At 40.9% G+C, this 135619-nt stretch overlaps 5 protein-coding genes across 7 annotated transcripts; 2 read left to right on the top strand and 3 right to left on the bottom strand.

Moving 5' to 3' along the window:
- Nucleotides 1-14861: 14861 nt before the first annotated feature.
- CAPS2 (calcyphosine 2) lies at nt 14862-40834 on the bottom strand. The gene is given in 19 exon segments (XM_066550709.1): nt 14862-15960; nt 17224-17320; nt 18406-18525; nt 19069-19223; nt 19710-19786; nt 21868-21983; nt 23209-23341; nt 23457-23520; nt 23523-23551; nt 25085-25159; nt 26259-26378; nt 28718-28785; nt 31248-31367; nt 33681-33713; nt 33715-33857; nt 36579-36696; nt 36821-36866; nt 38385-38431; nt 40757-40834. Coding segments are annotated over 19 exon segments (1815 nt in total). The 3' UTR covers nt 14862-15784.
- Nucleotides 40835-43568: 2734 nt separating this feature from the next.
- Nucleotides 43569-51161, bottom strand: LOC136557091 (protein RIC-3-like). 2 transcript variants are annotated; one of them, XM_066550675.1, is made up of 7 exons: nt 50966-51161; nt 49849-49878; nt 48283-48488; nt 47044-47110; nt 45836-45926; nt 44850-44959; nt 43569-44246 (listed from the first exon to the last, which is right to left on the bottom strand). In XM_066550675.1, exons 1-7 carry the CDS (start codon nt 51132-51134, stop codon nt 43957-43959), a joined length of 963 nt encoding a protein of 320 aa, XP_066406772.1. In that variant the 5' UTR covers nt 51135-51161; the 3' UTR covers nt 43569-43956. The 2 variants fall into 2 exon arrangements, with proteins under 2 accessions (XP_066406772.1, XP_066406773.1); XM_066550676.1 differs by lacking the exon at nt 49849-49878.
- Nucleotides 51162-56877: 5716 nt separating this feature from the next.
- LOC136556982 (glioma pathogenesis-related protein 1-like) lies at nt 56878-62926 on the top strand. The gene is made up of 6 exons (XM_066550479.1): nt 56878-57057; nt 59196-59441; nt 59874-59986; nt 60711-60793; nt 62589-62615; nt 62700-62926. The coding sequence occupies exons 1-6, from the start codon at nt 56878-56880 to the stop codon at nt 62924-62926; spliced, it is 876 nt and encodes a 291-aa protein (XP_066406576.1).
- Nucleotides 62927-64669: 1743 nt separating this feature from the next.
- LOC136556726 (glioma pathogenesis-related protein 1-like) lies at nt 64670-75945 on the top strand. Its single transcript, XM_066550094.1, has 6 exons — nt 64670-65212; nt 69649-69894; nt 71860-71969; nt 73697-73779; nt 74931-74957; nt 75041-75945. The coding sequence occupies exons 1-6, from the start codon at nt 64685-64687 to the stop codon at nt 75190-75192; spliced, it is 1146 nt and encodes a 381-aa protein (XP_066406191.1). The 5' UTR covers nt 64670-64684; the 3' UTR covers nt 75193-75945.
- A 1769-nt stretch (nt 75946-77714) lies between these two features.
- Nucleotides 77715-82486, bottom strand: KRR1 (KRR1 small subunit processome component homolog). 2 transcript variants are annotated; one of them, XM_066549826.1, is made up of 10 exons: nt 82381-82486; nt 81792-81970; nt 81196-81330; nt 80801-80926; nt 80623-80706; nt 79981-80037; nt 79327-79497; nt 79081-79158; nt 78860-78953; nt 77715-78362 (listed from the first exon to the last, which is right to left on the bottom strand). In XM_066549826.1, the coding sequence occupies exons 1-10, from the start codon at nt 82466-82468 to the stop codon at nt 78220-78222; spliced, it is 1155 nt and encodes a 384-aa protein (XP_066405923.1). In that variant the 5' UTR covers nt 82469-82486; the 3' UTR covers nt 77715-78219. The 2 variants fall into 2 exon arrangements, with proteins under 2 accessions (XP_066405923.1, XP_066405924.1); XM_066549827.1 differs by having other exon boundaries at nt 81792-81967; nt 82381-82473.
- Between the last annotated feature and the right edge of the window lie 53133 nt (nt 82487-135619).

The raw sequence follows: 135619 nt of genomic DNA, 5'->3' as shown, positions 1-135619 counted from the left end.
CAATCATTCTTTGTGCAAGCTTGAGTATTGTAATGCAAACTCATTGGGTTACCAGCTGTCTAACAACAAGAGTAAATGGAAGTAGGGATTTGCACAAAAGAAAAGCAAATTTGAGGACAAACACAGTTTACCTCAGCTAAAGTCATGCTCTGAATCACCTTCTGGAGGAGATCTGTCCCTGTTAACTAGTGGGTCCCTGGGAGGGATAACCTGGCCGGATAACATCTGCCATCCTGAGGAGGACATGAGGGGTTGAAGCCACCAAGTTTTTCTAGTGCAGATCACTATTTCATATTCATATGATGTTGAATTGGGAAACAAAAAATAATCAACTTTACAATCAAAAATTATAACTGAAGACAGTGCAAAGATAAAATATTATCTATTTATATCAATTTATATCAATCATTAAGTAAATTAATTATTTTAAGTATCCACTGTCATTAACATTTTATTAAGCCTCTACTTGTTTCTTTCATGTATTTTGTTATTTTCCCTTATTATTTATAATCATCTCTACTATTTACAATTACATGTACTAATTCATTATACATCTTGCAGAACATGGCAGCCACATTATACTGAACTACACTGATGATCAGTCAGAATCTTACTCTGAAACTGCAAAAAACCCTGAATTAATAGATTAAGCAAACATATCTGAAATAAAACTGTAAGGAGCCATGGTGTAGTTAAATTGGATGAAGCTCAAAACAAAGCTAGCAGAAAGACTGTTATTATTATTTTTAAATTCCAGTGCAGGATTGCATTTTTTAAGGCAGTTGAGATATAAGCTGGGTTTGATCAATAACACAGAATTATTGAAAAACGTCTTATTGTAGAGAAATATGAATAAAAGTAAGATTGGACAGGACAGATGTACAAAATGCGAAAGCTGGGATGAAGTCAGCCTACTCTTAGTCCCACACTAGCACACAGGAGCTCTCCATATGAGTGGCTTTATACAGACAGGTGTGCTTCATATGCTTTCTCTTACATTTCAGCTCTCTGTGAAATTCTGGGGAATGTGTCATCTCTCATTAAAAAATGAAAACCTGGAAAAAGTTCTTGTATATTACACTTATCAAGGAAATTAAAAATAGTGAACACAAGGCTGGGGACCCCTGAGAAGAGATGATGCAGTAGAAAAAAGTCCAGGTGAGCACTAATTGCATTGCCTAATTAGGAATCCCCAGTGTGATCCAGGCTATATGGTTAAATCTTTGCCTTCCCTAGTGGTGGGGATGGAATTCTAAAGTGTGTGTACATTAAAACTGGCTTTGGGTTTCTCTCTTCAAAAGAAAGGGAGAGGTTGGTGTGTCCAAGGGTGAAAATCCCCCACCTCAGGATTGTTTTGCCTGGGATGCTACAAGAACACCCATAGGAAAGTGCAGCCTTTCCAATAGATCACCTCCTCCAGGCTCATAAAGGTTCAGATCCAAGGTACCTCTTCTCACAGGTACCTGCTCTCACCTGGTGAAACTCTTCCTTAGAAACTGTCACCGTTCCACTGTTCCTTTAGATCTGGGGTAAATAGCACAAGGCCTTTGCCCAATTTCAACCTCACCAGAATCTTCAAGTCTCTGCCTTTTTCCTTCATGATCAGCCCTGGGTGTCCTTTCCCCCCCTGTACCAATGCCAGAGGCATTAGCAATGCAAGATGGTGGAAGGCAAAATTACTCACCTGCTTCTGCTGTGATTCAAGTGTCTTTGTCAGTGCTGATTCATGTTTGTGGGATGCAGATTTTCTCAAGAGCTTTAGGATATTACATTCTGCTTATAAAAGGAGATATTGCCTCAGGCTCTGTCCACACTTACATTTTTTAGTGTCCAGTGCTAAAATAGTTGAAATGAATTTTTTATCTATCCTGAAAATTTCCTTCGATTTCAGGGAAAGGTCAGTGATGTGTTTTTCTCATTTGTAACTAGCCAGCACATGAACCCCCTTCTAAGGGTCTGGCACCTCTCAGCAAGACAGTGTCTTTGTAAAGACTCATTAGGCAGTGAGAGCAGTACTGAGCTCCTCCACAGCCATTTACTCCTTAGCTGAAGTGTAAATACATGGACTGAGCTTCTTTCAGGTGCTCATGGTACTTAAGGAGACTGAAGGAAACAGGTCTTGGAATGTCCTCGTCAAGCATACAGAGACCCAAGAGACAGGAAAATGAATGCAGTACCTCCAAATAGCTCTCAGGTACAAGCTTTCCTCATTCAAAAGGAATAAAGCTTTCTGTTTCTATCTGGAAAGTGCAGAGAGATGGAAAATGGGGAAATGCCAAAGCCGTATATCTTGTCTTACAGCATGGCCAGCAGACCTAAGGTAGCTCCACCAACTTGGAGGAGTTTCTGTTTCTTGTCTCATGAAAATTTTGGGAAATTCTACTTCTAAAATTTCTGTGATTTTCCATTTTTTATTCCTCTCATTAATTTTAACTGAAGTTTTTGGGCAACACATAAATAATAAAACTTTGTGTCATTATAATGAGGGCCTCATCTGGTTGCAAGTCTTAAGCATTCATATAATATAAAAAATGAACAATCACCTAGATTGCAGGACAATTAGGTTTCTTCAGCTACAGAAGAGCGTGCTCTAAAAGAACTAAACTTGTCTAAACAGAAGTGCCTTATTATCTAATTTTAGAAGTCTCATCAGAACAGAGACCAAAAATCCCAAACCAACCACAACCACAACAACCCTAAACAAAACAAGAACATCTGTAACACACTTTGCTCTGAAACATCTGTCAGTTTCATTTCACTGGCAAAGACTGTATCAAGAAACACCCAGTTTATAGAGGACTGTATATGTACCACTAAACAACCTTGCAAAGAAATTTAAAGTGATATTTAGTTTCTAAGTCTTTGAAGTGATTGAACTGACTTGGATGTATTTTGTATTTCGTAGGGAAAAAATGGAAAAGAGACCTTAACACTTGTATTTTGGTAAATTAAATTATCTATCATTCAGCATACACTCTATCTACTACCTAATTGATATTCAAACAGTTATTGAACAGCTAGTGTGTGTTTTTAAAAGATTAGGTCCATTCAATAAAATATTCTGGAAGGAGTCTTATGTTTCAGTTAATTTTACCTTTTACTAATCTTCTAAAATCAGTTCAAATCTGAGACATAATCTACATATGACAGTGATTTATTTGAAGAAGTCAGCACACCCTCCCTCACATGCTACCAAAAGCAATGGAAACACACTATAAGGACTACAGAGGTTTTCAGGTGACTGGCATTGTTACACCTAGTTTCTGTGTTTCACCAAAGTTCAACTGGAAACCTCATCTATCATCTTCCTCCTTCCCATGACTAGCAATCTCCATTCTTTTCATTAATTTTTAGGAAGAGACCATAGTACAAATGCCTCAAAAATGCAGGCAAATGCTTCAATAGATCATCTTCTGAAGTGAAGATGTTTGCACTGATGATCATTGAGGAAACCCGGAGCAGCAGTGATTTAATTGATTATCAGTGTATAGAGGATATTTTGTAATAATAATTTTCTACTATTGATTCAAAGTTTAATAATTTTGTTTTGCAATGCTTTTTTCTTCCCACTGTGAATAGCTATAGTTTGTTTACCTGTTAGAAAGGCAACTCCAAGAGTTCAAGGCACAGAAGTCTCCCACAGAGCATCACTGACTGAGGCAGGCAGATTTGAAATCAGATGCTGAGCAGTGTGGGAAGCAAAGAGGTTTCTTCTTAGTTTCTGCAGTCTCTCATGGCAGACCCAATCTCAGTGCATGCAAGCTTGATTAATTTTGACTGCCTCCATTCAGCTGCAGTCAAGTTTTTCCTCTCCTAATTTTTTTTTGTGCTACTTTGCAGACAAGATTGCCCAAATCTGGCCTGAGCTGTCTACTGCCATGGAAACAGAACAGCATTCTCAAGAGATAAACACAGCATCTCCTCTGCCTGTGCTTAGGTCTTGCTTGCCAAAGTTAGAGGTGCTGCTACAGATTTCTGCTATGACCCATAAACTGGAACCATTACCCTACCAGACAGGGGAGAGCCAGATAGGAATCACCAGATCCACTGCAGGCAGCATCATCAGCATTTCCTCCTCATAGACAAGGTGCCAGTGAGCCTAAAACAGCTGTGCAAGGTCATGCTGAGGTGGGAAGTCTTGCCAGAAACAGCCTAACTAACTATGAGTTAGTAGCCCTTCTTAGTAGTAGGAAAATGATACAAGGTTGTAAAACTGCAGGTTTCTCTATGTCTTTGAACAAGTCAGGTTATATAGTTAGTCACAGAGTAAAACCACATTGGTCACACTGACTGTTGCACTTAGCTGTTGGAGGACATGCCATGTCCATGCTGATCCTGTAAACATTTCAGCAACATTCAATACCCTTGAGATCTTTTCCCAATTTGTTTTGAACTGCAGTGCTCTAGAAGAAGTATGCTTTCCTTAAAATAAAAAAAAAAAAGAGCTGGTTTGGACCAAGGTGGAGTAGGTGCAGGCTGAGGGGCTGCTGTTGCAGCAAATACTGTTGAGCACACCTCCTGGGGACAGGAGGTACAACACAACCAACAAAACACCAGCCACAGCCACCTGCCTGTCCTGGGTGTAAGTGGAGATGTGGAGAGATGTGCCTGGACTGAAGGAATGGGGCATCAGGGCATAAACAGTCTTATCTGAGGCCCTGCACACCTCCTGCAGTAGGCACCCAGAACAGAGACAGGTGCTAGGTCCTGGACTGATCTGATCTGTCCAACCATAGAAACAGGGAAATGGGGATCTACCTCTAAATCTGTGTCAGATAGAAAGAGTAAATACCCACTTCACTTTTGCTGGTCACTATAGCTGTGGTGATTTCCATAAACTTTTACATATTCAGAAAGAGAATGATACGTGCCTTAAAGTTCTGGAAGGCTCTGCTTTTTCTTTGGAATAAGCAGACAGCATAAAGAGTGTGACAACAGAGGTACCCTAAAGCAGCTGCCTAAAGCAGCACACTCCTGCCAGGGACTAACTGAGACTCTGCCACAACTCTCATGACACCTTTTCTTGAGAAAGGGTTGCTGTAAAACCTCCATTTCCCTCCAGCTTAAAAGCACACAGGCTAAAATGTCCTGAAAGTTTAATATCCCTTTTTAAGAAGACATTTTCACTTCAAGATCCCAGCTCATATGCAGCAGCATGGGTACAAACTTCCTACCAGCTTCTGGTGGGAATTCAAGGTGCCTGTTTTGTAACTTTTACCCTTATACTTAGCTTGCAATTTGGCCTTTAAGAGGACTGGCAGAGAGACAGAAGTCAATCAGCTGTAGTTGGGAACACCATTTAAATGTGCAAGACAGCTGCTTGCAAGGTGTGCACAGGGAAGCCCCTTGCTGTCATTGTGTTCCACTCAGGTCCTCATCTGCTTTTTCTCAAGATCAAGGTTCACAACAGCCCATAAACAAAGCCAGCAAAATCTCCCCCCTTAGATTTTTTTACAAATGTCACTGTCAAAATGGAAGAAGTATTCTCATATCATGTAACAATTGTTTTTTTATAAATCTTTATGCAGCCAGGAAATATCACATGGGAGATTCAAAGGCCCTCTCTAAAAAATAATGGCTTCTAAATATCTGCTTGAAAATTGCCTAAACAAAGAAAATCCTTGTAATATTTTTAACCCCTACCTATCTAGGGACCTGTCTTAGTGTTCCTGCTGGACTAAGCAGAGCTGAAGATTTGCTCTGACTCTTCAATAATCTTTTCACACTATAAATTGCTGCCATAGGTACTTGTTAAACGAGATGCAATTCAAGATGCTTGCTATTACATTAAAAGTGGGCTGTTTGTATCATTAACATAGCATCCCCTTCTCCCATCCTCATGTCTTCCAGGTCTCATATTCTTTTCCAACTCATATTTTACATTTTCTGAGGCAAGGATTATATCCCAATGTAGTAGTGTGCATTGTGTTTTGCTCAGGCCATGACACATATTTTAGGCTCTTTAAAGCTACAAAGCACATTAATGAAACAGTCACCGATGTCCCAGCTCAAAGAGATTCGGCAGCAAAAGGGGAGGCAGAGTAGAAAAAAAAATGCAAAAAGATGCTCTGAGAGCAGAGCTGCTGACTTAAATATACCTTTAAATTTCTCCCACTACTGGGACTAAAAGATTTGTACTCCTCCTCCATAAAAGGAAGCTCTAATTTAAAATCTAGCAGTATCATAATTAATGTGAATATTATGCTAATCCTGGGGGAGGGGAAAAGGACCACTGCTTATCAGGTTCATTTACATGTTTTAATACCTCCTTGGCTTAGGCTTTTAATACTAATTTTGAAAATTTCTTGGGGAAGTTCCATGTGCCAGCTCCCACCCTACAGCCACCCAGCCCTTCCCATAGGCAAAATGCATTCAAGATGGGCAAGAAGTCCTCTGGTTCCTCATCTCTTCTAAAGGGAAAAGCATGTCCACATCCTGTTTTGGTGACAGGAAAATTAGCTTCCTGCTACAGAGTGGACATAAGGCATTTCCAGAAGCACAGATATGACACCAGCCTCCATTTACATTTTATTAGATCCACTAAACTGACATCTACCATGCCAATTCTTGTTTGATGCTTCTGAACACTTTTTATCAAGACATATATTAGAAACCAGCAATTAAAACTCAGTCTAAACTGCTGTTGTCCTCATTCTGGGTTGATTTAAAAAAAAAAAAAAATCTTTTTCCACCTTTAAATTGCTTATAGATATGTTAAGAATTCACAGCCTACATTCATGCTGCTATCAAATAGTGTCTACAGCCCAAGAGTACAATTCAATCTAACAAATTATCAAAAAGACTGAAGTAGACTCTTTGAAGTAGAAATGCAAAGGAACAGTTTGTAGTCCATGTTATTTGGAACTAATACAGCTGCCGTTTTAAGTACTCCTTTTATTTTAGTGAGAGAAAAATGCAATTAAGCCAAAAAGAAGGCTAAAATGTTAGTAATCTTGACATAATCCTGCCTAGTGTCTAAAGCAACCTTGTGAACTGCTCCTTCAGGGTGAAAGGCAGTTCACAGTTTTATGTATTATTTATGGTAGTAACTTCACAGGGGAGGAGGAGGAGGAAGGCACTGCAGACATGAATACAGTAGCAAGTTGACAAGGGGGCTGAAGAAAAATCTCACCTGGAAACACCTCCACTATGTTCACTGAATAAAACCTTTCACTTCACCAAGTTAGAGGCAGCCTAACTTAAGTAAAAGAAGAAAAGAGAGGAGCAGGAAATAGACATCCTACATCTTAAACATGGTTGTAGAGAGGCAAGCTTTGGCTTGTCTTACCTGCATTTTTGTGCATCAGACTGCAACGGGGATTACTACACATCTCAAAGTCTAATAAAGATATTTTCAGCTGAAACAAAGTATTTTCCATAGATTCCATTTCAATATGGTATCAAAAATAAGCAATGGTAAAACCTATTCTAATAAATACCTGCACACATAATTATATAACATTTATTAAATGCATAAGAGACTATTTACATACAGCACCTGACAAAAGCTGCTGTGAAACACCTTACATTTTGGTTTGGCTTCCTTTTACCCTTAGCCCTGCTCTTAAAAAAGTAAGGATTAAAAAAAAATAAAATTCTTCAGTTCTTCTTTATTTTCCATTAAAGATTCCATGTTTATGCTGTGTATTCCACTAAAAGGTATCCTATGAAGCTAAACTGGAAGGAGAAATAATACTTCTAGCCAGGTAACGCTGATGCAAACCTGTTAGGAGCCTGAAAAGAAGCATAAGCACAAAGCTCCCACAAAACTGAGATACTCACACCAGATTTTCCAGCAAGAACATCTCCCCATATCTCAAAGCACGGTAGCATTCACCATTTCACTTCAACTGACATGATGCAAGAAAAATCAGTTCTGGAGAAGAAAATTTGTGAGTTAAAATCACAATGTCAGCAAGACTTAATAATATCAGGTTGTGAAAGGAAAGAGAGAGGGAGGGAAGACATCTGACATAAAAGTAAGCTCTATAATGCAAGTACCTCACTGGCAAGACCTTGACCAGAGCACCACACCTCGCATAGAACGTTGAATTCAACACAAGGAAAGTGCCCATTGGCACTCATGGGAGAAAAATGAGAATGGTCTTCAATCTGTTAATGCAATTTTCCTAAACAGCCATATTTAGCAGACTTCAGATCAAAGGGGATGTAATAATAGTTTTCAAAGCTGTTACATAAGGGAAGGATGGGCTAGCAGTAACTGTAATCAGCTTAAACCATAGCAAGAAATATTCAGGTCAATCAGCAGGCAACTTGTACCAGCAACAGAACAGATTACCTAGGAATGTGGTGGAGTCTCCATCACAAGTGAGAAAGCAGCACAAGTGGGTTTTTTTTTCAGATAATACAGAATAATGGAGTAGACAGCCTTGTAAAATCTCTTCCAGGCAGATCTCTTCTGACTTAATGTGAAGGAAGAGTATTTACATGGACCAATACTACAGGGTCGGCTTTGCTTTATGACCGGTGTTCCAGAAGGAAGAGGAAAGTCAAAAGATATGAATGAACAAAAAATATTAAAGACTTGGAATGCCATTGCAGCTACTATTTGCTTTTATCTGCCCTGTCTCCTATCCTTTTCCCCAGAGACTTTTCTTCCTGGATGTTAGTTCATATTTTGAATTATTTCTGAACATATTTTAGCATTATGGGTGTTACTGAAGAAGATCATTTCCAAGAAGGATGCTCCCAAAAGAAAAGTTTGGAGGCATACCAAGATAAAACTGGAAAGAGAACTTAGGAATCACAGAGTGTCAAACAAGGGGAAAAGTATCAAAAAATAAACATGAAGAATATGGAAAGTTAATTATCTGGCACTGACAACTGATTCCCTTCTAACTGCACTGGTTTTAATAAATAAATAACTGAATTTTTAGAGTGCCTATTTCCTGTGGTTACTTTGATCTATGCAACAATAATATCTAGAACAGATACCTCTCAAAAGCATATTAAGCCCATAAAAAGCAGAATATCTCAGTTTAAACTGTGTTGCTATATCAGGCACTTGCAAAATGATTGTTCTAAGGGAAAAATAAAAGCACTGGTTTAACTTTTGTTGCTATTTCCTTTGGTCATGAAACATTGAGAACAGAGAAGAATTCAAGAATGTGTAGAGGATGAAAACAACTGCAGTATTCACAACTGAAGCCTTTAGTTAATCACTGCATCTGCAAGGCAAATGCTATTGTCAAAAGAAATTACTTCAGGGGAATAATTTTACCACTGTGAGTGCAGGATTTAATTCATGCCAAGACAAATCATAGGATCCCAGAATTAGACACAGGAGTGATTAAGTGTTCACTTACTCAACACAAGTTGTAAGAAAAAAGGAATACTGCTTTAAGATACATCTCCAAAGCTGTTCTTTTAGCTTTCACTGATATTAACCTGTGCTTTACTATAGCAGAATGGGGTTTCCCCATGTGAAGTATACAGCAGTGTAAAGCAGTTATCATTCAAGGCATATTTGTCCCAAAGCATGTTTGTCCCAAAGCATGTTTGTCCCCTCATCTGGGCCCCCCAGGGTGCTGAGGATGTCACCTCAGCCTCCAGCCACCATTAGGGTTAGTGCTAGGGTTTAGAGAGTTACAAAGCATACAGCTCCAGGGTTACCTGGGCTGGAAAAGGCATGCCAAGGGGAGCACAGCTTAGCATCAGCATTGCTCCTTTCACACCTTTCCAATTTGGGCCTCCCACTTTCCTGGGGTCCTCAGGCTCAACCCCAAGCTGCCACTATGATTAGGGTTGACTATGGTTGACTGCACTGGAACAGACTGCCAGAGAGGCTATGGAGTCCTCCTCAATGGAGAGATTCATATAAGACATGGCATAAAACAGAAATATGTGGAAAAGTAAAGGCTGAAGTGTTCAAGGCCAGGGTGGATCGGGCTTTGAGCAACCTGGTCTGGTGGAAAGTGTCCCTGTCCAAGGTGTGAGAGACTGAAATGTTATGGCTGATGGCTTCAACATTGTTATGAAGCACTTTTTGCCATTCTGGCAAAACTGTATAAAGAAGCTCTGATCACTGAACTTTGGAGTGTGAGTTAAGCAACCTTAGGGAAATTGAGATAAAATAAAGGTGACACTATTATCTCAGGTCTAGGCAGAAGTGAACAAGGCTGAGGGAGAAGAATGTAACCCCAAAGACAGGAAGGCAGCTTTGCCTCTGCCCCCACCAGGGCAGCCCTTCTCACCAGTGCTTGTGCCTGCTGACCTCAGCTGTCCCAGAGGAGAACCTCTCAGGTCTTTGTCCACTGGGAAGGAGTCCAGCAAAGAGATCCTTTGAGATGACTCAAAAGGGCAGTTTGAAAGCCATGTTGAGTGTCTAGAGGGAGAATTCTCATTAATTAAATACCTAGACAGCACACCTTCTTAAAAAACATTTTTCCTTCATTTTTCAGAATTTCTCAGGTTCCTTTTTTCTCCTAAAACTGGGAGTGGAAATTACAGTAAAAGGTCAGAAGACAGGAGTTAGAAAAAGCATACACAAGCCAGGAAAAGCTGTTAAAATATTAAACATCTTTCATGAGAATGGAGCAAAAAATCAAACCACAAAGAAATTACTATTACTTCTCTTATCTCGGAGCTGCTTCTCTGGGGAGACTGGACACACTAAGTTCTGACATTGGCAGCAAATGCTGATACTGAAATTTCTGTGCGCATATCCAATTAATTCCACCCAATATGTAACATGAGAGAGGAAGAAAAAAATACCCAGAAAAGAGGTAATCAGATACTACAAATTCCAGATAAACAAAATAGATGCTCTAATAAACATTAAGAGAACTGTGATAAGCATCTATTTCTTTTTTTTTTTCTTTTGCTCAAAGGTATTTTTTATCAACTTTAGCCCTCAAGTTCCTCACAGTCAAAAAGGGACACCACAAAAGTACAGGAGTCACAAAATAAGAATATTTCATAGGGTCATGATGCAAATAATGTCTTAGCAAATTTCTTTCCTAAGTACCTTCCAATCTGGTTAATATTATGAAATGTCCCCTGTGAAAGAAATAGCCTAAATAGACCTCTTGCATCAGTGGAGACATCTGATGGTTACAACAGAGTAGTTCTGACTCAACTTGTCAAAGACAAGATGGTTAACAACATGAAAAGCAAGTACTGAACTATATAAGTCTCTGAATTGCTAAGTATAAAGAAGAAGGATAAACTATTAGAGTAATATCAAGGAAGAAAAAAAGCATGTAATTTTTCTACCTTCCTTTTTTCTGACACAGAAACTTACCTGTCTTCTTCAACATATCAGAAATCAGTTCTAGGCTTTTTTACTATGCAGAGATAGCATGCTTAAAACCAAACCAAAGAAAAAATAAAACCACAAAAACAAACAAAAACAAACAAAAAGACAAAAAACACTCTCACACAATTAAAAAAAAAAGCATAAACAAAAAAATCCCAACCAACAAACCAAATAACCAATGCACATAAAAACAAAAACCCAAACTCCAAAAGTAAGCAGCACGTCCCTACAAACACACAGTGGTAGATATGTTTTTAATCTTTTTGTTGTTCTGGCCACAAAGATGCACACAATTTGATCACCTGGCATTAACCTATGGAAAAGAAATGAGTTTTTGAGTGTGAATCAGTAAAAATGCCTCCTCTCAGCAACAAAGCCAAACATGGTGAGGATGCTGTATTTCCATTAGCAGACAAAGTGAAGCCACTGCAGGTTTGCTCTTTGTGTGCCTGTGCTTCGATTTTTCAAAGTGCTCTTAAACATTCCAGCTTACAGTGTCAGTGCATATTCACTAAATGAAGTAGTTACAGACCTTAAGAATAAGGAGTTAAATGACTTAACTAATTTCTGCTTGTCTTCTGGGAGCCTGCACATCTAATAGGACAAAATACATTCACATCATAATGCACTTCTGATGTTTTCAACTACAGCAAATTGCTATAACTTTCTAGCAGAAGTGTAAATCATGGTGGCATGAAGACAACTAGTTCATTAAGCAGTGAATTTCAGTGAAGAATCTTCTTTGAGAACCCCACTTTAAGTAAGAACACACTCTAATTTGGAAAACATGGGCAATTCTTAAAAAGCTAGCAAATGTAGAAAGCTTTATTTGAAATGCATTTAAAGGCAGTAAACCCAGTAGTTTTTAAACCCAGTAAACCCAGGTTTTAAAGCTACAAAGCATTGATTAAATGAAATAATTCAGTTCATTAAATGTTCACAAGTACATAAGAGCAAGTCAGAACACAATTATTCAGGCCATTGAGACAACTCTTAATAAAAAATCAGATAGCACAGACCTTGGTTTGAATAGTTACTGTGTTTTTCTACTCAATGTAAGCATGGTGGGCAAACCTTGGGAAGAATTTGGTTTGAATTCTTTGCCACTATCTGAAGTTTAGACAATGAGAAACTATGGGCAAATAAGATTGACTTTTGTGAATGCCATTAAAAATTTTTCATAGACATCATGTCTGATGAGGCAACAACTGATCACAGAATCAGTAAGGTTGGAAAAGACTGTAAAAGATCTCAGAGTCCAACCTTTGACTAAACACCATGTGCTAAGTCATTTCTTGGACACTTAGAGGGATGGTTACTCCATCCTCTCTGGGGAGCCTGTTCAAATGCTTGATCACCCTTTCAGTGGAATTTTTTTTCCTGATGTCTAATCTTAACCTCCCCTCACTGCAGCTTGAGGCCATTTCTTCTTGTGCTGTTGCTGGTTACCCAGTAGAAGAGGCCAACCCCCACCTCCTTTCAGGTGTGTGTAGAGAGCAGTAAGGTCTCTTCTGAACCTCCTTTTCTGCAGGCTAAACAACCCCAGCTCCCTCAGCTGCCCCTCATATGACTTATTCTTTAGACCCTTCACCAGCACTACATGTTGCTCATCTCTGGACACGCTCCAGCACCTCAATGTCCTTCTTGTAGTGAGGGGCCCAGAACTGGTGAGGTGTGGCCTCACTGGCACCCAGTACAGGGGAACAGTCACTGCTCTGCTCCTGCTGGCCACACTATTGCTGACACAGGCCAGGATGCCACTGACCTTCTTGGCCACCTGGGCACACACTGCTTCATGTTTGGTTGCCGCCAACCAGCACCCCCAGGCCCTTTTCCAGCAGGCCACTTTCCAGCCACTCTGTCCCCAGCCTGTAGTGCTGTATGGAGTTGTTGTGACCCAAATGTAGGACCTGGCATTCAGCCTTGTTGCCCAAGCGTAGGACCCCACACAACTGGCCTCAGCCCATTGATCCAGCCCAGATCCTTCTGCAGAGCCTTCCTCCCCTCCAGCAGATCAATACTCCCACACAGTCTGCAAACTTACTCAGGGGGCACTTGATTCTCTCATACAGACCATCAATAAAAGTATTAAACAGGACTATCCCCAGTACTGAGCCCAGGGAAAACCACCAGTGACTGTTCACCAGCTGGATGTGGCTCCATTCACCACCACCCTCTTGGACCCAGCCATCCAGCCAGTTTTTTACCCAGCAAACAGTGCAGCTGTCTAAGCCATGAGCAGCCAGCCTCTCCAGGAGAATGCTGTGGGAAATGGCATCAAAGACTTTACTGAAGTCCAGGTAGACAACTCCCAAAGCCTTTCCCTCATTTACTAGGCAGGTCACTTGATCATAAAAGGAGATCAAGCTGGTCGAGCAGGACCTGTGTAAATGACCTTGTAGTTAATAGAAATTACATAGCTAGCAGGTTTCACTTAATTACCACAGTACTGCTTTCATTTTCAGGAAAATTTTGACCTTTAGAATTTATCTTAGATTATCCTGTTAGGGATCTGTCTTCAGATAAAAAAAACAATGCAGGACTATAAAAGCTATGTTCTTATAACAGCACCTCATTTCCATGATAACAACAAAATAAATTTGCAGTAGATATGACTTACACAGCTTCTTCTGACAAGCAGGCCCACTTAGTATACATGAATCTTTCCATTCCATAGGAAAATGTGGAACAATTTTCCTAAAAGCTTCGCAATAAAATTAAATATTGCATAAAGAAATATGTCAGTAGCTCATTTCACATTCATTAAATTGAGCTACAGTTTTATCTGTTGGTACAATTCTCCTAAGTGAAAAAGTCTAAATAGAGCATGATTCTTTAAAAAACTAACAAAAATGTGACTTGGCATTTTTTCAGAAATTTGAATGGACTCATTAAATGAGCAGATCACTCTACAACCAGCTGAAGTTTCCCTTCTCAGAATTACCTGCCCTTCTCAGAATCACTAGTTCCAAGGATAATAATTAACAAAACCTTTCCAGCAAGAGAAATTCCAGCAAGAATGGGGAACAAGAAAATCGTAATGAGTCAGAAATCTTGCTCAGAATATGCATTGACAAAATCTGCTTTTCCCTGTAAAAAAATATGTACAGCCTTTTGCAGCCCCAAAAGAACCCACCCAAGATCCCTCATTTGAGGATTTAGAATAGAACCTCCAATACTTGTTACATTTGAGGCCATGGTCAAACAATCCAGACATAAAAACACACAAGTTATTAGAACAAGGAAGTACTATATCTAGACTATGCTAGCCAGCCACAGGGGACCAAAGTCCCTCATTCCAGCACTGCCCTTTAATTCCTATGAAACACAAATTCTGTCTCAGAGGAAGATTGCTTTACCAACAGACTATAAATTCAAAGCCAGGCAGACTAGCTTAGAGGAAAGTTATATATTTTAATTGCATAGGCTTAAGAAATGCAGTTCAGCATACAGTTAATTTCAGTGACAGATGTATGAAAATCAAAGTCTCTCTCTCTTTCATTAACTGTGTATTTTTATTTCTTAACACAAAGAATTTTACAGAATTAGCAAGATATATTACATTGAAAAGCGTACCTGTCAGAACATTTGAAATAGCAAAGAATATTTTAATTTATAATTTAATTTTTGTGGTTGCCGAGGTGGTTGTTTTGGGCCTTTTTAAAATACTTTTCTGTTTTATACTTTCAGAATAGATAGGGAATGCTATATATCAGTTTGACAAAATATATAATTGCTATGTTTTAGTTAAAAAATCTCAGCAATATAAAGACAACAGATATTTAAATATAATTTTTTAAACCATTTAGCAAAATACAGGAAAGAAAAATGTGCATTACAAAATACAGGTGTGATTACTAAAACCTTTGAGATCCGATGCTCAGCTTCAGATGCCTGATCAAAATGACAAAGCAAGATCAGTCAAGAGGGTGCTCAGGTCAAGGGGCTAAATGCTGTGAACATCTCTGCACTTTCAGTACAGCAGACATTCTCAAAACTGGAAAAGGATGACCTGCTCTCTTTCAACCTAAGTACCAGCATAAGAAAAAATAAGCAAGACAAAGAATGTTTAAAGAAAATTTCTGAAGGAAAGCTAACATTCACATTTATGCAGTCAAATGTGAAGATTTTCACAATGCATCATAAACCAAAATTTTCTCTTGCACATACCCCTTCAGGCATTTTAGTATTCTAATTCCCTCTTATTTTAAAATAGGAAACATTATTTTAATATTTTAAAAAATGACTTTTTGTATGGGAAACAGCCTTAATAATTTCCAGTGAAAAGACATGAACAGCATTTTTATTAGAAGAATGGCTAGCATAACTCAACAGACACTCCATGAAATTTGCCATGTATTATTCTGAAAGCATCTGAAGTTTTCTGTCCCTGATTTCAGTTTAAGACATTAATTATAAAGTAATGTCCATCAAGATTAAATCCTCTCTTACTTAGTCACTCCTTGTTTAGAAAGTGTCCCTTCTTCTTTTTTGTCATCTTCCACTCTAAATTCCCCATGAATTCCTTAAGATATTAACAAAATCATCATCACCCACAATTCCAAAACTTAATCCTTCATAGTAATCTTCAAACTCAGAATAGGACACTTCACTGGGGTTGCTGCAGGACTCTCCTAATGCTTCTAGAAATGATGATTTAATTTCCTCTTCTGCAGTTTTGCCTGTGAAAGTATATTTTTCTATTAAATACATTTTAAAGAAGAGTGAATATGTAGTATTTAATATACTTCAGGCAAGAAACTTTCAAATTTTAGCTTGCAGATATTTTTTTCATTAATAAATTCAATATTCTGATTTCAGAATTAAGTCATTGGTTCACTTATTACCACCTGTGGAAATTACCTTACTTTAATAGCATGATAGAATTAAGTATCCACAGAAAACACAGGGTCAGCCTGTCACAATGAATTATGAGAGCTTGAAAATGTTTTTCTTCACATGACTGCAAAACTTGCATAATGCATTTGTAAACTAAAATTCTGAAGTTATCCTGTAAGAAAGTGTATGTTTACTGTAATAAAACTTCAGAGTTCTGGGAAAACTTTAAGATGGAAATTGGCATTTGAAACATGTTTTGCAATTGACATCTGTGTCTTAGCAATTTTATAAAGATAGTACTCAAGATTATTTCATTGAGGAAAAAATTACAAAAAATATGGCATTACAGCATTGGAAAAAAAATCTTATATTGTATCCCTATACCCCCTGTGACTTCATGTATTATCATTAAAATCACTGGCAATATAAAAAAGTCCCTCTTTTCTACAGGTAAAAAAGAAAGGGTCATGACATTATGGAGACTTTCACAGTGACTAGTTTGGTACATGGAGGTATTGTTTTCTAAAACAGACATACAAGTATTTAAATTTCTATTTTTTCAATATCAGACTTTAAACATTTTTGAGAATCCTGGAAAAAATAATGAAGAAACCAGAATTTCCTCTCTACAGGATGACAAACCTGTCCCAGAAATAAATTAAGTTCCTTCTGAATAAATTATTCAAGTGCTGAGTACATTCCATGTCACTTAGAATCCTTGCATATTTTGATGGAAAACAGTAATGTGAAAATGAGAGTATCTTACTAACTGAAAGATATTAATATCATATTTGCCACTGATAACTTACAGATGAAAGCTGTGAAATAACTGCTTACAGAGGTAGGGAAAAGAAGTACTCTGCATACAGACAGTATTAGCAGCTTGATAAAGGGCAAGTATTAAAATTGTGTATATGAACTCATTACTACTTACAGTTATGTTTAGAGAGACTCAATTTAGATGAAGAAAGTTCCCCTTTAACAGCTCAAGTCTAAGTAAATATGAAAACAGTTTGTATTTCCAACCAGTTTCTGGATCTGCTATCTCTGCTAAGAAGATGATCTCCGTAGTTACAGATTTTTGTTTGTTTGTTCATCCAAATTACCTGCCAATACTAGAGGATGTTTCTTTGCACAGTAACATTTTCTGATATCTACCACAGGCACACTCCCAGTTTTGTTGAAATCTAGTTTCATATAAGCCTATAGGGGAAAAAGGAGTTTCATATTAGCATCTCAGGAAAAAAAAAAAAAGTGGAAAGATAAAAAGATCAAATACACTTAACTACCTACCACATACTTTTAGATCTTGTGGAATGGATGATGTCAATTCACCTATCTTATGCAAGGCACCAGATACTAGAAAATCCTTCTAGATTATGCCGTTTCATGATTATTTTACCTCAGCAGTTTTCACATCAAATGTGTGGCCAACACAAAAAAAATTGTGAACACAAAAAAATTGTCTCCTCTCCCTAATTTCTAGCTCATCTTTAGAATCAGAAGTTCAGCTGCTTCCCTTATGCCTCCTCTAATTATTAAGATTCCGCATCATTCTGACAGAAGCCTCCCCACAGCCTCTCCAGCACTGCTAACAGCAGCTTCATTTGCATTTCAGTTTACTCAAATACACATGCTCCATATATAAAGCTAGGAGAGTCAGATCCTCCGTGATAGAAAGCATGAAAGTATTTGTCATTTTTCTTGATCTTGATATCCAGTTGCTACTCCTTTGGCTGGTTTGTGATCAGTGTCTGATACGGCAAACAGCTCCACATTACATTATAGACAAATAACAAGTGGCATTTCCCATATAACATGTCTCATAAATATGATGACTCTTACTGTTGGTCTCAAAGGAGACAAGTATTGCTGCATCCTATTTCAGGCACTGCAGGAAGAAAGTCTACACATGCAGATTTGCCAAAATTTGTGATTTGTGATTTGCCAGAATAAGGAAACAGGCTTCTGGAAGAGATCATCTTAGGGTGCCAGATACTTTATACATGGGACTGAACTATAAGAACAGCACATATGCATGAAAACTCAAAATAATAAAGGAATTAATTCTAAAATTTAAAATGAACTAATTTAACAATGGAACAGCATGCAGTCCACTAATTTACCTTTCTGTTGATAAACTGATCTGAAACTTCAAGAAGTCAATTTCCAGGTATAGAACTTAAGAAAAATAGCAACAATACCCAACAACTAGAATATGATGAGTGACTAGCTCCAAAGTTAGACTGCAAAATATCTACACTTAAAATATCTGCAATAAAACTTACTTTTCTTACAAATTTTTTCCTATATTCATTCATTTCTCCAAATATGGCATGAGTAAATTCTCCACAGTCGATCTTATCACTCTTGCTATCATCAAGAATAAGCCATAAGGATTAAAAGTCCTGCAATTTAAAAATATTTTGCCTAAGTTCTTCATTATATCCTGAAATAGAACAATTGCTATAGTTGGAAATTACGGTATTCTCTCAAAACCTCTCAAACTTCTAGATGCATACTCACTCAAAGATCTGTTAAAATAACACGTTATCAGTGGTCGGTCACTGATGACCATAATTCACATTGTTCGCAGTTCTGATAGCTGTGAGCTACTTTTACAACATAATATATAAAACAAAGAAAGAACCTAAGTAAAGAGCAAAACTATTTTTCTAAAGCCTAAAGAGAAAAAATGGGTTGCAATCACACTTGTTTCTTCATGTCATGATGTAAAAAAAGATTGCATGTTTTAAAATATATTATTTTTTTATTTTGAAGAACTTCACATAGAACTGAGTGCAGAAATGCCAACATACCTTAAGGGGAAAAAAAACACCAAAAGAAAACATGCACAACCCAGGTATGAAACTATAGATTTAAGCAAGGAAAAGAAGCAATTCCATAAATTAAGAAAGATAATACCCATGTTTAGTTCCAGCTAGACTCACTCCTTCAGGCATTTCCAAATGGAATACTTTTGGAGCTTCTTTCAAGGTTGTCCAAGAGAGCAGACCGTTTCTGTTCTTGTCTATTTGTCGGAAATATTTTCCTAAGCCTGTTATAACCCCAAATCCTCTTTTACTTAGTGTTTCTCTGAATATACCTGAGGATTTAGAGAAATAAAGGACACAACATTTACCTGAAATTGTCCACTTGCTATGGAGACAATATAGAGGTAAAGAACACCACGTTCTTTACTTCTATGTGATGGTGCTGCTTAGAAAGACATACCCATGCATTAAGGTTCCCTTGTGTTTGATGAAAAAAAGCCAGTCCAAAAGGAAATCATCATTTTTTTTAACATTTGAGTGAAAATCATATAAAGTATGTCTAACAGGCAATATCTAATAAACTTTTTTCAAAGAGACCACATAAGAAAAGAAAAAATGGCTATTGCCCTCAATATGTTCAGACTGTAAAACTGCCTACTTCTGTGAGAACTGATCACATGCCATTATTTAACATACAAAGCAACTATGGAACAACTACTTCAGAAGAATACAGAAATTCCATTATGAGACACAGAGTTGCTTCTTTATTCTACAAAGATAGAGAAACTAAAATTGAATGGGTTCTGGTAGATACAAACCTTGAATCTTCCTGAAAACTTCACTTTCATCGACTACTTGCCTGGAACACTCTTCCTTGAGTTCCAGAGAGGAAGCTCTACAGAAGTCAAAATTAATGCTGATTGGTAAAATTACATGCAATATGACTATATTCAAAACAGATGTAGTAAAAAAATGCCAACATACTCAACTTTAATTCATATACTACCCTTGTAAACACAATATCCAATTGCTTGAGGTTGAGAGGGCACTCACAAAAGTTTTTGCTGACCAGCTGCAGATACGCAGAAATTCTCTTCTAACAATATTAACTGGAATTGCCTCTACTAATTTATAACCCATGGATAATTCCTCCCATGCATAAAATCTCCAGAAGTTTAGTTCAATCTTAATCTCATACCACTGGAAGAGTTTGTTAAAGTAACTACATTTAATCACCAACAGGAAAAAACATGTAATACTTTTCAAATCTGTCTTTAGAACACAAATAGCAAAGGTGTAGACCAAAAGTATATCTAGAAATTATGATTAAATTTTGTGGAGTTTTTTCTGCTAAGTTCCCTTCTGAGAAGGGCTTCCCAACAAGCCTTCATCAAAAATTACTATAAAGGTTGATAAAAAAATATTTTGGAAGAACCTACTGGAAGAAAAAGAAAAAAACAAACCAACAAAGTCCTACAATTATTTTAATCAGAATATTTTTAGAAACGGAAAATCATTACTGTCAACTCTGAGCTGCTTGTTCACCAGTGTTTTGCCATGACAAACTCCTGCTTTCTGAGGCCAAAGACTTATCTCTCTCCCATCTAGTAGAACTTTTCATCTCCACTTTGGGTACCTTCCATTATGAAGTCCCTAAAAGCTTACCTACATCAGATCACCTAAACTGGAAAGTCAACAAGCACCTGCAGAGGACCAAATATTCCCTCCAGAACATATGTAAACCAAAAGATTCATGGTTTGTGACAGAAGGGCATAGCTGCTCCTGGGAACGTGCAGTAGACATTTTGGACTGCAGCTGAACAGGGTTTTCTGTCAGTAGAGTAATGGAGGTAAGAGGACTCAATTCAAGATTTATGCACCAGAGAATAGAGGGCTCAATAACATCCTCATACAAAAGAAAAAGATAGACTGAAACTTAGTAATGGAAAGAACACAGAGAGAGTATAAAAAAGGAAATAATAATCAATTCTACCACAGGTAGTAAAAAATCCAAAATTACAACTCATTGAGCTGCTCTTCTTTATGGTTCTTCTATTCAGAGATAACATTGGTTCAATTCCAAATTTCACAGGTATAAGATTAGCCACAAATGATAGAACAAGCTGCTTTACTTGAATGATAGGCTGCTGAGATGTAAAATGTCTTACATAAACTAGCTGAAATTAAACTATATTGTGTTTTACTTCACTGAAACCTAGCCGAGAGGGAACAATTAGCACTAAGCATCATACAACTATACAGTTCTAGAACCAATTAAATTTGAATTTACTGTTCTATGCACTGCTAGCTTACTATGGCTCCTTTGCAAAGCTTTCAGTCTAAAGGGACTTTAAGTGAATATAACCATATCTGAGAACAAGCTTCAGGTGTCTAAACAATTGCAGAAAGAAAATAATAGTCAAGTTCTGCTAACAAACAGACAGAGTAGTCTGTAGATACTGAGCATATTTAATTGAAATTAAAATTATTCTCTTCCTAATCAGGAAGGGATCAAAGTATAAGATATATGAGGAGAGCCTGGGAGAGCTGGAACTGTTTAGCCTGGAGAATAGAAGTCTTGAGGGGTCTTAGCCTCAAGTACATAAGAGTACCTGACAGAAAGGAGTAAAGAAAACTGAGACAGGTTCTGCTCAGTGGTGCCTGTTGACAAGACAAGAGGCAATGTGCACAATCTAAAACAAAGGAGGTATATGATTTGTATATAAAAACATGTGACCTCAAACAAAGCAAAAGAACAGATTCACATTTCCATTCTTTCTTTAAAATTACTCCGTACCATTCTAGGAAGTTACTGGACTATGCAAAATCTTCTAATATCAATTACTAATTTCTCCTAACAACAGCCTCAGTATGGATTCTGCTTTTAGCAGTATAAACAATAAGGAATTAGGAGCTAATTTTTTATTTTTTCTTAAGAAAGGAAAGGTAATTTGAAAAGCAGTTATCAGCACTTACTTTAGATAATCCATAGCTGCTTCATCAATACTTATCACACGAAGAGTGAAGAAAGGGTTCTGCTTAACACTTTATGGAAGGTTATGATCGACACTTCGGAAAGTCAGATTGGCTCCCTGTTGGTAAAGCACACAATGATTTGAAAATAGGTTGTGTATTTCATACATAGAGGGGAAGGGGAAATAAAGAAAAGCAGCAAACTAAAAGTAAAGAAGACTGAGAAGAATAAAAATTGCAGTAGCTCAAACTGTAATATCTGTATATTGGTTTATAAAGTCTCCAAAACTCATGACTTTGGAAGGAGGAGACAGAGACACTGTTCCTGTGCAAGGGTCTCAACCACTTGGACTTTGCGAGAGATCTGCATGTCCTAATGTCAGCCCAGGAAGCATGATAGCAGATATGGAGATTCACAGATACAGCATCATTCCAAAGAGGTACTGAACTCAGTTCAGTACATTTTATGGATGACTTTAGGATGCATCTTTATTCAGAATAAACTTCCATCTGCAGGCTGCAAAAACACACATGACAATAAAACACGAATATCCCAACAAGTAGCTTTATCTTCCATATCATAACTCATCTATTTCATCTTCTAAATTCTTAGGTGGTTGTGTAAGCAGTTAGGATAGGCATGTGATTAGACAAAACACACTAAAACTCATGTCAACATCTTTTACTTTCTACATTTCTCACAAACATGGTTTTTCCTCCAAACTTCAGATTTGCAGGAGCATTTGAAGAATTTGGTGAAAACAGTCTGTACTTGAAAACTTTCTCAAGTATTTACAAACCATGAACACTTTAGGCAGTACAGAAGTACAGCAGTACAGAAGGTGCAATATGATTTTTAATCAGCCACCAGATTAGATGGTAGACAAAGCTTAACATTGTTTCATACACTTGCTCTAAACAGCTGTTGTTTACATTTCAAACTGTAGATTAAAAACAATAATTAACCTGCCATTTCTTCATGTTTAAAAAATATTTAATCATTGCTTCGAGTGTGCCAGCAGACCTTGCAAAGATTATTTACGACCTTGCAAAGATTATTTACTTTCAACAAGTACTTTGGTCTACTTCAGGAGCTCCTTCCCGAGAGAAGTGGATCACTTCGTCCAAAAAAGGTCCAGACTGTCAGCAGTCTTGTGCCCTCTAGGGGGAGAACTGCAAAGTACAGCTTCATCTGAAACCTAAAGTTGGAACCTCTAAAACGTGGCACAACAAAAAAATCCAGACTTCTGAAAATCTTTAATTCAAAAAAGTCTCTTAAGGGGAAGACATTTGGTCTTCCCAGAAGGCTAGATCACAATTACAATTCAAATATCCAAATATTACCTCCAAAGAAATAGTATTACATTCAGCAGAAGAATACTTACAACGTAAGTCACTAAGATCATAAGCTTTTCCCTTTCTTTGTCCACGTTGATGATGATAAACTCCCTTTGAAATGAAAGGCAAGGCATTTGTCCTGTGAAATAATTCAAAACTGGTACTAAAACAATTATATTTATTTAAGCTCCTTGGATGCTTGGATAAGTGAAATATGTTTTCTAAAACCCCTTTTAAAAAGTAATTAATCCTACCTGTTTTTTCCAAACTGTCGAAATTCATACACAGTAAGGGATTTGTCACACGTGAAAAAAAATCAATCAACTCCCTACAAGCATCATGACCATTTCTAGAAGGAAAATTGAAAAGCACCTTTATGTTTTTCATCTACATAAATCTAATTCAACCCAAACATAAGTAACATTTATTTTGGAATCAGAATGGTTTGAGTTAAAAGGGTCCTTAAAGATGATTAAGTTCCAAAACCCCTGGTGTGGGCTGGGACACCTTTCACTAGACCACTCTGCTCAGAGCTCCATCCAGTCTGGCCTTGAACACTTACTTGCAGGCATGGAGCATCCACAGCTTCACTGTGCAACCTGTTCCAGTGCCTCACCTCCCCTACAGTAAAGAATTTCTTCCTAATATCTCATCTAAACCTGCCTGCTTTAAGTTTGAAGTCATTCCCAATTGTCCTATTACTACATACCCTTTAAAAAAATACCCTCTCCAACTTCCCTGTAGCTTTTTGTGGGCACTGGAAGGGGCTAAGGCAAGAGGGTCTCCCTGGAGCCTTCCCTTCTCCTGACTGGACAATTCAACTCTAAACCTGTCTTCCTAAGAGAGGTGTTCCATCCTTCAGATGATCTTTGTGACCTTCCTGTGGGTCACTCCAACGGGTCCTTCTCGTGCTGGGGACTTCAGAGGTGGACAGAGCACTGCAGGTGGGGTCTGACAGGAGAGAAGCAGAGTGGCAAATCCCCTCCCTCGCCCTGCTGGCCATGTTCTTTTGGTGCAGCCCAGGACATGGCAGGTTTCCTGGGTGCAAGTGCACACTGCTAGATCATGATGAGCTTCTTATCCACCAGCACCCCCAAGTTCTTCTCCTCAAAGTTGCTCTCGGTATCCATTTTATTTCCAATGTTGCATGCTGTACAATTGATTTTTTTAAAGAGCTCTTTGACTATTTTCTCTAACCCACCATGAAATTCAAGTTGTGGATTCGGTCACATATTTTAATTCAATATTCCATTCTCCATAATGCTAAAACACCTCTCAAGGTTTCATGTTTTAGTATGCCAATATAATTTTCACTGATTAACTAAAGGATTACACACACTAGGACTACTGCATTCATTGAGGTATATGAAAGTGTGTTGCTGAATATTCAGCTGTGTCTAACAAGTATACAGCCCACAGCTGCAGAAAAGCATCACTTTCAAAACTGAAAAATATGTTTATGCTACCACTACTCAAATCAGAACGTTCTAAAATTTAATACATTAGCAGCTATGAACAAGTTGCAAAGCCACTACTACTTATAGTAGTTGTCACATCTAAGATAAGGCTAAAATAATTTTAAACAACTGAGATGCAACAGCTAAAAGCACTATTTTAGACAGCCCCTGTGGTAACTGTCCTGAGTAGAGCTATGGGTATGATGGTAACATAACACAATTAACAGATCTTAACATTGTACAGTGGGACTGTAAAGCCACTATCCATTAGCCACGTCAAAATTTGTACTACACATGGACACCCACACATACTTTTTTCCTTCAACAGAGAGAGCAGAAATATTCAGTGCAATTAATCAGTCCAAGAGAGTAATCCTCATTCACAAATTGAGAGCATTGAAAAACTTCACAAAATTTGTGATTACCTCGATATAATCCTACTATCGAAGCGTAGCTTGTTGGAGAGCATGTTCTCAGTTAGTCCTGATTTGGTCCTTATTCTGTGAAAATAATGCAGCATGTTAATGATATCTATATGCTCCCAGATAATTGTTACATAAAACTCAACCATTTTCCAACAGCAAAAACCATGCAATACAGTATCCTTGGCAACTGGCTGAGGAGATGATCCTTTGTAGTTGAATTAGAAAGCAACTCAGAGCTGTAAAGTGTTCTGTTATTATATAATATGAGAGTACATTCACAGAGAACATAGATATGAATGGGAAATTTTGTTTACATACACTTACATAAAGAATTAACCTTTACCTCTACCACCCACCACAGTTCCATGAAACAATGCATTCTCTTGCAAAAATATCCAGGTGGGGGCATTTTTACCCACATAAATATTTTATATTGGCCCTATTACCAGTTCCAGAAATGAAGATTTGTCTATGTGATGGATGTAAGAAATTGAGACTGTTATTTTTGTCTTTTTTTTCCTTTTTTTAAAAATACAAAGATGACATTTGATGGGAAAGACTTAAGAGCAGGATGTTAAAATGCACAAAGCAGAAATTCTTGCCTGAATGTTGCGAAAAATAGAACAAAACTCAGACCTGCAGATTCATTTAATTTTATGGATCACAGTGTTTCCTCAGGTTTTTTTTAAGTCCTTGAAGCTACTAGTTCAATGTTGACTGTCCAGGAATGTCATTTAAATGCCAATAGGATTAATTATTGCAGCAGAAATCAAAACATGAAAGAAAAGTATGATTATTGTGAAGGTCTACATTAGCATTTACAGATGCATATTTATGCAATTTATGCACCTAAGGATAGGACTCTCTGAAAGGATTGCAAACATTCAACCACTTAGAAAAGGCTGGCAAATCCTTGTGATGAATAATATCAACATAAGCTTAACAATGTTCTCCCAGTTTTTATAAATTCTATGAATCAATCATAATTCACAGAGAATTCACAGAAAAAGGTCCCTGTTATCTCACTAGGCAATAGCAATCACAGGAAAGCTACAAAAAAGGCCTCACATGAAGCTGGTGGATCCAAGCCAAAACCAGAACATTTGGAAAAGCAAACAGAATTCACATAGCTAAAAAAAAATATATAGCAGAAAATTTACTTTTATAAACTCACTTTGTTTCATGGAGGGTCCTTTTTCTAAAACGCATTGGTGCCATCCCAGCTCCCAAAAGTCCTGGAGCTTCCTGGCAAGCATCAGAATGTGTGGACTGCTCTGGATCACTTATAACAGCTCTGACCACAAAGAGCAGGGAGAAACCCTCTGACTGTTAGTATGGCTGGATTTCAGGTCTTGCATATTTTTATGCAGGAAAGAAAACACCCAAGAATAATACAGTAATACAATCTTGGAGTGATCCATTAAGATTGCATAAATTTGTGGGCCTAATTTTTTGTTTATTTTTACAAATTCTTAAGTCTATTTCACAAAATCAAACATATGCAATAATATTCTGGCCGTGCACTGCTATGTAGTAATGTTAAATGCAGATACATATTATTTAAAGTATATTTTATATGTCTTTATATAAAATAAATATTATTATTATGAAGGCTTGTGGGGTTTTTCATAATTTCTACTACTTCTGTAATATTTCATCAGTGATATTCTTTAATCATGACTCCCTCCAGTATCAGTGATATCAATGTAGTAGCACTGGCCAGTGACATCACCTCAGAATCACAGAGTTGCCTAGGTTGGAAGGGACCTTAAAGATCATCTAGTTCCAACCCATGCTGTGGGCAGGACACCTTTCACTAGACCAGGTTGCTCAGAGCCCCATCCAATCTGTCATCCAACAAAAACATTGGCACTTCCTCCCTCAAAGTGCTAACTACACAGCTGAGAGGATTTCAAAGTGGCAACAAGCAAATAGGAACAGATTAACTGGGTTTTGAACGTTTTGATATTCTCTGTGTCAGTTCAACAAGTTAACAAAAGAAGAGAACCTATAAAAATAAATGAGATGCTCATTATGCTATTGAAATGGTTATCAGAACGGAAAAAATAATTTTGCATGGCTATTATAGTTTAGAAAACTATAATAGTCTGATCTATACAGATACATCTTTGTACACATCAGTTACACTGATTTAATTGCAGGATCTGCTCTACTAAAAAAATATTCAAAATACCTTTGAATTTCCTTAAATAGCTTTTATTCATGCAACAGTTTTGAACTAATCTTTTCCGATTAACATCCTGATATCTGATTCCAATTTGTTTAGAAGTACTGACAGAGTTATATTTGGAACATAAACAGAGAGATTTTTTAAATTAAAACTTCATTCTGATGCAGCTGCAGCACTACTGAATATTGTTTTGACATTATCAACAGAAGAGTTCAGAGTAGAAGAAGGAAGACATGGAAAAAATAAGGCAAAGCAGCAGAAGGAGGAAAAACACAGAATGGGCACAGAGCTGTACGTTTAATGCAACATCAGTAGTACAAAAACACTTCAACATAACCAGCATATTTTTATGATCAGATCTGTAATAATCTTTAGAGGGATATGACACAAGCCAAGCACTTATCTTAAAACTGGGGGTTTCAACCCAGTATAGTTCCATAATTTTAATCCTGACGATTAAAATTGGAATTTTACATTGTGTTTCATGACAGTCTTATTTCCCTCAGGCAATCTTCTTGTCATGTCAGCTTTTAAATAGTGTAAAAGTGCTAATAGACTTTCAAACAATATAGGTCATTTAAACTGCCACTGTAACAGAAACAAATAAAAACTAAAATGGCGAAGTGCAACAACATTTCAACCTCAAAATCTTAAGATTTGATGGGCTAGAACACCAGTGCAGATGACTCCACAGACTGTAAACTATGCACAGAATGCAAAATAATCTAGACATACCCACAGATAATTTTTTGTAAGTATAAAGTAATGTGAAACTATATTAAACTAGCTTGCATCTTCTTATATTGTCATAACCAGACAGCTTGCATAAAGCCCTGAATTATTAAAGCATGCTTAAAATAGAGGGATCTTTCTGCACAGAAGCAATGCTTTCTTGAAGCTAAAGGGATAGCAATGAAGGCAGGAAATCTTACTGTACAACCTGGACCAACTCAATTTATAATACTGCCTTTTTTTCCTACATGCCCAGCATTGGTATAATAGTCCTTTATGCCTGAGAGGTGCTGTTTCAGTATTAATAAAGGATTAATAAATATTAATAAAGCTATGATTTTTAGAAAGGGCAATAAATATTGAGGACATGTAATTTATAAGATCAGGCATCCATGTATTTTCTTGAGGTGCAAGAGGGTTATTTTCAAGATCTAGTGCTATTGTACAGACCTTAAAATAGGTTCAAGCATAAAATTAGGAATTATTTCCAGAAAAAAATAACATACACATGGCACTTTAAACTGACATTTTAAGTTGCATTAAAAAGCCTTTCACTTAAAGAATTTTTTGCAAATAATACTACTACATAAGACTTCACAGGATTTGGAACAAGACGATCAAAACACCTCTTAAGCAAGAAAAGCCAAACACTAATGGATCTAAATTCTTCTGTAGGGAAAATGGAAATTTTACATTATAAATTCATTTACCTACATAATTGATCCACCATAACTTGTTCTACAACAGCCTGTTTTCTCCTCTCTGCAGTGACATCCTCCTGCAATGAAAAACTGCCTGAGAACAAGTGAAATATATAATAGCAGGCACTTCAAATAATAAGTTACCCTTTAAGACAGCATTCAGAGGTCACAAACTTACCCATGCCACAATTAATATTTTTTATCTTTTTAACAGTCTATTTGAATAAAAAATAGACATATAATATTCTCTGCTATATTCACTCAATTTGTCTATGCATATTAGTTTTAATTAATATGAGAATTCTAGTATCTAAGTTTACAGACAAAATCCTTATTTCTGTATTGTTTCTAATGCATTCTGTAAGTACAATAGAACCTGAGGAGACTCACATTATTCCAGGTTTTTCAGGTGACACAGATTCCAACTAAGAGAATAAAACTTTACCTCCAGCAATATTTAGTCAAAAAAATTTTTTTAAGACTTAGTCTCCATTGCAAGATTTTTCTTTCCTGCATGCCACAATAACTTTCTGCTGAGACAGGTCAATCTGAAAAACCTCTCATGAAATATCATCCTAAAGGGGAAAGGAGATTTAACATGAACTTCTTTTTATTTTTATTAGAGTAACACTGAACATAACCTTGTACCATTCACTGTAAAGTGTGCAGGCATTGATCATAACCTGTTACACAGAGAGAAACCAAAACTCAAGAGGATGGTCCAGGATAGTATGAAGGCCACTAGCAACAACCAGGCCTCAGCACCTGTCTTAATCTTCCAAATTCCTGAAGTTTTTTACTGCATTTATTTTGCCTTTTATTCAAAAAAATTCATTTTATATATGAGAAAATATAGCTTATTGTTATTGAGGGGGTTTATGCAATCTCATTTTTTTTAGATATTCTGAAACTAAAGATTTAAGATCTTTTTCTAATTGGTCTTGTGTGCAAAAAAATCCTAGAGAGATCCTGTGCTGACCATGAGTGCTAACAAATAACAAAAGGGTTCTGAAGACCTTCAGTAACACCTTGCTCAGACACCTGCTGGCTTTATTTTAAGGCATGGCAGCTACAGCATATCTTGTATTTTTGTAGTTTTGCACTGCTCCCTTTCTCAGGGCTTTCACTGTACTTGCTTTAGCATTAAGTAGTTACTCTAGGGATACTTCAAGACTTTTTTCCATTATCTTTAGCCAGTAGTATAGATTTTTTAATTTATTCTAAAAATAAAAGCTTAAGTACTTCCTCAAAAGATTTTCTTCTCATGAAAATTAACAGTGACCTCAGTACAGCAATATCTGCATTCATTTCAACAAGACTAGAAATCAAATAAATGGTTGCAATGATGCAAAATTCAATGCACAATGATGAGCAAATAAAATTAATTAAAATTACTATTTACTTTTAAAAAATCATAACATTTCTCATGGCTTATTATTCCATGAGAAAGTTAGAATGCATAACCCTTTTCAGCAACCCCTTAAAAAACCAGTTATAAAAGCCATCACTCTGCATATGCAAATACTGAATCATGCAATATCAAATCAAGGTTTTTCATCCCTATAAATGATCCTAAATTCAAGGCCTGCCTCAGACGGGCAAGACTCCTATTGTTCAGTCCCAAAAAAAGTAAAATTCACATTTATGTAATAAATCAAAGAAGTGTATTGGGTACATCCATGTAAGGAAAGTTTTAATTCCCCTCTCTGCATGCTATTGAGTCCATGGTGGTTTCCAGACTCTCCTCTTCCTTCAGAAAGGATCTGACTAAAGACCAGAGCAAAAGCAATTGAAAGGAGCAGCTAAGGGAGCTTGGGTTTGTTTAGTTTGCAGAACCAGCAGCTATAAGGCATTCTGAAGAGAAGTTACAAATAGAACCAAACTTTTTTGACAGAAGCCAAGAGTATAACAGGAGGTAAAGGTGGGAGGATTGGTGTTTGGAGTGGACAATAGGAAGAACTTCCTCACACAGAGAATAGCATGTACATGAAGATGTTGCCTAGAGACACTGTAGAAGCTCCATTCCTAGAGCTTGAAGACACAGCCAAAGTTGTTGATGACTCAGTCGAATACTAGCTGATGGAAACCATTGAATAGAGGCTCAGCTAAAAGCTACAGAAATCCTAGAATCATAGATTATCCTGAGCAGGGAGAGATCCACAGGGATCGTCAAAGTCCAACTTCTGACACTGAATGTAACATTATGTTTAGGTTCACTCAACTACCTCAGTTATTCTTAGTTGTATGAATGTATCTGTACATATTACTCATAATTTGTGTTCTCATTTATATAGATTACTGCATAAAATACAAGCACTGCAGGTAAGATTTTAAAATGCTCACTGGATTGCTCAGTTCAGCTCCCATTGAAAGAAATGTTTAAACTCACATGATTTCAATGGGTGCAATTACATACTAGACCCAAATCTCCAAAGGCATAACTTCTGCTGAACTTTTGGGAAGCCATTCTCCACATCTAGGTGGAGAATAATAGCATACATACCAATAACACCAGCATAATACCAGTCCAAATACTTACAGCTTCTGATTTCCTTATGTTGTGCTGCATATTATAAGGTAGGTTTGTATAGCATTGTTGCAGGAGAGCTTTCTTATCAAGGGTTACAAAATCATTGTGTCCATCTTCAAGCTGTGTACCCTACACAAAAATACATTCTTTTTATAACTAAAATGTAATGAATTGTAATAAAAACAAACTAAAAAATCCACATATGTTTTCCTCAAGAATTTATTTAAAAATACTACTTTCTTCTTTACTTTTTAATGTGTCTACTTCTTCTACTTCATGCTAACTAAAAGAGAATTTTGTTAAGCCTAGCTTTTTACAGAAACTGAACTTACAAGGAAAGACTAGAGAGCAAGATTTGTATCTTTTGAATACTTACCAGTTTTCATTCATACTGAAATAAATAACAAAATTTTTAAATCTCAAAAATACTGTGTTCCTACAAGCTTTGTGAAAAAACAGCAGCAAGTCAGAGAAAGCAGACTTTAGTATCTCTGAGGAGAAGCAAAGAACTCATCCTTTTTCTGTTCTGCACAGGAACAGCCAAGTGGAAGCAGAGGATTTGCTGTTAGGTATAAAGCTCAAAGCTCACTATAGAGATACTGCTTTGTGACCAGTGAAGAAGTTAAATATAGCCTAGACAGGGAAAAGCCAAAGCATGCTACTGGTTCTAACAGACTTGTAAACTAGTCCAAGAGTATTACGGAAATATTTCCTACATGGACAATATGAAAAAAAAAGGATGCAGAAAGTTTTCACAGAAACAGGTTTAGCAATCTCCTCTATGAGCACCTTCTTTACAGAAAAGAGAAGTTGTTACAAGTTCCACTAATCAAGCAAAGCAAGTGTACTGAAATCTTTTTGTTTATTCATCTAATCAGGTAGTGATAATATCTAACACAAAAAAATTGTTCTGATAGACATTATATTAAAATCTGTGAGAAGAATTAACACACATGCTTCTAGTGCTTAACAAGCATCTTTCTGGAACCCAAAATCACCAGAAAAAAAAAAAAAGCCAGTCCTGCTTTTTCTCTCCTAGCATACATTTGCCATCTATTTCTTCATTTTTAGATAACTTTGCTCCTCCTGTAAATACCCTTTTGATGGGCTTGCAGTAGTGCATATAAAGGAGTCACTCCTTGAAAAACAGATGATACTGATATCAGACCAGTACTTTAGAGTGGAATCATTAGAAAAGGAAAAAAAAAAATAAAAACCAAAACACCAAACTATAACAAATCTCCAGAACAGAAAACCTTATCTGCCATTAAATATTAAACTAAACCACAAAACACTTCAACTTTTTTTTTCATTCACCTCTTATTCACTGAATATTTATTAATAGGTTTTTTCAGATCCTCCTTTATCTGATCACTAAAAGTACAATTTGAAGAGAAAGCTCTTTTAAAGCTATCTACAATATGTGAAACAATCTTTCTTTTGAAAATCCTTCCCTTTTCATTCTACTGAATGTTAAGAAAGTAAATTCAGTAAACTCATTGTTATTCATCACAAACCTTTTCTCTGAAAAGCAATGAGCACAGTATGTTCTATCAACATTTGCATACTTAACTTTCCATTAAGGTTCTTAAATGGTCATCTACCCTCAGCAGAATCCAGCACTCAACCAGTCCTCCCAGCTGTTGTTACTTAGGTTTCCTGCCTCCTTACACCTACAATGATGCATCTTTCCCTGTTCAAACACTCGCCTCCACTATCTCAACCAAATACTATTAAAGTTGGGGTTTTTCACCCCTCTGTTTTCCAGTTTCTCTCCATTGATCTACCCTTCTTTCCACCTTAATTTGAAAACACAAAAGAAACCTGGCAGAATTAGTACAGCTTACAGTCCAACTGTACTGAATCTTATACCATATCAAAGCAAAAAGTACAGATAATATCTTTCATTATTTTAACCCCATATTCTTTAGCATTTTCAGTGTTAATGGTCCTCTAAGGAACAGATTAAATCTGTAATTTCTCCTTTTTTAAGTCCCAATGCACAGAATAGTAATTAAAGTACTTCTAAACTTAAAAAATAAAAAAGTTTGAATTAATTTCTCGTTTTGGAAATAACACTTTACCAAGACCTTTCTGCTGTCTCTCCTCTCCTGATAGGCTTTAAGTTCTGCCTCATCAATCATGCTAACCTTCAGGCTCAGGCTAGAGGTGCACTAGGAAGGCCAGTGTTATCTTCTTTACCAGAGAACACAACCAGACACAAATTCTCAGAGAACTTCAGTTTCTCTCTCTGCAACAACTGAAACAACCTTCCTACAGTTTATTTCCTCCTCAACATCAGATGTTTAGATTACATGGGTTTATTTCTTTACAATAAAAACACAAAATCAATTACATACATGTGCAAACCTTTCCAAACAGTATAATGAAATATTGATGTACATCTGCTATTTAAAAATGCAATTTCTAATTTCCAGCTACCTTTATTGAAGTGTCTGGGCACTGGAGGTGGTCTTTTTTTCTTTTCTGCAATTCTCTGAGGATGCTGCTTATATTCTTCCTTCATACCTTCTTCATACTGACCATGCTTCAACTTGGATCTGTCTCTGAGGGCTGGCAGATTTTCTGGTCTTGTCCTCTGCTCCAAAACAGAATGTTAAAGCAATTAGTAATTAACATAAAAGCCTCTGTCTGGTCTATTGAATGTCAACAGCATTTTTTTAATTCCTATAAAGTATAATGTCTAAAACCTCTTGACATAATGCTTCAAATTAAGAAAAAATGCAAACACTGCACATTCAGGCTTAATTTTCATTGAGTTCTTCAAATCCTACCATTTTTTAATCTAAAACATACACAGTCACGTGGTTTTACATCACTTTTAAAGAAAGAAGTCAGATTCAATTGTTCTGCCTCATAAAATCACTAAAATGGAAATTCTGACATTTGATTTTTGGATGGCTGAAAATAGATGGATGGATGTTTTTTGGTCAGAAGTTCTAATACTCTTGTATGGCCGATGAGAAGTGGGACACTGTTCCTTAGAACAACATCAGCTGCACAGCTGAGTACCTTTCTAACTTACACCCATTTCAGGCCTCTGCACAACAGAGGCTGGCATCAGCAGAAAGGGCAGCAATGACAGAAGTCCATGATTCCATTCTCTTCTGTCTCCCTGAGTAACTAACACCTTCAATATTTAAGTTCTATTCCCTCAGTGCTAATAAAAAAAAAAGTAAGGTGGCCTTCTCTAGCATCTCTACTCAACACTTGCAACTCATCTTGCAAAAACAGAGTTACAGTCCTGCTCTAGAAAACCATTCCACAAAACCCAAAAAGATTTATGTTTTTGAAGAGCCAACTTTCTCCTTCAAAGGAGGATTCACATCCCTTCCCTGGTTAATTCCTGAATTATAAGAGTATATTTAAATTTTTCTTCCAAAAGTGACCTCTTTTAGGAAGATTTACTTACACAGTTACTGAAGAAGCTGGAATCTATCTGGCTCAGAGAAAGCTTGGTCAGAGCCCCAGAAGCAAGAAATGCAGAAGTAAAGGCCTCTCAGAGGAATACATTAAAATATTTTAAAACAGCTTAAAAATCTTCTCCACAAAAAAAAAAAAAAAGATGGGGAGCAAGTCAGGCAAAAAAGGGAGAGAGAAAGAGGGAGAAAGAGAGACAGAAAGGGTAAGTAAGCAGAAGATGCATTCCATTACTTTGGGCAGTCAGTATTTAAGACATAATGAAGGCAGAAAGGAAGCAACAAGACATAAAGGAAAGCAGAAAAGAAAGGGAGAAAGACCCTGAGAAACAAAACCCCACCAACCTTCGACTAGCACTCCTGCAACTTGACAGAGTTATACATAGAAACTTTGTTTAAAAAAAATGGTAAAGGAAGCAGTGTAAGCATAAGCATCCAGACCCAAAAAGGCCATAACAACTGAAGCATGTTTGCACTGCACATTTACAAGGCAGTAGAAAGGAAAATAACCTATCTGTAGTTACATGTTTACAGTTACATCTTGAGACATGTATAAATACCTATGTTGGGCACATATTCTAAAAACTAGTATATTCTTAGTACATTGTTTTAAAAAGACAAAAAAACCCCACCATTTCAGTTTTTACTTAAATGAAATTGGTTTTCAAGTAGAGAAACAATTTGGTTATATAGAGGAACATACAAAATAGTGATCTTGTCAGATTCACCTTGAACTCCAGCCAATCTGGAGCTCTTCCTTTCAAGTCACTGTATTATTTGTTTCAAGGAGCACAGGTTATGTACAAATTAATTTAAAATAGGTTTTTCTTCTGGTTAAAATCCTGGTGTTTTTTTAACACTCATTTGGATATTTCTTAGGTTTACATAAGTTAAATCTTTTTGAAATAATGGACTTTTAATCAGTTTAATTTTAATAGTTTCTCCAATAAGCTAGTTCCTGTCACATAAAAGAAATTATAACATACTACATTTTCAGACCATATACCACAGGGCTGAACTGATAAGACTATTTGTCAGTCTGTATTTTTTCAACTTCTTTACCTCCAGTTTGTTCTGACACAATTTTCTTGACACCTGTTTAAAGGAAAGCAGGAAATAAGATGTATCATGATCAAATAAAAAATTGTCCCATTTATTTTGTTCATACTTAATTCAGATATAAGAATTCAAAAGAACTCTTTTCCTGCATTCAGGGAAGTGTAATAACTGAGTAATTAAATTAGCTCTAAAAACTTTTACAGTGGATATTGATCATGAACAATGTTGCACTGTACTGTAAATCATAATATTAGCATCTGGGCTCCTGATTTTCCTTAAAAAGCACCTAAGACTAGTGGTGATTAAGTTTCTTAGTCATCTGGGGGGGGGAAGCTAACATGATGAGGAAATTTTAACAATAAAAAGTACATCAACAAATCAGACACAATTCCAAAGTTTATGTCCCAAAGTTTATGTTTTAAAGACAACAGCCCTAAGAAAAAAAAAACATTAAATGGCTGCAAGTAACTCCAAAAGTTTTCTTTTCACCAGAAGTAACTACTGCTCCATAGAAATAATACTTAGTGTTTGTAAACATGGATTTTGTCTTCAATCATACACTTACTACTACTAATCTTTGTTATTTCGACTGTTAATATAGCTCTTAAAAAATAAGTACAACAAAAGGGTAACTGCATCAATCAACAAAGAGCTAAGCTATGTAATAAAATATTTTTCCAAATATTCTAAAGAATCTCAGTAAAAGGACTTTGCTAAAAATATTTTGGACCAACAGCACTTGGATATGAGCTTAACCAAAAGAACTTACATAAAAAAAATATAGGCATGCTTTTCTAAATTACTGCTAAAGGGTTATATTATAAAGATATCTGTAGTGACAGACTGACATGTTGATGCTGTGCATATGGAGTCTGTAATGACATTCTCCACTCTGAAGATGAATCTTGCTGGCACCTATGAGAAGAGCTTCCAGTGTACGACATGTAAGAGTCCCCATCCTAAAATCACAGGAAAAAAAGGACAAGCAATCACAATTGTTTTATATTCAGAGCAATAATTTTAAAAATTCCTGAAAAATGTGAATTCTAAAAACTTTTTGAGACAAAATTAATTTACAACTACCTCTTCATCAAAATCTCCCAGCCTCCCTAGATCTAGGCATGGCACCCTGCAAGGAGTTAAAACAATCTTAACAGCAATGCATTCCCTTATTTTTTAACTACAATAAAAGCACTGCCTATTAGTTATTATTAGGTCCTTCACAAAAATTTCCTGGGCTACTCAGCAAATCTCTATTAGCCCCTCTTGCTTCAGCTCAGCAAGTGGCCACTGAGCTTCTCTTCTCCAGTAGCAGAGTACCCTGTCAGCTGAAAAGGATCCTTCTTTACTCCCACATTGGCTTCTCTTCACTCCCCAACAGGAGCTACTGCAACATGATCATAAATGATGGGTGCCTTACTCTTGTCTTCCACAGCACATCCATGTCAACATTCCTCTATAACTAGTCAACAGAGAGCAAAAGGGAAGCAATTGCTACTTGGGATGCAAATCTTGTGAACTTTCCATAGAAGATTACCACAGTAGAAGGCAACCATGCCTCAGGATCTTGTTCTGCTTAAAGAAATGAAAACATCTCCAATTCATCCAAGCATCTCTGTGCCTTCTGCCTTTACTCCAGGTATATTGGTGCAGAGCACCATGAATACATAATTTTTTTATTTTACCACCAAAATTTGCAAGCAACTCTGTTATATCTTCTTGGAATAAGAGAGTTCCTTATCTTACAGTCTTTTTTTATTAGATAATGACAGACAGTACACAGAAATTTGAATGTTTTGACTTTGGTTGGAAGAATCAAAGGTCATAGTCACAAACACTTATAAAATAATTACATGAATTGGCTCTAAGGCATTTCAGTAAACAAAACTGGCTAAACTATCAATCATGGTCCTTGGAAAAGTAGATACTCCTTATGTGCCACAGTCATTATAAGGATTTAAATTTTAAAAGCACAAACAAAATTTCCCATTGCTTGTAAAAACCCTTCACAACAGTTTCTCTGTATTTTTTACTGTAATACCTGTAAAAGCAGCCAACAGATAAAATACCATTTTTCTCCTTTTGACTTTAAAAATATTCAAGCAAAACAATGTATAAATATGCAGCTCTGAGTGACACCCTCTGAAGAGGATGGAGCCAAGTTCTGCTCCATGGTGCCCAGCAATAGGACAAGAGGCAAAGGGCAGAAACTGATGCACAGGAAGTTCCACCCAAAAAACCTCCTTCACCACAGGTGACTGAGCCCTGGAACAGGTTGCCCAGAGAGGTTGTGGAGTCTCCCTCACTGGAAATACTCAAAAACCATCTGGATGCAATCCTGAGCAATGTGCTCTGGGATGACCCTTCTTGAGCAGGGAGGTTGGACCAGATGGACCAATGGGTTAGACCCAATGTGGTCTCTTCCATCTTTACCCATTCTGTAATTAAACCTCCACTCAGCCAAACATAAATCAATTAATTCCAAAGTAAATAATACATCAAATATTCTACCCCAAATATAAATCACAGAAAACAAACCTATGATGATAAATTTCATGGAATACTAAGTTGCATGTCACTATAAATGCAAATGCATTGTGTTAATAATACAATTAAACAAGCTGATCAGAAATAGAAGCAGACTTACTCTGGTGGGCAAGGACTCTGTGTAGCCTGTCTATTTGGTCTCCAACCCTAAAAGAATGACACATTATTACATACCTAGGGGATCCAGATTAAAATACATAGTTCTCCCTTTTCAATTTCTCTTTAAATATTTAAAATTAGAGGCTTAAAGTATCTGTCCAACATACTTGACTAAGACACTACTAACAAGGGGAAAAAACCAAAAACTTCTCATTGAAAGCTAATTCTTACACATCATGAGACTAGCAGACTGAATATTCATCATGACAGTAAGACTTCCAGCCATTAAGAATCTAGACAGCATCCACGTCAGCTATTAATAATACATTAAAAATAATGCGTGCTCCTGAGGCTTTGTACCATCACTGCTCACAAAGGCTTTAGGTCACATTGTCCTTGCTGGGTGGGAACCAACCCTTAAACCAAAACCACAAAACTGACAGCCAGATGGCTCACAAGGGGCAGGCTCAGACCCCAAAGAACCCCTGATATTTGGTGTAACTGTTTCATCTCAGCTTTACTATAGCAGTCCTGATGATGATTAGGCAGTTCACTTTATTTATTTTGCAAGGCTGAATACCACACAGATCTCCAAAGTCATCTGAGCAAGAACACAGCAGGAGAAAAGACTCGAGTCAAAGCATCACCTGTCCCCCTATGGCTTTTGAAAACAGCTAGCACCAAATCCGTAGGGAAGGCTGCTTGCGGCAAGCACAAAGTAACGATTCACCTAACTGGCCTCCCAGTCTGAAAAAAAAATTGTTTGGGAACACTCAGAACCAGGGCTATCATTTTTGTTTTCACACTTCTCAGCTCATAAATCTCAGCATCACAGCCTAAACTGAGCAGAATCCTATTTCCAGCAGTGCTCGAACATCCTTCACGATCTGAGAGCGAGCACAAAACTGTAACTCCTTTCTTGCCATACAGCCTTGTGGCTGCTCCCGAAGCACAAGCTCGGCAACACTACCCTCTAGTGACTCCAGAAGGAGCCCGGGTACCCAGCTCTGAGAGCTCTCCGCACGTAATGAGCACCGCCACCCTGTGGTCACCTACCTAGGACCATCAAGGCATCAAAAACAAGGCATTACATCCCACATTCCCTTTTTTTCTGTACTATTTTAACTGTGGTAAGGTAAAGAACACAGCTAATTCTAGATGCTAAAGCCTTAACGTTATTCCTTTTCTAGAAGTCAACAAATCAGGAAGAAAGCAAACAAAAAACATTGTGAACACTGGGGTGAAGCACATGATTTCAGCATAATTTTAATTTAAGATTTACTTTTGCAAACTACCAAAAATCATGTGGACTAGAGAATCTAAATTTGGAAACTTAGTTGCACAAGAAAGAAAGAAAAAAGGGATGAGAGATTAGAGGAAAAAATGACAACTATTTCCTTTTACAACCTACACTAAATGCCCTAAATGTTCTTGTTGTCCACAGGTACTTAATTTTCAAAAATCTGGTTAAAACATTAACAGTAACATTATAACATTGATGTATTAACGTTCACAAAAGGTCTTTTTTCATTCCAAATCAAACTGAAAAGAAGACCAGCAACCTGGCAAACTCCAAGAATTCCTAATGGGGTCATTAGGATTTGATTCTAATGCAATTCCTAATGCAACAAATAAGGAGGTAAAATGGGTGCTTGGGGGCTGAGGGAGGATTGGCAATTAACTTTCTTTCATGGACATAAAGTACAACAGTATCTGTGAGAACAGTCAACTGTTACTAACAATATTGATATTTACCTGAGCAGTAAGGAAAATAATGGCCCTCAGAATCCAAGATCATATTCGTAGGGACTATCAAAAGCTAGCCCTAAAGTTTCTACTACAGTGAACCTGTGAGGGTTGCACACCTACCCTATTTTAAAGCATAGACTATTAGGAATTCCTGGAAAACGTAATTTCCCTCCATACTGAGATTCATTTTTCATGTCAACCTAAAATCATACCTTTTCAAATTATATGATTGGGGCTGCTTTACTTTATTGCTGTCTTGCAAAACAAAAACACAGACACACCTGTTGCCAGTTTCACCAACAGCCAGAGAGCACACAGTACATGTTCAAGCCTCTGTTGCTCTTAACTGCAAGTACTAGCTCATTCTTAAATCCCCCACATTCCAATTAAGTACTCAGAGTAGCAGTTATTCTTGGATAGCTGTTTATATTGGAATTTCTCACCTTCATTTGAGAAGCTGTCATACTAAACTATCCCTTTCCGACAAAAATAATTATTTTAAAAGGTGTCTCCTCTATAGAATGGATTTTAACCTCAAACTAAGAACCTTGTGAAGTATGATTAAAATATTTTTAAAATGTCAAAGTAAGGAAGAAAAACAATCACAAGCCTTCCATTGACTACCTGACATTTCTTCCCCCTCAATGACAACTCAGCCTTTCTTCGAGGGGATGCAGCAACTCCTTTAACTTCCAAATCCATGCAAATTCAGTGGCTGGTAGCTTTCAGAAAAAAAAAAAACTGAAAAACAGAAAATACTATTAAGAAAAACATGTATTTTTTTATCTAAGTACTTCTGGGGGAAAAAATGTTACTGCATTAGAAGGAATTTTGGTACTGTCTTCAGCAAGCTATGAAATGCTGTTAGTTTCTCTTTTTCACAGCCTCTTAATTTCAGCCTTTTATTACTAATGCTTAATCAGATTCCTGTTCAAATTTATGCTTTTGCCTCAAGCTTAACTCCCTCTTTCCCTTACATTTATCGATACATTCTCATTCCAGTATTACTAATTTGTTACCCCTTGGCAATATCAAACCTTTGGTACTCTCGGCTCACACCCTGGCTGCCTGGCTCCCCATCGCTCAGTGCCCTGGGAACATTTCAGGACTGTCTCCGAGAGCTCCAGGGTGCCGTGCCACCAAGCATTCCTGCTCTGCTGGCTTCTCCCTCCACGCAGCCCGGTTTGAACCAAAAGCCCATCATTCGGACACTCCATTTTCAAACGACAGGCTGAGGGCACTGAGCAGTTCCCACTGCCAGGCACCTTTTCCCTTCCCGAGCAGGAGCGGGGCTGCAGGGCCTGCTGGAGCCCCGCACAGCCCTCCGGCCGAACCCTTCCTCAGGGCACGGAGAATGCCCGCGCACGGCCAGGAGGCTCTCCCGGGAACGGAGCATCCTCCCACCCGGGGCCGCAGACAGCGCTGTTGTACTTCACGGTGCACACGCTGAGATTACTTTTACCAAACACCAATGCCGCAAAAGGCGGAATAAACATTATGAGCTCAGCAGCTCCACGGAAATGATGCATTTTCCCAGGAGAGGCGCGGGACGCCGGCGGGCAGGGGCAGTGTCTCACCGGAGCAGTCCCAGGGCTCACGGCTGGCGGACCGGCCCCGTCCCGCACCCCCGCACCGTCTCCACGGTGCCCGCACCGCCCCGGCCGCGCCGCGGGGCTGCCGCTACAGCAGCGCGGAGGGGCCAATCCGAGCCAGGCCTCGCACCGGAGCTGCGCAAGGTGCGCCCGGCGGAGTGGGGAACCGCAATTCCCGACTGCTCCTGCGGAAACTCCCTGCCCGGGGCACGGCCGTGCCTCCCTTCCCGCGCCCACGGGCGGCTCTGCCCGCCCTGCGGCCCCGCAGCCCTGCCAGGACAGGCGGGGGCTTACACAGCACACGGGCTCTGCCCCCGGCAAACCCCGGCAGCTGGAATCGAGACCTCCAAACTGCGGCAGAGAGCGCACGCTGTGCGCTTGTAGCCTGGGTCCGAAACAGAGCGATCAGCCCGAGGCAGCTCAGAGCCTTTCGGGCAAGGACTTCGAGTGGCAGCAGCCTCCGAAGACTCGCGGAGGTGAAAGGCACAGCAGTAAAGATCCAAACACTGCCCCAGGCGGGGAAGGGCCCGCCGTGGCCAAGGACACCGGTGCCAGCGCCTGGAAGGAGCGGGACTGACCTGTACCCTGCACACACCTCGGCAGCCAGCACACCTGGCTCCCACTCCCTCGCTCCCGCAGATCAACGGCTTTGACATTAGTTCACTTTAATACATTAGCTAGTTCAAAGAAAAGCCTCAATGAAACTGATTTTTTTTTTCCAGTTTCATTTGTCCTGAATGCCCAGAGCAACAGCAGTTATTTTCTAAAATCAAACTGTATCCAAGTACCAAGATCTGGTACTTGGATACAGTTTGATTTTAAAAAATACCAGATTAACCCCTTCTGTCTTGGGGGAAAAATCTGCCACCTCTTGAGAAACCCTGGCTCTGTAGTCAATCAGTTTTCCAAAGTTAGGCAAAATCGAACTCAGTGCAAAACTACTAACACACTGATGCAGGATGTATTTCTGGATGTGCTGCTACTTCCAAGCCTGTGTGATCCAGTTTTAGAACAAAACACATACCATGTGTCTACACCAGAATGAACAATTCATTCCATTTCAGTGAGTAACATGATAATAAATTTAGTCCCTTTAAGTACAGTACATTAAAAACATAAAAATAAATTAACATGCTATTTTCCTGTAAGAATAAGGATGCCAGAAAAGTTCAGGCATCATAACTGGCCTAGTTAAAAGCGATGCAATTATAAAACAGAAAATGTAACAGTGCCATACTATCAGACCTACCTCTAAGGCAACTCCTGTCATTAAAGGCTGGTAGTACCATAGTTGTGTGCATTAAGTGAACAAAAAAATTATTAAATATTGAAAGGGTGGACAAAAATTATTCTGGCAAAGGAAAATAATGCTTTTCCTAATACTGACCTAAAAAGGCAGATATCAAGTTGGCATAATATATTGAAAAAAGATCCCACACCCCACAGTTCTTGAATGGTACATAGCAACACAGCTGTTAATTCTGATGTAAAAAAAAGGGTATTAAAATGAATCAAAATCAGATTCTATGGTATTAAAATAAATGTGACACAGAGATACAGTCCTAATGGGTATGAATCAGTTATTAGACAGCTGCTGAGTTTAACAAGTGACAAGTAGGGAAGAAATTAAGGGATCCAGTATAATATATTTGGGATTAAGTTGACATACAAAACTAAACATCATTACTCAGGAGACTGCAAATTTAGACATCATTATTTTCATATAGTGTCCATGGCTGAATTTCTCTCTCCAAATAAAGAAACTTAACTATGAATGAGTATCAAAGACTTAATGCATACTGCTTTTCACACTCCCAGAGAAAATTTTTCCACCAAGAGCTGAATTCATCAGTGCATGCTCTTTAATGAACTCAAGAAAGTCACAGTTCAAGTGGCATAATGCTTTCTAGTTACAAAACATTTATGAAACATCTATTCTTTATAGTCTCAATTAGAAGATATTCTAATATTTTAGTGAGCCATCAGATATAATTACAGTGCATTATATACAGAGTACAGAAATATTTTTATAGGGAAAAAATAAATAGAAAAAATATGTAAACATCCTGAGTAAAATTCTGCTGCCACTGAAGTCAGTTACAGAATTGTCATAGATACGAGCAAAGGTAGTATTTCACCCCTCTTTTTAAAGCATATAGCAGTGCACATAACTTCATTTCAGTTTAAAGTGCATACAACATTATAAAAAGAATTCATAAGCTTTTGGAAGTTTTACATATGCAGATTCCATTCACATCTATTGCGTCTCCTCAGTCCCATCTCTTCTGATTCAATGGCATCTTTGCTTATAATTTCTTCATCTTCTACAACATCTGGCTCCAACTGATGCATTTCACATTCACTATGTAATTCATGCTCTTCTATTTTGTAATCATTATCAATATCCCCAAGCAAATCTTCATTACAGTCATCTTCTCTGTTGTCCATTTCTTTCTCTTGAGAATGTTCGGCAAACGACTGAATGAGATCTTCAAGTTTCTCATCACAAATGTGTCCAAGATCTTAAAATTAAAAAAAAAAACCCAAAATTAAAGTTTACTGGTAAGGCTCTGAATTTCAGGGTCAGTTTAGAAGTAGAGTATTTTTAAATTCTTTTTTCTCTTTTATTAAGACTCAAATAATGCCAAAAAATCACCAAATTTCTAATGGACCATTCTTAACATTTAAGACTTCTCTTGGGCTACCATGCAGCTCTTGGAAGTCTCCAGTTGAAACTAACATACAATTTGCTGTTTAGTGTTTTATGTAAGCATTACTCACTGCCTCTGAGGTCCTCATTTGGAAATCCTTTGCCTAAAGTTACTCCAGTACTAACAGACTACTTAGGAACTGATGTTCCAAAAGCCTGTTTTATCAAAACAGAATGTGACTGTGTGGTCCATCCCAGTTCAATGTCTTGAGCAGCTATTCTTAAATAAATCATGATGTATCAAAAATTTGAAATTGGATACATCTCAAATAAGAAGAATGGTATTCCTCCAGAATAAAACTAATTCCACACAAATTACCCAAGACTCAGAAGCTGAACATTATTATAGTAAGATTTATTTATTCTTTTAAAATATAAACTATTTAATTATCTATCTGTCTGAAAATTAAATTACCTTTCATCTTGTTTTCTGATTTATCCAATCCACTTTCTTTCATCAGTCGTCTAATTGATTGGAGCTGTGTCATTATTTCATCTTTCTGCTCACAAGCTAAAGCACTGACACTAGAAAAATAAGACAAATGTTAACAGCTGAAAGATTATCTTGGAAGGGAGTGTTTGATAATAATACTCTTATTGCAATATTTCTTTCTGTGCATAAGTACCATAGTGAAGTTTGTGAAATGTTTAGGTCAAGCTTTCCTTTGAGAACTGTCTCTTGAGAAGTGGGGAGGCCAGTACATCACACAACTACTGAATGTCACTGAACTCTGGCTTTGGAGCCTCAGTGGCCAAGGTCGAATAATGACTACTGAGAGTAACAATTATCCAAAGTTGTACTACTATCCATAGTAATACAACAATGCAACAGTGTAGAACTTTAGAGTTTGAAGGCTTTTCTCATTTAAGGTTTTTTAACTTTCCACCCCACCACTACTCGAAATTTGTTAGGCAAACTGGCCAGTGACTTTTCTGTTTAATAGTTTCAGCACATATCCAGTTCAGAAGTACACTGCAGAAACAATCAGGAAATTCTGCATGTTTTAACCTGTGCTTCATGAAGGATGTCAGTCTAGAAATTAAACTGCAAGGATACTTTTATTTATAGTAGATGAGTAAGGCTCTAGCTTCTTAAGAACAGAACTTCTCTAAAACTACAAGGAGCTTTTATATTACTGATTCCTTTGTCCTAGTAAAATAGACAAGTTCTATTTCACTGGAATACACACACTTCACAGATTCATTTCAAAACACAAAAAATAAGCAGCTGTACCTTCATAACTATTTTTACGTAAAAGCTACAGAAACAGTAAGCAATCAAAGAAGGTTCCTAAAACTTTCCTTAGCTATATATAAGGATCATTTTAAGAACTCTTCGTTAACATTTTGGCAAATTTCAATATACAGGAAACAAGAGTGAGATTTTTTAGAAACACTCACCAGTTTGAAAGTGGATCCAACTGAGTCAATAAAGAATTTAACATTTTCTCTGTCTGTGCTAGATGTTGCTCCAGTTCTAAAAGCTGATGCTCTAACAAAACCAAACACAAACAAAAGCAATACAACAAAAAAAGAGGGAGGTGTGAGGGGAGGGAGAGACGGATGAGGAGAGAAAGAGCATTGTAAAAATGTCTTTACAATATCATTGGGATATTAATTTATATTTTTCACTGGACAGATTAAAAACCAGAAAGCTTCTTTCATCAAAAAAATTTGACAATATGAAAAGGGAACGGTGGGGGTAAGAACAGAAGCCTTATTATGTGTGAACAGAAGTCCCTTCCACCCATTAACCTATCCCCAATAGTGCCCAAACAGAGGGCACTTTGTAGAAACTGAGCAAGAATGCTCACCTTCCCAGTCTCAATAACTGTGCAGCTGCAAGACTTCCTGAGATGGAAGTACTGTATTTATACATAATATGCTTTCATGTGTTCTTCTATTCACACCTTACAAATATATTTAATCCTAAATGCACTAGAATCAAGAGAAGTCACTCCACCTAAAATACAATTAAACTTAGAAGAAAGAAGAATGCAACACACAAGGATGATGAGTAGCCTGTGTGGCAAATCACTGCTGAGCCTCATTACAGACTTGGTGTACACAGACACCAAAAGATGCAGCTGGTTGTTTAATTCACTAAAAATGTGCCTATAAAAGGGAGGAAAAGGTATGAAAACAGCATCAACTTTGAATGTTTGTGATAGGTTTGTCATTTGGCCTAGAAATCATAACTGGTCTCTTAATTGTTTAGCCACACTGTATCAATACGGTTCAGTTCTAAATCAGATCATTATATTATTTTTAAATACCCTATTTATTTTTATTTAATTATATCCCATTTAAACTGAAGAAAACTGAAGAGATCTTAAGTGAGAAAAACATCAGACATTTTAGAGTCAGAGAATCATACTGCATTACTACAGTTGTTTTAAACAGCATTACATCTGGAGAATTAAAACAAACCTCAAACAAGCATTTCAAACATACCAAATAACGAAGTGGGTATTTGTAGATTCCTAACTGCTCTCAGTAATTTGAGAGATTGCCTTCATTTAGCTCGATTGCATCAATGAAAACATGTTTTGTTCCAGTAGGAAATAAGTATTTTTGTTGAACGTATGCATTCTGAATGGGTATCTTACCTGTTTCCTTGGCCTTGTCTTCTGTACTTTTTTCCTTTTTGGAGTGACTTTCTTCATGTGACTTCATCTTTAAAAAATACAATCAAGATAAACAACCTCATCACTATTTGTGTACTAAAAACAAAACTGCATTTAGAACTTAAGTGAAAGTAAACAGCAACCATAAAAATGTGCTACATTAATGAAACTTTTCTTCTGTGATGCCTCATCTAGTCTTAAACTAACATTTCTGATTTTAAGCAAACACAACATGACTGGAAAAGCTCTAAAAGAAAGCAGTTGCTATTTCAAAAAGAAACAGAAGAAACCTTCTAGGTTACTGGATTCAGTCTCCTATCACTAATTATGATATAGAATTTATTTCTTAAAGTAATAAAGATACTATCATAAAAATATTTACATTTTAATCCCACAAGCCCAAGCATAAAGAATTGCAACACCCAAAATATGGTTTTCATGATTTTTAAATCTTGTACTAAACTGGGCAGCCTCTATACTCATTTTGCTAAGCTGTGGTATTTTTCTCATACACAAGATTAACATGAACTGACTCCCAAAATAAGCATGTTGTCTCCAGTCTTACTCCTGTTCATTTTTATTTTCCCTGAGGGCAAGAAACAATATTCCAGGTGTACTCTCAGCTTTGTGTATCTCTTACTATAAATAATACATTTCAAGACTGATTCCTTTTAAAAAACAACCGATCACGTGCTCTCCTTTTTGAATTTACAAATAGTAGAAAAGGTATTCCATAACATGAATAAACCTGCATGTTGCAACTGCACGATCACATGAGAAGTCCAAACAAAAGGTCAGGTCTACTCGCTGTTCTACCTAACTGCTAATCTAAGATCACTGCTCTGCAGGAATTGTCTGCCTCCTTCCCATGCTCAATCTCATTCTGAAGAATGAAAAGGAAGTGAAACACTGATGAGACTTAGGTTACAGACTCAGGTAGCAGCACTGTTCAGGTTCTCAGATTCTCATTAGAGGCTGCAGGGTGAGCAAGATTCTCATTTCTTCAAGCATCTAAAAATACCTAAGCCAGAGGTCTTCATACAGAAGAATTAGATATGCTAAAATTTTAACTTTGGACTTCACATTCAAAGTCAAACAGAGCAAGAAATGGCTTTTGGACAACCCTATACATGGGCTCAGAATTAGAAAAACAAACAGACAAGCCAAGAATTTACATTTCCCCCTAACTACAATAATTTAATGCTTTTTCTTATGGCTTACCTTAAGAAGTTTATATGCTGCAAACACTCCCACTCCAAGAGCATACAGCGGCATGAGGGTGAATGCTAACTCTCGACCGTTTCCTCTCGTTCTCTCGCTTTTGATCTCTTTTTCCATTGCATTTCTCATTTGTTGAAAACTCTGGTAAGTATTACTGTCAGAATTTCCTGGATTCTGGTGAACTTGATAAACTGTCTGAGGACTACCTTAAAAATGAAATTGAGGGAAAGACAACAAAGTAAGAAATAAAATCAGCAGTCCACAACTGGAATTAAATTGTTTTCTTTTTGTGTAATCATCTTTGTTCATCACTCTTCTAAGTTGGTGTAGGCAGCCTTGTATCCACTTAAAAAATTAAGAATTATTCTTATATTAACAGGATGCACAGTTTAGGCAGCAAAAACTCTCAAGCCAAGCTTGGTTTCTCTAATATACAATTTTTAAGTTTCTTCGCAGCAACATTGGCAAACCCTCAGCAAATCACAGAAAGATAGATGTAACAGAAAGATAGATGTACATTTTGAAATTAAAGCATACTCAGAGAAACTATTGATAATGCTGAAAACAGTAATTCATATCTTTTCCTTAGCACCAAAGGAACTGAGTTAATTACAAATTGAATTGTCTGGTCCCAGGAAAAAAAACGGTTTTGTTGAAATACGCTGTGCTGCTGCTTTCATTATTTTGACAGTAAACTCAGGTTTGCATGGATATTCCCACAGGCTTAGAAGTACTGTACCTCTCCAAATCAAATATTTAGCAGGAGAAGATTATACAATACCCAAGAGATGCAACCTTGGAAGTCAGAAGTATTTTTGCATGTAATTTGCCTACCAGAACAGGGAGCAGATGAGAAAACAGCCAATGTCATTGTTCAACTTAGGAAACAGGTTATTTGGTAGTTAAATCAAGGGTTCATGGGGCATGCACATGTGGAACAGTACCATCAGCTAAAGAATGCAGATGCTTGCAGAGACAGACAGCAGGGAATGGGGGATTGTGGAGTTTTACACTGATGTCTCAAACGAGTGCCTAGACTTAAAACGTAATGTATCAGAACTGAGTATGGGTATGGGAAGGTTCACATTCTTTAAAAGCTCCCAAACAAAAGACCATTATGCAAATCACTGCTTATCAATTAATACTGTAACAGTGGCATTTCAGGAACTCACAGTAACGTAACTCAAGTGTGCAAAGTACAGCCACAATCAACAAAAATTAATGTTACACAAAACCTCAATGCTCTAGCTGATACAATCAGAACTCAAGCTACCTTCATCATTCAGTGCAAATTCAGGTAGGCATTGTCCTTTCAGGACAAGTAGATTTAGACTTGCTAAACTCACTAAACTTGCACTAACTAAACTGGAAAACACATTTTATATTTTTTCCACCTTTCAGAATGTTTCATACTGATTCCTAGTTTTACATTTACACTCACCTTTCCCCCTATTTTAAGTTCTATTTGTTTTTAAAGTAAATAAGTAGTTTTACTAAAATAGTTACTATCACAGATGAACAAGATTTCTACAGATCATGCAAATAAGAGTGTGGCAAGGGAAATACCTTCAGGGTGGAGAGGAGGAATGTTGAATCCTAGCGGAGATCCAGTGTCCCGCACCAAGTTTATCCCGCAGAAGAAACGGCAAAGTGAATTACTAGCCAACCAGGACAAAAGAACCACCGAGAGAGATGACAATAGGAGATCTGTCTGAAATTTATTTTACTCAGTGCTGGGCCAGTACTTCAGTAGAATCACAGGCATGTGAAGTGGTTTTGGGTTTTTTTTTTAGGATTTGGTTTTAAAATAATTTGATCTGTAGGGAATATACAGCTACCTTATAAATAAAAAATAATCAGGCGAAACAGGCCAGGCAAGAGCTTATGAAGCACTGTAAGTTTGATATCAGGTGGGAAGAACATGGTAGCAGCTCAAGCCTCCATTTTTCTGCCAGCAGGGAAAAGCACAGACACATATGGAGGATTACAGCAACTAGCTGTCTCTTGGTTTGAAACACCTCGGAAGGCATCAATGAATCACACATCTACCTCACAAAAGCTGGCGTCCAGTGATTGTCAAAAACTAAGGTGCTTTTTGACAAGACCTTGAGCTAAATCGTGACATGCACTGACATGGCTTAACATACATGGATACCACTATAGCTCCTACAAGTAGTAAACTCTGTAACCCATTCATTGATACCTTTTCTAAACAAGCATCTTGGACTCTTTTCTCATATACTGTCGGACAGATTTGGTATGACTGTGCGTATATTTACTAACAGTAACACTCGGCTTCCTGATTGCAATTGATTTTTCCCAGTGACACCTCCCGTTTTTGTTCGATTGTGGCCCTGCGGGCATTGCTCGCCACACCGCTCGGCACTAACAATTACCGGGTGCTTCCCGCACTTAAGAGCAGTTTTGTAAGACAACACAGACAAAGCCCAAAGCCCCGGCGAACCAGACCAGCAAAACACCGCAGGAGGTGGAGGTGTTTCAGGCGCACACAGGCCAGCTCGAAGCGCTCTGACCAGGCCTCTCCGTCCACAGCCCGTGTACACCGGGAGCTCCGCCGGACGAGGGCACGTCCCCCTCGGATCCTGGGGTTCCCTTCGAGCCCGCCCGAGCCCGCGGCGCCTCCCGCACGGAACTCCGGCCGCGGCACCGCCCCGGCTCCTACCTCTGCCGTGCTGACGGGGATCGTAATGGCGGGGGCCGGCCTTGCCGCCCCGCGGGAACCGGCCGGGCCGCCCGCCACCTCCTCCCCCGAACATCCTGGGCATGACGACGAAGACGCAGAGCACCAGCACGGCCGAGACCAGCACCTGCTGCACGGCCGACAGCGCCATGGCCGCCGCCAGCCCGCCGCCTTCCCGCGGCCGGGCCGCGCCCCGCGCCACAGCGCCCCCGGCGGCGCCCCGCGGCACGGCCCAGCCCGGCCCGGCGCGGCCCCGAGCCCCGCCCGCGGCAGCCGGCTCTCCCTCAGGGGCAAACGTGTGACTGCACTCCTACCGCTGAAGGGCACTTCAGCTGGCAAATGAAAATTTTTGCTGGAAAGGGTTAAACAAAAGTGAAGAAGATGCAGAAAAAGCAGATGTTTGATGTTTAGCCTGCCTAGTGCCACAAGAGGAACATGTTAGCAATGGGCAGCTAAATGATGAGCATCCTGAGCGCGCTTGGAGCACACATTTATCCAGCAAAGAATGTCCTTTGGTTGGATGGGTTTTAGGCTGGATTGGCAGATAGGAGGAGGGGTGGTGATTTGGGAAGTGATGAAGTTTGCAAAAGACACCACACATGGTTTTAAATGCTCAGGAATAGGAAACCCAGGAAAAGTTATGATGGAAAGTATGGGTTGAAGAAAAGTTATGATGGAAAGTATGGGTTGAAGAAAACCAAAGGCCTTAGGGAGGAAAGAGTATCAGCAGCCAGTGGAGTAAATTGTAAAGTTTTACAATTGTAAATTATAAAGAAACTAAGAGTGAAGTGAAATGTAAGAGCAGTGGTAAACCTAAGCAATAAATCACAGCATCTTCTAGTAAGATATAAAACTGGATAATTTAATGGTGAACTTTCTGAAACAGTCATGACTGGAAGGCAAATACAGAAGATTGTTCACATTCAGGAATCAGCTGCAAAGAAGGAAGAGGTATTAGAATGAGTTACTGGCCAGGAATTGGTACGTTTACCTCATAAAGCTGTCCTTGCAAAATGCCCTGATGTGTATTTAAAGCCGTAGCATAGGAAGAGCAAATATTTATTTCTAGAGGCTGTCTTAAAAATACTTAAAATATTTGTACTATTAAATCTAAACTATTGGTGCATTTTACTTTGAATTAATTTTTGTGCATCAAATCAAAATCCTTAATGAACTGTTCAACAATAAAATCCAAAAAGTTTTGTGTTTAATTAGCATGCCAGCTATTCCTTGCCTGAAGAAAAAACTGCATTTCAAATATCTTTTCAGTTGCTATCAAGCGCTCTTATGAAGTTAATTTCCAACAGTGAAAGAAGGAAAAACTTGTCTAATTAAACTAGTTCATATTTCTGTACTGCAATAGGAAAAGTCAAATAAAATAAACCACAAGTACTTGCCCAAATAAGGGAAAGTATTTCTTTATGAAACTCCAGTGTTTGATATTTATCTGCTTATTGCTGACTGGTTTTATCTGATTAAGATTTTGTTGTAACTCAGCATTGCACAACTATTTCACCTTTCACGCTTTGTAGACTTGGGATGCAGCTTTGGCACAGACTGCAAGGACATAGACAAATGGATGCATTTTTGAGCATAACATATACTTAAGTAAGAAACTTCTGTACCATCCTAATTTCACATCTGTTGGAGAGAATACTTGGATTGGAGGTCATGAAGTTTTTGATGTTGCTGATGCCATTAAGTTGGTATGGTGAGGTCAGATTTTTAATTTGCGTAGTGCGGAACTGTACTAAGGTTTGTGGTTGTTTCATTCAAGTAAGAGTTGTCTGTGGTAAAATGTCCTGGGTAGTCCCTACCATGTAAATCAGTACCATCTGTAAATAACACAGAAGTGTCCATATGGGTGCAACTGGTGCCTCACTGTCTTTTTTAATATCAAGCAATGACTGTACTGCCTTACCCCTGCACTGCCTCACCTCAGTACCTTGGACAATAATTCTCTCTTCTTTTCCACACATCGACCTCACTGAAAGCCTCACTTCTCATTTCACTGCATGATTGCTACATGAACTTTATAAAATAATAATTTCCAGTTGTCTAGTTACCAAGCCACACAGTTCAGTATTCTATAATTCTGGAGATGCCATTCAAAGTAATCACAGTAATTGCAGAATGTCTGTGGGTATTACTTAGTAAAAATGTCAATAGAAGGATAAAATCCAGCCAAAGTAATTTTTTCCTTACAATTCTCATAAAAAAGAAAAGGAAAAAAATCAACATCAAAATTTATTATATTCCAATTTCTCAGTAGTAATTCAGAGAAACTTAATGCTGCTGAGAAAGTAAAGGTTTCTTTTGAACATTTAATATTTTAAGTGTAATTATTCATTCCCATTTTGAAAAAAAAAAGCTTTGCAATAGATTCAGTTTTATCTATGAGCAAATACATGATATTTCACTGATCTAAAACAGATGATAATTTTAATGTCAAGTAGATCTTATCCAGTAAAAGTAGCTCTTCAATTTCTTATCTTAGTGTTCAAAGATGCTTAGACTGCTCTCCCTGTAAATTACAGAGGAAAATACTGTGCTACCACTGTGTTACCAGACACAATGGTATCTACAAGATTATTTTTTAGTAAGCTTTGGATTGTGAAATGAAAATACCAAAAGTTACTAGAATCATTTGTGGACCATTTTCCTTTCACTTCTTTTTGTCTTCTCGCTTATTTCTCTTCAAGTGTTAATTCTTGTTTTCTGCCCCTGGTTCTGCCTATAACAAAACCAAAAACAAGGCTGGAGGATTTAAGTTTTGTTGTTTATTTAGAAGGCTAGAAGTAGACAGTATCATAGGAAAGTATTTTTCATTTTTTCTGTGGCACAATAAATTATGAAAAGTTACCTAGCAAGGTAGTTTTTACATTTAAATAATTGCAATTCAACCTTGTCTGCATAAAATTCTGGAGGGTTTTGCACATTTCTCTGAGAGTGATGTTCACATCTAAACTTTCTTTCCCTTGATTGTTTGCTTCTTTCCTGTTATACACAGTTAAGTCATATCCAAACGTTCATGCATTTCAGGCAACATTTCAGGGAAAATTACAAAGGAAGCTAATCACCAGAAAAAACAAGCAGTGTACATGGGTTAACACTGTGGACATCAGAATTGACAATCGAGACCATGCATGATCCAGGAGCAGTCGTGTTTTTGAAGACTCAGACACAAAATTGAAAATGGGTAAAATTTATGACCCATAAATGGATGGGCTGTGTAGACCTGTTAAGAGAGCCACAACACTGGAATCTCAAGATGGTAGAAATCTCAAAAACGTATGTGAGGCTATTACATAAAGGCCTCTGAAATGCTTAGTCCTTAACCCAGTATTAAGGTAACAGCACTTAAAATATTAAGATCCTTTTCAAAAAAATGGTTATGTTTGATGAACACAACAGCTTCTTTCATTTATAATTGAAGAGAGAAAACTTTTGGGAATGTTCGACTCAGTTTGTCTGCCTGAGACCTGTACAATTCCTACTGGAGAGATACTCCCATACTGACTAAAGCTACTATGTCTGCATGGCTTCCAGAAATGGAATGTATGATCATTCAGGTGTTCTAGGTATAGAATTAAACATTTTTACCTGAATTCAGTACAGTTTGGTTAGTCATGTGCAGAAGTTATTGGAAGAATCTCCTAAGAAAAAGCAGATGCCTAGACTATAATGCCTGTCTTCTCTTAAGTTTGGCAGGTAAAGCTTTTTGGTCTAAAAATTTGCAGTGCCAAGGCTTTTGCACTTAAGTTTACAGGAGTAGTCATCCAGATAACTTCAAAATTACAGTAAAACTATCTGCAGTCCAGCCACATACTAATGGCCTCCTCTGTTAATTGTGAAACTGTTTAGAGCCTCATTATTACAAAATAATTTTAGGATTGTTTAGCTTTTAATGAACACAAAATGGTGTCTTACAGAATAATTCTTGTGGAATTTCAATACCACCACTGTCCTGTCCCATAATCTGTTTTCTGCCCTGAGGTGCCATTGTGTAATAGCAGCAGCAATGCATGTCAGAATATTGGTTTATTCAAAGGTCTGGAAGACCAAGTGATCTTGCAGCTGCCTAATCCTGTGGATAGAATAAGAAAACCCAGCAGATCCACCCCATTTGCTCAAATGAACCTAGTAAGTCAAGGTCAGACCTTCTCTCCCAAACAAAAGGAACAATACTGTGGGGAAGCTGATGACTTGAGAACAAAATTAAATGTAATTTCACAGACTCCCAGGCATTGTGGATACCTGTAATAGGCTGTAATTCACCAGTTTTTAGTCCTCTAGCTAAATAGAACATTAGAGAAAAATTAAAAATCTGAGATTTTGTTTTTCCAGCCATTTTGAACTAAAAGCATGTCAGAAGTGCAAAAGTGGGATGTAAACATGGGGGATTTTTCAAAATTATGAGGCTGTAAATCTTCTTGCATGTTTCCAGCTCATAGTTCTAAATTTCACTTGAGATCTGTGGATAGGCAATGGCTTGTATTGTCCAGACTATGCTATCCAAATATGCTATAATGCTATAATGTGCAATTCAAATCCCAAAACTTAATAGTTGAGATCCACTGCTTAATGCTGGCAAAAGTCTAAAACTCTGTTATTGGGAAAATACCATAGATGCTCGGGGGGAAGGCTGAATTTCTGCTTTAATTATAGATAGAGTCACTAGATGGAGCCAGAAATGCAAGAAAGCATTTTATAACCTGGACTATCCTGGGCCCATCAAAATTTCCTACTGCATAAAATCTCCATTCATTTTCCAAACACAGAATTTCAACTGCATGCATATATAAGTGCAAGATCACTGTACTGTAATATGGTGCAGTTTTAGTGTTTTTGTGCAAACTTCATGTAGTTGTAATATAATCATGGTTTACATTAAGTCTGACCAGCAAAACTAAGCAGGGAATGAGACCCATTAACATTTCACAATCTATTTGCAACAAATTTTCCCTGTAAACCTACCTAAAACTGGGTTACAAGACCATAGCTCTTAAAACATATGGTTCTTCTTATGCTCTTGCATATTTGTACAATTTGGCTTAGGTTTGAAAAAAAAAATTCAGCCAGCTTGCAGAACAGTTGGGGAGACAATACAAATGCCAACACATACCATCCTACTGCCCTGAGAAGTGATCAGACTTGGAATGTTATGCCAGGAGTGCTAATCCTGTAGCTGCTCTCCAGGAGCACAGGAAGCTGCTCCGGTGATTTCAGGCTAGCAGGTAATAGCAAATAACTAAAGAGGAGAGAATCAACACATACTCAAGCCTGGGATTTCCAAATTTTATTTTTTGTTACATGCCAAACCAGGCCAGAATGTCTGTTCTGCAGCAGGGTGCTGTTCAGGAACCATTTTTTTTCCTCTAGCTGAAGCACAGATTTCCTAATTCTGTTTATTTCTTGAGTAATTCTGATGTGGAACCAATGTCCTGCAGCATAATTGTAACTAAGCTGGTATGACTAAGCAATACTATTGGAAAATCAGCTGAATAGCAGATTTCTGTTTTGTAAAAGCTGCATTTTTTATGATTGATGCAGTTTTTAAGAAAGCTGTTCAGCAGCATCTCTTCAGATAAGACAAAAAATCACAGAATGGTTTGGCAGTCACCCAGGATGGAGCACACTCAAAGAAAAGACAGAAGTATGCTTGGAGTGCTGCTCCTTGCTGATATGCATGGCAGGTTTCATGCTTTACCTTTGACTGCCAGCTATGATGTCAGATAGAGTTGTACCTGATTAAGCAATTGCTCTTCACTTCCTGTTTGACACTTTCAAGTGCTTCCACACCCAGAGGACAACCTCCGAAAAACTGCTTGCCGGTATCATCTCCACCTAAGAGATTTTTCATTTTAAAACTTATGAAAAAACACTGGTGAATTATGAGAATCACATTTTTCTTTGCTGCATTGCTCTTACTGGATTTCTTCAGTTGCATTCATGCTTATCTGCAATATCCCTTGCCTGACATAGAAGATGCAAAGTTCATTGCAGATTGTGTGAGAGCTCACAACGCATTTCGATCCAAAGTGAATCCACCAGCCAGCAATATGTTTCGCATGGTAAGGTGGGGTTTGTGACCTTTTTGAAATTATTATATATTGGGCTGCTAATTTAGCCCACCTTATTCTTCATTTCTACTCTGATATTCTTTCCACTTCAGTTAATGATTTCTGTAACATATATGTTGGTTCTTTGTATGAAATAGAAAATACATTAATTAGCACGGTATTGTTCAATTTTTAATAATTTGAAGGGAATTTCTTTTTTTAGCACAAGATTTAGCTACTCTCAACTTCAGTCAGAGCAAAGGGCTGTATTGCAAAAAATAGTGTTCAGTTCTCAGTATGTCATCTACCTCTTTCTATGAGAGATAGTAATCTGGTTTGTATCAGGTCGGGTTTCATACATGGAAGCTGTTTGACTTTTTAAAAAGTTTCTGAGTAGGCAGTCTGCAACAGGATTTGTTGAAAATCTATCATCTCTTCTTGTTTCTTCTAATCTAGAACATGTGTTGAATAAAGGGATTTTCCAGGACAGCCATTTAGATACCTGATCTTCATTTGCTGTAGCAGGGTTTGAAGAGTAGGGATAGTAATATCTAGGCTGAAAAGAAGAGCTTGCTCCAAATACAGTGAATATCAGAACAGGTTATGGGTAAGACACATGTTGTTCAGTGGAATACATAAGGAAAGATGTGTATAGCTAGCTGAGGAAGGTAACCCCAGCCAGTGCATGTGAGTTCTCTGAGCCCTCCAGCAGTGCTGCATAGCTGGAAAGGAAGTTAAATGCATAACCACATGAAGAGTATGAATCATTTCTGCAAATGGAAACTCACAGTAAAGGAATGAGATTCAGAGTACCGGTGACTTTAATTCCTGCCATGTTAAAAACAGTGTTTAATGTAAAAAAGCTAGTGCAAAAGAGTAAACTTACTTGCTCAGAACAAAGACCCAGCAATTCTGGAATAACAGCAGGACAAATATCTTTAAACCTCTTGAATCAAAGGTGTACTTGCAAGGTGTACCAATCACGGTACTTACAAGCTCTTAATGGATTTTTATTTTTTTTTTCAGCCTTGAGGTCATAAAAGTTTTTATAATTTCTATCATCTCATGGCAAAGGGCTGCAGAGACTAACCACAGGTTGTGTGAAGCTATTTTCTTGTGTTTGATTTGGGTCTGTTAATGTCTAGCTTCACTTAATAGTGTCTGGTCTTTGTATTGGAAGACACAAGTTGATGCTTCTTATTTACTATTTCACACAAGATGTCCAGATGTCTCTGAAGCTGCAGAGCACTCTCTGTTGCTATATGAAAGCTCTCTGAACTTGAAGATGATCATCCTATTCCAAGTCTCTCTGGCCTTTCTAGTTCTAGTGTACCTTTCCAGTGGTGGGGTGCTGTGCTGCACCCAGCATTTAACAGGACTTCTGTTGTGCAGAAGTGTGATTATTTGTGTGGTTTTATTCTCCATTCCTTTGCAAAGAGTTTTAATACTTTGTTTACTTTTTAGTCAACTACTTTCAAGTGGTAATAGCCATCTCCAAACCTGTTATTAGGAACATGAACTCAATTTTTTTTCACATCCCTTAACTTGAATTTCCCTGTACTGAACTTTACCTGTCAACATAAAATCTGCAAGTCTGCCAGACTGGTTTGTATGGGAGTGTTTCCTTCTCAGCCCAGCAGAGATGAGTTAGTCTTTTATTTGCTTTGTCCATCTGTTGAGGAGGGAAAAGAGGAAGAAGGAGCTGAGGAAGGGAGCAGCTGTGACTCTTCCTTCTGTCCTGGACAGCAGAACAGAATTCCTATCTGGTCTGGTAATAATTGCCAAGTGCAAATCCCTGAACAGCCAACATCTCCAAGGCACAAAGTCCCCCAAGACCCTCTACAGCTGGAAGTTTCATACAGTTACCCCCTCCAGGTGTAGCAGCTTAAAGATTGCACTCCAGCTGTAAATATATTAACAAGTCAGATACAACAGGACAGTGGCTAGATCGTGCATGTCCTGCAATAGCAAAGGAGAAAGAAGACAGAAAATTCTTATGGGAGTAGAAATGTCAAGTGAGATAAAACTGAAGGCAGGGATAGGAAGCAGAAAAGGGGAAATGAATTCGTTTAAGTTTCTGTTTAAAAATGTCTGAATTCAGCTAAGTCACTGCAGTGCAGGTTATAGTATGTTTTCTTCCTTTTCTACAGTCCTGGGATGCTGCTTTAGCTAAGAGTGCCAAAGCATGGGCAAAGAAGTGCAAGTTTAAGCACAATACCTACCTTAAAATGCCAGGAAAAATGCACCCCACCTTTCGCTTTGTTGGAGAGAACATCTGGACTGGCACAGCCCACATCTTCTCCGTGGAGGCAGCTCTCAGGTCCTGGTTTAATGAAGTCAGCAGCTATGATTTCAGCACCAACATATGTACTGACATGTGTGGTCACTACACTCAGGTGAGTCTTACATGCCCAGTGCTTTATAGTCTAACATATAGTCTAATATATAGATATAGTCTAATTTCACTGAAGATCTGAGCACAGGCTTGGAACAGATTGCTTTGGGACAGTAATTACAGCAGGGCTTTGCAGCCCACAGTTTATTGTTGCATGAGATTGGAAATAAATATGAGCCCCAGGGATCTCAAGTTCTACTTCCAGTAATGGTGGAAAGGGATTATCCCCTGGCAATTTCACATTTAAAGGGTAGCCAGATAATAAGTGAAAAAATGGCTGTCAAATCTGTCATTTGTCCCAGCTGCCCTTCAGGTTAAGTTGCTCCTGTGTCAGCTGATTTAAATTTCCCTGAGCTACTTCCCTTCTTCTTCTCTTAATGCTGTTGCTTTGGCAGTATTTGAAGTGCATTTTGTACTTCCCTTTGTCCTGCAGGTGGTCTGGGCAGAGAGTTACAAAGTTGGCTGTGCAGTTCACTTCTGCAGTACAGTTGAAAATTTTCCAGGACTGTTCGAAGCAGCACATTTTGTTTGTGACTATGGGCCAGCGTAAGTTGATTGTGGCATTTGGGTTTTGTTTTGTTTGTTTGTTTGTTTTTTTCTTTAAATATCCTAACTGATATTTGATCAGCTGCCAACAATGATGGGTGCAGTGTTAACAAATTTCAAAATAAGCTACATCCTCATGTCACTTGTCCAAGGGAAACTTCCCTTGACCATTGGGAACAGAACCTACTGGACATAGCTAGTACTGCAGAAAATCCCATTCTAAAAAAAAGCAGAACAGCAGATCATAGCTGACGCCACTCACCATAATGCAGATGGTGCGAGAAAATCTATTATGACTTCAGTCTCTGCAGGAAAATTGGGAAAGATGTAATCTTTCTGCTTCTGAAAGATTACATCTTTCTCTGGCCCTACACGAATTTCAAACAAGACATTGTAATTTAAGAAGTAAAAGGAAGACAGTCCCCTAGTTGATCTGGTACCTTGCAGTATTTCTACTTACTTTTGACAGGTTTGTTTTTTATAATTAGGTGGGTAATGATGGGCTAGAGTCAAATTCTTGTATGCTTACAATAATACAGTATTGCCTGAGAAGTATCATTAATTTCCAGTGGCAGGAGTCAACTGCTCCCCATGCCAGTGAGAGCTCTAATGTGATTTAAAAGGAATTTCAAATAATTGCAATGACCAGTTTTTTGATTAGGATATTCCCTCCCCTTGACAGCTTTTCAATGACAGCTAAAAAAGTACTGTTCCTGTTTTGCAGGGGGAATTACCCAAGAAAACCATATAAAGAAGGACAACCATGCAGTAGATGCAGTAACGAGAAGTGTGTAGACAGGCTCTGTGGTAAGACCAAAGTGATCATGTAAGAAAATTGCACAGAAACAAAAGTGGCATAAATAGCAGTGGAAAGACAACAAAGAGACAATTTGCACAAAACACATTTTTATTTGCTTTTTAGTCTACTACTTTAGTTTACTTTTTAGTCTACGCGTGATAATCACACCATGCAGCAACAGTACCAAACTCTGGGAGGAATACTGTAAGAAGGAAATAATTTAAATAATTTGCACTTGAAGGCTCTCAGAGGAAGAAGCCAGAGTTTCTGATGCAGGGAAGTATCAGTTAGACTATTTTCTCCCTTTTATCTGGTCAGTAAGTCAAATCCAAAATTTTAGCCCCAACAAATATTCACTATTTCTTCTCTCTCAGCAGAAACAGGAAATGTATCTTCTGCTTTTTTGCTTGTTAGCGTGTCCTAACACATTTTCCAGACAACTGTATTTCAGAGCTAATAATAAGACTGTACTAAAAACCACAGTTATTTCTAACTTCCACAGTTTTCTGAAAAACAGCAGTAAGAGTTTGTTTGTAAATCTTTCTCCTACTATGCTCAGTGTTATCAGAGTGCTGGTGGAAAGTAATTAAATGAACAGTTGTAACAGAGCTTGGAAGGCTCAGGGGATGAGAGGATTTTAATCAAATCTCGAGGAGCAATTAATAAAGGACTGGTAACCCCTTTGGAGCAGGCCTGTGGCAGCTGTGGGATCTTTGGTCAGTGCTGGAAGCCAGTGCAGAGCTGAGCCAGCACAGCCCACTCCCAAACCCTGCAAAGATGCACCAATGAAAGGAGTGTGGTTGGAGTAAAAACCTCTCTGGGGAGGAGGTGTTCCCTGCAAATGTGCTGCCTGGGTCTGGGAGAGAAGTGGGTGATGGTGAGGGGCTCAGCTTCCTCCCTCCTCCTTGCCTCCCCTCTAATGAGGCAGAGAGACTCTGTGCTGGGTCTGTCTCTTTGTGTCAGGGGGTGGGCACAGCAGGGAAACACACAGCCCGTACCCCATCACTGAGTCGGCTCCAAACAGCAGTGGACCTTTAAGTCAATTCACCTTTAAGTCAATTCACCTTATTAAAAACATTGCCTAGTTTGGGACTTAGTAATTAAAGGAGATGCAGCAATGTCTTAAATCAAATATTAATTTTATACAGAGGTTTAATGGGGATGGTTTTTACTAGCCAGGCTCTAGACAGATTCAGCTGTAGAAATTATTGAGCATTTGGTGTTCTTATTTCCTTCTGTAATATCCTGGCTGACTCATCTGAAAGACTGACACATCACAGGAAAACTAGAAATATCTCAATGACTAGGGGGAACAGGGACAGGAGGAACAGAGAATTTAAAAGTTAAGTGCTAGATCCTACCACCTGCTTTTACCATCTTCTCCTATAGAGCAAATGAGGAATTTCAATAGGATGCACATAGGCAATCCTGTAAATGCATCAAAATTTTAGTAAAGGCAAAATTCTGTGATAAATAAGTAGTTATATTTGTCTGTCTGTAACTACTTAAATTTGATATATGTAACTATTTTAAATCAATTCCATGTTTTGTTGTTATTTTTTATTCCTTCATCTCCATAACACAAATGCTTCCTGATACAGCTGTTTTTTTCTGTTTCTTTTTCAATTCAATAAAAAATATGAACTCCACACCAGTTAGGAACCTGCTCTTGCTGGCCTGCTTCCCCCTTGCAGGATGTTCTAGGCATTAACTGGCATCATCAGTGCAAAGGCTTGCCTCTTTACATCAAGAACCACCACTGAATGGTACTCACATTACTTTCCTCTTCTGATCTCTTTGCAGAAAATACAGAACGTGAGAAGCTGATAAGTACGTATCAAATTGTTCTTAATGGCTTTCCTGTAAGTATGGCTAAGACTAGGTGTCAACACCTGTTTCTTCACTGACTTTTAGGTTATGCCAACTGGTATCCAGACTGGGATACACAGCCCCAGCCACCGCAGCCCCGTCCCCCCAGGCCTCCCGTGCCATCACGCGTCCCACCTGCTGAGCATCCACGACCCTCTTGTGACCAATACTGTCTTAGTGTTTTAATTTTAAGGCCACTGTTTCTTGTATTGAGTTTTGGTGCTGTACTTCTAGTACAACAGCAATTTCCACACACTTTTTTTTATGAGTAATGGTCAATTAAGAGACTGATTGTGATCCTACTGCTGTATTACTCTCACACATTGAGCACATGTTTAAAAAAAAAAAACATTTTATCATCTTTCATTATCCCTGCAATCCAGCATGGGAAAGGCTGCTTCTTTACTCAAGGCAAGATAAAAATGGCTGTGCACAGAGGTAATACAATTTATTGGCAGTAGCTGCAACATGCTCCTATGTCTGTATGAGGCTCTTAGCTCTAGGGGTAGTTGCTAGAGGGACCACAGAGACTAGATATTCCTCCATGTGCTAACAATCCTCCTGGAAGCCTGGGCCATCACAAAGACATGTCTGAAGTGGCACACTGTATCCAAAAGAAGCAATAATTCATCTTCATTAACCTTCAGTTATCCCAGACACAATTTCCCCCAAGTAATGGAGATTTAACTGTATATATTACTTTTTATTAACAAGAGTAAAGCTTGCCCTTTGCTTTATTTATGTGTTTCAGTGTCCATTCTCTATTGTCAGTTGTACTAGTCCATTCTTCTCCTCTCAGGATTAATCCTTGTTCTCCATAAGTAGAAGAATACCAGGGAAAATTGCCAGAGTAAGGATTAAGGTGGGGTGTCAATGGGGAAACCTTAATTTTAGGATGTGAGATAGCAAAAATATCTAAAATGAGAGTAGATGGCAGCCATCGTGAGTTTTCAGGTAGCAGGAAACAGAGACAGAAGATGAAATGGGCCCAGGACAGATTCTGGTTTAGCAATGAAACATCTCAGCCTCATTTAAAAAGCCCAAACCTCTGATGGATTCAGTTTGTTTTAATAGACATTTAGCCCTCAACCTGACCCCCACTGTTGCAATATAAGTTTGTTAGTGAGGGGAATCTTTCAGGCCAGGAGAGATACTGACTGATATTAGCAATGCATAACTGTGGTATCAATATTTAAAGCTGTTTTTTGCTCTTTTGTCTTTGTTCTAATATTTTAAGAACACAGACTCAAATTCTGAGCCATATTGCAGCATGCCATCTCACAGAATAAAAATGGGCCCCAACTGAGGCTCTTGTTAATAGATCCCTTGGGGTGGATTAGAGTGAAATGACACTGAATGACCAGTATATAAATAAATAAACAAATAAGGCATCTTTATTTTATAACAGTTTGGTTGTAGTGGAAAGGAAGAAAACATATAAGGAAAAGAAAGAGAAAAAGCAACAGCTTTAACAGCATCTAGTTTCATCAAAAGAAGAACATTTATCCAAAACTTTTCGGCAATACATAGTGATTGCTATGAACAGAATTAACAGGGGCCAAACAAATAGTAACAAAGAAGCCTAAAGGACAGGAGAGACATTTGCCCACCGCAATTAAAGAAAGAAGAAAAAAAGAAAGGGACAAGGCTGCTACAGCTCTAATGTGATCTTGCAGTTCAATTTCCTTATTCTCATAGTAGCGTTCTTGAAATATGACTCGTTTCCTGTGACTAGCTTTGTATTCAATTACCATGGCTAAGGTAAGTCCAGCCCACAAATCTTCCGAGCAAAATGCTGCTGGTTGACCTAAAACCACTTCGTTCCGCTGAAACAGTCTGCTTTTAAAGCTGGAAGACCAGACGTTGAGAAGCATGACTGTAAGGAAAGGGCTAATGACATTCGCAGTGCATGCCTTAAGCAAGTGCTCGGTGACGGAACTGGTTGAAGAAAACTTCCTTGATGCCTGTGCACAAACCGCAGAGATTAACCGACTTTCGGCGCCGGCCCTGCGGGGGCAGGACCGACACCGATGCTTTTTCCCGGCGGCGTTCCATTGCGGCGTGTTGTACAGAGAGTGAGTAGCAGCACAAGCACAGGCAGCGAGCTCTCCAAAGGACACTGGACTTTGGGGGTTCGCCCCGTTCGGCCCCGCAGCAGCCGCGGCCCACGCCCCGGCACCCCCGGCGGGCGCAGCGGCCGCGCTGAGGGCCAGGCCACGCCCAGCCGCCCTCAGGCTGACGAGGGGCTCTATAAATACAGGCAACCGGGCACTGAGCCCGCCGGATTTCAGCACCACCAGCTCGGGACGTCTAGGGATGCTCCTAGATCCACCGTGGTGACTTTCTGCTTGCACCATCTCTCTTCTTCTCCCTTCTCAATGACAGGCAGATTTTCTACTTGTGCGCTGGCTTTACTACTCTTTTGTTATTCCTCTGATTCTTATGATCCATCGACATTGCCTGATCCTCGGGATCCAGAGTTTATTAAGCAATGTGTGCAAACCCACAACACGTTGCGGTCCAGAGTGGATCCACCAGCCAGCAACATGCTCTGGATGGTAAGGGAATCTTCATGACTTACGTACAAATTTGTAGCATTGTGATGCTGTTTATGATTCTCAAAGATTGCTTTTGTGATCAAATGCAAAAAATCAGAAAACAACCCCACAAAAACCTGGGGTCATAAGACTGACCGCTTTTCAAAGCAGAGAAGAAGGCTGTAATTATCGGGTGGGATATGTGCAGTTTAGGTGTGACTGAAATTCCTCACCCGCAGCCGAAGATGCCCGCCCTCAGCCCAGCGGTGTTGCTGGGCTGTGTTGTGTGAGGAGCCTCTGGTTGCGAGGCGCCACACGCAGCTCGGCAGCCGGGGGTGCGGGGTTTGTGCACCTCTAAGCACAACTTTCCTGCTCCAGTCGGCGAGGGCAGATCCTGTTGCCAAACAGCGCCGGAGAGCTTTCTCTGGGCATTCCCTGCAGGGCTCTCACGGACTGAGCCAGCAGGGCGGCAGCTCCGAGGGGCTGGGCCTGCAGGGAAAGCCAGAAAGCACCAAGTTCATTTTCCGTGTCTGGTTGTCAGACACTAAAAGGTAAGTGCCCCACTTAGGAGGGGTAACCGCACAGTAATAAAACTTGAATTGCAAACATGACAGGAAACTTACTTAGTTTCGCTTCTAGATGCATTTTTTAGATCAGCTCTCCTCAGCTGTGCATTCTGGCCTTCAGAACATGTTCCTTCGACTCTGTATTTTCTACATTGCTTTACTGGCCCTAAGCAAACAAAATATTGTTAGGATGTGTTAAAAGTGCAGTGTTTGTATTTTTAAATTGTGCTTAATTTCTTCTTTTGAAAAAGTAAAGAACTGAAATCTGAAAAAAAAAAAGGAAGCATAAGAAACAGACAAATAAATTGCATCTAAACCAGGAACTGAATCATGGCAAGTTTCTTTCAAAATACTGCAAAATCCCTAGTCTTAAATATGACCTCTTCCAGGAACTATTTAATGTGGAGGTAGCAGTGCAATACATGATAAAATCTATTACAAGACTAAAAGCATTAGAACTGAAAACAGTATTTTGAGTGGCCCTTTGCACTTAAAAAAGGCAGAAAATAAGATGGTGCTTTTATTTCACAAGGAGCTTCTTTTTTGCTGGAAGTAAATGTCCACCTAGATATGTCAAAATTAAGATTGAATTCAGGACATTCTCATATTTTGGAAAAGTAGTTTTTAAAACAAAATGCAAAATAGAAACTCCTTTAATTGCAAGTAACAAAGCTCAACCATTGGTATTTGTAATACATGTATTATAAAATGAGAATGTTGATCTAAAATTTTTTTCCCTGACAAATGTGAGCCCTTTCTCATCCACCCAAAGCACTACTTAGTTCTGTTCTAAGGCTCCTCAAAAACAGCAGTCTCACCAGTTTCATCAGGGCTTTGTAACAGTCTCCTTTGAATTAGTGCTGCCTTACATCACTTTTCACATATTATGCATTAAATTTTTCCTCCTTAAGTCAGCAAGCAACTTGTTATAAAATGAAAACTGAGAAGCAGTTAATGAGGGGGGGAAAAAGTAAGTATTTTTTCCTTAAACAGCAGTGATATCTATATGCAAATCTCCCTGTCCTGTGCATTTTCTCCGCATGCGATTCAGTTCAGTCTTTCTGTTTAAGTGCAGTATTATAAGCAAATATGGAGTGTAACTGCAGTTAAACTAAAAATAATTGTGAACATTTCTGTACACTGCTTTTCATCTGTCAGCCAGATTAAGTATTCACACAAAATGGAAAGTATATTTAAACTTACTATGCAACTTTGAACTTAGTATTATTCATACCTTTATCAAAGTTTAAACCTATTACTACTATAGGATGAGGGGAGGAGGTGCATGGACTCTTAAAAAGCAGAATGTGAAAAAAAAAGACCATGAAATGCAAAGGTGCATCCCCCTGTCGTACTTCTTTCATAATGATCATCTCAGAGCCTTGACAAGATGTGAAATGAAAGCTTCGGTCTTAACTGTCAGGGTTATCTTCTAGGACTGGAAGACAAGTTCTGTACAATGCCAGATTTTATCCATTGTCCTGAAAAAGTATCTAAGGAAATACCAACTGCTTACTTGAAATAAGACTCCCTGCCCCAAATTTCATACTCGATGGACTGAGTTCCTATCTACATTATTTATGTCCTGGTTTTGTGGGTGTATTTGGTTTGCACAAACAGGTTTTGAAAGCAGAGGGGTCATACTGGGATGGCTTCTCTGAGAAGCTGCCAGAAGCTTCCTGAATGTCCCACAGAGCCATTTCCCTGCTGCGGGCCAAGGCCAAATCCTTCAGCGACAGTGGCAGTGCCTCTAGGATATTTCATTCAAGAAGGGGAAAGGCTGTGCACAAGCAATTGCAGCCAGAGAAGACTAAGAACATGTGAGAGGAGCAACTCTGCAGACACCAAGGTCTGGGCAGAGGGCAGGAGGTGCCCCAGGCACTGGAGCAGAGATTCCCCTGAAGCCTGTGGTGCAGCCCATGGTAAGGCAGGATGGGACCCTGCAGTCCATGGAGGTCCATGGAGGAACAGAGATCCACCTGCAGCCTGTGGAGGACCCACACTGGGGCAGGTGGAGGCCTGGAGGGGGCTGTGACCCTGTGGGAAGCCTGTGCTGGAGCAGGGTCCTGGCAGGAGCTGTGGCCCCATGGAGAGAGGAGCCCGCACTGAGAAGGTTTGCTGGCAGGACTGGTGACCCCATGGAGAAGCCACTGTGGAGCAGTGTGCTCCTGAAGAACTGCACCCTGAGGGAGGGACCATGCTGGAGCAGAAGAGCTGAAACCCTGGGAAGGACTTACATTTGGAAAGTTTGTGGAGACTGTCTCCTGTTGGAGGGACCCCACACAGGAGCTGGAGAAGAGTGTGAGGAGTCCATCCCTGAGGAGGAGGGAGCAGGAAGGAGTGTTTGATGAAGAGAGCATAACCCCCAATTCATGTTCCCTTGTGCTGCTGGGAGGGAGGAGGAGGAAGTGGAAAATCATGGAGATTATCTTAGTGAAGTTATGTCCTGGAAGAAAGAAGAGGTGCGGGGAAGGTGTTTAAAATTGTAATAAATACAATTAATTTCCCCAAGCTGAATATGTTTTGCCCATGACAGTAACTGATGGATGATCTCTCTCTGTCTTATCTCAATCCAGGGGCCTTTGTTTGCATTTTCTCCCCCCTCCCCAGCTGAGGAGGGCAGTGATAGAGTGGCCTTGGTGGGCACCTGGCCAGCGTCCACCCTACCACATTGGGAAAATACACCCTCCACAAACATTAGGCAAAGGAAGAAATGGAAGACATAGGTTAAAATTTTTTTTAAATCTCCATAGATGGATTTTGGCATGATCTTGTGGTTTTTAATTACTAATTGGTAGTGTAAACAATACACATTGTTTCAGACTTAGCTATGGTACAAAAAAAGTTACTTAGGTAAAACATGGACATAAAATCCAACAACCTACCTTTGTTAGATTTTACCAAAAATCTACAAAAAGGTAGATTGTAAAATGCACCTTTTCCTTCATCATTTCTGATCCATTCAAAACAATTTCCTTAGGATTTTCATCATTTGCAGAAGCAAGTAAGCTATTTTAATTAATTCAGAAGAGGAAAAATAAAAAGTTTATTTAAAAAAAACTTCAGTACAAACTAGTTCAGTGCTGGATAACTTCATTTACATAACACAAAGTATAACTAGGACCACAAGCATACATCTGTGGTACTGTATCTACCAGGAGGTACAATGTTGTAATTACTCAAGGTGTGGGCACAAGAAAACCCAGCAAGAGCAGACACCACCTCCAGTGCAAACAAAAGGCATTTACATAACTCAGTTGCTTAAATAGCCACTTTCTCTAAAACTGAATAGCAAGTGAATGAGTCATTCTACAAATATGAATTCAGCACTCGGGTTTCAAGCCACCAAACAATGATGCTCACCAAAGGGTTGAGTTTAAACTGTCCCCAAAATCACAGTGTGCTTGTGAACTGACCTGCCAGCCATGGCCTTAAGCAAAAATGAGGCTACACAAGACTTTTGCATTATTGATATGGTAGGCATAAGCCTCATTTTCCAGTTTCCATGTAAATTCATTTAATTTACATTAATGTTCTGTCATGGCCAGCACAGCCTTGAAATGCTCACTGTGCCACAAACACTGTATTTGGCTGATGTACAGCTCTTGGTGTCCAACAGGCCAGTCAGCCAAGATCATTCACCACTCCAAAGAAATTTCTTCAAGCTTAATCAGCAATTTAAGTTCAAATCAGAAACAAACCTACAAGCTGATTTACCATGTAGCTCTGTAAGTCTCCACAGAAGTAAAAAATGAATGAACCAAAAGCATCTACACAATTGAGATACAGCTTTTCCTGAGAGCTGCTCTGAATTACTGCACTGCCAGTATAACAAAGTGATTTTTAATTGTTTATTTTGTGATTTTGTGATTTTAATTCTTTATTTTGCAGAGTTGGGATCCAGATTTAGCAAAGACTGCAAAAGCTTGGGCAAAGAAATGCTTATTTAAACATAATATACACCTCAAAGAGCGAGGGAAAGTTCACCCCAGATTTGCTACTGCTGGGGAAAACATCTGGACTGGCTCGGCTTCTGTCTTTACCGTGAAAGCAGCCCTCGCCTCTTGGTACGCCGAGGTCGAATCCTACGATTACGACACCAATAAGTGCACTAGAGTATGTGGCCACTATACACAGGTAGGCATTGCATTTCTCCATCTAAACCATGAACCAGCTTTGCCATTTTGATACAAAACCTCCACATTTCTGTTGAAGATTCAGTGAATCTTTCCAGGTTCTGTAGTCTTACTATATGTCTGTGTGCACAAGATGTTCTTATGTTTCAAATTATGGGAGGAAAAGAGTTGCTGCGTTATTACTTTAAATGTGGCAGTTTGTGGGGTTTTTTTGGAAGAAAACAGTGCAGCTATCAAGCAGTCAGATTAGCCAAGCAGTGGCTGAAAAACAGACAACAGCAGTGGCTGTGAGCTGCAGTGCATGCATGGAATGAGGTCTCAGCTCTGTCAGGCAGACTTCAAATGCCAATGGCTGGAGAAGTAACATAATGAAAAGAGATGTCTGCAGTTCTGCAAACATCATGTGCACACTTTGTCCAACTGCTGTTCCCAAAGGAAGCAGGCAAAGGGAGCAAAAGGACTGCAGCTGCCATGCAACCCTGCAGTCACTACCCACAGCTATAGGAAAGCTTGCAACAGCAACTCTAGGCTTAAATTTTGACCTGAGGCTATTTAATATTTTTTGCTGAGATACACATGTGCTTTTAGGACTTGAGTAGATGAGGTGAATGAGGTGGGCTTTCTGAACTTGTGTGCAGAGAAGATACTTGGATGCAGGAGATGTGAGAGGTGACTGTACTGCTCTTTGAGCTTGCTCTCAAGAACATTGCAGGAGTCAGCACCTGGAAACGGCACAGCACACCTTACCTGGCACTAAAGCACAGTGCTGTTGACCATGGTGTTTGTAGAGGAGTGGCCCGTGCAATTTCATGGGCGTAGAAGAAAAAAATAAGATTATTCTCACTTGGAGTTAGCAGTGATAGCAATTGTAGCTAGAAGATATATATCTGACTGCCTCAGGAGGTATCCTTGGGTTTTTCCTGTCAGGGAACTCATCATTCCTCTTCTTCCCAACTGTGGAGAAGAGAATTTTCCCTGGGCACAATTACTGCAGTTACCACAAATCATTGCTCAGTCAGTGGCCTCCTGGGATAGGGAAGGTCCTTTTATTCAGTCCTTCACAGTCCTCAGGAAAGTTATTTACAGCTGGTGCCAGGAGCAACCTCTGCTCTGCCACTGCACTAAGAAAACCCTCAGGAGCCTGAGGATTGTCCCATCTTCCCAGAGCTGGTACCAAACAACTATAAACAGAAAGGCCCAGTCCTCCCCTTTAAGTCAGTGGAAGCACAAATGTATTTATGTTCTAAGTTACCAGGATCCTTCCATATTGCTCATGTAGTCAGTCATTGCTGGTGTTTTATCACCCTCAAGTACTGCTGTGCCCTTGTCTCCCCTCTGCTGCGGTCATGGGACTTAATTCTCAGGACTGCAGCATTTGGCTGCACTCTGATAGGATGCTGGGTTCCACAGAAAAGCTTCTGGTAGAGAGAGGATCAGTAAGTGAAGTAATGGCCTTGCCCCTAGATTATCTTAGTCACTGCCATGATGTTAAAAGGCAGGAGTGCAGCCTAAACACAATCCTCCTCCCAAAGCACCAGTGCCTTCTGAAAATTTGCTTTATGTCCCTACAGGATTTAGTGAAGGGGCAGCCAGCCCTCATAAGAGCTGTAGCAGATCATGAAGCCTTTTCTGCACAGGTGTGAACTCAGCTCCTACCAGCAAGAAAGATAGAATGCTAATGGATTAGGTTGAAACAAAGGAGGTGAACTTCACCTTTCTCCTTTGCAAGAAAGGAAAACAACCTGTTACAGCCAGTTGTGTCTTCTTTCTGCACAGTTTTAACAAATATATGGTGAATTGGGTAAAATAATCAGTCTTTTTTCAGAACAAACTATGATTTATGAGATCCATTATTGTCCTCCTCATCCCATTTGTATGTGATAGAACAAGGGAGAGCATGTCTTCTTCTAACTCTTCAGGTGCTGAATCAAAGCCTTGTCACCAGTGTATCCATCTGTCTTTGCAGGTAGTTTGGGCTACAAGCTACAAGGTTGGTTGTGCTGTGCACTACTGTCCCACGGTGCAATACATCTCCATACGCAACGCAGCACACTTCGTCTGCAACTATGGGCCGCCGTAAGGTTTTTTGTTATGAATATTTCACAGGTCCTACCCCTTCCCTTCCACAACATGCAAATTTATTAGATCAGTCCATTTAGTCCTTTTTTTTTGTGGGAGGAAATAGTCTCCAAAATAGAGAAGAGGTACACCTTTGTCCAACCAGCTGTTTTTTATTTGCTAGATGAGGGCTGTATATTGGAGACAAAAAGTAGCTGGACTGGAAGAAAGGATTAAATATAAGATGTTGACATGAAAATACTGAAATGATCATCTGAAAGTTAATCCCTTGCTCCTAAATGCCAAGATGGCCCCAGACAGTTGCCAAGTCTGAAGATATTCCCACACGTGCCTGAGGAATTAAGCCCTAAGTCAATGGCTTGGATAAACAGTGAATTGTGCAGTGCTGGCAGCCTGCAGTTTTAGCAGCTGAGGGCTGCTTAGGAGGCTGAGGCTGCTCAAGACAAAATTTGATCCAGAGGTCCTTCATGTGCATAGTTAGTAGGATATCCAGCTAGGATGGATATATTATTCTCTTCTCCAGCTAATTAATACCACCTCAGTATAAATGCAGCTTTAAAAGCCTTTGGCCAAGCCATGTTGGGCCAAAGCCAGGCAGCCCTTGAGCTCAAGTAAGTTTGGCATTCCTTTTGCCCACGTCTCATCCTTGGAAGAATATGTACCCCTGACTAAATATCTTGAAATGACACAGCTGCTGCTCTCCCCAGAAGCCCCACACCCAAATGTGCAGAGGGCCAAAATCCCACTGGATTTCTTGCCCTGTGTTGGCATGGGGAAGAGGAGTAGTCCCTTCACCAGCACCCAGCAAAGCAGACAGGGCGCTCTCTGGAGAGGCAAGGTGCTCTAGAGAGGGCTTTAAAGCTGGGCCCTTCCCTGCTGGGTGAGGACACCACAAATGGTCAGTTGCATGCTGACAAGTGGAGGAATGTCACATCCAGCTGTTGATTTTGAGAAGCAGCAGTTTCATTGCTTTGTTTCAGCTCTGCCAAGGGCCCAGGCAAGATTCACACACAGTTTCCTCAAGTGAATGTACTCTTCAGCTTAGACCAAGCAATGAAAGCCTTGCCTTGCTGAAAGTAATGAGGTTTTACCATGAAGTTTCATCTCACTGCTGAGATTTCATGCTTACAAAATCCCTCTCTGTGTTCATGGGCAGTTTGAGGCATGCTGTAAGTCTTGCTTTGGCCATACTTTGAGCAAAGCACTGAAGCTGTGTTTGGTGCAGTATCAGCCTGAGCAGAGGTAGTTGGTCCCACTCACACCACTGGCAGAGGGAGGTAGCAGGAGAGAGTCCTACATCACTCCCAAAATATTAAACAACAAATGGATGAAATCACCACCTATGATTCTCCAACACCAGAGCATTCCTCTTCAAGGCTGAATACACACATACATACACACACAGTAACTGAACCTGCTCTTGCTTCCATAGCCAGAGCCAGCTGTGAGGTTCCAGAGTCTCCATGCACAAATTACCCAACTCTGAGAGTGCTTTAATTCCAATGCTGCTGTCTCCAAATTTCTAAACAGGGTGTCCCATTACACCTAATCTCTTCTGTTTCTCTGCATGTCTTGGGCACAGGGCACTCAGATGGAACTCTTGAAAAAAAACCCCATCATTCTATCAACACAAGTGAAGCAGAAGTCAGGTTAAAACCTAATTAGCAGTAGTTATTACCATCTTCCCAAGGGCTGTTTGAGAGCCATGGTGTTTTCCTTTGCAGAGGGAATTACCCAGTGCGCCCATACAAGACGGGAACAGCGTGCAGCGAGTGCGGTGGTGAGAAGTGTACCATGACAATGTGTCGTAAGTAGAAGACAACCAGATATCCTCCCCAAGCATGTGTAGAAAGGGAAAGAGCACACAAAAGATAGTGGCAGGAGGCAGGCACAGCACTCTCCTGTTCCTAAATATAGGCTGAAAACCTGCAGTCAGAAGCCAAGTGGGTAGTAGTACATAAAGAGAGGGGATGAGGGCAGAAGGAGCCTGTTTTCTGCCCTGGGGAGTGATGGGAGGGGTCTGCTCTTCAGGTGCTGGAGGGTGTGTTACAGGAGATATGGTGGCTGCAGTTTAAAGTTGTCACCCCTGCCAGAAATAACTACTTGCAGAAACAGAAAGCAGAGAATGGGATACCTGTCCTGGGGCTCCAGGTTATCCACACCTGATGTGTGAGCTGTGGCTTGAGCTGGTGCAGGTCCAAGCAAGCTTTGCCCCTGCCATGCCACTGCGGGTGGGGAGAGCAGCCATGGCACTGCCAAAGCTGCTCACTCCACTGACCATCAGCCAGGCCATCTGCTTTGCCCTAAGCACTGGGAGAGACAAGGCTGACATGCAGGATCATTCACGGAGATGCAGCGCTCAACTCAAATCTGACAGCCTTCCTGATATGCCTGCACTTGGCTTTTTAATGGCTGCATGGAGTCAGGAGGGAAGGAGAACTGAAATTTCCATAAAGACAAGGCACTGTGCTGTGGCCATTGGCCTGTGGGGAGCTGAGGATATGGTCACACTTTTCCCCAGCACTCAACTATTGGTGAACTAAAAGGAGTGGGAAGATGCTGTTAGAACATCAGCACCTAGGGAATTTAAGGGAGTCCTGGATTCACAGAGCTGTTTAATGTTAATTGCAGGCTCTCAAAACACAGGCCACAGGGCAAAAATCAGTGATCTTGGGAAGCACACCCGGGGGGGGGGGGCAGGGAGGGGGGGGAGTCCTTTCTCCACCAGCCACTGGTGATAGAAGTCAAAAAAGTGTGATGAACCACTCCTCACCAGAGTCCTGAGAGTCACTGCAGGACTCTCCCAGAGTCAGCAGGTCTTTGCTTTTTCCTGTGAAGAAACACATCAGCTGTATTTGTAAGCCCATTGTGATGCTCACATTTTCATTCCCTTTTGGTTAGAGACAAATTGTTTCTAAATTATAAGTGTGCTTCTGTTTACTTCTTTTCTCTCTCCAGAAAATGAAGAGCGTGACAAAGTCATTGGTAAGTACCACTGGAATTACTGCTTCCTTTTGTTGCCCTTGTTGCAGTTATACTTGAAAACAAGTGAATTGTTTTGTTTACAGAGGATTCCAAGTGGCAACCAGACTGGGACAGGCCTGCATGTGATGAGTTCTGCATCTCCGTTATTGCTTTAAGATTAATACTCCTTATACTGATATTTGTGGCCTCCTGGCTCTTACCAAAATATTGGTCTCTAATACCTGCCAGTGGGTAGCACACATGTAGAAGACCACAAGAGCACCTGGCTCAACTCATCTCTTCCATTCACATAAGTTACAGGCAGCACAAACATTGGTAGAGACATTGTTTGCAATGTGATTTACAAGTACAGAAATAACATCTTCATTGCAGGTCGTAGTTACAAGCACTGATAAGCAGCTTTCTCATTGCTCAGAACCAGTTAAAAGTTAAAATAGATTTAGATGTTAAAATTGTTTTAAAAGTTAAAAAGTTAAAATATTATTAAAGTGGAGGAGCGTGCACGTGATCTAGTGGGCATGATGGCACATAGTCCAGGCAGCACACTAAGGTGCAGGCAGCTGCCCAACACACTTTAGGAAGGGCTGGAGAGTGTCCAGCCCTGGAGCCAGGCCCCAGGACACAGCCAAGGCACAGGCAGAGTATGCACCTGTCTCATTCCTTTTGCACTCTTATCTTGGGCACTCCGACAGCAAGATGCAGAGTGGCCCGTATAATTTAAATTTTTTTAAGGAATTTTTGGATCCCTGTGAACTCTGGCATTTGCATCCTGCAGCAGGCAGTGCACTTCCCAGTCTCACAGAGCACTTGTCATTGGTACTTTGCTTTTCTCAGAAATTGTTTTTAAACTCATGGCATCTGTGCCTAAACAGTTTCACCTGTGTTTACATAGTTATGTATCACTGCAATCTTTCCTGTTGTGGTTTATTTATTTTTTTGAGTATAGGGGTCTCACTGCTGTTTCAAACAATAAATTGTTCTTTCCTTCTTCCTGTGTATGGCAGTCATGAATTTGCAACATGACCTAAAGCTTAACTGCTGGTGCACAAAATAAACCTAGATTCAGCTCCAACTTGCACAACACTAGAAAAAATACTGGGAAACATAGAACTCCAAATAAAATCACACTGTGCCCATAGTTACAAGTTTGGTTCAACAACTGCCAAAGAACAAATCTCCTGGAACCTCCACATCTGGAGCAGGCAGAAGGCTGCGGGGACAGCTGCTGCATTCAGCTCGGTATGTCCTCTACCAACCACAGTCACTCAGCTCAAGCAGAGTGTGGAAGCAGCAGAGCTGCACAAACTCACAGCTGGACCACAGCAATCCCTGTCTACACTTTTAGAAGCTTCTGCACCCTGTCCCTCTGCACACACTGCTGTGGGGGAAGCTGGGAAGTTCCCCTCACCCCTTCATTTCTGCAGTACTATCACCACAATACCTGTCACTGTTTCTGCATGCCCACTCCTGACCCTGACCTTACTACTGGCATGGATTTTAACTGAAAACACTGGAACTGGGACCCAACATTTCTCACATTACACTTCCAGATCATTATCTGCTAGTACTCTTATACTAGAATCATTTCAATATCACAACATTCCTTGAATAAATAATTTTTCAAAATGCAAATATGTCTGGGGACAAAATTACGAATTTCATGCTTGATATATCTTTATATATATATACACACATCTTTGGTGACTGCTAGAGCCTCCATAGCCAAGACAGCACACTCAGAGACACTCCTGTGTGAAACCCAGGTCTTAAGTTCCATGTACTGCAAAGTCCCAACTAAAAATCAGCTGGCAAGTGGCACATGGGCAGCAGGATGTAATGTGTGGGTACTCCTCCTGCACAGGGCTCCACAGCAGACCTTGCAGCACAGTCTCTGCCCCCCATGTGGGGTAGTGTCCTACTACTGGAAAGAGGAAGGCAGGAAAGAGAACCAGATACACTGCTGTGTCCGGGGAGCTTAAAATGAGCTCAGCAGGAGTTCTCTCCTGCTTAGTTTAATTAATGTGTGGTCTCCAGGAGAAGAAACAGAAGCAATGCAGAGACCTGAAAGTTCAAAATGTTAACAGTTTCATTTAACTATATACTTAAGCAGCTCTTAGGAAATCCTAAAACCTTCCTTCAAAAACCTGTGGGCATAGGGGTATTAAACCCCCAAACTTTACAATGTGGCATCTATCAAACAAAAAAAAGGATGTGTTTTCACCTACTAGTTTCAAATAAAAGGTCACTAAAAGGCATTGAGCTGCATCCTTCTAGGAGAACCATTTCCACTGCATGTGCAGTGACAAAAATTCCAAACCCTAGCAAAGGCACTCAGAATCATAACGTTAGTGTGGCTCTATCTCCCCCTCAATACATTTGTTTCTTTAATCTCAGACATATGAAATAAGCAACAGCTGCTCTGCTGGTGCACTTTATTTCATCACATTTCACAGTTTTGGGAAATTGAAAAACCTCTAAACTTCCTTTAAAATAGGGCAAGTGCCAAAAAAAAAAACCATAGGAACACATTTTTTAAAGATATTCTTGCAAGAAGGAACTAAACTAAGAATATATTTAAAAGTAAATATCACAACTTTTTGCTTTCCCTGCAGCACAATCCCTATGTAAAGACACTTGCTTTATACCATATTCTGTGTAAAAACCCATCAGGATAATGCTAATAAATGACAGTTTATCATTGTTTTCCTGGACAACACAATGAAGGTTGTGCAGTAGATTAACTAAGGTTTCAGAACATTGTATTAAAATAGTTTATTAACACTTAGACAAGACACACAAAAAAATCAGCTTTTACAAAAATAAAAGCATTATATAGTAATAAATCTTGCCTGCTTAGCAAAAAGTTATCACCACAACTTGAGGCTCCATATTGTCTGGCAGTCTTTTACAGAATTACCTTGAGCTTTCACCTTCCCAGAGTTATCTGGCCCAAATGTTTAACACTCCACATTAAACTCATCAATGTTTCTACTGGGAAACCTTCCCTTTAGACAGATGGATATGATCCAAATACATTCTCTTACTATATCAAACAACACAGCAGCACAGATTTTCTTTGCCAACCTCACCAAGCTTGTACAGCTGTTGTAGGTCCTCTAATTAAACTGTACTTAGGAAAAGAGAATGATCATTTACTTAGTCTTTTCTTGTCCATATTACACTGACAGCAAAAAATCTCCCATCTTCAGAGTGTAAAAATGTTCATTATCAGAGGAGACAAGTAAACATCTTGGGTGGTGAATTACTTCTTTTTCTTTTTTTTCTTTTCATCTGCTGCCATTTTTAACTTTACTTCTTCCTCAGGAAGCGCTCCTAATTTCTTCTTCTTTGCATTCTTTACCTTTTCTTTGATCGCTTCAATATCAATCTTTTTCTCAGTGGAGGCTACACAGTAAGAAATACAAAGATTGTTGTTTCTCCAGTTAAAAAGATAAAACATTTAAGAACATAAGCTCTTACTCTGCACATAGTGTGGTTTTACTTTAACCTTTAGAAAAAGTTGGAACTATTAAAAAAGGTTAGAACTATTTACCCTATCTTGTACAAAAGTTGTGATGTAAGTTTTGCAACTAAGTATTGCTTTCTGTTTACTTGAATGTATGGCAGCATCACTGCAAAAAATAGTGGCAGCATCACTGTAAAACTGAAAGGCAAAAACTGATGAAGCTCAAACAACCAATTGAGATTGACTCTTCAATGGAGAATTACCATTTTATAGGTATAAAATTATTGGCTAGATGATCTTTCTACTGTCCCTGGGCATGCATCTTACCACCAGGATTTTTTTTGCATGATCTTTTTTTTTCCTAGGCTGTATTTGCAAAATCACTCAGCTTAAAAATTGGCAACAGAAGATTTTACAACAGGAAAAAAATGGTTACCTTTCTTTGTTTTCACAGCTGGCTTTTCCTTTGGTGGGATAAAAGCTTTATTTCTTTCTTCTTGTCTTCTCTTGACTGCATCTGCTTGCTTTGCCTGAAGTTACCAATAAAAAGGTCAAGCAGCAACAGAGCAGGGCAAAAAAGGACAAAAAAAAAAAAATCAGATTCCAAGTCAGCAATCAAATGCTTTTTAACTGGACCCTGGATTAATACAACTTTACCTTTATCTCTTCCATTTGCTTGCGTTTCTTCTGTCTTTCTTTCAAGAAGTATTCACCACTTGCCAATTCTTTATCAATCTGTGTAAGACAAGTAGCAAGAAGCCTTAGTTAATTATGCATTATAAGCCAGACCTGTAGTATCAGGGAATCAGAACATGACAGAAAAGGCCTCCCCAACTCTTTTTACAAAGAACACAATTTCAGGTGTGCTATATTCCTGCATAACCAAATAAGGATTCAACTGACCTGGCTTTCTGGCTGTGGAGGTGGGAATGGTGTGTACTCCTTCTTAGTATTTTTCTTCTTGGGCTCCTTGCGTTTTTTCAAGTTCTTCCGCTTGAATTTAGGCAAAAATCTTTCCCAACTTTGTGTCCTCAGTTCAGGATCTTTTGCTAATTCCCTTTTGATCATCAAAGTCTTCAGTAGTTTCAGAACGTCACAAAGAAGTTATTAAAAAAAAGAGTATTACAGTAGAAGCCAGGAAATCCAAACTAGAAGTTTACTAGACTTTCTTAGAGGGAATATGCTACATTCAAACCTTGCACAACTCACTTCATTAAGAGCAGAGGGGCTTAAATATGAATAGCAGAACCAGAAAGATGTCTCAAAACAGGGACAGAATGCACAGGAGAAGGTGCTTCAGTTTAAATGAGCAAGTATCAAGCCAACAATCAAAGGAGAAAGTTTCCTTTGATTTTGCAGATACTGCCATTATGGTGTTACGGCAATGTATCCTAGTAAAATGAAGGATATCAAAGTCAGTGGTTTTTATAAAGCAGCACACTACAGAAATTCTCAAAATAGATTACCACACAGAAACATGCAACTTTTTAACATACAACCCTCTGGGAAGAAATAGCATTTTCTTGTAAACAAAGATGCACAGTGGACCATGCTAACCTTGATGTTATATATGGGATGTATATTCTTCATTGTGTCCAGAACAACTTTTCTAACCTGTATTGAGTACAAAAGAAGAAGAACAGAAAGCTCATCAAGCATTTCATATGCTAATCAATTAAAATATCAGCTATAACATACTGTGCTTCCTCTGCCACCCCGAAGTAGTAACATTTAAAATTACAGAAACATTAAGGATGGCGAAGATCTCCAAGATCATTGATTCCAGTCTTTAAAAAGCTAAAGCACAGGGTTAATTGGAAGGAACAGCAGTTCAAAAATGGCAATACTATTGTCATGCTTCTAATAGACTCCAGCAGGCCCCACAAATATTATTTTCATGTTACCATGGATCTTATGGTGTCGTGAGGAACTTGCTTTTGACAAGCATTCTTCTCCCACATAGTTATTAAAATATCTACAGATGCTTTTTCTTCCAAGACAGAAAGATCTTGGAGTCTAAACAAAATTCGGCAGCTAAGATGATAATACTGTGGACATTCATGCAAATGTAGCTTACGAACACACAGCTGAAAAGTCAGTGAGATACTGCCAATGTTGCCAGATTTTGTGTATCACCCACCCTCGAGCTGGGCACAGAAATTTGTTTGCTACACAAATGGCTCATCTACCTCATCTTACCTCTTTTAGCCCACTAAAGGGTCCAAGAGCTGAAACAGTGTTGCCTTGCACCATAATATAACAGTTTGTTAACAGTTCCAGGGCCTACACCAAAAATGAAAAGAAATTAGTGTAATATGAAGACCTGACACAAATTTGGGTCTCAGTATTGTGTGGTTACTACACCTCTAGGAAATACCTTCAGAGTAGATCCTTTTGGCCCAAGAAGCCGTGCTCTTCTTTTTATAAAAGTCTCTCTCTTCCTCACCAGAGAGCCTATCTTAATGATGTCACATGCAACGTCATCCTGAAGGATACGAACTGCCTAAAGAGATGCAGACAATGTCATCTGAATTCAAATGTATTACTCATACCAATCAAGAGAATACTTCAGTTTATTCTTCTCCCTTTGCTTTCATATATATTTACTTTAAATATACATTTTATTTTACTTGACTTGCTTGAAATTCCCACATTTTTAAAATGTAGTATTTTATAAGTATTATGACTGAATTTAAGTATAACATTGTGATAGAATTTAAGACAAAAGATAGGCATTATGATAGATAAAAACTTTCAGGATTTATTACAGACCTGCTCAAATGGAACGCTTCTTGCCAGAAGTTTTATTAAGTCTCTAGCCCTAATGATTGCATACGGATCAAAAGTCTTCTTAGTGGTAGTGACAGTCATGCTTCCCTCAATTAGATCCAGCGCTGCATTCACATACTGCAGAATTTGAAAAGATACACCAGATCATAATTCAGCTTTGGCAGTAAGCAGTTAACTAACAGAAGGTAGATCTATTTTCCGAAATTTCTTGAGAGACTTTTAGCTTAAGAAAATTCACACACACAAAACCAAGACTGAATATGTGTCCAAGGCCCAAAGCACCACCTCTCTCATCTCCCTGAATTCAAGCACAGCAAAGCTGTCAGTGCCTGGATGATGAGCTATTTGCTGCTGCAAATACTGTGCTGACAGCATTTACAAAGAACTGCAAGTCTGGATACACAACTCTTCACCAATTTTGATGACAAAAAATGACACTGCTAATTCAAAAGGCAAGCACAGTAGAAATTCACAAACATGGTATGAGAAAAGCAACTTGCACTGTTTTCATTAGCTTAATTAAGACCTGTATGTCCCAAAAGGTAAAGTTTAGTATCAAAATGGTGAAAAGTTCATACATGTTCCCCCAAGGCTTTCTGGACAAGTGGCCAGCACTCTTTCAAGTATGCTTCTCTATACTTCGGGAACAATGTTGCAAAACTGCTTTCTTCCAGTAGCCCTCTGGGATTATCCTCTCTTGTAAAGGCTGGCTCTTTCCATCCATCTGGCACAGTGAGAAGTTCAGATTCGTCAACTGCTATTAAAAAGAAAAAAAAAAAGCTATTGTTATAAGAAGATTGATTTAATACACTGTTAAGTGTGGTTTGCATCTCTTCTGACCTTAGAAATATTACTGCTTTAAACTCTTTGTATTAAAAAAAAACAAAAAAACCCAAAAAACAAACAAACAAAAAATAAAATCCGCAGCTGAGATATGCACTGTTGATCTGGTATATACAAGATGATTATTCAAGTATATTACACAGGAACAAGGCACAAAGTGAGGCGAGGAAGCCGAGAGCCCGAGAGCAGGCACACCACAACACGGCACGGCCGCTGCTGTCCCCAAGCACCCATCAGCCGCCTGTGCCCTCCGCAGCGCCCCACGGAGCCCCCCTCATTCCGCGGCCCTCCCAGCCAGCCTCCAGTCCGGCATCCCGCCCTCACCTGGCGCCGCTTTCTTCTTGTTCTTGTGCTTTTCTCTGCGCTTCGGGCCGGAGCCGGGCCCGCTCTCCTCGTCAGGCACGGCCGCCATGTCCGCACGCGCCGGAAGGGGCGGAGCCGGGCCGCGCGGAGCTTCCCCCGCGCTCTGTGGGACCGCCCGGCCGGAGCCTGCGCCCCAAAACGCGTGTGGAATTACTCGGGTACTGCGGTGCTCGTAACTACAGAAAAGGGGCTCCTGGAGAGACCTGGTTTTTCAGCTGAATAACGTACTGTTCAGTTGATTAATCCGGATAGTAAATAAGGAATTTAAGGTTTTCTGGGGGATGCTCTTCATCCTCTTCCCTGCCCCTTCCTGTACATGTACCTGAGCATTTCCTTCAATGAAGAGCAAGAATGTGCCTCCTCCGCTGTCGTTTGTGGACACCATGAAAAGCCAATGGGGTGAAAAACTGGAGGAGACCTTTAAGAGCAAGAGCACTCTGAGGCAGCACAGTGTTGTCTTTGGCAGGTGCTCACTGCATTTGTTCATAAAAAACCTGCACTCTACGATATTTAATTACCTAAATGATGAGGAAGAGACTTCTATCACCTGATCTATACCTGAGTAAAATACTAATTTAAAAATCAGTTTTGACTCTCCTAAAACCTCTCCTTCGGACCTTCCTATTTTTCCTCGCCTGCTCCATGTGCCAGCCCTTTGCACTGTTCCCCATCTCCCACAACGAACAGGACTTACTTCCCAGTCCTTTCTGTCTGCGAGCTGACATGGAGCTGATGCGAGCTTTTAGCCCTTCATGTTAATTTCTGTCTGTCAGCATCCTTGAGGCAGGGGCCGGGAGCGGTTCCCGGCGAGGGGGAAGAAGCTGAAAGGGGAGCCCGGGGGCCCCTGGCAGAGGGTGCTGGCGGCGCTTGGGGAGGCTGGTTACCCATCCCCGGCCCCGCTAGATGGCACTGCCCGCCGCGCTGAGCGCAGCGCCCGGACGGAGCTGCCTCCCGCGGCAGGGACAGCACCGGCAGGGAGGGATGGAGGCGGTGGGGAATGTGCTCCCCCTCCGCCCAGACAGCCCTGCCCCGCCCGGCACCGGGCTTTGGATGCCGGATGCCATTGACATTGAAATGTTCCGTGCCCCTGGACAAGCACAAGGAGGCAAATTTGCCTCAGCTCTTGGACACAGGAGCTTTCTGGGGCTGCTTGCCGGGCTGGCATTCCTCAGCGCTGCAAAGCCTCTGAGCACAGGACGGGGTCCTGGCCGGCTACAGGCAGCCGGTGGATGCGAAGGGAGGGCTGGGGCTCCTGGGGAGGCGGCGCGGTGGAGCGCATGAAGCGCACGGTGCGCCTCTCTTACCTGAAACCTGCACACGTGTTGTGAAAGCGCAGCAAAGCAGATGTGGAAAGAGCTTGAGGGACGATAATTAGTTTAGTTCTGCTCTTGTTTAGTGTCTGATGACTCCTGTGGTGCAGCCCACCGAAAAAAATCACGGGAGTGGGCTGTGGAAGGGGCATTCCTCAGCGCTGGGCAGTGGGAGTAAGCCTCCTGGTGGGATAAAAGAGTAAAGAGGCTGCAATCCATAGTGTTGAGAGTGTGAAAAGAAATTACAGGCTGCAGCCTCCAGCCTGCCAACCTCCTAAGTAGTGTTCTTGCTTGCTTGTGTGTGCATCCCACACCTCCGAGTGGCAGCGACAGCCTACTCATGTGCCCTGTCCTCTCCTGCATCCCAGACCCTCGGCCAGCTGCGGCTCCAGCAGGGTCACCAAGCCCCCAGCCCCTGTGCTGGAGGAGAAGTGAACAGTGTTAGGGGTAAGGGGCAAGGGACTGGGGCCTTGTGACTTCCTTTTTAATGATGGGCAACCCTCTGTGGTCCAGTGCTGCACTGAAACGTCTCTTTGCCTGATCAAGACAAATACACTGAAAATAACAGAAAATAGAGGCGGTAGTGCTAACAGACTTGGAAGATGTGATTTGAGAAGGGTCGTCAGGCCCCTCTTGTTTGATTCTTTGAAGGAGACAGTATTTTCTCACCTTTCCTCTTACCTCAGTATCTGCAGTCTGGCTGGATACAAGGAAGCCACTTCTCTAAATTCCTGATAGGATCAGGATGCTCCCACAGACCTGCTCTGCTTTTCCAGACAGCAGCACGTGTATATCATTTTTACTATTCACAGCTCAAATGCAATAACCAGCTGCTGCTCATTCAGTGGGGTTAGGAAGCTGATGACAGCTAGCTACAGGGACAATGGCTGCTGAGGGGACAGAGACTGGCACTGCTGCCCAGGTGACTGGGACAGGGATTCTGCAACCCCACAGGAGCAGGGTCCTCTGCACACTGGTTTGAAGCTGAGCTCCCAGGCAGGAGGGATAGTGTGAGGGCCACCGCAGTGGTGGGGCACAGTTACGACAGGTGGGGATGCAGTGCTGCTGCATGCTGTAAATCACTGTGCTCCACCACCCCTTCCCACAGGGTGTGCATGCCCTCCCAGCTCTTCCAGGAGCAACATGTTTTCCAAAATCACCTTTCAGTGGCAGCACATACCATCCATGTTCAGTGTTCTCCCCATTGCAGTGTGGGATGGAGAGACCCAGGTGCAAAGGGCTCCTTCAAAGTCCTTTGTCTGAATAGTACAGATCCTAGTCTGGCAAGACCCCTACACCTGGCCAGCTCTGTGTGTGGGTGTGTGTGTCTATGTGCAAATGTTTTTTTCCTCTTAAAAATAAAGTGAAGGAATGAAGCAGCACAGCCTCCCTCACACACATTTATATGATATGCTAAATAGGCAGAGCACTGCTGTTAGAAGGAAGGTGCCTCTTTATTATGCAGCAAAGTAATTATTTCCCAGTCAGTAGATAGGACTCCAGCCACTTGGCACTTTCTTACGTGCCATTTTCCAATCCAAAAGAGCAACTTGGGATTTTGTGATAATTCAAGCAATCAGATGAGCTCATGCACATGGCATTCATTTGCTAGAAACACCACACAGATCCCATTCAGCCTTAGCACTCATAAATCCATGTGACACTTTTATCTATTTATAAACTTTTAACAGCAGGTTATGATTGTTATGCAGGCCATTTTCCAGGGATTAATAAGCAGCTTTTGTTGATGGCAGCAAGAAGGGCCATTAACTGCTCTGGGACAGTCATTAATCTGTAGTAAATGCTAAGCATTTGGATCATTTCTGTGTAATTAAATAATCAATACTGCCTTTTGATTCAAATAAGTGGAGATTTGTATTTCAAATTTATCTTGGCTTAGGGTGTTCTTAATTCTTTTAGTTTACAACAAGGCAGGAGGCATGTGGACAACCAAGATTTTCTCCTGGTGTAACAGGCTCTTAAAGTACCAGGTGTTTTATACAAAGCCTTTCAAGTGGTCAAAATAGCATTCAAACTGGCCACCAAAACTAATTCATTGGATTGGATGGAGAAAAAAATAATCATGTGTTGTCCTTTTTCATAATAGACTACTTTCATTACTGGAAAAAAATTAGGTGACCTGACCCTGGGAGGTAGCCTGGAAGAATTAAAATAATCAAACAGAAACTTCTCCTGCCCAGCCACCCTCAGATAAGTCCATTTTATTTCATTCCCTGGCTCACATGACCTCTGTGTCCTCAAGTGGATGAGGTTGTGGTGTCATTTCTCCATCTCCCTCTCTCTCTTCCTTTATCTCTCTGGGCACGGGTGTGAGTCACTTCTCTGGTTTTGTTTTGTTCTTGTCTTTGCTGTGGAACCCATTGATCTGCAGAGGTGCTCACAGATGATGGTATTGGTGTCCACTGCAAACCTGGCCAGGCAAGAACACACCACAGTGGGGCTGCTGCCTTCACCACACACCACAGTGTGGGCTGCTGAGCTCACAAAATGCCCCAGCAGCAGAGTTCATCTTTCCCTTTGAAAGAGAGCAGAGAGGCCAGTTCCTGCTGAACCCTCAGAGTAACAAGGAGCTGGAAAATGAGAGGACTGTAAGCCACAAAGGCATCTTAAAGGGCTGGCTGGAATAGCAAGGCAAAGATAATTTATGGCAGAAGGAAAAACACAGAATAAGTAGGAAGAACCTATAGGTAAAAAAGCTTTGTCTGGGAAATTACTTGTTTGCAATAAAATTGCTGTCATTTTAGGGGCAAGAAAAGGATGAGAGCCAAACTGGGAAAGGAATTTAGTGTCATGAAATCAAACCAGCAGGTTTAGATCAAAAGGTCTTTGGAGCAGGAAATGTGCCTAATCATGTATTCATGTAGTGACTGACAGAATGAGGCTTTTGTCTTGACTTGAGTCTCTGGGAATCGTCAGAAAGCAAACACCAGACCAAGGCAAGCTGCACCAGGACCTCTGAGATATACAAAGTGGAGTAAAAACGAGAGTGAAGGTGAGTGGGGGTCAGGGGTAGGTGTATCAGAAGCTGGGGAAGACAAAGGCAGGGGCCTGAGGAAGGCAGTGGAAGAAAATGCCTAAATCATTATACTGGTCCAAAGCCTCAGAGGGGAACAGAGTCAAGTGGGGATGAGAAAGCATTTGGAACCATCAGGTCTAGAAGGTCTCCCACAGGGTGTGGAGAGCAACCACAAGTTCCCAAAGGCCCAGTAGGGACAGCTAACAGATTTCTCCAGCTGTTGCAGTATCCATCCTGTTTAGATAATGCCTAACATGGGCTGTGCCTGCCAGAGCATAGCTGGTCTAATGCCTCTTGACTCCCCAAAGGAGCAGGTGTCCCTCATCACCTGTGGATGATTGTGGCAGTAGAGCACCAAGTGGACACCAGGTGCCCAGAGGCTCATATCTGTTGCAGCACTGAAGGGTCCTCTCTGCCAGTGCCTCTCCCAGCCCTTCTAATGGGGAAAGGGGATGATCCTTTCTGAATGAGGGCAGGGGAAGCACCCCCAAGCCCCCATCCTCCCTGCTAGAGAGTGCCAGGGCCCAGCCGGAGCAGCACAAGAGGATCTGCTGTACTGCTCTCTGTAAGCATGCAAACAGCAAACCCATTCTTAGAGACATACCATACCCCAGGCCAGTGGATTGAAGCTGAAAATTCCCCCCTGTCAAAAGGTCTTTTAATATAACTTTAAAGGCATACCTGAGAAAACAGAGTTTGAGCCTGGTTTTTATTTAGGAATTTGCCTGCTCATGTGCTTTATTCTGAAGCACTCCAGCAGTCTATTTTTCTCTTGCACTAGAATCTGGACATTATTATGCAGATTTCCACTCTAGCAATATTACGGCAGAATAAATAGCTCTGCTATGCACGAAGGGGAATCCTATTACATCTTCAGTATCTCTCAGTAAGCATTATCGCTATTATACCAATTGAAGAGACAGAAAACAATTTTTAATTAAAAATATTTATAGCAGGCATAATACCAACTGCCAGTTTCACTATCCAGTGAATGATTTTGCAGCTGGTACTAATTCTCTCTTATTTCTATGAGGTTAGCCAATATCAGCTGTTCATTAAGCAGAGGACATTTCAGGAATATCCGTATTATATGCTGTCACTAAGTAAGAAGTTCTTCCTTTGACAGATATTAGGAAATCAAGATTGCTTGGCTATGTTATTCTGGGACTTCATAATAGAGAGGTCGTTTCCCAGTGATCTGAGTGGGCTGCATCATCAGTTTTATTCAAATCAATCCTACAAAACTGCTTTCCAGCAGATTAGAACATTTTAATTAGCAATATATCTTTTGTCTTGTATCTGCAGTGGAATAGGGGGTGGGAAATTGATGTCAGTACACCCTTTCTTTTACTGGGAGAGCAGCATAATCAGAAGGTGTCAGCAGAACCACAGGCAAATTAATTTTGAGATGCAGAGCTTTCTACAGCCAGCCACAGAGCTTCTCCTCACACTGAGTCGGGCCAGGCTGTGTGGGCGAGTTCACCGCTGCTGTCGGTGCCAGACACTCTGGGGGGCAAAGTCTGATAAGGCTCCCTTGGGTGAAGGGCATGACAACAACCCACTGGCTCACCCTGAACATTCTCACACTTGCTGTACCACAGAGCACATAAAACCTCAGTTCCTGTCCTTGTTAGATGTATGTGTCAGTAAATGTGCGTATGTGTAGCTGTAGGTGATGGACAGCTGTCCCTAGAAGCTGTAAAAGCACCTATCTGCTGCAGCCATAACTCAGGCTCAAAGGAAACCAGCAGGCAGAGGATGAGCTGCAGAGGAGCCCTATTCCCACATATCTTCCATCCTCCTACCTCTCTGTGCCATGGGACACGTGTCTGAAATATGGAGCTGGAACATTGCCTCCACCAGTTTTGTGTACACGGAGAGCTTTTTCCCCATAAATGCAGGGATTAATGAGAGTCAGTTTGTCCTTGGTTCGCATTTGTGTGGTTCAGAGGGATTGTGGCATGCTGAAGGTTCCAGCCCATAAAATCTAATACAAACTTCTTGTTCCCTGCATTCACCCCAGGATAGCTGGCAGCCCAGTCAGTGAGGAAATCCCCTGGTGATTTTTCAAAGGAGCAGCTGGGAACTGACAAACCAAGCAGCTCATCATAACCTGGCATGCGAATTGCTAAATCCCATATGGTTATTGTTTTTCACTTTAAAATATTAGCAGTGAGTTTCAAAACACAGAATTTAGCAAGCTGTGTTTCATCACTGGAAGGATCAAACCCCGTTTGAGTATGTGAAGCCATTTACAACATGCTTATCCTTCCACCTGCAATAGATTTCACAGCAATTTCCCCTGGCCTGTGTCCACAGTGACAGCAGAGGGGCCCAGGGGGAGCAGCTGGAAAGATGAATTATGTGAAATGGTGGAGATGGGCATCTGTGAGAGGAGCAGAGGCTCTCCCAGGAGGTGATTCCGAACAAGAGTTTAAAGTAGGGATGTGCTCTGAGTCACTTTCAAGGGAGCTTCCCTCTGCCCACTGCCTGCAGACTGACCTGTGAAGAGCAGCTGCTGTTGCTTAATTAGCCTTTGTGAATATTCTGCTTTAATCCATCTTTAAAGCTCACAAAAGCCTATCATGTCTATGTGCTGCTCTTGCTCTAGGCAAGATTGCACCACTTATCAACAGCTTCAAGAAGCTGAGATTCACCAGCAACATATGGGAATGTCCAATCTATTACAACCATTTTCTTTTACCTACAGGGAAATAAGAATGTCAGTCAGCTAAAGAACAAACTTTCTTCTTTGCACAGATGGCTATGAGGGCTTCCAGAACACTTTGGACTGAGTGTATGGAATGCAGCAGTTCTACATGTGACTTTCTCAGTAGTCCTAGGCTAGCTCTGATTTCAGCCATTTCCCTTGGTATTTCATGGAAGTGAGCAGTGTGTATTTGAGGAAAGTGCCATTTGGCTTCTAAAGGCAGCAAGCAAAGTTTCAGTGAGAAAAATTATACTAGTCAACCCTCAGGAAAGGCAGTCTGAACAACTGGAGCAGCAGAGCATGAAGCATTCCTTCTTATCTTTTTCCTTAGCTTTTTGTGAAATGGCACATGGAAAGACATCAGGTTATTTCTCCAAAATGTTTTTTGAATAACAGTTTTCACCAGTCCTGGAAAAGGGGAGTCCATCAGTGTAGTCAGCCCTACATTGTGCCTGAGAACCTGGGTATCCATTTCCAGGGTTGTTACTACTCTTGGAAAACCATTTTCCTTCCCTACACTGTAAATTTTCATGGACACAAACTTTTTCTAAGTATGTGTTTGTGCAGGATGACAATTTGAGATAATCCTGTGTGAGGTACCGCCACAATGCAGACTGCTGACTGCTCAATGCTGAGTTTGTCATTAAGTTATATCTATTGAGGAAGGAAATACAATGGAGCTGCTGGGTGGCAAAGTAGCTCTTAAAACAACCATTCCAAATAAAATGTCACAGACTGAAGTTTGATGGATAAAATTTCATTTCTGCATGCTACCGGGTGGAAGAAAAGAGCCCATCTGTTCTCTGGGCATTGCACATTGTTAAGCAAACTACTTGCAGCTTGGCAGATCAGAACATTAGAAGAAAAAATATTTTAGAAAAGCCAACCATAGATGAGCATGAATACAAGATGAGTCATTGAAGTTTGCCCAAAAGCAACATAAAAATGATGGTTGTTGCCAGGAAGTTATGCCAGGGTATTCTCACGGGCTTGGCTGGCCGGGGCGGGCGGGCGGAGAGAGAGAGAGGCAGGGAATAGGGAATAGGGGTGCATTCTTCCTCTGCCGGCGCTGGCCAGGGCCGCTTGGCTGCTCGCTGCGGGGAGAATGCCTGTGTTTGTCTTAGCAGACAAGGGGCACCATTATCACATACCTCAGCAGGGTTGTGGATGTCAACCAAATAGTTGGTTTTATTTAGAATATGACATCCAACTGGTGAATAAAGCATTTTGGGTGTCCTGGAAAGATTTTATATACAAACCAGCTGGAATCCCATTGACAGGAACAGCCTCTTCCTTTCCCTTTCCCCCTCCCCATTATTTTGAGTCAGACAGAGCTGAAAGTGACTGAGAGGAACTCCAAGAAGCCTGTGCCTTTGAGCAATAAAGTCTACTGGTGCTAATCATCTGACACTTGTTCATTAAGAGAGACTCAGGCAAGCATTTCATCATTGAGATGAGTATTTAATACATGAATGGGTAACGAGAAAACATATTTGTGGCCAATTCAAAAGGCTGTCATACAAGGAGACTCCAAGTCTGAGCAGGTTGGGAAAGCTGCAGGGTGCTTTGGAATTCTCTCAAGTGAACCCACACTTGCAAAGCTCAAAGTTGCTGCTTCAGCCTCCGAAGAAAAGTGGAAGTAGAATGGGCAGACAGTCATGGGGCAGGCAGTGGCTTCCAGGCTCCTGCCTTCCTTTAGCACAACCACAAAGTTATAAGGAAGAGAGAACCTTACAAAGCTTTCCATACAGAGCATGGAAATGCACCCATCCCAATGTTTGTCCCATTATTCCAGAGCTGCACGAGTTATGTGCTAGGATGTTCCCAAGCTCAGAGGAAGTCCGTCATCGTAGCCCCTAGTGTCTCACAAACAAAGCTGGATAGAGGCATCTTCTTACTGTGGCAATCTACTGCTTGTTCAAGGAAAATTATTCAAGGTAGATCTAGTCAAAACAAGAACATAAAATGACTGAAGGCCTCCAATAGCTGAAGATTAAAATACATTTCAAATGAGACCAAAAAGGACAGAAACATTCAGTAAAGTGCTTTTCCTCAACTTTTGGAAGATGTAGGATGCTGGCTCTTGTAACTGGACCAGAGCATGTCGTGCACATCCCAAGTGTCCCAAAAGATAAGGGAATGATTCCTTTCAGTAACTTCATAAGTACTGGAGGCATTGTAGAAAATTTTAAACAAGATTGTGATGTGCTAGTTAAAAATGACGAGTAGGAAGTCACTCGTTGAAAGATTTTCATTCTGAGTGAAACTATGGAGAAGCTTGATGTGCAATTCAGGGATCAAGAAGATGTACATTTAATCACTGAAACAGTTGTTTCATAAGAGCAAGCTGATTTTGTTTAATATATCTCTTAATTTTCTGGTTTATAAGTTTGTCTGAAAAAGGCAATCATGGACACGACAGGCTGCTAATCCATACTTGTTGTAACAAGCTAGCTGGGTGTTATCTCAGAAAAACCCCACCAGAATCAACAAAAACTCCCCGCTACATAATACAGGACAGACCCAGTGGATTAACTCCTCAGTGATTAACAGTGGGGAGCAGTCATGAAATGGACTTCTGTGTTTCTGAGTCAGGCAGCCTAGGACCAAGGCACTGGTTTTGTTCAGCACCTGAGGCTGATTCCAGAACCCTGCAAAGCCAGTGTGTGGAAGATGCCTGGGCAGCAAGGGAAGTCTGTTATGGTATGGCAGTCATGCAGAGTGAGCCGGAGCACCTGCTCAGCTCAAGGCACCCAAACAAGAAAGATTTTAACACCAGGCAATGCAAAACCACACATGTAGGGATGAGGAGTGCTGGATCTGTGTGGTGGAAAATAGGATGCTGGAAAGAAATTATTCTGTAGAGTTTGTGAATTAAAAGAGGTCAAGAAATGCAACTGAAGTGCTCAGAACAATGATGTGAAAAAATAAAAAAAAGAGACATGTGGACAAGAAAATGTGAGCAACACAGTGATGTAAATGCTTAAATACAGCATTGGTGAGGTGATCCTGAACACCTGTGTCAAGTTAGTGACTACATTTCTTACAAAATTAAATTAACTTGCGGAAGAGACCTACTAAAGAATTGGAGTACAGGAAAATTGCCAAGAGCTCTGTAAAAAAATATAATGTGTCAAAATCTGTAGACAACACTTCTATTGTGTCTTAAAAATGCCTAGTATTAAGAAGGTATTAATATTTCAGATAAATGACTCAGTGGTAATATTTAAATTATCAGCAGATAATAATTATCAGGTTTAGGTAGCAGAAATAAGAAATGTATTTTTTTACACAAGTACATTTGTACACAAGTACAAGTGTGTTTAAAGAGGGGCTGAGATGTAAATTGTTTCTCCACTTCTTGGTGGCATCAGCAGATATTTGTTGCCTTTCTGGGTGATATGCTTTAGTCTAACACAAGGTATTGCTCTCAATATATGAAAACTCAAAATTAAATTATCAATTCCTTGCATGTGATTGTGCCTAATTTCATGATCCTTCTTGCCTTAAAGTTGGTGACCCTTCTAGTTCTCTCCTCACATTGTTTTGCACATTAAGGTTTGCACCATGGAAACCACAAATAAAGTAGGAAATGTAAAAACTTATAAAACACTGTGGTTAAGCAGCAGCTCTTAGTATTTGAGACCATTTAGAAATCAGGAGAGAGGGAACAAAGGGGGTCAGCAAGATAGACAAGACATGCCAATTGCAGTACTAGGTGCTGGGATTATTAGGGTTGTGGGTACCCAACAAGCTCACTGGAACCAAAGGATACCCTGTCTCGTGGGTAAGGTGTCCCCACTTCAGCATGTGCTGAACTCAGAATCCTGCCTAAATGTTCTCAAAGCCTTTTCCTGTGAGTTTGGGCTGTGTGCTGATCCTGTTATCAGGTATAAGAGCAGGAACTGTGGTCCTGCCAAAATTAGATAAGGGTTACAAAAAAAGAGAAAAGGGCACCAGCAGATACTGCTATCAAACAGAGTGCTTGCTTGTGCTCTCACACTGCTGGAAATCATCAGCAAATTAGGAATAAAAGGAACATGCAGGCAGTGTGTTCCCAGCTGAACTGCTGTAAATGTCACAGCATTTGCATTGACACCACAGACTGCTTCATTACTAAAAAAAAAGTTAAATCTACCCAGCAGGAATCTAAAAATCACTATAATTGAATGATGGTCAAAATATAATAGACTAAACAGTAACTGATAAAAACTACTTAAAATATGTTAAATGTCTTATACCAAAGAATAAATGGGAAACAGACAAAGATGTGGAAGAGTTTGAGCTGTTTATGTTCATGTTTATGCATCATGTTTCAGAGCAGACCCTGGGTGATACATAGAGACTCAGGAGTCATTGAGACTGCAAAATCAAGAGGGATAAATGCCATGGGAAATACTGGCAGCTCAGATGAAATTGTGCTCTTGAGAGCCAGCAGTATTCTGCAATCACTTGAAAGCCTCCAGAGTGCTTTAGCATCTCTTGGCCTTTGGTGAGAAAAGCAGGATGGGGCTGGTTTCTGCATACAGCAATGCCATTTGGAAATGGGATACCAAGTTGCTAAAGGGATTTCATGAAATCTCAGCGAGGCAACACCTGCCCATTTGACAATGCTCTTCATAGTTAGAATGACTCCTCTGATGTTTTGAATACCACAATGCATCATTTATTCCTTTTCATACAGAAGGAAACTTCTCTTCTTGTAACTCATAAGACTGTTTGGTAACAGCTGGTCTGTGACATCTCTCTGGGGAATGAGGAACCTTAGAGCAGATACCACCTCATGAATAATTCCTGTAGCACACGAGAAAGACCAGCAAGAACATTCCCCATATCCCTTCAGTCATGCCTTCCAGAGGGACCATGAGGCTTACCTCTGCCTTGGAGAAGTAAAGTCAGGGCATACATTGCAACAGGACAAGATTTTAGCTCAGGAACCTTTTCATACCAGGGCCTTAAGCTGGGAGAAGAGAGCATGACTATGCTTGCCCACTTTTGCAGCAAGAACATTTCCTCTCATGGCACTCAGTTTGACTGCCTTGCCTAGCCATCAGGTCCTGCTTCAGATTGGTCATATTATTCATATTATTTCACTTGCATCAGAAGGCTCAAGGGTAACTGTTTTTTCCTCAAAGTTTATCTCCACCAAGATTAATGACTTCTAGTTGAAGGAAAGAGTGAAGGCATCTTCAGAGAACAATGCATGTGAATAGACTCATCTCAACCAAAGGGGTTATAATCAGTATCTTTAATTACAATATAAATTAGCAGCACGGAACCTTCCTTTAAATAATTACTTTTAATCTTGTTACATTTCTTCTCCTTGATTCTTTTGCAAGGGAAGGGTAGATCTTGCTGATTACTAGCCACAAAGATGTGTTGATTTGAATTTATATACAGTCTTTGCTCAGAATTTGACTTCTTTTTTTTCCTGCTATCCAGAGTAACACATGATGAACATGTTTAAGCCATTACATAACTTAACATACCCTGCTTAGGTCCTTCATTCTGTGTAACAGAGAACAGCAATGAAAATTGAAAAAGCTAACTCTTGTTTGCATCCTGCTCTTTCTGTATGGAAAGAGGGATTTAATAAAAGCACAGAAATTTAAAACTATGGTAAATTGGTTTCATATGTTTCAGTTACTCTTCTCACACTACATTTTGCACTGGAAATTATTAACTTGGTTACTGAAAGCCTTATCCATAGTCATGGATTTTAAACAACTAAAGCAAAACAAAGTGGATATTCCTTCTGTACCTGGAGAAATGGCTGCTGCTGCTGCTGAGAGCTGGTGCATCTCCTTGGTGAAACTCTGGTTCAACATGACCAGGTCCTGCCCTAGAGCTCCAGCTGTGTCAAGGACTTTGAGAACAAACAAGTAGTGTTTGAATATTATCTATCAGTGTTTATTCAGTTCAAGCTATTTTAATACCCTACAATAACCTTAAAATGGACCATCATGGTTGTGAATGAAATATCAAATATATAATTACTTCAAGGAAAAAAAACCAAAACCCTAAGTTTAAAATAGTATGTGAGTTGGTCCATATAAATTTAAATTTACATTAAACAATATTTGGTAAGAAATATGCTGTATTTGTTCAAATAATAAATAATATTTAATTTTATTTGTTGTCTGTCAACAGTATGGATTACAGTGCTGTGTACCTCCACTGCACCAGACAGAAGCCATGCAATGAAATTGGTGACCCAACTTGCTCAGGGAATGGAGGAGGACCAGGCTTGGCTAGCAGAGAGCTGGATCCACAGTTACAGTAAAGACAGGGACCGTGTGAAGGGTGCTGAATGAGTAGGGTGTGGGTATTTATCACACTGTGGGGGCAGCAGCTTTCCCAGTTGTCCCACTTCTGGAGAGGGAATGAGGTGCTTCAGGGAAACGATTCTGCCTTCCTGCCAAGTGCTGGGGCACTTCAGGGAATACATGCTGCATCCAAGGCTACTGCTACCCACTGAGAGGCCTTCTGGCCCAGGGTTTCTCTGAATCTCCATGCCAGAAGATACCAATTCATATATTTATCAAATCCAGGGCAGACTCAGCTTTAATACTGAGAAATTTTATTATATTGTTGTATTACCCTTTTGTTCCTAACATTTACAGTCCCCTTTCACCAGCTCTTTGGGTTACAACTGTGCTGTAGCAGCATATGGGATTTTGAAAGCACTGTGCCATAACAGCATTTTATTCTGACAGTCATTTACCCTCAGCTGTAGCCAGAGCTATGAGCAGGAGTTAGACCTATACCCCACCTGGGTCATTTTATATGCATCACTGTTCTATTGGAGGAGGCTTTTTAGGTGTCCCTGCATCTAAAACTGTCAGCTTTACTGCTGCATTCACTCAGCCTCCCCCCAAGCACCAGCTTCAAAGCCTCAGTGCTTTCTGAGCGCCATTGGGTTTTCAAATACAAAAAAATATTGCTTTTTGCTAAAAGATGTGCTTTGTTCCTTTTGTTGGGTAAGCAGAATGTTCCGTCAGCCTCAGCACTTCATCATTAACTGCAGACCATAATTCACACCCAGCTTGGGAGAGAACTGGAGCAAGAAGAAAAATGGTTTTGCCTCCCTGCCCCTGAACCCATGTCACCGTGTTATTTGTTACAAGATTGCTAAGCCGTTCATGAGTATAAATCAGTATCATTCAAAAACCAGTGTCAAAGGAAACAATGAAAATCCCAGGATTTTATGAATGGGAGGGATTGTCCTGTGCTGCCAGACTTGGATCAATGCAAAGCTGGCAGTGGATGCTGCTGCAAGGCAATAAACACTGCCATCTGTTACCTCTGAGTTCCTGGAGCATGTAAAAGGCACCAGTGAAAATCAGCCCTGCCCTGACACGGGATGCTCGGGCAGTTCCTTCCCACCCACGAGGGCAGCAGGCAAAGCCAGCGTGTGGTGGGGTTGGTGACACTTTGTCACCACAGGGAAAGGCACCTAGGGGTGCTGGGACTACTGGGGGCATCCCATGGTGGAAAGCCTCCAGGAGCTTTCCAGCACCATGGTTGTTGGATGCTTGTCTCCTTCACAACACTGGCATGGATCAGTGCCTTGGTGGCACTGGGTCCCTCCTCCTCTGCCCAGGGAGGTTCCATGGGAGGTAGCCCACTAGGAAGAGCTTTGTGTATTTTTGTGTGCATAAAGCAACCATTCCCACCACAACACCTCATCCCAGGTCTGAGGGTGATTCAGGAGAACATGCTGGGCTGCTTCCCTCCTCTGATCTATCTCCAAGTGCACAGGACATGTTTGTCAGGTTCTGTCACCCCTCCATGAGCATCTCCCCACTGTGGGGAATGAGGGCTGCCTGCCAGGATCTGCCATGGGAGCAAATGCCTTCCCACATCAGCCTGATGCTGACTGCTTGGCTGAGCAGCGGCATGTTGTTCCTGCACACTCGGGCATGATGTAGTTGGGATTATTTATACCCAAGATACCTGCAGCTGAGGTCTTAAACACAGAGGCACCTCAAAAAATAACAGGCTGTTGTTCTCTGCTCTGCAGAGAAATTGTGAAGCCTAATAACAGAAACAGAAAGGGAGACACCCATGTGCAAAAGTAGCCTGCTCAAAAACTACTCAGCTATTTTTGGTGCAGAGTACTACTAATGTTTGCAGACACATTTTTTCCCACACCCTGTGTTCATGCAGAACTGGGGATAAAAGTCTGTAATAGCTCATCATTTCCATTTGCTTTAGATTCAGATGACATAATTCCAAATGTAAAAACTGGGTGGACAATACTGGCTACCTGAGGAACACTACTGGAAACAGTGCGTGTATGCTTATCTTTGAAAGTCTGGCCCCTGGGGGCTGTATTAATTTCTTTTACTATTTTAGCTGGCCCTCTCTAATGCCCTTCCCCTCCCAGGCACATGGTTGTTTGGAGCTGAGGCCACATGCCCCACAAACACATTGGGACCTGCTGACCATACCACAGATTCACTGGGATGCTACAGGGGGGACCATCTGTGCCTGATTATGGATAGCAAAGCAGCCGTCCCACAGCAGGGACAAGCATGACAATGAAGCTCTCAAAAGATTTCATTACGTAAAAGTGATTTCTATTTTGAAATCCTCCAGGATTTCTATTTTGAAAATTAACAACTCAGAAAAAATGCTTTTGCTGTCTATTTGTGTCAAAATATTTGTGTCTCTCCCTCCCTGCTTCCTAGCTTCCTTTGTATTTACAGGAAACATTGCACGGACTGTGACACCACACATGTTCTGAGCACCATTTGTCCTCAAAATCAGATTCAGTGCTCAGGATTAAACTGAGATGTGCCAGAGTTTCTGTTGAACATGAATAAATGGCAGTTAGCTCCTTACCCCTGAGCTTGTTAAACCAGAGTGATTAGAAATATGCAGTTGGCTCGAAAAAACCAACATGGAAACCCATGAAGCTATACAGAACAGCCTCATAAGCTGATTTTTAGCTTATTTGGTTTTCATCTAGTGAGAACTTCAGCAGGAGGAGAGTAAGACTAGCCAGACAAGAACCAAAAAAAAAGTTTGCATTGAAATCCCAATTCATTTGCCAACCAGGTCTCAAAACACAATGAGCAATGCCTGGCAGGTGCCTGGAACCAAGCTACCCTTGGCAATCACTTATATGGTGCTATGGCCCAGAAATTATTTACTATATTAGCAGATAACTGCATTTGATCAGAACTATTAACTAATTTAGATAATTCACATTCACATTTAGATAATTCAATACCTTATATACGGGAGTGAAGGGACCCACAGCACCTTGGTTTGACTTTTGGGGACACTCCAGTTCCAAATCCCAGTGTGAAATACTGATACTGATACTGTGAAATACAGACGTTGTAGACTGCTGGTCACACCACATGGGCAGACATTTAGAAATGCCCTTTTCCACCCCAGTCACGCTGGGGTCGAGGTGGTTCCATGAGGAGGTGGGTTCATGGGATTAAGAGAGATGAGCTGCTGCCTGAAGCCTTCCTATCCAACCCAAACCTGTGCTTGCTGTGGGCTGGTAGCTGGAAGAGGGCACCACGGGGGCACGTGGGGCAGTGGGCAGTGAGCTGCCTGCAGCCTGTGTCACTTGCTGGGGACATGTCTGAGCCAGGAACAACTATATCTGTCCAGAGATGGGCAGTCAGGGCTCAGCCTCCAAGCTGCTCAAACTCTGGCAAGTTTTGGGGTTGGGGAATGGCTTACAAGATCCACAAGCCGACCTACACAACAAGGTCTGTCCTGGTTCTGGTGGGGGAAGCACAGAGAAGGTGAACCAGCAGCTGCAAGGAATCCATGTGGCTGTATGCACCTTCCCAAGGCTCTTTCGGTCCCTCTTTTCTACCAGCCACTCATGGGATTTTGAAATCTGACTACTGAGAGCAGTCCCAAAGCAGAGATCATTGGCTTTTTTTACTAAACATGGGAGAATGAGTGATGGATTTGATTCCTGTTGGTGCTCCCCTGGTCCCAGCCCTTCAAGGGAAGAGGCCACCCTCCCCTTTTCTTTTTGTGATCCTTTTGTGATCCTTTTTGTGATCCTTTTGTGATCCTTTTTGTGATCCTTTTGTGATCCTTCAACAGCTTGCACATGTGGTCTCTCTTCGTTTTGCCTGCCTGATTACATGTGTTTCTTTAAGCATCTGTAGAGGGATGAAGACTTGTGGCACAGCTGTGCAGGGCAGGCAGGAAGAGCTTGGATCAGACAGGTGGTGTATCCTGCCAAACAGGCAGCACAGCTTCCCAGCCCCTGCAGAGGGGAGGGTGCAATGCTGTGGCACCCCAGGCTAGCTGGGAGCTCTGCTGTGATCCCAGTGTGTCTGACCTCTCATCCTGACATTGCCACAGCAGTATGCTGTTCAGGAAAGGACAGCAGTCTGTGTCATACAGCATCATAGAGGACAAATACCCCAGTGGTGCCAGCTCAGCCTCCCTGAATGCCTTTTGTCATGGTCCTTAAGGTTTCTTATGACAATCCTCTCTCTCAGCTTTGGTAGCAGATAGCAAGTCTGCATCTCAAACCACAAAAATCTACCAGAAACCAGGTTTGGATAATTTCCCAACATCAAATGCTATGTCCTTTTCTTTTTGTGCACATCCTGAAGATGTAGAGCAGTTTTTCACAGAATGATGATGTAGGTACAAATGTGTGGCCGAAAGTCTGGAAGCAGGACATAGAGCAAAATATTTGACTCAGGCAAATGGGTGCGAGGGCTTCTGGTCCTGAGTGGCTCTGCTGTGGATTAGAGCATGACAGGGTGACTCAGGTAGGAAGGGAGCTCAGCAGGTTGTGGGTGTAGCCCAGCCTCTGGCTCAGAGCAGGAGCAGCCTGTTTGCCATCTGCCTTTGCCTTTCCCTAGTCCTACTCCATCACAGCTGATCCTGGGGATTGTCTTGCAGCAGATACAGCCACGTCTCTGCAGTGGTGTGTCCCAGCTGGGGCTGCTGCTTCCTTTCCTGGGCAGTGAGGAGCAGCACTGGGCTGCTGGGGGACATGATGTATGGGGGAAGGATTGACTTCAGCCTCTGCCTCAGGCAGTGAGCAACCTGAAACTGCTTTGCAGTTTTCAGCAGTCTTAACAATGGAGATCACTGTTTGATTAAATATTGCACAATCTAGTATGCTTATTGATTCAATTTGAAAATACATATATATATATATGTTTACACACAGTGTGTGGCAGAACCTCGTAGAAACCCTGTTTTCATCAGGCTGCCTGCAGAGGTCGGTAGGGGGGACCAAGAGATCGGACAAGCAAACAAGAAGCAAAAGGCAGCCCTTAATTTGGATGTGGGGCTGACAGAGGGCTTGTCTCTGGATTAGTAACGGTGAACTGCCACTACAGAAACCTGTTTTGTTACTAGGACATGTTACAAGTCAGCAGACAGCCACATTTTTCTGACTCATCAGCTGATACTAATTAATGACTTGGGAGCACACCAAAAATCCCCATTGGCCTTCCTTCCTTCCTTGAAAGGCTGTGATTGTCTTTCTCCCCTTCCCTGTGCTTTAGAAAAAAAATCACATCAAAAAGCTATACATTGTAAATATGGAGAATGACCAAAATAACTCCCCAGTCCCAGCATCACCCCAAATAAAGGCACAAATCCTCCAGAGGGAAGGATGCAAACCTAATATGGAATATAAAAGATAACACTTCCCCCCCCCCTTTTTTTCATATGAAAATCAACATTCTCTGTTACCAAAAGTGCCTGGGACAAAGCAAATGCCCATGTCTGTGAGCTGCTGCATCTCTCTGCCAGCCAGGCTAGCAATGCTGAGCAGCAGCATTTCAGGTATACACATTGAAAATGTCTTTGTTTCTCTGAACAAAGGAATGAAGCGAAACTCCACAAACCCAACACCATTCTCCTTCAAAGTGGGTAGGTATGGTCCCTTGTCTCCCCAGGGATACGACCTTTGCTAATGCCACATCTGCATCCTCAGTGGGGCCAGCATCAGTTAAAATCCAATTCCTAAAAGCCAGGCTTACAGACTGACTCCCAGCATCTGTATGTCTCTGTCCTAGAAAACAGAGCTGATGATCTTAAATTCTTGAATCCTTCATTCCTTATTTAATGTCCATTTTCTCATTTAAATAATCAGTGTTGATTTGAAACAAATTTTTCCCAAATTCCCCATAAATATTAATCCTCAGGGGAATGTATTTAGACAAAATGTAAATAGTTTCCTTCACATAATTTTGTTTGGACAGAACAACTGCCACCAAGATATCGTGTGATCTCCAGGGTACCATGAATAGTGCTTTCATACTTTTCTGTCACTGGGGTGTAATTAGAAGATCTCTCTTTTTTTTTTTTTTGTCTTGAGTCATTACTGCATAAATAAAGCCTCCTTGTGAATTAACTCAGTCTCCTTCAATGCAAGAAGAGCACAGAGCAAAGCTGGGGGTTTGAATTCTGTCTGTTTTTAACAGATATAACCCTCTCAGAGCTTAACCATATCTTTACAGACACAGATGCTCAATTACATCTTCTTATGCTCCTATACTGTTTTGTGAAGCATGAAGAAGCATTAAATGCACTTGCCATGATTCTTAGAGGACATTTAATTGGGTGGATGTCCTGATGAAATAATTCCACCTTCATCATGTACATTTCTAACTCCAAATGAAATATTAACAACTCTGAGAAAGATAGAGATGAATAAAAGAGTCTAAAACACTTATTTCCCACAAGTACCCTCACAATACATGAAAGTGTCTCCAACAGAAAGTTTGATGAGAAAAATTTTGAGTGACTTGCACCCCTGCAGAGCTCAGTCCTGTGTAAACTCATACCTCAAAAATCCATTCAATAATACTCCTCTTTTTCTCTCTAAGGGCTTATCAGAACAGACTATCTTGAGATGGTATATTTTTTTGCCTCTGCTGTTCTTCCTGCTTTCACATTTCTGTGGCTGGAACATACAAAAAAACCATCTTGGCATTTACTTCTTTTCCTGAATGCAAGGGGCCTAATGCATGTTTGCTTGGGACTAATGGCTCGTGCCCACTGGAGCTCACAGCAGGCACTATCAGTGCATTTTGAAGATCATGAGAGTGGTTGACATAAAGTTGCCTGCTGCAACAGGAACTCCAGAGGGCTACTGACTGCCCAGGGCTCGAAGCAAGGAGGCCAGCTGGAAGTCAGGCTGAGAACGAAATCACACCTCCATAAGTTTCATATTCAGAAATATGAACAGCTTCTCATTCAGAACTCAGAATTTGAAAGCTGATAAGTTACAGAATGAACACAGGCATCTATTTGCTTTACCCCTTAACCTTGTTAATTCTGCAGTGCAGCCTTGCTCATCCAAAGCTTAGCACTAATTTAGTGTCAAAAATTCAAAAGCATTTGAGTGTCCAGGCTAGAACAAGTTTGCAAGTAAATTGACTTGCTTATGAATTGATAAGAGCCCATAATTATTTTTTATCTTTATCTATATTTAATTTATTTAAATTAAAGTTTTGGCATGGTTTTTTGGTTTTTTTTAAAGTTCCCAAAGGGTCATTTTTGTCAGAGAAAAGAGGATCTGATTAGAAACTCCAGATCTTTATTTGCCTTCTTCACAGGGCAGCCATGACTTTCTCCTCTTTCCCACTGATGACCTGTAGTGGGGAGTGTTGCTTTGAAATACAGACAAGGACAAGGTATCTCCTACAGAAAGGGAAGAAGAAAAAGAAACAAAAGCAAGGAACCATAAGCGTCACCAAAGCCACATCTGTTTTCCTGTGACAGGACTAAAGAATCCAAGCTGGACTGGTTACTGACATAACAAAACAAAGTTGATTCTGTGCCTTTTTCTGGCAGAAGACTCCATCTCAACCCCCACATGTCAGTAGACCAAATTTGTCTCAAATTCTGATTCTAGGCTGTGTGTGTTTTGAACATGTGAGGCTTTAGGCTGCACATAGGAACAGAAATGCAGGTATGAGCCAAGGCTTTGGAGTGATTTCTAAAGCAAGTGTGGAAACAGGGGATGAAGATTTCTTAGCTGAATTTGTCTGTGCTTTCTGGTGCTTCAAATTATTGTTATTTCTACACAGAGGGTCTGAATTAGCTGCATATTTGTACATGGTAAACATGAAAACAGTGTTTGACTTAAATTATGGAGTTCATAGCACTGAAACACTGAATCTAAAACCCTGTAAATAGCAAATCCTGTTGTGAATACCCACTAAGTCCAGGCATTAATCCATGCTGTTTGCATTGGATTTTCCCCTTTGCTTCCTCCATTTTGGTAAAAATACAAAGTTAGCTGAAAGTGAGCATGCCCCATCCATATTCATGGAGAAAATGTGTTCATGTGAGTTCAGTGTCCCAACCAATCCACCTGGTCTGGGTTATCACTCTGTGTTGCACATACCAGACTAGTTAAAAATGAAACTAGAAGAGCTTTGGACTGCTCCACATCAACAGCAGAAAAGTCAGTTGAATGAGCTATTCAAACAGACAACCTAAGAGAACACATGGAACTAACCCTAATAAAAAGATTCCATTCCTCAAATTTCAAATGCTGCATCTGGCAACATTTTCTCCTTAAACACAACTGCTTTTCTTTTTTTATGTTTTAGCATATGCATATGGCTAATTCATAAATGACTTGTGATAAAAGTGCCATGGGTGTTGTGTCCATATGCTACGGCTTTGTAAACTCTTTGGGTAATACCAACAATAAAAATTATGAAATTATCATTGTAATAAAGTTGTGACAATAGTATGCTAAAACCAGTGGGTGATCTGACCCAGAAATCCCTCAAAAAGGAAACTTTTGTTCTCTTAAACACAAGGACAGGCAAGGTATTGCAAGCAGTGGGATAACTGAGCTCAGGTACTTGTCCTGCTCTTCTGACCCCCCGAAAACAAATGTAAGATATTCATCCTATAGCTCAATATCTTTTAACACCCATCTGGTTTGGACTTTACAGCATACAAGGATAGGCAAAATCACACTAGAGAGATTCATTTCAGCAAGCTCTGCATTTAAACAAGGTGTCACATCATGTCAAAAAATGTCCCCTGACACAAACTAGCAATGCAAGGTTTTATTTTTAAGTTATCTGCTTCTGAATACTTATCTACAATAACAAGTACAATAAAATATGGTTATAGGAAATACATAGGGTTCAACCAGGTGTTTTTTCAGTCTCCACTTTGCAAGCCCTTGGTAAAAGCTGTGACCGTTCTTTAAAAAAAGTAATTGGATTTTTGCTGAAATCCCCTCAGGACAGAGAATTAGAATCATAATCTAATAATTTATTCTCAAAACTGGCTGCTATGATATGGAATGCTCCTATGAAGCTTTGGATATTGCAGCCCAGTTGTTATCTGCCAGCAATGTTTATGCACACAGAGCTGAAGATCAGCCAAAATTTCATTACAGGAAATAAAAACCACTGGAAGACAAATGCAAAAACCATTTGGTAGAAATCATAGATACTGGAATGAAACCTTTTTCCCATATTGAGTTAGAAACAGAATTTATTACAGAATTCAAAGGCAGAGCTGGAAGAGATGGCTGAGATAATTTGGTTTGATATTTTGCAGAACATCAAACTCAGATTTCTCTGTTAACCCCTGTTGTTTCCAGATCATCTCTTTCATCAGGAAAATAATGCAATCTGTGGTAGTTATTAACTAGCTTAGTTGTTAATTACTCCTTTCGTTAAACACTTACACCTTATTTTTAATCTGAAATGTTTCTGTCTTTGACTCCTCTTGATGGGCAGTGTTCTGTATTTGTTGGGCTGAAGAGTTATCTGCTAATAAATTTTTCTTTCCTCTGTAGATATTCACAGGCTGCACTAGCCTTGTTTTTGATAAGATAAACAGACTTCCTACCTTGAAACTTCCTCATGTTTTCCTTTTTTATTTTATTTTTTTTTTTTTATATTCTGGTAGTTCTTACTTGAATCCTCACCAGTTTTCAATATTCTCCTTGAATTGCTGACACCAGAAATGGACTCCATTGGCCACTGTGCTGGTGCCAAACATGGAGGTAATATATCCTACTTCCTCCCACTCAGTATTCCCATGTCTTTAATAATTTGGCAGCAGGGCTGGGTTAGCAGCTCATATTCGTTGTGGTCTCCAGCTCTTTTCCAGTCTGTCACAGTTTCTTCAGAGGAAGCACTGCCCTTTCCCTGGAAGGATGCTCTGCACTATCTCCCTGGGAGTCTGGATTCGAGCTTGGCTGCATTTTTTAAGTGCATGTATTTCAACAGCAACCAGACTACCAGACTATCAGGCTGTGCAGTCTGTTGTGTGTCACTGCCCTGTCTGTACCTCATTTGCTGCCTCTCCTATCAGTACATCACTGTCAACCTTCAGGAAGATGACAAAGCTTTAAGATCTATTTCGTGTTCCTTCAAAGCAAGGGAACATATTTCTGTCACAGGCACAAGCACAGGCTCTGTGTTCAGGGATCTCTTCTCTCTCTGTTTTAATTCTGTCTAACTGCAGGTTCATTGGCACCAAACTATATACTGTCACCAAATGGCAATAAGCAAATGCACCAGGTTGCATATAGATTTAGTTCTGCAAAGGAGCTAGTCTTGGTAATGAGAATGCTTAATCACAAAGAAGTGTTTAACAATCACTGGCTGGGAAATTAAAGCATAAAAACACCACGCTGCTTTTCTTCTCAAGGGATGTTTACCACTTCTTGACATTTTGGGGGGGATTACTGTTGCAGCCCCTCAGTGTGAATGCAGCACATGAGACTGTATGTGCTTATTAATAATAGCTTCCTTCTGGTTTCATCTTATCCTTCTGGCACTCTTCTATAAGCTTTGTAAATGTGACTTTCCAAACTTTGAAGGGCAGTTTAAAACTTGTCATTTGCCCATAGATGCTGTAATGCCACTGAAGTATGCCTGCACACTGCAAACCTACAAGCGACATCCACGCTGGCCCCAAACTGCAGTAATGTTCTAAATGCCACTAGAGATGCCCCAGTGAGCCTGGCACGGCCTGCCCCTGACACGCTGCCTGCCCAGCCCTCCTGCCACACAGCCCTTGCAGCAGCCATGGCAGAAACCCCAGGGGGACACTGTCACCTCTCCCGGCCAGCACCCAGAGCCAGCTCACTCTGGGCCACCCAGCTGTCGTGCCACTGCCACCCAAGCCCTCTGCCAGGCTCCCCAAGGATAGGATGCCTGAAGACTGGCAGCCTGCTGCCTCTCCAGCTGAAGGCAAGAGGAGTCTTATGGAGTGGGATGAACCCAAGGGACTGCAGCTCTCAGTACAGGCAGTGAAAATAACCCAGTGATAAGAAAAGCAAGGCTTGCTGTGGCATATGCCAAAAGGGAGTCCCTGCTGGAAGCACCAGGCAGGACACAGGACCCACGGCAGCGTGGGCAGGACAGACGAGCGGGCAAGACCTGGCTCCCAGGATGTGCATTGGAAACCAGGGGGAATCTCACTGCACACAGCCATGGCCCTGGGCAGAGGGCAGCTCCATCAGCACACTGAGCAGCTGCACCCAGATTCAATGGTTTCTTTTCCTGTTCTCTGACTGACAGTGAGCAGAAGGGCTGCTTAGTGTTAGGGGCAATTTGTGTCATCTGTCTAGGCAGCAGTGGTGCATTGTATCCCCGTGGTGCCTTTGCTCTCCCCCTGCCTAGCCCCTAGGCACCTGACATCACTCCAGCAAGCTGCTGTACAGCAGGGTTTTTCCAGCTGGTGCTGGTTTAAAAGCATGAACTGATCCTATTGACTGTCTTTGGAGGAACCCACCTTGCAACTGCAATGAGATCACGACACCCCTGACGCCTCTGGAGGCCAGACGCTCCATTACACGATGACTAATGGAGCAAAAGCCTTTTCTTTGCGCATGTAGATAAAATCCCTGGAGCCCACTCGTCCTGCTCTGTCCCCCTCCCTGCCTTCCCATCCTCCCCACCCTTCCCCCACAATTTTATACTGTTTTTTAAACTGCTGATTCCTCAGGAAAAAAAATACATCTCATTTCAAGCTTCAGGGAAACCAACCCAGCCCAGCACCCAGAGAAGATGCTTACAGACCCACTGGGGCTGTGGTGCTGACATGGGAGTCAGAGGTGGACTCAAAACTCTGCAGCCACAGGAAGTGAAGCAGCTGTGCCCCTGCACAGCCTGGGTAAGTAGAGCAGGACGCAGCTGCTGGGCTATTCCATCCAGCATGGTGAGAGAGGAAGGAACAGAAATTTATCTCAAGCCAGAAGGCAGATTTGGGCAGGCTGTGTGACTCAGCACAGGCTGCCCATGGTCAGTCACACCCTAGTGTGGAGGGCTGCTCTATGGGAAGTTCCATGGCACCACACCTCTGTAGTGGTCACATCCAGGCAGTCTGGAAGTCTCTTTTCATGGCTGCACCAGGATTAAGACAACATAACAACAACATAACAACAGGATTAAGATAACACCACTTGTGTTGCCCAAGCGGTGGCAACACATCTCCAGCTGATGCCAAGCTAAGGAGGAAGCTGAAATGGCATAAATGCAAGTTACAGTCTTCTCCTTGGGCACTGCCAGGTCTTCAGCAGCTTGGCTCCAGAAGCCAATGGTGCAGAGGTTCACCTGTGGGGCCTTTCAGAAGTCAAGATGTCTGTGTCCTCCTCATTTCTGGTCCTGCTTGGTCTGTGTCCATACAGTGACACGGAGCAGCAGTTACATTTAATCTGGATTCATTGCCACATGTGCCATATCTCATGAATAAAAGAAGAGAAAACAAAGGAAAAAATAACTCATTGGGGTGTAGTAGGGCTGAAATTTGCTACGTAAAAACGGGGCCAAACGAAGCATTTGAGCACTTGCTGGGAACAGCCCTGGTGAGGCTTGAGGAGACCAGTGTGTCAGCCAAGCCAATCTGGGCTTTCCAGTACCACCTCTTGCACTTCATATTCACTACAGAGCTGAGCTAATAAGTGCACAAGCTCTCCTCATCTTTCTGGCAATCCTATTTAATACATGGGTACTTCTACTTCTCATAATTCTTGCTGCCATCCCTCTGAATCCTGAATGATTAATATTTACAGCAATTAAGTAGCTGTGAAACTGCATTATAAAGCAGATTCATTTTTATTCAAGTGATACTGCTGTGATACTGCAGGGCTCCTTCATCATAAGCTCTGAGATCAATGCCCAGGGAGTCCTGGACAAGAAGGGCTGCTCCAGTTAGTGACAGTGTGAAGGGTGCCAGAGAGCCTCTAGAGATTTTTTCCCCTCAAAGGTGGATGCATTGCTCTAAATACACAGTAGTTTCTAGCACAGCTGGCCTGCACGTGCAAAAGGGTCATGGACACTCCCAATAAGCCTCTGTTCAAAACGTGAAAAGGCCAGGAAGTGTTTTAATGTAGTTCTCTGCTTTTTAAAAAGCACACAGAAGAAAGCAGGCTGCTTTCTTCCATTCCTTGGCTGTAAAGAGCCTTAACAACCCCCCTGTCTAAAATAAGGGAAACTGAGCAGCAGGTTGAACAAGATGAAAGGGACTGAAATATTACTAGAGCTACAGCAATCTTCTGTTCTTATAATTGTTTACATTCATTCTCCTTTGCCACTGTCCTTTACTAAAAACATGTATTGATTTTTGTTATCTGTTCCTCTGCCTGCTCTCCCCCGAGTCATTTAGATGCTTACAGGAATTTAAATAGACTTTCAGAAATGGCCCTTCCATATCTGAAGGTTATTTAAAAGGATACTGTCAAGACATTTCCTTTGTTTTTATTTTTAAAATTTGTTGAGTTAAAATGTGAAGATATTTTATTTTGATGGGATTGATGTTTATCCAAGGACAGGTCAGATTCAGATTTCCCTTATTATCTGGGCTCTACTGAGCTAATATTTTTCCTTTGTCAGAGCACTGCTACCAACATAAACATAAACATAAACACACTGTAACATAATAAACTCACGTCTTCTGCAGAAGAAGCTAAAAATAGAAAAAAAAGGATTGTGGCATTAACTTGCTGGTTAATGTAGTTACAGGAATTAATGCTGCAGTATCTTTTTTTCTTTTTGATTATTCCTTTGATGCATGGGGAGAAGGGAAAAATCATCAGCAAAGTCAAGCTTTCATTTCCAGCATTTACTACTAACTGGGAGCCTCCAGGCTCTCTCCCAAAGAGAATGAAGCAGCTGTCTTCCATGAGGTCTTCCATGCTTTCCAAGGTTTCAGTAGAGAGAGGAAATAATTTTCTCTGTCAACCTTATGATGGGGACATCTCTTCCATCCATGTAGCTGGGTGGTTTCTTCCTTTCGGGTTGTAGGGAATGAATCACACACACTTTCCTTAATCCCATTCAAAGTAATTTAAATATCTCATTAAGGTCTCAACTGGTCCTACTCTCCTTTCAGCAGAGAGAATGATAGCACAAATATCTTAACCATGGGCTTAGCAAAGCATCAGACAAGAGGCATTGGAGCAGGCCCATACTTTTCTTTGTGATTCAAAAGACCTAAACATCAAATAAAATGTTAACACCCCTCTGGTGGTGGGCCTGTAGTCAGGCTCAGGAAAATTAAGGTCCATCCTTGAAGATAGATGACTTAGAATTACTACCAGAGGAAAAAAAAAATTGAAACAAATAGGTTTTGTTTTGTATTTGTGCTCTGGTCATCAGGCCTGTTGTTGAAGAGGCTGTTATTAGTTACACACAGTCACCTCTCAAAAAAGAAAAAATCCTTCAAAAGTGGCTACTCTGCAGACACAGTGAAATGCTGTGTGCCCATATTGAAGGGTAACTTCTCTAGGCAGAAGCTTGCCCTGGGCAGAGAAACCACACATTTTGCTGTAAACACGCATCCACAGCAAGTGTCTATGTCTGGAGCAGCAATTACCCCCTCTGCCCTTTCCATCCCCAAAAGGAATTAAAGTGCTCACTGCTAATAATCATGTAGGAATTGTCCAAAAGAGCTTTGTGTTGGTTTGTAATTTTCCAGACATGAAACACTTCCCTCAGCCGGAAACAGAAAGTAAAAGAGAATCTGGCCTGATATGTCTGTAAGGAAACCCAGGGATACTTTGGATGAAGCCACAACTGGCTAAGAATCATAAGAATGAACTATATGGCAAGGAGCTGTGGATTTCTGTCCTAGAAAAAGCAGTCATAGGCAAGTCAGTAAAAGAAACTGGTTGAGAGAAAGGAAGGAGAACGACAATGATTTTAATTAACACCAGTCAGCAGCAGAGTTTGCTTGAGAAATGCCTCAGAGAATGCAGTGAGTGTCCACATCTGTATTTCTGTCTCCCACTGATGGGCTTGTGTAAGGTTTTGTTGATTTTATGCCTACTTCTAAATCTTATAGCACAAGGAGTACCATTAAGATGTTAGCATTTGAGCATGAACAGAATGAGATGCTTAGTCTTTTTGTTAAAGGACTTCCCTTAGAGAACTTGTTGACATCTCCTTGCTGCCGTGGTTCGGCACTGAAGTACTGTCATTGCAGAGAACATCTTTGAAGCTATCCTTTCAAAGGGAACTAAGTGGGAAGACTAGATGAAATCTGTTCTGCAGAGAAATCTATACAATTGTTGCAGCTTTTGCTTTTATAGATCCAAGTTTTTTTCCCTTCTGAGCCTAGCCCTTTTGAACTTTACTTCATTAACAGGCCTTCTTGAACACAGTCTGAAGCAACCACAAAAACAATCTTTAAAAATCACTTTTATGCAGCTGAGAGTCAGTGAAATAAGAGCTGATCCAGTGTCTCAACAGTGGTATTTTACAATCAGCATGTTCTTTTCTCAATCTCCCAAGAGTAAAAAAAAACCCCCATGTTTATAACCTTTGTTGGGAAGACAGTCTCTTACACTATGTACTATGCCAAGAGTGAAGGATGTTCCAGGACTGGGAACCCACAGCCTCTAAGCTAATATAAACAAAAAATTACCATTGCAAAAACTAACTTGCCATTAATTCAGCTGGAAGGTTACTCAGGCTGGTGTACAGCAGCTACTCTGTTCACTGGTCTGAAGTATTATGGGGTTTTTAGCTGTTAATGGTAACAATTGTCCTAGTTTACAGTATGCTTGAGTGACACAAGTGTTGGTTCAATCCTTATTAAGCACTCAAAAGTCAGTTGAGTAAACCTTTTCATTTTCTCACTTCCTTTTGGGAGGTACTTGCCCGAAGACAACCCTAAACTAAGCCAGCTAGGGGGTTGCAAGTGAAAAGATGCCACTAAGTGCTGATCCTTCTAATACACAATGTCTTCCAGAAATAGTTGGGAACTTCATTTTCACCTCAGATGAAGCTAAACAGGCCAGCTGGCATTTTGGGTAAAACTAAAGTGGGTCAGAGACAGATGGAAATTTAAAGATAACTTAAAAGGAAACAAAGGCAACACACATGATTTTGAGATGCTTTAGAAACATAAATGCTCACACAACCACTGCAGAGCTAGCAATGAAATCCTGTTTCCTTGAGCAACAAAAACATTTACTCCTGTGAAGAAGTATAATAAAACATTTTCCTCACTTTTGCAAGACTCATAAGGTTTTAAATTGCAGCAATGTATAAGTAAAAAAAAAGAGAAAATAATATGGGCTTTTTTCAGCATTGAAATAAAAACTTCCATAGCTCATTGAAGAGAAAAAACTTCCTTGTGGTTTCAATCAGTTCCAGTGAGAAGGAGGAATTTTCTGCACCCCTTCTTTTTTTCTGCAGCATGAAGCAGTACAGGCAGATGATACACCCAAGAGATGTGCATGTTTACAATTTTGGAGCCATTTGTCACCTTTCTGCTGGGCAATTTACTCTGTGCCTGCTCCCACGTCAGTAAATGGAGATGTGTGTAATGGCTGAATGGGATCTGGGACTTTAAGGGACATTCCTGGTGGGTGACTTCAAAGAGGATTCCCTCCACTTTTTTCCCTCTAATGGAAATGGATTCATGGTATGGGTTTGAATGCCAGCATAAGCCAACCTGTGCTCTCTAAGAGAAAGTTAAAATAATGTCTTATCAGCTGGCTTTTGTAAATACTCTGCTGCTGCTGCATTTGCTGCCAAGGTGATTTTTATGAAGAAGTTGGGACAGAGGAACTGTAGCTCAGGCACTGCCTGCACACTCTTGGCAGTGGGTGAACATGGCACAAATGCTTCTCTGTGTGCTCAGTGAGGGAAACATCCTCACATGCCTGGAAGGCTGTGGAGGTGAGACCCAGCCTGCCCTGCTCCCAGCGTGGCTGACCACAGTGCCCAGCATCAGAGGTAAAAGCTTGTGTTTCATCAGAAATTCTGTTTCGTGGGTGATATTTTTCTTTGCAGAAACTCATATGCTCTGATCCAAAAAAAAAAAAAGGATTTTCCTGAACCTTTTGTGCAGTTTTAAAATCTCTCAATTGCATCTGAAATGCAGAGTTTTAGTTCTGGTAAGCAGATACTGTTTTGGCTAGCTCAGGAGACTGTTCTGTAACTTCATCTTCGCTACTGAACTAGATGTTCCCTGAGTGGGAGGAACTGATATCTGAATTTCAAAGCAGTTAATAGTCTTACTTGCACTTCTGCAGTATTTGGAAAATTGTAATTAACCAGCTTCGCTAATTTACGTTTTTAATATTTAAATGTTGCTTGTTACACAGAAGCTGATTGCTGTAGTAGCTTCATTCTGAAAGCTCATTAGAACTGCTAAAATGTTTAAATACACACAGCTGAAGAAATACATGCATTTTTATAAGGCAGGTATTACGGCAATACTTTGAATTTCATTGGCCTGAGCAAATGTGCCAGACTTCTGCAGGATTTTTTAATCAAGCTTATTTGCATTTGCTTGAAAAGGTACATTGCTGTTTTTCTGAGCTAAATACTTAAATGGCACCAGCTAGCAGGAGTTCTAAGTTTGTGGTTTGCACTATCATTAACCTTCCATTATGACACAGCCAAGGAAAATCAGACAGGGAGTCTTTTGTGCTCTGTGTGATTCATGCAGGATGTAGATAAGACATGGACAGGAGGAGCAAGACTGGCATCTGGAATTTTCTTTAAAAGCATACCAATATTATTTAAGCACAATATCTCTTTACTTAAGAATGTATGCTCCTTTTCCTGAGCTGGGATGAAATTAATTCCTGTGGGATATGAAGACCTACTTATTGAAAAAGGAAATGCAGATGAAAGTGCAAGAAGGAGCAACCAGAGAGGAAGGATGTGGCAGGAACGCGTTTCTGCTGGGCGGTGTGGCGTGACCTGACATGAGCATAAGACATAGACCTGAGACAAAAAAGCCTCTTCCTATTTTCAGGTTTGTCTTCCAGTCCTGCCCCAGCCAAACCAGGGATGCAAATCACCCTGACACTAGGGCTGCACTGAATTGTAAACTCTTGTTACCATCATGTGTGATAAAGCTCTTAGCTCCTGTGGTAATACAGGGAGCATTTTCCTTTTATTTCCTCTGTCATGTTTTCCCTTTTGTGGTTATTTTTCCTGCTCTTGTAGCTTCCTTTTCCCAAATATAACTGATTCCTTTCCATAAATATCCCACAAATGTGCCAGTTTACGATGAGGAAACCATCAGTGGGCACATCTGAATGTGTAAATACCCCACTGCTGCTTTTCTGTCTGTTCAGCTAGTTGGGAAAAACACCTCAGAAGCCAAAGGCTATATATACATATATCAATATAGACAGATAGATACACATGCAGAATCCTCCAGTCAGCAGATCTTGTAAAGGACCTGGCATTACCCCATCAGCATGAGCTGTGGCATGCTTAGTGCAGCAAGCTGAAGCACAGGGAAAGCCTTGTTCTGAGCTTCTTAATCCTCTTCACCTTTTCCTGGCACTACCAAACTCCTGCTGCTGTCCCCTCATCCTTTTTCCACCCCTCTCCAAGCCTGACTTTACCTTCTGCCTCTTCCTCTCACACCTGGAATTTCTCTGGAGTCTCTGGTACAATGGGGTCCTTGTGTGAGTGCACTCTGCTGATAACTGCACAGCTCAGGACTTGCAGATGCTGGTCTTATGGTCCTTCAAGTGATACAACAGAGGAGTAAAAGACAGAGCTACACTATTTACTGCATTCCTCAGGATAATGTGGGAGGAAGCATGGAGTGCAGAAGCTGTGGTCAGGAGAACAGAGATGCTGCATGAGGTGGTGCCACAGACCCTACAGACCAGAGGTGGACATGTTGTCCATCTCAGGAAAGCTGTACTGAAAAAAAAAAAGTGGTTGGCAGATTCCTTCAAGTGCTGATGTGCTGTCCTCACTTCTGAAGGGATCCAGGCACACCCACTATTGGGCTGAGCTGTGTCTACCCTAGGTGTACCCATGCTAGTGAGCCTTACCGAAAGGGGACCTGAAAATGTGGTGCTGCAAGATAGGCAGAAGGAACCTGAGGTTCACCTTTTTGCAGGCAGGTGCTCTCTTCTGTCTTTCTAACTTTCCTCACCTGCAATCAGAACCCCAGCTGACCATAAGCTGGAGCTAGAAAAACAGACAGCCTCTCTTCCCTTGCAATGACAGACTCCTCTGAGCAGCTGTACAATGCCACTGCTGCTTGGCTTCCACACCTGAGAGTCTCCAGTTTCGCTGCTCCTTTGGGTAAGGAGGATACAAAAGCTCTCAGTCCTTACAGTGCAGCTGAAGGGCTTGTTTCTCAGGCTACTCATGCCTCTTGATTTCCTCTCCACGGCTGAGGGGAGAAGAAAAAGACAACTCCTGCAAAAAACAGGGCACTGAACACAACCCTGATGGTTGTATCCTGACCAGCTGCATCCTGGCACAAATGCTGCATCCTGGCTCTTGGTGGCAGCCACAGTTTGGCAGGTGGGTAGACTGTGACCTCCACATCCCCCAAGGCATCCCCCAAGTTAGCAGTGCTCTCAGACCATGGCAAAGGCACTGCTTCAGACCAGGACTGGTCTGACAAAGCCTCTGAAGAGAAAAGGGGTTAATGTTTATTTGTCTGAATTGCTTGCCACAGCTGTGCAGCACTGCAGCCAGGCTCCAGAAAGCTGTCTGTCACACACATGGATCATAATGCTGGTAGTGCCTGGATGAGTTTTCTCTTTCCCAGCTGCTCCCAAGGGTGCTGCTCATCCCAGGAAAGGGATACCTCATTCCTGCTCCCTGACTGTGGCACTGCACAAGCAAAGTCACAGCTGTGTGCTGACCCTCATAAGCCACTCTACATGTGTGCATGGAAAGCAGACACACTTTCCTTCTCACAGGGCTCAAGTAGCATGTAATAGCTGCTTAAACCAAAGGCACTTACTCACAGTCCTAATGATTCCCTTCCTCCTCTTACTCTGGTGCGAAGAAGATCAAGTTACTTATCAGGGGCTCTCACTACTTTCCACTTCTTTCCCACCAAATGGCTCTCCCATCTAGCCAGAAACATGCTGATACCTTCCTCCCTTAAATTTGGATGGAACCAGGCAGGGGGTGAAGCCTCTTGGAGGGTTCCTTGGGTGAGAGCTGTTCTACTGCAATGGAAATGGGTGCCACAGGATCAGAGTGGCACCAACTGTCATAGAATAATATATACAACAAATAAATATTGAAAAACCCAGAGCTGCTGACAGCCAACCTCATAGTTTTCAATAGCTAGAAAGATCTAAGGACAAAAATTTGGCCCTACTGAAAGAGGGGGTTTCCACTGATCTCAAAGGTGCCGAGTTTTCAATAAAAGTTCATATTTTTGGGGCTGACTTATCTATATTGAGTTTCTATGTATTCTGGAGGCATTCACAGAAGTACAAGTCAAACAGGAGGAAATCAATCTCTGCCCCCAGTTTGTGCATTACAGGAAAGAGACCCTTATAAGTAATGGAAAAATTTTAATAAAAAGGGAGATTTTCACCAAAATCTGCACAGTAGCATAACTACAGCCTAAAGTATGTGAAAACACCAGAATGCAGTATTCAGGTCTGAGGGGAAGTCTCTTTCAGAGTCTCAGTCTCAATAAGTGAATAAAGAAGAAAATTTAAAACCAGTGCTCAGTGCATCTGTTCTCTGTCACATGCCCTCCACAAACAGCCTTTTACTAAATTACAGGCAGAGTTAATCTATTAAGCGCAGCAAGAAAGAAACCATATAGCATCATATTTTCCCTTCTAGCATACTAACTGCCTCCCATTTTTTTTCTCATTACAAAGGTCATTTTATAGTTTGTCTTGGTGCTGTTGGGAGGGGCAGGAGAGTAATCCTGAGCCAGAGGCAAGCAACGTGCTCTGGTCTGAGTACTGCAGAAACATGCTGACATCTTCTACAGGAGGAAGGATGTGTATGTGTGTGTGGAGAACGCCACTGCTCACATGCAGTCTGGTGCAGATTGGCAAGCTGCAAACACCGTGCCCACGTTTCATCTGTGCAAATGGTGTTAATTCCTGTGGACATCCCTCACAATTAGAAGTGTGGCAGCTGATAAACAACAACATTTATGCAAGATAAGTCCCAGTAATACTTTCAAAATAAACTCTAGAATCCTGGACCAGCATCAAAAGCAGAGTGATCCTGTGCTCTAAGGTGGAAAGGAAAAAGTCTGACCCTCCACAAGTAACTACTCACATGGCTGTTGTGCCACAACACACACTGATTTCACGGCCTGTGTATTTCATTTCACAAGCAGCCTATGGGTAATACATCTGAAAATAGAGTCCTGCCAGATGAAGCAGGGAAAAGAGTAGAAGTAGCTCAACCCCTCCTACTGAGCTTCTCTCCTCCTCAATAGAGGAATATGGCTCAACCACCCGCCAAGTGTTTTGGCAGGGGAGTGGTGCATTTTTCTGCTATTTTAATTTTTATCATCACCACTGATAAGTTAAGTTTGGTAAAGAGAGTGGTATGGCAGGTAAAAAAAAGGGAGAGGGTGAGATCAGGAGAGATGAGTGTAGGGAAGGGCGTGTTGGAGTGATGCTGAGGTGAGAGGAGGGGAAGGAGAGGCTGGCAGCCAAAAGCCATGTAACCTTGAGGATGCTTCCCACCTCCACAATGAAAGCACTGCCAGCTTGATTGTGAGGATGTCACTGAGAGGAGGGGTTTGGCAACATAATTTATGAGTCCTGCTGCTAGAGATTCCTCCTTGTAATTTTCTCCTGAGTGCGCTGTGCATACCAAACACTTCCCCCACAAAAGCGGATAAAGCGCTTGAATGCTGCAGAGCTTGAGATACAGCAGCTCCTGCTTCACCTCTGCTGCTTCCAAAGCTTACCTGGAAAACTACTACATAGCATTTTAATTTGTCATCTATATATTTTAAAATACTGTCTAAAATAATCAACTTTCATGAAGTACAAGGGTTTAAAAAAGAGGGTTCAAAAAAAGTGTACAAATGCTTATTCTCAATGTACTGTATAAAATTACAGTTTCATCAGCTGTAACTGCACAAGTCTAAGATACAATTTCACATCTCTAAACAATTTTTCATGTAACATGATAGTTATGTCAATTAATAAGTTATTCAATAAATATTTTAATTGATGTTTAATTAACCCACTGTGGAATGCAAGTATATTTATAGCTGCTGGTAAAGACACATTTCTAAACAGTAAAATAATGCTATTTTACAGAAATTGGGTACATAATAACAGAGCAATTATACTCCTAGCTGCAATGTGCATAATTTGTGATCTTTTAGGTTAATTCTGCCGGGCTGCACTCCAGTACTCAGTAGTAGCAGGCTAAGAGCAGCAGTATCTCCCTGAGGTAGTGGCTCCCTCTTTCCCCTATGCACACTCCTTCAGCCAAGGACACACACAACAAAGAACATGTACACCTAAAAGGACAATCTCAAGTTGCCTGGGGGATATAACTGTGTGAAAACAACCAAAAATCCCAGTCATGGCACTCAGCTGAGGGCTGTGTAATGCACAGAAGCCCAAAAATGCGATGCCAGACTGCAGCTGCTGCCTAGTTCTGGCAGTGCCAGCATCTCTGAACATTTGGCTTTTTTTCCTTAAAAAGGAACTGCTGCTGTTGAACTATCAGAGTTGGATGATGCAGGGCAGTCACCTCCATCCTGGAGTGTGTGCATTGAGCTCCCTCCTCTCCCTTGGGAGCACCAAAACCTCCTTGTGCTTCCCACCTGACTGCCTGAACCATCATACTGCCCTAAGAGGAGACACGGGGCACTCTTGTCCTCTTGGTGAAAGAGGTCACCTCTCAAGGAAGGAGTGATCTGGGGTCTGAGCACAACCTGTGCTGGGAGATCAGCAATGGGCAGGCTGGAACACAGGCTCCCCCGTGGGTTCAGCCAAATAAAGAAGAGAAAGAACATAAAACCACTGTGTTGGGGGGAAGTGGGTGAAAGCTGTTCCTTCCTTGATGTACTGACACACTGAGTATTTGCAGTTCTGGCAGCTTCTACACTCAGCATTAGGGGTCAATGATAGCAAACACGGGCAAAAGTGTGGGAGGGTAAGAGGGGGCAGAGGGGAAGCTGCTCCCCTTGAGGAGGCAGAGGTTTAGAGTGGAGCCTGTTCCACCAAAAAAAGTCAGTCATCAGACAGAAGGGAAGCTCATGGAGAGCCTAGTGATCATTCTCCAGCATCATTATGGAAAAACATGCCTTGCCCTATCTTTTGCTGTCTGGAGATGGCCAATTAAATACTGCAATAAAGACAGTTCCCATTTGTTCTATATAACGAGACTGTCCATCTGTGTTGTGAACTCAGTAATAACCTCACCAAAGCTGCATGCCTGAGCAGTGAAGATCATTTGGTATTGCTTGGCTTGGGGAAAATCATATAGGACTTATTTTCAAAGTCAAGATTTTTTGAATATTTCATCACACTTCAGGTAAACATAAACTGGGGAACACAACAGACACACAAATGTGTGCATAATTTCATTGTTTAATTTTTTCCCCTGTATTCTCTCTGGAACTATCCATATTTTCTGTCGGTCTTTAAAGCTGTGTTGCTACCTTGTTAAAATAATTCTGTCTCAGTAGCAGCTTGCAATGTAGCTGTCTGCACTCTCCCAAGCTGCTGCCAGCTATGAATTCCCAGGAGCACTGCCTGTGAAACTGAAAACGCAGAGTTATGGCCTTTTGTTATTCATGGCCATGAAAGTGGGCAATGTATGTGCTGACATCTGTTGTGTTCTGCTGCAGAGAAATAAAGGAAGGAAAAAACCCCAAAACTTTGCTGGCTCCAATGTTGAGATTAGTGTTTTGAACAGCAAACAACAAAATCTAATTGAACAAGTTGGGTTGTCTGCTCCGATGGCTCCTGGACTTCTGGTGCCCAGCATTTAAGTAGGTAAGCAGGCAACAAAGGAGGCAGAGTGTCTGTGTGAGGCAAAAGTGAATCAGGTTAAATTGCACAGGATGACACAGAGGACTGCTACAATGAAAATATCGGTGCATTACCAACTGGGTATCAGCTGGTATCACATCCCTTCAGGGGGATGCAGTACCTCCAATGGGATGGAGAATGAGGATGGGGCCCTAACAGTAGGACTGCAGGAACTTTAGACAGTATTTGGATGTGTGCCCATCTGGGTATTCCTGTGAAGAGAAGCAGGACACCCCTACAATGGCTGCACGATGATTTGTAGCTCTGACAGAGCTCAGCCCCTGGGCTGAAGCAACCAGAGCAGAGGGAGCTTCAGCACTGAAAGCAGCATAGATGACAGTTTGATTCAGAGAAGGGACTTTTGTGCCCCTGGTCCCTAAAGGCCACAAACACAACCTGGCTCCAAACAACCTGGCTTCGAACAAATCAGCTGTGCAAAGGCACTGCAGAGAACAGGACTTGGCTTCCATGTGCATGAACCTTTAGGGGATATTTGGCATCTCCTTGGTTAAACTGAAGATGAGCCCTTGGAGGGAGGAGGTACCATGCAGAAAAATGCTACTGGAGAGTCCCAGGAATGTCACTCCCTGCTTCAGTGGGTGCTGCTTGATGTGCCCCATCAGGCAAAGCAGCACCAGCACAACCACCAAGCCAATAGCACACCCGCTGTGGCTGTCCACTGCAGCAATGTGGAGGTAAAGATGAGATAACTGGCCTTTAATTATAGCCCAAAGAAGAAGAAACTCCATTGATTCTAATGGAGTTCAACATGGGGCTGAATTTCACCCATTGTTTACCATGCTTGAGATACAAACAGGCTTTTCTTGAACATCCATAATTTCTCATACCACTGAATTGTAAATATGTTTATTGTGGGCAACAGTAAGAAAACAAGTCACCATTTATAATCTAATTTCCTCCTATCCTGTTTGCTGTAACAACCTTAGGTATTCATGGGCTGGGACGTGTACAGTGAATGCTTACATCTTTGTTCTCCCAAGGCAGCAGGGCCACACCACAGCTGGTAAGAGTTGTGCTATGTTGTGCCAGTGATTGTGCCTCCCAGGAAAAGCCTCTCCCACTGTCCACCAGCAGCAGAAAGTACCAAGTACAACAATTACTTGTCATTTACTATTTTGTGGTAAAATGTTTCAAACAAGAAGCTCCTCTACTGTATTAGAAGGGGGTAGAGAGGCATACTATATATTCTTTAACAGAGGGGCTATATACATGTGGTCATGATAGAGATATTGAGAGACTGGGGAAGTAGAAATGCGCTCTGCACTGAAAGAAAAAGAAAATATAATTGGGAAGAGAAAGTCTGAATAGGGAGATGAAAACCGAGTTACTTTTCTTGATGGAAGAACATGGAGATTGTCAAAAGAAAAGAAAGATCAAATTTAGTCATATAAATTTTGTCCTTGTGGACAAGGAAAGGGCACCTACTTTGCACATAGTTTTTTAGCTTTGGATCTATTAGTTTATTTTGTAATTGCATTTTTAACTTACTTAGGGAATATCATATATGGAATTTCAAGCAAGCCACTCAATTCTTTCTGAAAGGCAGAAGAGGATACTTTAACCTTGTCTTTGTCCATATTCTGCTGAGTGTGTAGTTCTAATTAGATCCACAGCTCATATTAATATTGTGCAACCAAATGCTCAGGAGTCACATCAATATTTCTCAAACTTTCCATATGAAAACTATTCATAATTCAGTGTTCATTGATTTTTAAGACCGATGACATTTTAGTTGCTGAGTGAGTAAATGAGGTTCATTTGGGGTCATGTCCTTAATCCCTTCAGGTAAGTAATATCTGGCTTCTGCTGCTCCTTCTCTCAACTCAGAGATAAGCAATGAAACTTAGCTAATTGCTACTAATGACCTAATTGATCTAATTGCTACTGCAGTCCAGGGAGCCAGAGAAATAACATGTATACTTTCTTAGAGGAGTTCCTATACATACATGTCCACAAAAGCCTCAACTTGCATATATTGCACTGGGAAAAGAGGGTGGGTGAGTGGAGAAAGTCTCTGGAGTGTTATGTTTGCTGTCTGAATTGAGTACATCCCCTTGCTGTTCTCTGGCTACAGCCAAGAAATGCAGAGGCCCAGTTGTGGAGCAGCCTGACCTCCCCTTGCTTCCCAGGGCACCCCATTCCCATGAGCAAGCCCCACCTGAGGAACTGGCAGGAGAAGGGACCCTCCCCAGCCTCAGTGCCCCGTGCTCCATGCAGAGGGACATCAGCCAGGTTTGGCCCTGTTACACGGCTCATACCACCTTGCAGATCTTGGAGCTGCTGTCCAATGATGGTGGACTTCAATTTGATACTGTGGATGGATGTAAGGAAAAAGGGTTTAAAAGAAAAAGGCCAAAAGCACATATAAACAAAAAATATGATTCTCCTGGTTATAAGAGTCTTTCATTTTGGTGGGTTCATGGAAACTATTCCATAAATCAACATTAGGGAAGAGAAGATGACATTTCTAAGTCAGGGAACATCCTTTCAGTTCCCTAAAGCACTTCTTTGAGCTCAAATTGATTTTCAGACATGGTGAGTCTTGCCTAATACCGTCTAAATTTAATCTGAGTGGCAGGTAACCTGCATCCTTGAAGATCACACACTTGTTTATGTTCTTAATGTAGTTCTCCAAAGATGTCATTCTTCTCGGGCCACATGAAAGAGCTCCACTGAGCCTCTTAACAAATTGCAATTGTGCCCAGCATGTCAAGACTGATTATCCTGAGCTTGGTCCTCCCTGGGACCAGCTGCTTCTCCTAGGCCACTGGAAAGACTTTTCTCAGCAGAAAAGTGCCAGGCAAAGCAGGTTAAATACACTCCAGCCCTGAAAGACTCTTTTCTTTAAGGGTAGATCAGCCAGAGAAAACCAGACCCTTCTACTTCTTGCTGTAGTTATTTTTGAGGACAGAAATAGTTCCCTAGCACTCTTAATCTCTCAGGAAATAATTTCCTAGCACTCTTAATCTCTCATCAGGTTCTTATTCCTTAAATGTTTATATTTGCTACTGTCCTCCTAACAACTCAAATTATGCCAGGAGTACTGTGCTACAGGCAGTAGGTGCTAAAGGTTGCCGCCTGCCCACAATAACACAATTTTAGATTACACTGAGAAATAAGAGTTGGGAAACATGACTGACGCGAGGAAGCAGAGGGAGGCTTGCATGGTTTCCATGGACTGGCTGTGTACACAGTTTTAGGTATGTTTGTAAGTATCTAAACAAATACTCAATTCAACAAGAAGGGTGAGAAATCCAATTTAACTGTGTAAATATGCAGTTGGATATTGTGTCTAGAGAAGCAAGTGTTTTTTGATGCAAGCATTCATGCACAATTTTGAGTAATGACTGATTTTCATGTTATGTAAATCGGATTTTCTAGCTATTACTCTCTTGATAAGACATGGTTAAATTTACTGTCAAAACTGAAAAGTATTCTCAAAGCTGTTTACATGGTGATGTATTATGCTCATGAAGGCATGATTTCTACTGTTCTGCTGGGTTGTTTTCAATGTTCTGGCTACGGAGAAAATGAATATTTCTGCATTGCTAAAATGTTTTATAATTCATATTTAAGGGACTAGCAAGCAAATAAAAAAAAGAATGTGTTAGCCTCATGATAATAAAAAAAATATAATTTTTATCTCTTGAATTTTGTCCTGCAGTATTTACAAATTGTTCAAAATGAGACAACATGAGCTCTGTGCCAGTCTTCTACTTCCTGATGAGAAGATGTTGGTGGTTAGGACAAATAAACCCAGGGGAAATCGAGAAGTCTGCATTCAGATACTTGGAAGATCACCCAAGCAGTCCCCCACATAAAAACAGCAGCTTAATTTTACCAAACTGTGGCACATAACTTGCAAATCTTACATGTGTTTAAGAGGTGTGAAAATGCTTACCATACCCAAACTGGTAATGCTGCAAAATCCTCTTGCTGGGAGGAAAGAGCTGGGACACCTACATTTCTGCAAAAAAAAACTGTCTTTCAAAACATCTCTTATGGTGTAGAGTGTAAAAAGTTTTCAAAAATACAGAAAATATGGAACACAAAAGGCAAAACTCTGACAAATGGCAAGTCTATTAGTAAGTGAAGTATTTGTAATCAATGAAAAAGCTCCCTCTGCACAAAATCTCAGAATCTCAGAGGCTAAAAAAGCCCTCTAAAATGGGTTATATTCTGGTTTTCCCTCTAGTCATGGCCATCATGACCGTCCTCTGTATAGCTGGTGTGTCCTCCTGCAAACAAGAGCAGGGCTATACATGTCAGCCTGACAGCTCAGCATCAGGAGTCAGAATGACCTCTAGCTTTAAATGTCCCACCTGAAGTTCCAAGAAGTTCCATCTGAACATGCGGAACAACTTCTTTATCTTGAGGGTGAGGAAGCACCAGCACAGGTTGCTCAGAGAGGCTGTGGAGTCTCCTTCCCTGGAGATATTCAGAAGCCATCTGGACACAGCCCTGAGGAATGTGCTCTAGGGGACCCTGCTTGAGCAAGGTGATTGAACCAGAGAACTTCCAGTGGTCCTGTCACCCTTACCCATTCAGTGATTCTGTGACAGCAAACAGAAAGAATTAGAATGCTCATGTGGAAAAGTGCAGCTTCAACTTTGTTGAACACTGCACATATTTAAGGGGCCAAAATATTCTTCAAAAGGAAGCTTTCTGAGCCACCAACAAGCTCTGTAAAGGAGACAAACATCCAGCCAGCCAGGAGCATTTGTATCCAGCCATTCCTCCTGATGCTGAGTCTCAGAAATCCCTCTCACCAGCGTGAGAGCACAGCATTAGCTCTGTGCACCTGGGAAAGCTTATGCTCAAAGTCCTGCACACAGGGAAGTGCTTTTCTCCTGCAAATTTTGAATTGCCAAAGTATTTGAAGAAATAAAATGTTCCTTTAATATCAAATCAAAGTCAAGTAAGTTGATGTTTTTCTTTTCTAATACCAAAAATGAAGTTCAGGGTGCTTCAGGGCTCTATGCTTATACACATTATTACAGTGTATTCCCTTCAGCCTCATTGTTGGTTTGAATTATTCATGAAAATATACCTTCTACATCTGCAGATGTGGAAGATGATACATTTTCAAATGAAAGGTCTACTTTGTAATGCAAGAACACTGTTTGTGGCTGAGAGAATGAATAAGCAGTCAGGGTGTGTGTTGGCACAGGTAACAGAATCTGTTCCGGTGTCTGCAACTGTCCCAATAGAGAGATTTTGCATATCAGGACAAAAGACCAGGGAAGAGCAGTAAAAACCAGGAGATTTAGTACAGCTGGTTTAAACTGTCTGGCTAAGCACTCAGGATAAGTCATGTCATTATTATACACAAACTGTGAAGTATGAAGCTGCAGTGTAGGTATTGATCTGTGCTTGTAGAGTTTTTGTGTAGCTTCTTAATCAGGCTGTATTTGACATCAAGAATATACTATAAAGCAAGTTGTAAGCAGAGATCACTGGAGACTTTACCCTGTGCTCTCCTTCCTACTCCCACTGTCCAGTCCTTAACACATCACCCAGTGAAGCCACAGCTGTCCAGATGTTGAGCTGTGAGAACCCTCACTCCAGGTCCCCACTGAGAGCCACTTAGACACCAGGTCTCTGCCCTTGGAGGTGTTTGGCCACCAGCCTGCTCTGCAATGCATCAGCACTCCTGCTGTGCCCTATTAAAGATACAGTTAGGGTCAGACCAAACACTTTGCACTTCTCCAGGAACTCTGTGGACAGCAGGCAGGGACATCCCTCCCCACAAGTGCTTGGAGTGCCAGTTCCATCCCCAGCTCTCTGCCATGCTCTAGTGTGCCTGACAGCTTGTAATGGGATCTAGGTGAAGTGTCCTAATTTGGGGGAAGAGAATAAGAAGCAGGACTTGGAGTCCTCTTGGAAGAGAATGTTGCTCACCTGCTGGAATTAGCCCCTGCAATTAGAAAGGAGCATTTAACCTCAAACATTGACTGTGAGGCATTCCAGGCTGATGTGAATTCATCTGAAAACTGTGGATTTTTTGTTATTCAGTTTTACACGTGTATACAAGTCCATATAAGACGTAATTAAAAGCTCTGCAAGGAGTAAGTTTATGAATAAGGTTGTACATGGGAAAATGTAGCCTGGGGCTATGTTTAGAGGTCTGAGCCTTTTAGGCAGCTCCCCAGATGGCATTCAACCTGCAAAGCAATAGAAAACCAAGTGCTGTGCATGCAGAAGTGAGCATACGAAGGCTGACGAAGACACAAAGCCACACTGAAGGTACAGTATTTGTAATCACAGGAGACTGATGGAATGCTCCAGGCATTGTTCAGCTGTTATAGCTGAACATCAGCCTGAGGACATTAATTTGGCATGAAGGTCCTGGCAGAGAGAGGGGCATCATACAACCCCATGGACACAACCCTTCACCTCCCTTAATCACATTCTCTCCACACTTTGGCCTCCCGCCTCTGCCTTTCCTTTACTGTGTGTTAAGCAATTTCAGGCAGGAGATGCATAAATTACCATCAGCTGAACACATCTTTCAGATGGTATCAGTTTGAAAATATTCTTCATTCACTCTCTAATGCCTCCTATATCTTATTAAACACAGTTACGTGTGTTGCTCTTTCACCCAGTAGCCTGCCAGTGTATGGATAGCAAACTGTACCTAACATCTTATGAAATCCATAGCTTGGAGTAGAAGGACCACTGCCTTCATAAAATATTCATTTACCTGGCTCTGAAATCATGCTTTCCCCTGGCTTTCCAAGATCTGCCCTGCAGACTCCCTTTTTGCTTGGTCTATCCTTTGCCCAAGCATACCCTGCTCTTCCTGAATCCTTCAGTCTCTCTGTCTCTCCTCCTCCCTCATACATCTCCACACTGAAAGAAAATAAGTGGAAAGAAGCAGTGTGAAGGCTCTACAGATGATTTATGTCAGGCTGAGTGCATCAGAAGAATTCACTGGAGCAAAAAGGCTCTGGATCAGGAAGAGGTCAACCCACTATTTAAAGTGTTGTCACTGATCTGGGGCCACATTATGGCTGGTGACAGCAGTGAAGTGCATTCATGCATTTACCATTTTATGCAGCATAACCAAAGGCAGCAAGGCCTCCAGTTCCACCTAAGCTGCTGTGGATTTGGGCACCTAACCCTCTTAAATCCTTTTGTAAACCCCAGTGTAAATATCTTTGCTGCAAAGTAAGAAAAATCTCTCCTGCCAGTAGAGCACACCTGTGCTGGTTCTTGAACTGTGCCAATACTGTGCAACATAACACCTCTAATTAACAGCAAACACTCCTCAGCACCTGGCTGTGCCTGTCTCTGTCTATGTGACAAAAAGCAAGGCTGAGTGAAAGTATATCTTTAATTTTGCCCTGTAACTGCAAAAAAAGTGAAGAGAGAATTTTTTTCATCAATGACATTTAGAAACCCACTCAAATTAATAACACAGAACTGAGGGTGCACTAAGTCAAAGACAGTAAGGCATTTGTGCTGCTGGATGCTTCATCTGTGTGCTTCTTTCATTAACATGACACAAACAATATTACCTTATACTTCTGGAATAAGTTTTAGGACCCAAAGCAATTTTATAAGAATTACTCTCATAGCAGCTCTGGATATAGGGCAATAATCAAGCAGGGAACTAGTGACAGGACTGAATAAAAACTCCTTTTTCCCTTGAAAGTAGGACTGCCCCAGAACACCACCATCAGCCTTTTCCTGTGCCTCAGAAATGTGGGGTTTGCATGTTATTTTTAGCTCCTACCCCTTAACAAATCACCCTTGAAAAATACAGATGGCTCCATGGTTGTTCGAAGTCGCAGGTTTATTTTGTTCTCTCCACCATAAAACGCGATGATCACTTGGAAGGGCCAGAAGATAATCTTGATAGAACAAAGAAAGAAAAGCAAATATTTCTCTCCATGACCTCAAAGCCAGTATGTGGTGAACTGTGAGCCCTGAAGCAGATGAGCAAGTGCAGCAGTGAAAGAGCCCTTCCAAGTGCCCTGATCTTCCTGAGCTACAGCAGTCACCAATAGCAACCACTGCAGTGGAGGCTGCATGTCACCAGCAGCAGGGGCAAACAGGGGGGTGCCTGCTGATTTAATACAGCTACAGACAGTGGAATAAATGGATCAGAGTGTGCTGCCTTTCAGCTTCTTTTAATATAGGTACTGTGATTCATACTTTATAACTTTTAGAAAAGAGAAGCTAATGCTTTGCACACGCTGAAAAAGAGGATTTCCTCTCCCTCATGGCTTGAAGCACAGCTGACCTCTGACCCACCTCCCTGGAACCATCCTGTCCATCTGGGAACAAATCCTGCATTTTGCAGAGCCAGCGTGGCAAGGGGTTTGACACAACCAGCAGGAGCTCCCAGTCACTAACATAAATCAGACTCCAGGAGAAGGGCTGCTGGTTTAGCTCAACCTCTCTTCTCTGGCTTTACCTTCTTCAATAAATTCACATCTCTGACAGCAAGCCTTGGTATCAGTGAAGCGATGAGCTTCTTTATATACAGCAGCAAGTAATAGCCACAGCTCTTGTCAAAAAGGGTGATTTAATTACAGAGTCTGGAAAATATTTCTTCTAGAGATTCTTGTCCCTCTTCCCAGTTTCAGGAGAGTCTGGTAAATATTCAGATTTCTGGATGCTTAAATTAACTAACAAAAGCTGTTAGCTTGTACATATACCCATTTTAAATTTTTCTTTTATTCTAAGAGACATAATAAGGATGCCAGAGGAAATTATTCCCCTAAAAGGAATATTCCTCAAAAAGAATAAACTATATTAACATTTAAGTTAAAGATATTCCTCCTTAATGAGTCTAGCATAGAAAATTTTACATTTTGTCTAACCTCAGATAGACCAGATATATCTAGTGTATATACTTATTTTTCTTTATCAGTAGAGAACACTGTTTAACTTTGAGAAGAAACTGAAATATTGATTGTTTTTTAATTCAAAGGATTTACTAAATGTATAAGCTGATCAATTTGGCACATTTGGAAATAAATCCTGGATAAAATGCAGTAGTAACCCTAGTCTGTCTTTTCTAGTTACAATTTCTTCATCACAGTACAAGATTAATTTTGACTGTGAATCTGCCTTAGCTTATTCTACTACTTATTTAAGACTTTTTCTATTTTTCTATTCTTCTGAGGTTCAAGACATTCTGTTTTTAATTTGTCCCTGCTTTCAGTTTATAGGAATATGAGCAGAACTGGTGATGGCAGCAGATTTTGTGCTCTGCCCCATCACCTGGAGGAGGAGATGTTCAGCACTGTAAATGGTGTGAATGTGCCACTTGAATATCACTACTGCAATGTTATCACATCTTCAAAATTGCATTCTGTGTAGTGGAAATTACTTGCATAAAATGCATTCTTAGGTTAGTGTTAAAGCCCTTATTTTGCTGCTTGAAAAAATATCTGAGTATTGCTCCACTCCCTCCCTCCTTTCTCTTTTCCTCCCCCTGCCCCTTCCTTCCTCTGTTCCTCTTCCATCTCCTCACACTTTTCTTTCTAAAACTGAGCTGCACCTGTTGTCAAAATCTTTTGCTTTCACATTTACTTAAGGGCAATTTCTTCTGCAAATCAAGTAACCAAGTTGTGTAGAGGGAACTCGAGCACACACAATTGCAGTTGCTTCTGCTGCTTGCTGTGTTTCAGCTGGGTAAGGAGAAATGACATTTTCAGTGTAGATTTGCTGTACATTCCCTAAGTAGAGCAAACATCAGTGCTTATGTTCTTCAAGGCTGAAAAAAATTTAAAGCCCCTGAAGAAAGTTTGGGGTTTTTCTTCCCTGAGCCATTGAAGTCAGTGGGATTTTATTGCATGAAAATCACTTATTTGGTTCAAAATATCTAGTGCTATGGCAGCCCAGATTACCCTGAAGAAGTTTTAATGTCAGACTATGCTGAAAAATAACTGCAGGGACCTATCCCTTTTTCTGGCAAGGTGCTGCTGATTTGGACATGGTCCTTGCCTGGATAAGCTCTGCAGAGTGGGTGTTCTAGCTGTAGGGCAGGTATATCCCATCTGTGCAACTTTTGCAATAGTGCTTTCTGGCCTCACATTTTCCAAGCATGCCCTCAGAGCCTGGCATTTTGGTTACCTTGTCAGAGGAACAAGATGTGTACTTTTTTGACTTTATAAGTGGAGACCTTTTTAAGTACCTTGCTGTCAGCAAAGCTGATGGTAAAATCAGAAAAAGCATAAATGAAGGAAGTGATTTCAAGAACATAAGGAAAGAAATAATTCATCTAAAATAATGAAACCGCCTTCTATGTCCTGTGCCAAAAGCCCCTCCTGGCAAGATGGTAGAAGCCTGGCATCAGAGAATGCTTGGGGTTGGAAGGGCCTCTGGAAGTCATCTGGGTCTAAGCCCCCCTGATCATGCAGAAACAGCTAGATCAGTCTGCTCCAGGAAATGTCCAGTTGGGTTTTGAATTTTTGCAAGGATGAGGACTCCACAACCCCCATGGATAAACTGTGTCAACGTTTGACCACCCTCAACGTAAAAAAAAAGTGTTTTCTTGTGTTCAGATGGCATTTCATGTATCATTTGTGCCCATTGCCTCTTGCCCTGTCTTTGGGCACTACTGACAATCTGTATCCCTTATCTTCATTGTCTCCCATCAGGTGCATCAGGTACACATTGGTGAGATCTCCTTCCTGAGTTTTCTCTTCTCCAAGCTGAACAGTTCCAGCTCTCGCAGCCTCTCCTCATGGGAGAGGTGTTTCAGTCATCCTAGTGGCCCTGCACTGGACTCTCTCGGCTATGATCATGCCTCTCTTGTACTGGGGAGCCCTGAACAGCACAAAGCACTCCAGGAGAGGCTTCACCACCACTCAGCCAAGGGGAAGGATCACCTCTCTCCCAGTGCAGTCCAGAGTAAGACTGGGCTTTGCTGTGAGGGCATGCTGAATGTTCATGCCACTCACCCAAGGTTCTCCTTAGGAAAGCAGCTTTCCAGCTGATCCACCCTCAGCACATATTGGTCCATGGAGATGTTATTTCTCCTGCAGGACTTGGAATTTTCCTTATTTTAGAAGTGACTTGCTTACAGTTCCCCAGATTTTTACCAGTACCCACAAGGGAATACTTTAGTTGCATTTCTAGAGTACGGCTCATGTGCTGTTGCCATCAGCAAAGCGCCGCTTTCCTTCACAATAACCTGACTCATATGCTGGGCTGGAATCATTTTTGCCTCTCCCAAGCCTGTATTTGGCTCTGCACAGCTCCTCCTCACTATGAATGCAAGTAACACATACCCCTGCACTGGCAATAGCTCCCTTGTTGAGAGGGTGGTAAATAGTATCACTCTACCCCCAAAAGGAGATTAAAAACAAAACAAGGAGATTAGAAACAGCTGTTGGGGGAGTGGTGATGATGGGGTGGAAAGAGGACACTCCCAAGGCAAATATGACTTCTGCATCATGGTTCAAACCAAAATAAACCAAACTAATAATAGAGGGAGCTACAGGGATAGTCACTGGATATAAAATGTGACTCAGACCATACTGAGGGACAGGACAGGTGGTGCAGGATATTGGACAAAAGGCTGTTTATCCTGTGTGGAGGAGAGGTGCTGTGAGGGCTCTGATGGCCCCAGAAGAGCTTCCTCCCTGAATTCCTGGACAGCACTTCCACAGCCTCAGAATGAGGAGCAGAGTAGGAGGGACTGTCTCCAGCTCCACTCACATTTCTCTGCCCCCTGGAAGCTGCTCACTCCAGATCACGACATGGCCACTGAAACATGGCCAGTATGAACCTCCTCCCAGCTCTGCTTTTGGTCTGCTGCCCAGCCATGCCAACACAACCCCTCACTCCTCCCCACCTCCCTGTGAGGCCTCAGCCCCACAGCAGCCTGCTGCTGGCTCCTCTGTTTTCATGGAGCTGCTTCTGTGCCACTGCTCCCAACCACGGGGCAGAGGCAGAGCCAGCTTAGGTGGAGAGGCCACACAAACCCTGGGGACTTAGACTCAGCCTTGGCTCCATCAGCCAAGAGATCTGTGCTTTTGACTTCAGGTGAGATGAGGAGAGAGGACTGCTGGCTTGAGTGACATCTAGGAAGAACCTGTAACCAGGCATGACTTGTTAACCAGAATCTATCCCTATAAAAGCAAAAGTGGAGCAGAAGAGAAACAGTTATTGATGTGCACTCCTCTGGTGTAGCCAGTTTGTTGTGGAATTAAACTCAGCGGAGCCTCTGTCTCTCAGTTTCAGACAGCAATCAGTGACTGCCATGAGAAACCTCACAGCCCAAGAGTCTCTGAGCAGAAGGAATACAGACTCATCCCTTTGCCTTTGTTTAATGAAGAGACACCCTCATTAAGTGTGCATGTGGGTGTGCATTACAAGAGGATTTGTTCCCAGAAATAAACACCAAGGTGTCATCCTGCTAGTCATTAGTTTCTGAATTAAAAACAGCATTGTACAATAGCTACTACAAGCATTGATTGATTCATTGCCGGAGAAAACATGTATTGTTCTATGGGAAGGGAGAAACTGGAGCAAAAATACCTTAACAGAGACTGTTGAAGTGGAATTGTTGACTTTGCAAAGCCATGTGCAATTTCCACCAACCAGGCACCATCCCTTCACCAGGCTCTAAGGAAATGGGTGCAAATTGGATTGAAACTGGTGTTGTGCTGCTTTGGGGTTTTCATGTCAATGGTTCTTCTCTGTCAGTGGGCTCAGGGCACCATCTGAGCCATCACTGCTGGTGGGCTGACACTGGAAGGAAGCTGGCTCCACCATAAACCCTCTGAAAACAATCTAATACAGCCCCATTGCTTCTAGTGTTAACTTCACAGTATCATTTCATCACAGTATCAATTCATCAATTCATCATGCTTAATGCATGATGAATTTACTGGCTGGATAATGTGAACCCATTGATTTATAGATTCTGGCTTAATTATAACCTTAACGTTATCATTCCATTGCTTCATTTTCCATTAGTCCAGTAAGACTGCAGTAAGTGAGCCCAACAGTCAGGGCTCTGTGTTTGTCTGTTTGTATTTAGTAAAAAAAAGCAGAAAAAATATGTGCTAATAGCTATTTATAATGCCAAACACTGGGAAGGAAGGCATAACAGATGCTAGATGTGTTTGGCTTTTTTCCCACAAGAAATTCACACAAGGTAGAAGATACCACCTTTCCCACACAGATAATGAGCCACACTGACCAAAGGATCAAATGATGAATTGACAGCCCATCACAACTTCACACTTTATCAAAGTGGCACTGATTTCCCCAGCACAAGAGACAAAATAAAAATGAAGGAAAATGAAGAAGAATCTTCAGGAGATAATATTCTCAGGCAAAAAGTGAACAAATCAGTGCACTTTCAGAGAAGTACTACTAAAAAAAGGACAATCGTTTTTGAGATTTTTCAGGGATTTTCTTTGCTTCAGATTTTGACAAAGGAGGAGAGGATCTGGACACAGGAAGGGAGAAGGACACAAAGTAATTAATTGAAGCAAAATTATTTTAGATGTGCAGCTGTGTTGTAAGAAGGCCCCTGCACAGTACTCCATTCTCCCATATCAGGGAGAGTGTTCCCATTTCCCTGACAATGCACAGAAGACCATATCCTCCAACCTTGTGTCTCTGTGCCACTTATTGCTGGCTGCTTTTGTTTGCCACAGTGACAACTATTAGTTGTCACAGTTTACCAGTGACAACTATTTAAGCTTACTCTGCTGCTCTTTGTGCAGGTCTCTATGCAGAGAGGTGGCTGGTGCCCTCCTCCAGCTGTTGTCCCAGAAATTAAATATTGCAAAGTGATTGCCTTGTATGCTGCACAAACTGGGGAAGTTCATGACACTGCTTTAATCTTCTCATTATTCCACAGAGTTGCTGCTGACTATTGAACCCCTGCTTGACAGTTTGGATTATTAGAAGGGGAGGCATTAATGCATTTAATGTATATACACCATCAAAATGTTGGCTGTTGACAAGGTCAGAGAAAAATAATGAAATGCCATAATTAACAAAATATATTGGCCATTAAAATATGATGCCTCATTCTCTTGACAGAGACACTAACAAGAAAAAATGACCTTATTAAAAGTCTTCATGTCCCTCTAAATCAAAGGCACAGTTTTTACAGTGCCGCTGGCCGCAGGTTCTAACCAGCAAAACCTCTGGGAGATGTGATGCTGTGAAGCACTGGGAGGGGGTGTCACACTGAATTAGAGATGGGGAACGTTGCTGATGGGGAAAGGTGCTGAAAGCACCTTTCTTTGCTTTAAACCCACTCCAGTCCACAGCCCTCTGAACTGAAGTAGCACAGCATGGCTAAAATGAGCCCTGCAGCATGTGTGCTGCAGCAATGAACAATGGTAGGGACTCAATGGAGCTGAAGCAAAACATCCATCAGCTAAAAGTAGCTGATCCTAAGCAGCATTGTCTGCTAGATCCCAGGGCAAAAGTTTTGGGTTTCTCCATATTAATTTACAGCAGGCTGTTTCCAGTCTTAATCCTTTCCATTATTCATTCTTCCTAACTGCAGAAGAGGGAATTCACTACCCATTTATAGCACTCTGAATTCTAGAGAAGGGTGATGCCATGCAATCTGTTACTCTTATTGACAGTTGGGGCTTCTGGTATTTTGGCCTAAAATGTGAAAGCCCATTACAGGGTGTATCAACATCACAGCTACAAATAAATCTTTTAGGTCTGAAAAATATTTCTCCTCTGGCAGCAAAAAACAAACTGCTGTAACGTTAGGAGGAGGTTGAACTAATTGGAAGTGCTTAATGCATGCTCAGCAACAGCTGGAATAACAGAAAGCTGTGCCTGACTGGGAGCAGCAGATGTTATAAATTTCATCTGGTCAGATCCAATGGCTGATAGGGAGGTCCTGCTCCACATCTGTGAAATATTCACCAGATTCCACATACAAACCTTCTGAAGCAGGCGTTACCATGGTCTTTAGAAATAGAGGAGCACATTTGCTCCAGAAATGTTGACAAAGGAATGTGTAGCTCTCAGGCAGCCTTCAGAGTAGGATGAATAAATAGTAATTGTGTAGAAAAATTTTATAAATGCCAATGGTGAACACCAGCTTAATTTTAAAAAGTGATATGTGTTCCAACATCACAATATGCAATTTTACAGACAGAGATTAGGCAATATTAAAATTAAAAACAAGTATGGGATTTTTATTACAGTAATTATGCCACTGCAGTTTCTGACATGGATGACATTAATTGCACTCTGTAAAAATGTCTTCTGTATCCTATGTGTTCATAAAAGAAAAAGCTAGGTGGGCATAAACCCACTGATGTTATCAAAGCCACAAAGATGACAAGAACAGGATTCAAAGAGCACTTGCATTTCAGTTAGGTGGGTTACAGGTATCTGATATAACAGCAGCCTGCAAAAATCCTCCCAATGAGCTCTCTGCCTAAGACACCAGGAGTGTTTCTGGCTTTCCTCCCAGCAAGCTATGGGCAGAAGGACTCCTGGTCAAGTTCTGTTCAGCATCCTGCTGGTGAGGGGATTTGGACAGGGAATGGGAAGCCCAATTTCAGGTTCTCTTGTGAGCACTGATGTGCAGCTCAAGGCTGTGTGCTTGCCCCCTCCAAACCCCATGAGCACTGGGCTGCTGAACAGAAGGAATGACAGACTGACAGGAATGAGCCTGAAGGTGGAAGGAGAAGAAGGGGGCCCTTGTCCCTGAGTCTACATGCTGCAGAGGGGAATGGGGATGCCTGGCTCTAAAGGCTTTTTACAGACCCCATATGCAGGAAGGAAAGCTTTGTTCTGTGTTTCTCTTCATGAAATGATTAAATTACCTTCCACACATTTTTATTGACTGTGACCAACCTTACCCATCTGCCATTCATGCACAACAGCTTGGGTGTAGTTTCTGACAGATGTCCCCATAATGAGCTGTACTCCAGGCTTCCAAGATGGTT

This window comes from Molothrus aeneus, chromosome 5 (genome assembly GCF_037042795.1).
Source record: "Molothrus aeneus isolate 106 chromosome 5, BPBGC_Maene_1.0, whole genome shotgun sequence".
Classification (NCBI taxonomy): Eukaryota; Metazoa; Chordata; class Aves; order Passeriformes; family Icteridae; genus Molothrus; species Molothrus aeneus.
The sequence above is the reverse complement of the archived record's forward strand: the minus strand, read 5'-3'. Positions and strand labels throughout refer to the sequence as shown.

Excerpts from the sequence above, each read along its gene's own strand:
- LOC136556726 (XM_066550094.1), top strand. The coding sequence starts at position 64,685 with ATGCTTTTTCCCGGCGGCGTTCCATTGCGGCGTGTTGTACAGAGAGTG. Across the intron at positions 65,213-69,648 it reads CCAGCAACATGCTCTGGATG|AGTTGGGATCCAGATTTAGC; the intron begins GTAAGGGAATCT and ends TTTATTTTGCAG. Across the intron at positions 73,780-74,930 it reads GTGTACCATGACAATGTGTC|AAAATGAAGAGCGTGACAAA; the intron begins GTAAGTAGAAGA and ends TTCTCTCTCCAG.
- LOC136556982 (XM_066550479.1), top strand. The coding sequence starts at position 56,878 with ATGAGAATCACATTTTTCTTTGCTGCATTGCTCTTACTGGATTTCTTC. Across the intron at positions 59,442-59,873 it reads TGTGTGGTCACTACACTCAG|GTGGTCTGGGCAGAGAGTTA; the intron begins GTGAGTCTTACA and ends TTTGTCCTGCAG. Across the intron at positions 59,987-60,710 it reads GTTTGTGACTATGGGCCAGC|GGGGAATTACCCAAGAAAAC; the intron begins GTAAGTTGATTG and ends CCTGTTTTGCAG.
- LOC136557091 (XM_066550675.1), bottom strand. The coding sequence starts at position 51,134 with ATGGCGCTGTCGGCCGTGCAGCAGGTGCTGGTCTCGGCCGTGCTGGTG. Across the intron at positions 45,927-47,043 it reads AGACAAGGCCAAGGAAACAG|AGCATCAGCTTTTAGAACTG; the intron begins GTAAGATACCCA and ends TGGTTTTGTTAG. Across the intron at positions 44,247-44,849 it reads ATCAGAAAACAAGATGAAAG|ATCTTGGACACATTTGTGAT; the intron begins GTAATTTAATTT and ends TTTAATTTTAAG.
- KRR1 (XM_066549826.1), bottom strand. The coding sequence starts at position 82,468 with ATGGCGGCCGTGCCTGACGAGGAGAGCGGGCCCGGCTCCGGCCCGAAG. Across the intron at positions 80,927-81,195 it reads GAAGCGTTCCATTTGAGCAG|GCAGTTCGTATCCTTCAGGA; the intron begins GTCTGTAATAAA and ends GCATCTCTTTAG. Across the intron at positions 80,038-80,622 it reads CCTTTAGTGGGCTAAAAGAG|GTTAGAAAAGTTGTTCTGGA; the intron begins GTAAGATGAGGT and ends TACTCAATACAG.